The 120,448-nt window shown below is 48.7% G+C and overlaps 4 protein-coding genes and 1 non-coding gene across 10 annotated transcripts; 2 read left to right on the plus strand and 3 right to left on the minus strand.

Annotated features, from left to right (window-relative positions):
* The first annotated feature begins 13,034 nt into the window (after positions 1-13,034).
* Copz1 (COPI coat complex subunit zeta 1) lies at positions 13,035-38,429 on the plus strand. The gene is made up of 9 exons (XM_003476019.5): positions 13,035-13,147; positions 27,603-27,671; positions 29,885-29,966; positions 30,583-30,674; positions 33,055-33,110; positions 34,663-34,740; positions 34,883-34,934; positions 36,219-36,257; positions 37,170-38,429. The coding sequence occupies exons 1-9, from the start codon at positions 13,130-13,132 to the stop codon at positions 37,215-37,217; spliced, it is 534 nt and encodes a 177-aa protein (XP_003476067.2). The 5' UTR covers positions 13,035-13,129; the 3' UTR covers positions 37,218-38,429.
* On the plus strand, positions 16,912-17,030 carry LOC111753306 (5S ribosomal RNA). Its single transcript, XR_002788125.1, has one exon. It is a non-coding gene; the product is annotated as a 5S ribosomal RNA (ribosomal RNA).
* A 9,643-nt stretch (positions 38,430-48,072) lies between the features above and the next one.
* Positions 48,073-50,720, minus strand: Gpr84 (G protein-coupled receptor 84). Of its 3 annotated transcripts, none has more exons than XM_013159052.2 (3): positions 50,619-50,720; positions 50,387-50,471; positions 48,073-49,483 (listed from the first exon to the last, which is right to left on the minus strand). In XM_013159052.2, the coding sequence occupies exon 3, from the start codon at positions 49,473-49,475 to the stop codon at positions 48,285-48,287; it is 1,191 nt and encodes a 396-aa protein (XP_013014506.1). In that variant the 5' UTR covers positions 49,476-49,483; positions 50,387-50,471; positions 50,619-50,720; the 3' UTR covers positions 48,073-48,284. The 3 variants fall into 3 exon arrangements, with proteins under 3 accessions (XP_013014506.1, XP_063110952.1, XP_003476066.1); XM_063254882.1 differs by having other exon boundaries at positions 50,339-50,471; positions 50,619-50,716; XM_003476018.4 differs by lacking the exon at positions 50,619-50,720 and having other exon boundaries at positions 50,339-50,483.
* Positions 50,721-57,441: 6,721 nt separating this feature from the next.
* Positions 57,442-79,045, minus strand: Znf385a (zinc finger protein 385A). 4 transcript variants are annotated; one of them, XM_003476237.5, is made up of 8 exons: positions 78,910-79,045; positions 72,319-72,455; positions 63,757-63,867; positions 62,030-62,192; positions 59,649-59,891; positions 59,219-59,388; positions 58,919-59,014; positions 57,442-58,776 (listed from the first exon to the last, which is right to left on the minus strand). In XM_003476237.5, the coding sequence occupies exons 1-8, from the start codon at positions 78,917-78,919 to the stop codon at positions 58,546-58,548; spliced, it is 1,161 nt and encodes a 386-aa protein (XP_003476285.1). In that variant the 5' UTR covers positions 78,920-79,045; the 3' UTR covers positions 57,442-58,545. The 4 variants fall into 4 exon arrangements, with proteins under 4 accessions (XP_003476285.1, XP_005006485.1, XP_013014841.1 ...); XM_005006428.4 differs by lacking the exon at positions 78,910-79,045 and adding an exon at positions 73,424-73,565; XM_013159387.2 differs by lacking the exon at positions 78,910-79,045 and adding an exon at positions 72,543-72,664.
* Positions 79,046-82,743: 3,698 nt separating this feature from the next.
* Itga5 (integrin subunit alpha 5) lies at positions 82,744-105,300 on the minus strand. Its single transcript, XM_003476235.4, has 30 exons — positions 104,828-105,300; positions 97,973-98,103; positions 95,963-96,075; positions 95,720-95,840; positions 95,478-95,539; positions 95,341-95,386; positions 95,000-95,125; positions 94,767-94,811; positions 94,470-94,513; positions 92,550-92,606; positions 92,310-92,362; positions 91,841-92,049; positions 91,133-91,324; positions 90,862-90,907; positions 90,573-90,674; positions 90,330-90,385; positions 90,044-90,198; positions 89,644-89,781; positions 89,462-89,529; positions 88,827-88,977; positions 88,654-88,743; positions 88,405-88,484; positions 88,220-88,300; positions 88,010-88,115; positions 87,549-87,701; positions 86,278-86,361; positions 86,055-86,168; positions 85,248-85,349; positions 84,472-84,594; positions 82,744-83,807 (listed from the first exon to the last, which is right to left on the minus strand). The coding sequence occupies exons 1-30, from the start codon at positions 105,202-105,204 to the stop codon at positions 83,724-83,726; spliced, it is 3,309 nt and encodes a 1,102-aa protein (XP_003476283.1). The 5' UTR covers positions 105,205-105,300; the 3' UTR covers positions 82,744-83,723.
* Positions 105,301-120,448: the final 15,148 nt, after the last annotated feature.

A 120,448-nucleotide genomic window follows, 5' to 3' on the forward strand; every position in this document is an offset into this window, starting at 1 on the left:
AAGGGATATGTATGTGGGGGATAAATATTGCCAGAAATCTGAGTCCTCTGGGCTTGAGGAACTGAGAACACCCTACCTGGAGGCCACACTCTGGTGGAGAAATGCTTGAAACAGGGCTAAAGCCAGTAGGCAGCCTGATCTGGGGGGAGTCAAGACTAAACTGGGCCTTGTGGGTGGCTGGACTTCCAGGAACAGGGCCTTATGCCATCACTCTTCATCCCAGCAGTGTTAGGTGGGGGTAGGTGCCAGGCTAATGAGTGTTGCAATCTTTCACAGTAGGCACGGCCTCTTAGGAAGCCCTACCCTCTGAGGAGGATGGAGGGCTAGATGCCTGGTTATTACCCCTGTGCACAAGCATCTTGCTATTCCCACCTCCCCACTTTGTTCCTGTTGCTCCTTTCTACCCAGAATACCCTCTCTGCCCCTCCACTAATCTGAGTAGAAGAGACCTGTGCTGTGCCTTTTCGTCTCGCTCAACATGTAGTGGTGGGGATTTTTTTTTTTTTTTTAGGCAAATTATTTAACTTCTCTGAGCCTGTTTCCCCTAGGGAAATGGAGAGACCAAAGCTTCTGTCACAGGATGTGTGGGACGAGGTGAGGCAACATACACACCGTGAGTGTTACGGGAAGCCATCGGGGTTGCTTCCTTTCTGCTCTCTTCTCCAGGGCCCAGTTCAGTTCAGGATCTAGAGCCACAGCACTTCCGGCTACCTCAGCTTCCTTGTCTTTAACTCTGTGGTTAACCTCATTTACAAATTTTCTAATTGAATCATATTATTTTGTCTTTTATTGGATCATCCTAAAACCATAATAATAAAATTGTTTTGTATCCAACTTGTCCCAGGCACCATACTGTAATAGTAAACACATAAATTTCAGAGTTAAGACCTGGCTGAAAAAAAAAATCTCAGGACTCTGCCAAAGCAGCAGAATTGCAAGTTCAAATCCAGCCTGGGCAGTTTAGTAAGACCCTGTCTCAAAATTTTAAAAGGGCTGGGGATGAAGCTCAGTGATAGAGAATCTTTGATTTGATTTCTCCATCCTGCAAACAAAACAAAACAAAATACTTGGGTACTGCCGGGCGTGGGGGCGCGCGCCTGTAGTCCCAGCTACTCGGGAGGCTGAGGTGGGAGGATCGCTTGAGTCCAGGAGTTCTAGGCTGCAGTGCGCTATGCCGATGGGGTGTCCGCACTAAGTTCGGCATCAATATGGTGACCTCCCGGGAGCGGGGGACCACCAGGTTGCCTAAGGAGGGGTGAACCGGCCCAGGTCGGAAACGGAGCAGGTCAAAAACTCCCGTGCTGATCAGTAGAGGGATCGCGCCTGTGAATAGCCACTGCACTCCAGCCTGGGTAATATAGTGAGACCTTGTCTCTAAAAAATAAAATAAAACATAAAAAAATACTTGGGTATGGTGGCATCCCTGTAATGCCAGCACTGAGCTGAGGCAGGAGGACCACCATGAGTTCAAGATCAGCCTGGGCTACAAAGTGAGTTCAAGTCTAACCTCAACTACAAAGTGAGACACTCTCAAAAAACAACAAAAACAAAGTCAAACAAACAAAAAAGCAAGAAAACAAAGTAAAAAATACCTATACTCAATCATGGCTATAACATTTACTTTGAGATCTTTGGCAAATTCTTTAATATCTCTGAACTTAATTTTACCCACCTGTAATATGGAGATAATGACAATACTTTTTTTTTTTTTGAGACAGAGTCTTGTTATGTAGCCCAGGCTGGCCTCAACTCATGATGATTCTTTTGCCTCAGCCTATCAAGTACTGAGATTATAGTCCTGTGCCACCACACCTAGATTTTAACAGTATTTATGTCATTGACAAAAGTAAATGAATTAAAAATGGATAACTCAGTGATTCAATACTTGAGATACAGAAAGCACTATTAAATGGTACATAGTGTAGATGAAAGAAAAAGCTAGGCTTTGGTTGGTATTATTGTTTTGTTGTTGTTTTTGAGACAGGGTCTTACTATGCAATTCAGGCTGGCTTTGAACTCACTATGTTGCCCAGGTTGGCTGGAACTTTCAGTGATCCTCCTGCCTCAGCCTCCTAAGTGCCGGGGTGACAGGTGTGCACTGCTATGTCCAGCTCAGTTAGTCTTGAAGGAGAGATAAACTTGATTTTTCTTTTCTTTCTTTTTTTTTTTTTTTTTTTTGTCTTTTTCCTTTTGATCGTACCAGGGATCGTACCAGGTACCAGGGATTGAACTCACAGCTGCCTGCTTATAAGGCAGGTGCTAAACCTGATTTTTTTTTTTTTTTTTTTTTTTTTTTTTTGTCTTTTTCCTTTTTATCGGTACCGGGGATCGAACTCACGACTGCCTGCTTTCAAGACAGGTGTTTATACCGCTGAGCTAAACCCCCACCCCCCTAAACCTGATTTTTCTAGGAAGAAAATGGGGCTCAGCATTCCAAGCAGTTGGGTGCATAGAAGTTTGATCAATTAGTGTATCAGAGCCCCAGCACTGTTGTGCTGCTGAGCTATATCCAAGTCCTGAGCCCCAGCATTGTAACAGGAGGTTTGGGTAGCCAGGAAATTTCCAGAGTGTCCTAGGATAGCAGGTGATGGTGACCAGGGCTCAAGGACCACCCCCAAAGGAGTCTCCTTGCTATTAAAATTCTCAGGGATGGAGCGCCTGCTTGGCACATTCTGGGTCCTGGACTCAGTCTGCAGCACTCTGCCTTTGTCCCAGTACTCAGTATTTTGGGCAGGTTAGGCTGAGCTCGCTGGGACAGAGAGACTTCCAGTCTTGTGAGTGATCCTCTCAATCAGATTTACAAGGAGAGTCCTAAGCTCGCTTAACGGAACAGTTCTCCTGGCCCTTTAGTTCTCCAAGTCTCACGCACAGCACACTAAACCCTTGGATAAAAGGCATTTAATTTGCCCCACCTTCTGTTATATCTGAAGTTCTTAGTCACACAGCTCCACACCACAGCCTCCTGGACCACAGCCAACCTCCAGCACAGCTTCATCACCATCAAGGCTGAGGCAATACCATCAGGCGATTGGAGCAGAAGAGCTCCTGCCGGGGCCCTCGAGGAGCACCCCAAGCAGCAGTACATCAACCTGAAGGGCCGCCCTTTCTTTCTGGGCTGGTCCGGGACACTCACTGTGGGCCTGTAGTTACTGAGGTTCCAGAGGAACTGAGTTTGGTGAAGACAGCACCGATGCTGGGCAAGATCAACCCTGTCGACTCTAATCGAGGTGCCATCTCAGGGACTTCTGTGTCATTCCCAGCAATGATTCTGTAAAAAGAGCACCGAAAAGGAGATCAGTCTGTGGTTTAAGCCTGGCTGACTACAAATCACAGCTGGATCTATGAGTAGAGGTGGAAAGGGCCATCTGCTGAGCTCCTCTTTCTGTTGACTTGGAAAGGACAAACAGATCTTTCTTTCTTTTTCTTTTTGTATTTCTTTCTTTGAGACAAGGTCTCCTGTGTAGCTCAGGCTGGCCTCAAACTCACAGCGATCCTCCTGCCTCAACTTCCTGAATGCCAGGATTACAGGTGTGCACCACTATGCCCAGCTGGCTCATTCTTTGCTAAAGCCTATTTCCCAATAAAGCCTTGGGAACCAGGTCCAGTGTCCAGTGCTTCCTTCATGCAGGGAAGTCACTGCTCCTGGACACAATGGTGCTGTCCAGAATGCCTACCCCTGTAAAGAGCAGAAACACAATCAGAACCCTGGGAACCCAGGGTACATGAGAAGGGTGGTCCTGGCTAGCTGAGGATGGAAGAGGGAAATGGCGAAGCTGCATTGTTACGCATTTCCTTCTATAAAAAGGGTCTGTGGAAACGTGAGTGAGTGTAGTCCAGATTTACATCTGTGTTGTTCAGACAGTGCAAGTGTTTTATGACAACATGGAAGACACATGCAGATAAGTAATACCTACCCAGGATGCAGGATTAAAGCAGTTAATCTAGAAAATAAAGTTCTTTTCAGAGCCAGGCATGGTGACACATGCCTGCAGTCCCAGTACTCAGTGGCTGCAGGAGGAGGATCACTGCAAGTTGAAGGCCAACCTGGGCTGACTAGCAAGCTCCTGTCTACACACACACACACACACACACACACACACACACACACATTTATGCTCCTAAAACTCAACCTGCCAAAATAATTCTTTCTTTCCCCAGTAAATTCTTTTTTCTGCACTGTGCAAAGACTGTTCCACACCTTGTTTCTTCTAAAATCTTCAACACTGTCTCTGCTTCCCACTTATTTATTTTTTGTATTTCTGAGAATTAAACCCAGAAGGGGCTCTACCAGTGTCCTACATCCCTACCCCCATTTCTGAGACACAGTCTTTCACAGTTGTCCACACTGGCCTTGAACTTGCAACCTGCTTGGTCTCCTAAATGGCTGGGATTGCAGGAGAGAGTCACTTTCCCTGGCCCACTCCCTATTAGCAGAAGAAAATCTTTGAATTTCACTGATAAAATAGGTGCAATCAGATGAGACTGTCTTACTTTTCCAGTGTCAAATTCACTAGTGTAATTGCACTGATTGTCGCAAGTACAGCCTTCTGCCATATTAGGGAAGAAGTGTCCCTGTCCTCAGGTTGCCCCTTCAGCTCTGCAAAGAGATGAAAAAAATTTGAATAAGTCTACAGCTAATATTGACTCTATACCCTGGCTGTACGTAGCTCAGTCCTGAGGTTGGGTGACAGAGTAATCCAGAGACTGGGCCACATTCTAAGGTACCCATCTAGAGTTCACCCAGGTCTAGGGTATCACTCGGGCAGTGGTGTTTGATCAGCATACGCGGTTTGAGACAGTCATTGAGGGAAAACAGAGCACCCAGCAACACTTCTAGCCATCCCTTTGAAGGAAAGCAGCAGCTATATAACCCCAGGAATTTTCCTCTGTATAGTCTTTTTTTTGTGGTACTGGCAATCAAACTCACGACTTCGTGCTCACCAGCGCCAGGCGCTTATACCACTGAGCTAAATCCCCTGCCCCCTTTGTATAGTCTTTTGGCTTTTTTTTTCCTTTTTTTCTTTTTTTTGGGGGTGGATACCAGGAATCAAACTCACAACCTTGGACTTGCCAGGCAGGCGCTTATGCCACTAAGCTACATCCGCACCTCAGCTTGTTTTTTGAGACAGTGGCTTGCTATGTAGTTTAGGCTAGCCTTGAATTCAGGGCAGTCCTCATGCCTCAGCCTCTCAAGTACTGGGATTTATGTTTACTGATTTGTTTTCTGATTTGCTCCAGGCCTTGAGTGTACAGAGGTTTAATTTTGGTCAATTAATTTTTCTTGGAAAAAGCCACTTATGTTGATCAAACATAAATGGTTGATTTACATATTTCTACATAAAATACAACTCTATTGGCTGATCAGAATAGTTGACCACTCGAAAGGCTGAGGTGGGAGGATTGTTGAGGGTTCGAGACCAGCCTGGGCTACAAAGTGAGCTCAAGGCGGCCTGAACTGCATAGCAAAACCTCGTGTCAAAAAAGAAAAAAAAAAAATAAAATAGTTACTACTTTGGAAGACAAGTATGATAATCAGAAGCTTAGTGAATGAATGGAATTAGTTGGATAATTTTCATTCCTAATAGAATTATGTCCATCTCCATTCTAAAGATAAAAAATATTCATTTATGTTGACCTAAATGTCCCTAAAGAAATACCAACAAATTTGAGGGGGAGACGGGGCGGGGTAGGATTCTTTACCCACTACTCCCCGTTGCCCCTCTCTGAAGACAAGGTACAATTCAATTGATTGGATTTCAGCTCTGGCCAAGTTAATATAATTGATTCTGTTTATATCTCCTCCAGCCATGTTATTATAGTTGATTGGTTAGAGTTTTATTGTATTAGTGCTCTGGTTGTTTTACTTTAAGTGATTAGCTTACTACAGCTTTAGGTATGTTGATAGAATTATGATTTCCTGAAACCACATCTCATCATTCGCTGCTTCTAAATATGGCTGATCTAATTCATTGACTTTTCCTAATTTTACCTGTGGTGCACAATATTTTGGGTGTAGTTTTCCTTTCTGTTTTTCTTTCTCTTTGTCTCTCTTGCTCCTAGTACTGGGAATGGAACCCAGGGCCTTCAAACTGGGCTACATCTTTTTGGGCATTTTCTTTTTCTTTTTTGGATACCAGGAATAGAACCCATGACCTTGTACTTTTCAGGTAGGTACTGTGCCACTGAGCTATATCCCTGGCCCTATTTTCTATTTTTTGTTCTTTTGGTTTTTGGTTGTTGTTGTGGTTTTTTTTTTTTTTTTTTTTTTTTCATTTTTATCATTTACCGGGGATCGAACTCATGACCGCCTGTTTGCAAGGCAGGTGCTTATGCCACTGAGCTAAATCCCCAGCCCCTGGTTTTTGGTTTTTTGAGATCTAGTCTCACTATGTAGCTTAGGCTGGCTTTGAACTCACTAGGTGGCCCAGGCTCACAGTGATCCTCCTGGCTCAACCTCCTGAGAGCTGGGATTATAGGCATGTACCACCACACCTAGTTTGAAGGGCGTTTTCTTACTCTTCTTTGTTTCGTGTTCCCTATGCACTGAAGAATTGCAAACATAGCCACGCATGGCTGTACATGCCTATACCCCTAAACTGAGGGGATCTGAGGTGGAGGATCACAAGAGTTTCACTAGGGCAATGTAGATCCTGTCTCAAAAAAAAAAAAAGGAAAGAAAGAAAGGAAAAAGACAAAGACAAACGAAAGAAAAAAAATACCTGCAAGCAGCCTTGGTAGTCTTTCTGTCTTCATTTCTCTTCCGTGCACATAGCTGTCAAGCTAATCATCTTAAAATTGCTTCCATACAGCCCACAGAAGAGAGAAAAATATTTGCAACTCATGTGTCTGATATGGGTCTAGTATTCAGAATACATTAAAAAGTAACAACAACTAAAGACAACCTAAAAGTTGGCCATGAATTTGAGTAGACATTTTTCCCAGGAAGATAGGCAAATGAGTAAGCACATGAAAAGATGCTAAAATCATTAGTCATTTGAGAAATGTAAATCAAAAGCACAATGAGATACTACTTCATACTCACTGGATGGCATTTAAAAAACAAAACTATATATATATATATAAAATTATACTAGGCATGGTGTTGCATACTTGTAATCTCAGTATTTGGGAGGCTGAGGAAGGAGGATCACTGCAAGTTCAAGTCCTGCCAGAACTACAAGCAAATTTAAGGATAGGATAGTCTGAACTATATAGTGAGAACTTGTCCCAAAAAACAGAAACAAAAACAAAAAATTAAAATAAAAAAACTCAACTGAATTGCATGTTTAATGTGGTTAGTTTTTTATTTTTTATTTTTTGAGACAGAGTCTCGCTCTGCAGTTCAGGCTGGCCTTGAGCTCACTTTGTAGCCCAGGTTAGTCTCGAACTCTCAACAATCCTCCCAACTTAGCCTCCCAAATTATGGGATTACAGGCGTGAGCCACCACGCCCGGCTAATGTGGTTAGTTTTTACATGCATTTCACCTCAATTTTAAAAATTAATTCTCTAATTTTATGCATTTTCTCAAAAGTTTTCAATGCTATTCAATTATATATAATAAAGAATAGTAGACTGACAGTTCACACATAATGTTTTTTTTTTTTTTTTGGTACTGGGGATCAAACTCACAACAACATGCTTGCCAGGCAGGTGCTTATGCTGCTGAGCTAAATCCCAAGCCCCTAATGTTCATATATGTTTTTTACACACATATTGTCTTATTTCATCCTCACTTCATTTCCACTTGAGTAATGATTTTTTTCTCCCTTTCTTTCTGCTTTTTTTTTTTTTTTTCTTTCTTTCTTTGTGGTACCAGGAGTTAAACCCAGGGCCTTGTGCATGCTAGGTAAGTGCACTAGAGCTAAACTGCAACTCTAGCCATTTTTTTTAAACTTTTTTTTTTTTATTGGTACTGGGGATCGAACTCATGAGCGCCTGCTTGCAAGGCAGGTGCTTATGCCGCTGAGCTAAATCACCAGCCCCCAACTCTAGCCATTTTTTTAAAAGTTTATTTTGAGCTGTGTGTGGTGATGCATGCCTGACCATGTTGGCATTTTTTTCTTTTTATTTTTTTCATGTTGGCATGTTAATAAGACCTTGTTGTCCAATGTGGTGGTGTACCCCTATCCTCTCAGCTCTCAGGAGGGTGAGGCAGGAGAATCACTATGAGGTCAAGGACAGGCCTGAACTACATGGTGAGACCCTGCCTCAAAAACAAACAAACAAAAAAAAATTGGAAAAAAAAAAGATTTTGTTGAGTGAATACATAGAATAGAAATATTTACAAACATAGTTTAACATGATAGCCTTCCTTTTTTTCTTACTGGTGCTGGGGATCAAACCCAGGACTTCACACATAGGAGGCAGGAATTGTACCACTTAGCTAAACCCCCAGCCACTAGTCTTACATTTATTTTTTATTTTTGCTTTTTTTTTTAAATAAAAGAAAAAGTAGGGGCTGGGGATTTAGCTCAGCGGCATAAGCGCCTGCCTTGCAAGCAGGCAGTCGTGAGTTCGATCCCTGGTACCGATAAAAAGGAAAAAGACAAAAAAAAAAAAAAAAAGAAAAAGTAGAAGCATACAACATAAACTACTCAGGAATGGCCCTGATTTCAATTCCCAACCCAGGGGGTAAAAAACAGAAATAAACCAGGGGCAAAGGGAAAGTGATCCAAAATATACAATGAAATCCAGAGTCTGAAAGGCAGAGGGAGAGGAGAATGAAAAATTAAGGTTTAATGGCTAAAGGCTTTGGGATTATGAATAAATTCTGGAAATACATCATGGTGATGACTGTATAAGCATGAAAATATAATTAATACCTTTGAGCTAGAATTTTAAAAATGGTTAAAAGAGAGGTCAGGAATTTGACTCAGCAGCACAACCGCCTACCTGGCAAGTACTAAGTCATAAATTCAATCCCCAGTACCAAAAAACAAAACAAAACAAAACTTAAAACAAAAGATTTCTACTAGGGAATAATACATTTTTTGGTAGCGGAGATCGAACTCATGACCTGTGCTTGCAAGGGAAGCACTTATGCCGCTGAGCTAAATCCCCAGCCCCCACTGCCTATAGTCTTACAACTCTGGGAAGATAAGGCAAGAGGATCAGAAGTTAGAGCCTACACTGGGCAATTTAACAATTTTTTTTCAATTTAACAATTTAATCGGACCTTGTCTCAAGATAAAAAAGAGTTGAGGAGCCAAGCATGGTGACTTATGCCTATAATCTCAGTACTTGGAAGGCCAAGGCAGGATTACTACAAATTCAAGGCCAGTCCAGGTTACACAATGTGTTCAAGGCCAGCTTGAACTACATAGCAAGATCCTAACTCAAAAAACAATCAAACAGGGGCTGGGGATTTAGCTCAGCGGCATAAGTGCCTGCCTTGCAAGTAGGCAGTCGTGAGTTCAATCCCTGGTACTGATAAAAAAACGAAAAAGACAAAAAAATATATAAAAAAATAAAAAACAATCAACCTCCAAAACAAAGAAACAAAAATAAAAACTTTGGAGTTGGGTGTGATGGTGCATGTGTGCAGTGTCAGCACTCTGGGAGGTTAAAAGTAGGCGAACCATAAATTGGAGCCCAGTCTGCAAATTATGAATTTAGCAAGGCCCTGTCTCAAAAACAAACATCAAACAAAGATCTGGGAATGTATTTCTGTGCAAAAACTCTGGGTTTAATGTTCTGTACTGCAAATAAATAATAAATAAATTAATAAATAGCTTTGATGCTGTGCACAGTGTTGCATACCTATAATCCCAGTACCCAGCACAGCCAAAGCAGGAAATTGCAAGTTGGAGTCCTGTCTGTGAAATGTAGTGAAACCCTGTCCCAAAATAAAAAAATAAAAAAGGTTGGGGATGTAGCTCAGTGGTAGAGAGCCCCTGGGTTGGATATCCCAGTACTGAAAAATAAGCAAACAGACAAACCAATCAAACAAACAAACAAACAAAAAAATTGGGCTGGAGATGTGCCTCAGTGGAGCCTTTGCCTAGCATGTGCAAGGTCCTGGGTTCAATTCCCAGGCACTACAGAAAAAAAACCAAATCAAAACAACACAACCAAAAATCTATTTTCCCCCCTAAACTATTTATTTGGGTACCAGGAATCAAACTCAGGACTCACACTCGGTAGGCTTATGCCACTTTATTTTATTTCTCCTTCCCCATATTCTTGTATTTATTTATTTATTTATTTATTGTTTTGTTCTTTTCCTTTTTTTCAGTACTGGGGATCAAACTTGTGACTGCGACCGCCTACTTGCAAGGCAGGTGCTTATGCCGCTGAGCTAAATCCCCAGCCCCTACCCTATGTTCTTTTTATTTGGTAAGTTCTTTTTTTTAATCAGTACTGGGGATCGAACTCACAACCATGCGCTTGATCCCCAGCCTCTGTTTGATAAGTTCTTGCTAAATTGTCCTTCAAATTTGTGGTCTTAATGCCTCAGCCTCCTAGTGTGCTGGGTCAGGGGCCACCACTCACAGCTGCCTTTACCTTCGAAACACTTAGAAAAAAAAAAGAAGACACTGAAAAATTCCCACTAGGCAGGGATGGTGGCACATGTTTGTAGTTCTAGCACCCAGGAGGCTGAGGCAGGAAGACTGCAGGATTTTGAGGCCAGCCTGGTGTACACGAGTGAGTTCAAGTCTAGTTCAAACTACTCAGTGAGATCCTGTCTCACCCCACCTTCTCTACAAAAATTGTCAGTCATCAAGCACTCTGCTAACAATCACATCACATTTTTCCTGCTGGGAGTCACGGTAGAAAACCCGTTCCTCTGGCATAGTGTCCTTTTAGGCAGGAATGGGACACAAGAAACTGTATGGCCAAGCACAAGAGCAACCGTGGGCAGGAACATGGTTTGGAAACCAGATCTCCTGAGCTCAAATGTATGGCTGCCAATTGATAGTTGCATAGTTTTATTTTTATTTATTTATTTTTGGTACTGGGAATCAAACTCATGACCTTGCACTTAGCAGGGAAGGCACTGTGCCACTGAGGTATATCCCCAGCCCTATTGGTTTAAGTAAATTATTTATCTTCTCCAATTTCTCTCTTTCTTTCCTTTTTTTTTTTTTTTTTTTTTTTGAGACAGGGTCTTGCTATGTAGTTCGTCTCACCTTTAACTCACTATGTAGCCCAGGCTGGCCTCAAAACTCATAGCAACCTTCTAGCCTCAGCCTTTCTTTTTTTTTTTTTTTTTTTGTCTTTTTCGTTTTTATCGGTACCGGGGATCGAACTCACGACCGCCTGCTTGCAAGGCAGGTGCTTATGCCGCTGAGCTAAATCCCCAGCCCCTAGCCTCAGCCTTTCAAGTGCTGGGATTATAGCGTGTGCCATCAGTCCTGGATAATGCTTCAATTTTTTGTAAAATATATGAAAGAACTATCTACTTCATAGCTTTGTTTTGCTTTGAGACAGGGTCCTACCATGTAATCCAGGTTAGCCTTGAACTCACTCACTGTACAGCCAGGCTGGCCTTGAATGCACTGTGATCCTCCTGCATCAGCATCCTGTGTGCTGAGATTACTGGTGTGTGTCTCCAAGCCTGTCTTTGGGGTTTTTTTTGTGTGTGTGTGTCTTTTTGAGACAGGGTCTCGCTATGCAGTTCAGGCTGGCCTTGAGCTCACTTTGTAGCCCAGGCTGGTCTCGAACTCGCAACGATCCTCCTGCCTCAGCCTCCCGAGTGCTGGGATTACAGGCATGAGCCACCATGCCCGGCTTTGTTGTTTCTTTTTTAGCAGAAGGGGGTCTTGCTATGTTGCCCATGTTGAACTCTCACTTAACCCTTCTGCCTTAGCCTCCCAGGTAGCTGGGCCCACAGGGGCTATCCCCACTAATTCTATACAGTGCTGGGGAACTCCAGCTTAGAGGAAAGCCAAACCTCATAAAAATCTCCTCCCTATTGTGAAATCCTAGCATTCAGTAAACTTCTCTTTTTTATTTTTTTTATGTTTTGTTTTTTCATTTTGCAACAGTTTGTCCTTGCTGAAAACCACAGATTTTACTACTCCCTATGCCAGCAGAATATACGTACTCTAATCTCTTTAGCCCTGTTCCCTCCTATTCTCTCTTCTCTAGTCTCCAAAACTCTAACATTCTATTTTAGGAGCCTAAGAAAAAATGCTATCAAAAGTTTACTGAAGTTGGGTGTGGTGCTGCACGTTTGTAATCCCAGCATTCAGGATGCTGAGACAGGAAGATTGCTGCGAGTTTGAGGCCACTTTGGACTATAGAGTGAGACGCTGTCTCAAAGGAACAAACAAGCAAAGAAATTCACTGGTCTCCTGCCTGTCCTTGGGCCTGGCAAAGCCTGGGACAACACAATGGGGAGCTTATCAGTGTGACACAAATTGTTGGAGGCCTTGGTTTATTTATTCATTTATTTGAGTAGGTTCTTGCTTGTAGTTCAGGTTGGTCTCCAACTCACTATGTAGCCCAGGCTGGCCTTGAACTCGTGAGGATCCTTCTGCTTCAGCCTCCTGAATGCTGGGATTACAGGGATAAACCACCAAGTTTGCCAAAGCCTTGGATTAAGTAGCGCGCTGCGCCTCCCTTGGCTCTAATTCCACCATCGCGTATACTTTCTGTGAGGATGCTGTAATGACCTGAGCAATTTTGACAGCAGAACTCGCTGTTTGCTACAGCAGCCGCCGGTATCAAGATCTAGCGGTACAGCAGGGAATAGAGATTGGATAAAACTTCGTCCAGAAAAAGTTAAAGGCTAAAGAGACACAGCGACCCCTAAAGGGAGTGAGGATTAAAGCTACTCAGCCGGTCCATCGATGTCACGTGCCTTCGACTCTACCAATTGAAAATTAACAAGCGCTTCCTCTGTTCCCCATGGAAACAGCCCCGCCCCCTAACTCTCTCGCCCCATTCAGTTGTGAGCTTTTAGCGCTTTATTGAGTGTTTAAACTGACAATCAAATGCCTGTGCCAGCTGGGTGGACACCTTGAGTCCACAAAGCAAGATAGTACACTAATTGGGCAGAACAGCAATGGCTTACTGGTTATTATCCAATGATCCTTATGTTGGGCGGGACCTAATGAGGACTGAGGACCAATCAGAGGGGGCGTTGTTTTTGTAGCTCCACGTCGGCACCAGCTGCGGGGCAAGATGGAGGCGGTGATTTTGGTAGGAGCCGAAGGGGCTGCGGAGTTGCTGCGGTGCACATAGGGGCTGGGAGTTAGGGTTCAAACGACTGGGAGGGGAAAAAGAGGAGTTTTGGGTAATCCTCGGGGACCGGAGCTTCTGTGGGCCAGTGCAATTCGTGTGTGGCCTAGTGCGGGACCTAAAGCCGTGCTTTAGAGTAGGAAGCACTGCGGAACCGAACCGAGGGCAGTCCGTAGGAAGTTGAGCGGAACACATGCTGTCTTTAGGATCCTGAGCATCATAAGTACACAAGATCGGGTTCCTTCGGGTTCCCCCGGTTCTCAGCATTGGGGATGGTATTATGATTTGGGTTTCTCCAAACATCCACACTAGCTTCAAATTGTAAAAACAAACAGAACAGATGTTTGTTATTACAGACTTCTCCCTGTGGTTTCAGAATTTGGCTTTTTATTAATAATTTCCTGTCAATCAAAAAGCTGCTTTCTCTTCCGTTTCCTGGTAATTTCTGTTGTATAACTCTGTCACAGAGAATGAGCATTCCATCACAGTTCTGGAATACCTGATGGGATTAGCATGGATTATAGAATATTTTCCAGACTTCTTGTTCTCTTTTCTCTTGTTAGATTTTAGAAATACTGACTTTAGGATCTATGATGTGACATTAGAGAGACTATGGTGACTAATAGGGTGTATTGGTCCTCTTGTCTGTATGGTCCTTTTTTTGTTTTGTTGTTTTTGTGGTGCTAGGGGTTGCATGCAGGACCTGGTGGAGGCCAGGCAAGAACTGTATCACTGAGCCATATCCCCAGCCCTGTATGGTCCTTTATTGCTTGTTCACTTATTCATGAACTGGACCAGAGTATTTCTTTCAAAAGTGCCTGTTTAGCAGTTTGGAGGGGCGTTTGTGTCTTTCCTGTAAATGGAGGAATTTAACTTTAGTGTCCTTAACTTGAACCCGAGGCCCTTTTTTTTGTTTTGTTTTTTGCTGGTGGTGATGTTATTACATACTGAACCCAGGGCCTTTGCATTGAGCTACGTCTCTAACCTTTAAGACACAATCTCGCTAACTTGACCAAGCTGTAACTTGGAATGTTCTTGACTCAGCTTCATAGAGTGCTGGAATTTCAGGCAGGATCCATCACTCCTGGCTATTGGCCTCTCTCCATAGAAGCTTTCTTGTTTTATTTTCCTTCAGATCACATACATGTGCACATTCAGATCCTCATCAGTAAAAAAAAATAATAGTTTCTAATTTCCTTCTTTTAAAATGTTTAAGAAAGGGGCTAGGGATTTAGCTCAGCGGCATAAATGCACAGTTGTGAGTTCCATCCCCGGTACAAAAAAAAAAAAAAAAAAGAAAGAAAGGAAGAAATATTTAAGAAAGCCTGTAATCCCAGCCCTCTGGAGGCTGAGGCAAGAGGATCACTGAGTTCCAGGCCAGCCTGACTATATAGTGAGCCTAACCTCAAAGCCTGAGTGCAAGGCCAGCGGCCAGCCTGGACTATATAGTGAGCCCAGCCTCAAAGAAACAAAAACAACCATAGAATTCCTTCATATCATATGGGTTGATTAACTGTACGTAAAAAGCACAAAATATTTGTAATTTTAAATATTTTCTCTACCAGCAATTTATCAGTTTTGTTTTGCTTTTCTTCCCCTAGTGCTGGAGTACAGGGACACCCTACTACTGAGCTATATCCCCAGACTTTTATTTTTTATTTTGCGATAGGGTCTAAGTTGTCCAGGCTGGTCTTGAACTTGGAATCTTCCTAACACAGTCTTCCAAGTAGCTGGCACTATAGGTTTGTTACACTATGCCCTACCTTGGATATCTTTTCTGAGCTTTTTGTTTTTGTTTTTGAGGCAGGGTTTCCCTATACAGTTCAGGCTGGCCTCAAACTCATGGCAATCCTCCTGCCTCATTCTCCTGAATGCTGGGACCCAACCAGCTTTATTATGTATATTCTTAAAAGGTAACAGAATAGGATAGATTCTAGAGAATTGATATCTTTGGAAATGTTTAGATATTTTGCCACATTTTATTAAAAGGAAGCCTGCTTTAGGGGTAAGGAAAGAATGTATCTGGGGGGCTGGGGATTTAGCTCAGCAGCATAAACGCCTGCCTTGCAAGCAGGCAGTTGTGAGTTCGATCCCTGGTACCGATGAAAAGGAAAAAGACAAAAAAAAAAAAATGTATCTGTACTTGGAGAGCCTGTTTATTGAAGGGTCTGTGTGTAGTGGTGAGTTGAGGGAATGAGATGTGACAGTCTCACATGTTATCTTCCTGCAGTTCTCTGCCACTGCTGCTTCAGTGTAGTCTATTTCAGCTTGCTTCTTCTTTATTCTTCCATTTTAATCCTAAATTGCTGAATTCTTGGATTCTTGCTAATTTGGTCAGGTAGTCCTGAATTTTGCTTTAAAACCTACACCGAGGCCAGGTGTGATGGCACACATCTCTAAGCCCAGCACTCAGGAGGTAGGAGGATCCCTGTGCGTTTGAAGCCAGCTTGCGCTACACAGTGAGTGAATTCACAGCCAGCGTAAACTGCAATAGCAAAACTTTGTCTCAAAAGCAATCAGTCAATCAGTCAGTCAATCCTGTACTGAAGCTAAGTGGTGGCGCATGTCTGTAATTTCAGCCCTCTGGGAGGCATGAGAATTTTAAACTCAGTCCCAGCCTGGGCAGTTAAACAGTTTTGTGAGACCTTATCCTAAAATAAACAATGTAAAAGGTTGATGATTTAGCTTTGGGCAAAGGCCCTAGATTCAGTCCCCAGTACTGCAAAAATCAAACCGAACCAACTCATACTGACCTGGGTGTGGTGGCAAATGTGTGTACTCCCATAATTTAGAAGCTGATGCCGGAGAATTGCAGGTTCTGGGCTGGTTGAACAATTTAATGAAACTGCCTGCTTTTAATTTCTTTTCTTTCTTTCATTTTCTTTTCTTTCCTTTTTTTTTTTTTTTTTTTTTTTTTTTGACAGAGTCACTATGTAGCCCAGGCTGGTCACTAACTCATGATGATTAGCCTTCTCAGCCTCAGTCTGCCTCAGCCTCCTGAGTGTTGGGATTATAGGTGTGTACCACCATGCCTGGCCATGGCTTTTTTTTTTTAGACTAGTCACGTGCAGTAGTGAGAAGCGGGGAAAGAGTAGAACAAGGAGTTCAATCTGTACTGACTGTGAACAATCAATTGAGATAACTCACTACCTTCGGACCAGCCTTTTTTCCTTTTTTTTTGAGATAAAGTATTGCTATATAGTCTAGGTTGAGCTCAAATGTGGAGGGAGCTTTCTGCCTCGGCCTCCTGATGCTGGGATTACAGGTGTGTGCTAGCATGCCTGACCTATTTATTTTAAGGAGGAAAGGTTTATTTGGCTCACAGTTTGTAGATTTTCAGTCCATAGTTGGTTCCAAGGCCAGGTGGCACACAGCAAAGGGACAACCATACATGGCAGTGGAAGACAGCAAAAGCAATAAGAGAGAGCTTCACTTTTGAGACAGGGTCTTGCTAAGTCACTGAGTTGCCTAGGTTGGACTTGAACTTGAGCTCTTCCTGCCTCAGCCTCCCAGAGTGCGATGATAACAGGGTTGTGCTACCATACAGGTTTTTTTCTTTTTAATTTCATTTAGAGCCCTCAAATAGGAATATATTTTTCCCACCTTTTCAGCTTTTATCCTTTGGGCTTAGCATGAAGCCCTGGCATCCCATGGTATTCATTGTGTGTAATGGTTCAGTTTCTCTGTGGCATTAGCCTGGGCCAGCCTTAGAAGTAAGAAAGTGAGTCTACGGCCATACCACCCTGAACGCGCCCGATCTCGTCTGATCTCGGAAGCTAAGCAGGGTCGGGCCTGGTTAGTACTTGGATGGGAGACCGCCTGGGAATACCGGGTGCTGTAGGCTTTTTAAAAAAAAAAAAAAAAAAACAAAACAAAACAAAAAAAAAAAGAAGTAAGAAAGTGAATACTTAAAAATTCTTTTGTATTCAGTGATTGAGACGAGGAACCTTAGTTTAGAATCCAACAATCTTGCCTAATTCTGTTCCTCCTGTTACACTGGTCCACGGAACTCGCTTCTGATCCAGTCACCTTGCTTTTGTCCATTATCCTTGTGTCTGTCTGCTCTGAGGCATCTTTTGACTCTTCAGCTTTTGTCTTCATTATGAAAAGAACAAGGAATCCCTAGACCTCATGTTAGCTCTCTCTAACTGAGCTAAAATTTACCGTACAAGTCTTAGCAAGCCACTCTTTAGAGAATGTGGACTCCTCTAATTCTTTTAAGTTTGCTTTTTCATTTCTGTTTGCTGCTTTGTCTGAAATTCAGGGGAAATCTGATGTTGAGAGGAAACAAAAGGCAGTGCTACAAGAGAGAATCAAGAAGAAACACCCATCAGAATTTGCCTTAATAGGGGGATTTCTGGTTTGGGTAGTAGTGGGGATCGAACCCAGGCAGTGATCAGCTCCAGCTCTTTGTATCTTACTTTGAAACTGTCTTGCTAAATTGCCTGGAAATTTACAATCCTACCTCAGCCTCCCTCCTGGTAGCTAGGATTATAGGCCCATGCCACTATGCTCAGTGGGATTTTTTATTTATTCTTTGAGATAAGATCTCACTTTGTAGCAGGGTGGAGTTGAAATCCTGGAGATCTTCCTACCTTAGCCTTCTTTCTGAGTGTGAGATTCTGGAGTGCAGAGATTGCAAGCATGCCTACCATACCCAGTTTCTAAAATTTTTTTTTTTTTTGTCTTTTTGAGAAGTTGAGGCAGGCCTTAACTAGGGGTAATCCTGCCTCAGCCTCCTGAGTGTGGGCATGACATTTCTTTCTTGCATTAAGTAATCCAGCCCGTGCTTTTAAGCAAATTTGTCTGTTCTTTCTTAGTTCTCCTTGTAACGTCTGAGGAAAGATATCTTTCATTCTCCTTCAGCCACAGTGCTTAACAGCACTAATGCTCTCAGCTTGTGTCTGTGGACTCAACTTCTCTTCTGCTCTTTCTCCCTTTCTAAATGAATGAAATTTTGCAGATCACCATTCTATATTAATAACCTGTGGGCTCTTAAAGATGATTCTCTTTCTTTCTCTACTCTTCTCTCCCTCAAAGCAGAATTACTGTAGCCATTTAGACCCTTAGATTTTTGTACACAGGTTTCATTTTTCCTAATCCTCTTCTGATTCACTTTTTTTTTCTCAGATTCACTTTCCAAGCACTTTTTCGATGCTTTAGACTAGATTTCTAATTCTCTTCTTTCTCTTTTAATAATATTTTATCCTAAAACAGTGACTGAATCCCAGTTTCCAAGCTTCCTTCAAAAGTCAGCCATCCAAAGTGCTCAGAGGCTGCCTGAGGCTGGAGGAGTGGCCTATGCAGAATTCACCAGCCACTCTTAAAGGCCATAGCTCTCCTTGGCCTTTGCTTCCTGAATCATCTTAATGGGGCTTTTGTTAAATTCCTTTGGCACTAACAGTAGAGGTGCTTGGCCTGAATGCCCCCACACCCTGCTTTGGGCAAAGGTATCAATTACATTAAGCCCCCAAAGCACTCCCATCTCATCCCGGCTGTCCCCTACGCCCCTCTCCCAGCTGCGTCCTTGCTGGTGCCTGGCCCTTGCCTCTTGCTAGGAGAAGCAATCTCCTCTGCGGTGCTGTGGAGATATATTTCTCAGCCAGGGCTTGAGCAGTGCCAGCACTGCCCCCGGTGAGGTCCTTGGCAGCAATAAAAATTTTTATTGTGATTATGTTGGTGTCGGGGTGTCCATCTCGGTTATTGCACACCTAGTTTAATTGATTGAAGTTTAATTTATTGACACTTCAAATTAAATGATCAGAATAAACTGTGCTGTTACTCTGGCCGGCTTGTTTTAATGGTTGATTGCTAGAAGCAGACCTTGGCTTGAACTAAAACCCCCAAAGAGCAATTGCTGCTGCTTCTAGCTCTCCCCATGTCTTGCCCTCCAAGAAGACCTCGTTATAGATTTCCGACGTATTTATATATATTTTTTTCTCTCTCCTTCACAGTGGTGGGAAAGAGTTGGTCCCTGGCAGGGTATAAATTATATCGGAGGTCTAGAGGAGCTGTCACATGGTCAAAAGAGGAGGAAGGGCTCCTATGTAAAGGAAACTAGACCCTTGAGAAGCCACATCCTCCCAGGGAGGCAGAGGATGAATGCAGTTAACCAGATGCTCAGGGAGCCTAGTGGCAGGGTTAGGGCCTTTTTCATCTAGGTACTTGCTACTGTTTCTCATGCTACTCTACTGATAGGTCTTAGCTAGAGTGGGAGGTTGACAAAACTAGAGAGCTCTGGAGGATTGGGCTATATAGTGGGTTCAAGGGCACCTGAAATATACAGTAAGACCCTGTCTCAAAAACAAACAAGTAAACTAGTAGGAAGCAGGACTAGAGAAAGCAAATCAAAGATGGGACAGGAGTGAGACAGGGTGGGAGTCTGAGCCTGTAATCCTGGCTGCTTGGGAGGTTGAGTCAGGAGAATTCCAGGTTTGAGGCCAGCCTAAGCAAAATAATAGCAAGACCCCATCTCAAAAAAAAAAAAAGGTAGAACAAGAAGCAAGAATCAGAGGGCAAGAGATTTAGCTCTGTGGTATAAAAGGTCATGAGTTTGATCCCTGGAACCAAAAAGAAAATAAATAATAAAGAATCAGTACCTCTCTAGCTGGGCATGGTGGCACACACCTCTCATCCCAGCATTTGGGAAGCTGAGTTAGGAGGATCCCTGCAAGTTCAAGGCCAATCTGGGCTACATAGCAAGACCCTGTCTCAAAAAACAAGCAAAAGCCTGCCTACCTCTTTATGCTGGAGAATTAGGAAGAGCAACGGCAAAGTAGAATTTGCACTGGACAGCTAATGAAATGTGTCAGCAGGCTAACTCCATGTATATTCGATGTCTGGCTGGTGAGGGCTCTCTCAGATTGCCTTCTTTATTTCTGGGCAGAATGGTTTTCTCTCACTTCAGATTATTAGAGGGTCTCTCTTGTCCTTAGATGCCCTGGCTGTGTCACATCTGTTGCTGTTCACTGTCCCATAGCTCTTCAGGAAGGCCTTTCTGTCCTGTAACCTAAGTCACATCACTGTAGAGGAAGCTTGGCTTCCTCCTTTCCCCTCTTCACTGTCGGTGCATTGTTTCCACACCCGGTCATTGATCAGGTAGCTCTGTTAATCAGTTTGCTCCAACTTCTTTCCTACTGTGTGGCCATTAGGAGGAAACTGAAACCAGGGAGGAGAACCACTGGACCACAGGCTGACCTGGGGGCTGGCAAGTCAGTCTTTAGGGTCCCCATTTCTGTTTGCAGAAGCACATGCAGGGAGGCAGTACGATGAGTTATAATACAGTTATTATGACCAAAGATCTGTCTGCTCTGTCTAGCCCCATTTGATTTTTTCTTTTGGTGAGTTGTGTTTAGTGAGGGCTTCTTTTTTCTTTTTTGATACTGGGAATCAAACTTGGGACCTTTGTGCTTGCCTGGACTGAAGGCTTCTTAATTACCAAACTGAGATGGCAAGAATGTCTTCCATTGCTCTCAGGCCTCAGGTGTGGAACACAGTCTGATCTTAGCCTTTTTGGGATATCTTTACTCGTCAGTGCTAGATCTACTCTCATTTCTGGTAACCATTGGCTTCTGTGACAGTTGAAGAATTGGGACCTACATCACTTCTGGGCAAATATTCTGTAGTGCACTGACTTTTGGAGTGGTGGCTCAGGATAGAGCTCAGCAGCACAAGTGCTTGCCTGGCAAGCATAAGGTCCTGAGTTCAATTCCCTGTACCAAAATAAAAAAGGCCCTGGCGGGCTGGGGATGTAGCTTAGTGGTTCATCGCCTGTCTGGCAATTGTGAGGTCCTGAGTTTGATTCCCAGTACCCCAAAAAAATTAAAAACCAAAGGACCTGAACCTGGGCATGGTGGCATATGGCCATAACCTATAATATCAGTACTCTGAGAGGCTGAGACAGGAGGATCACAATTTCAGTCCCAACCTGGGTAACTTAGTAGCTCAGAGAGACCCTGTTTTAAAATTTAAAAGAAAGGGCTGGGGCCGGGTATGGTGGTGCACATGCTCATACTTTCAGGCCCTGGGAGGCTGAGGCAGGAGAATTGCCATGAGTTTGAGGCCCAACCTGGGCTACATCAGAGTTCAAGGACAGTATGGACTGCATAGTGAGACTCTATCTCAAAACAAAACAAAAGGGTGGGTATATAGCTTAGTGCAAAGGCTTTGGGTTCAATTCTTTTTTTTTTATATCTTTTTTTTTTGGTCTTTTTCCTTTTTATGGGTACCGGGAATCGAACTCAGGACTGCCTGCTTGCAAGGCAGGCGCTTATGCCGCTGAGCTAAATCCGCAGCCCCTGGGTTCAATTCTTTTTTTTTTTTTTTTTTTTTTTTTTTTTTGGTTCAATTCTTAATATCAGGGAAAAAAGAGGATCAAAGTTCATGTTGTTGAGGCATTTGAGGCTTCCTCAGCCTTATATTACCCATTTTAGTCATCAAATTCAGCCTTTGGAAACCAGAGGGGTGTGGTGCTGACCTTTACTCCTCCTGCTGGCTGAGTTGGTTTTCTCAGCTGTATGCATTAATTTGTGAAGGCCACACACATATTTATTGAAGCCTTAATTGGTGTGAGGCAAATGGGGTAATTTATAAAAGTATTACTCATTTCCCAATTTTCCTTCTTTTCATTATCCTCAGAAACTGATTTAATTCCAGTCTATAAACTCCTTGAAATTGTAATAATTTGTGAGTGTATTTTACTGGACCCAGCTCCAGAAGTTTCCTCAGTTTATCAAAGAGGTCTGCTATAACTCAAAAAAAGTATTAACCTTAACTTATCTAGGTCAGACTTCTCATTTCTCTGAAGAGGAAGTTGAGTCTCAGAGAGAGCGAGAGAGTTAAGAGTTAATGGTTTATCCAGAGTTTAATGACACAGACTGAAGGAAGGGTTCAGAGATGCCTCCTGTGATGGCAGAACGAATACTTGGTGACTGCCTTTCCATATTTTGTGTCTGAAGGACCTGAAGCTGGGCATAGTGGCATGTGGCCATAACCTGTAAAACCAGCTGCCTGGGAGGCTGAAGCAGGAAGATCACAAGTTCAAGCCAGCCTGGGTGACTTAGTGGCTCAGGGAATCCTTAAATAAAATTAAAATTAAATTAAAAAGAGGGCTGGGCTGGGCATGGTGGCACACCCACTTGGAATCCCAGCCCCTAGAAGGTTGTATTTTGCTGGACACAGCTCCTTTGTTGTATAGGAAGATTGTTTTCTAGGGGTCTCCACCTGTCATCTGTCATTAATTCTTCCTAAGACTTTTTTTTTTTTTTTTTTTTTTTTTTTGTCTTTTTGAGACAGGGTCTCGCTATGCAGTTCAGGCTGGCCTTTGAGCTCACTTTGTAGCCAGGCTGGTCTGGAACTTGCAGTGATCCTCCTGCCTCAGCCTCCCGAGTGCTAGGATTACAGGCATGAGCCATCATGCCCGGCTGGATCTTCCTCAGACTTATGTTCAGTTTCCTTTATAACTACGATTTGGTCTCCTGGCAGCTGGGTAATCTGTCATACCTGTGCCTCCTGTTCTTTCCTGAGCTGTGCTTTTTTCTTTTTGGTGCTGACAGTCAGAGTCGGCCTTGTGCATGCTTGGATGCACTGTATACCTGAGCCTCTCCAGTTCCTGGGCTATGCTTGAACCTGCTTATCCTTGTTTAATGCCTTTCAGCTGATTTTTATCATCTAAAGTCCATAACTTGTGGCTAGCAAATTTGAGCCCTTTACCTCAGAGAAGCTTTTAACTTAAAAAAAAAAAAAAAAAAAGTTAGTAGAATTAGGAAACAAAATACCGTATGGACCAGGTCGTGGTACCTAGGAGTCTCTTAGTGTTGGTGGGGGCAGAGGCAACTGGGAATCAAACCTAGGGCTTCACACATGCTACACAGGTGCTGTACCACTGAACTGTAGTTCCCATCTCTTTTTGTCTGTTTGTTTAATTTTATTATGAGACAAGAGCTTGCTAAAATTGTCCAGGCTGACCTTGAACTTATGTTCCTCCTGCCTCAGCCTCCTGAGTAACTGATTACCAGTGTGCAGCATCATTGCACATGATATCTTCTAGTTTTACTGTCTTGGTTTTGCTTTGTTTTTATTTTTGGTTTTACTTCGTGAATAGGATTGAGAAAAGAGCATCTTGTTACAGTTTCTAATTGTTAAGACCTATTGCTAAGCTAGAATGCTCCTTTTGTCAGTCAGTCCTAACATTTCTTCCTTAGGAGGAAATGAGCTTTCCAGAAATCTCAGTCAAAATTTTATTTTTTTATTTTTATTTTTTCAGTCAGATTTTTATTTGTGCCCTTTCAGCTCTGGGAATAACATAACTATAAAGGCTTGGCTTTTTTTCCCCCTGAAAGAATCAAATTAGTTATACCCGTTCCCCACATACCGTCTACCTGCTCTAAACACTATTTAACCATCAATATTTTGTAGAGTACTGTAATCTTATTCCAGAGTTTCCTCATAAATGTATTGTAAAAAGACTTAATTCAGTGTTTTTTGTTTTTCAGAGCCTATAAGTTTCACTTAAAGATACACAAGTAGTTTTTATTCAGAGTTCCTCTTTTATTTTTGCTAAAGATCAAGATCCCAGGCAGCTGCAGGTCACCTAGAAGGCCCACAGGGGGCAGCACTGGAAATGGCTCTTGCACTCTGGTCCTCTTCTGCAGAGGAGAGAGTTCTGGGAGGTGATGTTTTTCACCAGGCTACACAAACCCTGATTGAGAGCACAGCTCCTTTTGTAGCAGCCTAGATGCTTGTTTAGTGGTGTTTTAGCTGTCTTGAGTGCATTCTAGTTTTCTCGGTAATAAAACCACTCATGAAAAATCTATCCAAGCTGTACCTCCTCCCACAAACCAGCCTGCCAATGCATCATTTCCAGGCGCCGTTAGCATTTGAGGTGAAGTTCTGTTATACACTCAGGCTGTGGCTCTCTGAAAGTCAGTGCATCACAGAACTTTGTCTCGAAAGCTTTCCAGCAGCTACCCATTTGGGAAGTGGGAGGGAAGAATAGACCTTTTAAATCTTTTGACAATGGCCTTAAGCTTGTAGGGTCTTTCTCAGCAATCAACATGTAATGTGTTACAAGGTCAAGCCTAGTCCATTGTCCAGGAAGCGATTTCTCAGTAGCTGGGAGTTATTTATAAACTTTCCCTTTGCAAAAACTTAACATGAAATTACATTACCAGTAATGGCTTCTGGAGCCTTTAAACTGGCTGGTTTTATGGTATGAACTCCTAAGAGGTAAAGGCCCCAGGCTGAAGGGGAAGCCACTGGAGGAGGTGGCAGTAGAAGGCCGGGAGAAGCTTCGGAGGTAGCAGAGTGGGGTGTGGAAGCTCCTGTCTAATTGTGGTTCTCCTTGGGAAGTTTGAAATGGCTGGCCTTTGCTGTAATAGCATCTTTGCTCTTCCACAGCTCTGAGCCATCAGCCCTGGTCTCTCTCCTTGCTTTCATCAGCCTGTCTTTCTTCTGCTCAGGAAGACCCAGGGTTTGGGTTTTTTTGTTGCTGATTTCCAGGATCGAGGATTGAACCCAGAGCCATTGTATGAGCTATATCTGCTGACTAGCCCCTCCCCCTTTTTGAATAATTTTGAGACATCATCTTTCTGCCTCAACCTCCCAAAGTGCTGGGATTGTATGCATGGACCACCACACCTGGCTCTTGTTTCTTTTCATCTTCTAGGAAGCCAATAAAGAGAGCTAGGAGCAGAGTCCAGGAGTGTATCTCTTTTGCCAGTGTTGCTATTCAGACACTCATACCATGTGGGCCCTAGAACATTGGCTCTCCCAGTTGGCTGGTGGCCACTAGGGCTTTACTTTTCTTTGAGTTCCTGTTCTTTCTAGGGATATCAGACTGGCTGGAAACACTGGTCACCGATGCCAGATTACAATCCTGATTAAGCCAGTGGGCTATTCTCTAAGGTTTCTGTGAATGCGGGTAAAGGGACAAAGCCAAGGATTTCCAGGAAAAGGTGATAGGAAAAACTATTTCTTCTAAATTTCCATTCATTTGGATCTCTTTTCTTCCTTCAAAGAAGCTCATTCCTGTTGGTGTTTCCCTCTTGGTAAACTGACAAGTTGCTGTGGAACTGAGCCTGCTTTATGGGAAGATCTTTAAGGTTTTTTTTATTCATACATATTCTGCAGTGCATTCCTAATGATTACATTCATCTTGCTGAGTTGGCACATGTATATAACACATCTTTGTTCTTTTTATATGGGAAGATCCATCTGTGAGTAACTAGGAGTTAGGAAAGTTAATTCTGTTTGTGATCTTTCGGGCTAGACTCTAGAGGACTTGCCTGTGCTGGACAACAGAGTTCCTTACTTGGAGAGAGTTGTTCTTTCTGTGTGGTTTATTCCAGAATGCAGTATATATATGGTAGCCAGAAATATATGGAGGAGAAAGTAAGGTTGGTAGAAATAGTGTCCAAAATGGTCACATTAGAAAATTCAGCCGAGGGGCTGGGGATTTAGCTCAGCGGCATAAGTACCTGCATTGAAAGCAGGCAGTCGTGAGTTCGATCCCTGGTACCGATAAAAAACAAAAAAACAAACAAAAAAAAGACAAAAAAAAAGAAAATTCAGCCGAGAGGCTGGGGATTTAGCTCAGTGGCTTAAGCGCCTGCCTTGCAAGTGTGTGGTTGTGAGTTCAATCCCTGGTACTGATAAAAAAGAAAAAGACACAAAATGTTTAAAAAAAGAAAATTCATCTAGGTATGGTAGCACATGTCTTAATCCCAGTACTCAGGAGACTGAGGCAGGAGAATGGCTGAGAGTTCAAGGCTAATCTGGGCTACAAAGTGAATTCAAGGTCAGCCTGAACCACACAGCAAAACCCATGTGAAAAAGACAAAGGACCAGGAATATAGCTCAGTGGTACAGGGCTTGCCTGGCAAGCAAGGATGAGATTGTAAGTTCCATTCCCAGTACTAAAAAAAAAAGGAAAATCCACTTATGTGTGGAAATCTAATGATTACAGGTCCCATAAGTACTTATTCCCTCAATTATTGAACATATATTGAGAGTTTAGTATGTATCAGACATTGTTTTGGATACTTGCTACCCTGAGAATACAGGTGAAGAAAACAGACATCCCTTATTGCCCTGTCAAAAGACTGTGTTCCTGTTACTCCCATTCCTAATCCCTGCCACACCCTCTCCTGAGCCGCACTGGCCCGAAGAGTCTTCCCATACATCTTCTGGAGCCTCATGGGCCAGTTTACATTTGTAGATTCTGGCAATGATTCTTTCCCCTTTGCCATGGTCTTCATTAAACACATGCTCAGGGAATGCATTTGCTCCTTTGGGGACTGATGGTTTTCTAAGGAGGGCCAGAAGAGAGGTAGCTGAGCAGCAGCCTGGTCTCACAGCACAGGCAACACCATGGTGATTAGAAAGCCAAGGAACATGGGGTGGCAGATACCTTCCACCCATAAACCCCACTACCTTCCCTGTCCTTCTTTGCTCTCTCCTACTTATCTGGTTTTCTAGAAGCAAACCAGTATAGAGAAGAGGGAGCAACAGGGTACTGCGGTTTTTGTACCCTGTTGTGGTTGAGAAGGGAATTAAATGTAAGTATTAAGGCCAAGGCTGTGATTCCTTTAAATTGACCAGCCTCCTCACTTCCATTCTTTTTTTTTGGCTAGGGATTGAACCCAGGTCTTGCACATGCTAAGCACACACTGTACCACTGAGCGACATCCTCAATCCCTCCTGATTAATATCTCCATGGCTTAGGTTGTTTCTCAGATCTCATGATCTTATACCCCCAAATTCAGGTTGACTTCTGTCTTGGGTTAAGTGGTAGTGGTTCAGGCATAGTGGAGGGATTGTGTTTCACAGGAGTTTGGGGATGATGTCTTTCTCTCTAGGCTGTATTGAGAAGTGGTGTGTGTGTCCGTGTGCTTGCAAACACTTGTTTCCTTCTGCTCAGTATGTGGGTGGTGTAGGGAAGGCTTGCTTTATGCCTCTGCATTGCTGCTGCATTGGGACTGCAGAAACTTCCAGGTACACTGAAGCATTCACCCGTTTTCACATGGCCTCGTGCAGTGCCTATGAATTAATCTGGTCACATCCCACACCCACCTGTGCATGGGACACCAGGGAGGGAGGGTAGTTTGGAAAACGACCATACCAAATAATTTGGAAATGACAGCAGGACCTACCTAAATTAAGCCCTCTGTGAGTCAGAGACTGTTTCTCTGGTGCTGCTTTGGAGTCCTTTGTTGAGATGCTCCCTCCCTCAGTGCAGTTCACTTGCTAGTTGATTATTCTCAGTGGGCAGTGTCTGAACACAACAGTGTTGGGATTGGTAAACACTGGAAGCCCCTCCATCCCCTGTAGCCCCAGTGGATCTAGGGGGAAGAAGGTGTCTGCCTTGCTGGTAGCTGGGGGCCCTTTCACAACTGAAGATCCATTTCTATCTCCTCAGGAACCCTCCCTGTATACTGTGAAAGCCATCCTGATTCTGGACAATGATGGGGATCGACTTTTTGCCAAGGTGAGAGTCCATGTCAAATTCATTTAGGAGCAGAACAAAAATATTCTTCAGTTTGAATTTTAGAACTAGTCCTATTAACTCATATTCTTCAATAGTATAATTGTGAAACTTCTGGGCCGGGGATATAGCTCAGCGGTATAGCACCTGCCTAGCAAGACAAGGTCCTGAGTTTGATTTCCAGACCTCCTCCCACACTCACACACACACAGACTTGACGGGCATGGTGGCACATGCATGTAATTTCAGCACTCAGGAGGCTGAAGCAGGAGGATGACTGCAAGCTTGAGGCCATCCTGGGCTACAAAGTGAGTTCAAGGCCAGCCTGAACTGCAAATTGATTGAGATCTTATCTCCAAACAAAAGACAAAAAAAAAAAAAAAAAAAAACAAGAACAAGAAAATTCTTCCATCCTCTTTTTTTCTACATGGTGACCTACCACTGAATGATATCCCCAGCTCAAAGATTCTTCCGTTGTATCTAAACTACTCTAGTAGTTTTCCAGTGCTGGGGCTTGAACACCTGGCCTTCACACTAATGTATATTTCCAGCCCTTTTTATTTACTTATTTATTTTGGTAGCAAAGTTTTACATTTATTAAAGGTAGAGGGAGAAAAAATACAGGCTCCGCAGAGCAAGTTTGAGCCAAGTAAGACAGGAGGGAAAAGTATACCTAGAGCAGGAGGGGGTGCTATCATGAAAGGATACAGTACTATTCATTTATTTATTTATTTGGGGTTTTTTTGAGACCAGGATCTCACTGTATAGTCCAGGCTGCTCTCAAACTTGTGGTGCTCTTCCTGCCTCAGCCTCTTCAAGTACTGGGACTAGAAGTGTGCACCAGTACACTGGGCTTTACATTTGTTTCTTTTTTTTTTTTTGTCTGTTTCCTTTTTATCGGTACCAAGGATCGAACTCACGACTGCCTGCTTGCAAGGCAGGCACTTATGCCGCTGAGCTAAATCTACAGCCCCCTACATTTCTTTTTTTTAACCTTCATTCTACTGTTTCCTTACTTGCTGCCCTCAGACTTTGACCGTCTTTGTTACACGCATCAAAGCAGGGAGCCACGTCAAAACCTTAGTTCCTCTCTTTCTTTCTTTTTTTGGTCTTTTTACTTTTTATCGGTACCGGGGATTGAACTCACGACCGCCTGCTTGCAAGGCAGGTGCTTATGCCTCTGAGCTAAATCCCCAGCCCCTAAAAACCTTAGTTTCTCAACAAAGCAGTATGTAGATACTGGAAGCACCCTGGCTGTGTTACTTGTTCTTGTCACCTTCCTGCCTAGGATCTCTCAGGAAATTTCTTACAGTTTCAGGATTCTAGCCCTACATTTTCAGTTGCACCTGGGTGCAGTGTTTGCAACTTTGAATCTACTGAAAGAGGAGAGAAAGGACACCTCTCTTCTCCCTACATATTCTCCCCCTCCAGTAGAAATTTCTTCTGTCCCTGGTGTATGAAATCCGGGCAAGTGCAGCATAAATCAATCAGCAGGTAGAGATTAGTTTAGAATTCACCAGCTGTTCCTCCCTGTAATTGGATGTAACTATGCAGGACACCTTTTGAAACAGTTATCCAGTTACTAAATGCCAGAGCTGTCATAGGTCTTCAGCTGACTGCGACGGATTGGCCCCTAAAGAGCAGAAGGGCTTAGCAGCCTGTATCTCCACCCCCTGGCTGGGGAGAGCTTGGGAGTGGGCGCAGAGATGTGCTAGGCTGCTCCCTGCTTCTTCCAGCTTGTAGAAAAGCAAGCCGAGATGGGGAGGCCTCCTGAGGCAAGGCTTGCCTTGTTTTGGAGGAGATTTCCAGTCTTCTCCTGTTTCTCAGCTTCATACGTGGGGCTGTGGCCAAGGCGTGCTTTGTACTTCTCATGGCTGGCATTTCCTCTGGCACCACTGCCTGGCCCGGGCAGCTCCTGTGCAGCACTTGGTGAGAATATCGTTCTCTCCTAGGATGCAAACAGGAGCAGAGCCTCATCTCCTTCGATTGTCTCAAGTGTGAGGTGGAGTTGCTTACCCCAGAGTCCCTCTTTTTTTAAAAATTTGATTACTCATTGCCCATTCCCTGCCTCTGCAGTCCCATCTCCGTGTCAGTGTTTCTCACTTGTCTCATGCCTCGAAGGAGAGAAATCAAGATCGCAGGGCAATATATAGTCACTAATCATTCTGGGCTCCCTGCTCTAATGACCCATCTCTGTCTCCTTTTCCTCTCACCAGTACTATGACGACACCTACCCCAGTGTCAAGGAGCAGAAGGCCTTTGAGAAGAACATTTTCAACAAGACCCATCGCACTGACAGTAGGTCATTTTCCTTTCGCTACTCCATGTGTAGGGGGGAACCACGGTGGGGAGAGGGTGGCAGCCAGACTGCAGAAAAAGGATAAAATGACTCTGCCTCCTTTTTCTTTTTTTCCCTCCTCCTCTCATATAATAAACTCTTTGGAAATGTAATGGGGAGGTGAGTGTACCTCGCGCGGGAATACCGTGCTAGAAGGTTGGCTGTTAGCTCCCTGTCTAGTCCCTGGATTTATGAGCCTCACTTGACAAATTTAACTGCAGCGCTGCTTATTGTACCGCATCCATTAGGGCAGGTAAATGGAAGTCTGTAAAGGTGACCGCTCTGCATTTTCACCTCCGAAGGATCGACTAGTGTCCTGTCTCCTATACACGGAGGGAGATATGTGTACCGGGTAGGAATGACAAGGGAGGATAAAGGAGAAGATACCTTAAGACTCCCCAAGTTTAGACTTCCATTCTGCTAACCACCCAAATATAGGTCAATTTTGGGCTTTGGAGGTCATTACAGCCTTCTTACCTCAGCCCCAAGCAGCGGCTGCCTGGAGTTCACGGTGACTCCTTCCGTTCTGCTTTCTCACCTCCTCATCGGGCTGCTCCTGTTTCCACCCCCTCGCAGGTGAAATCGCGCTCTTGGAAGGCCTGACGGTGGTGTATAAGAGCAGTATTGATCTCTATTTCTATGTGATCGGCAGCTCCTATGAAAATGAGGTGAGAATCCCCACCCCTCTTTGTGGTCTGATCCTGCTTCCTAAGCTGCAGGCGGAACACAGCCACCAGTTTTGGGCTTAGGAGAACCGCATCTCTCTCACTTCTGACAAGTCTAGCAGAGTAGTCCAAGGTCCCACTAGATGCACAAACATGGTCTTGCAAATGTTTCGTTTTAGAAAGATAGTTTTCCCAATTTTTAAAAAAAATCTATATGTAAAAAAATCAGTGTTTTCTCTGTTGGTGACTTCTAGAAAAAAAAAAATCAGTGTTTTATGTTGTGTGTGTGTTTATTGTTGTTATTTTCCTTTTTGAGATAGGGCTTGCTGTCAGAGTGGCCTTGAATTTGTGATCCTCTGGCCTTGGCCTCTGGAGGGCTGAGATCATATAGTGATGAGCACAGTGGCTACCCTTCTCTCCCAGGGTACTGAACATAAGACTTCATGCATGCTGGGCAAGTGCTCTGTTACTGAGCTGCTTCCCTAGCTTTTCAAATTTTATTTTGTTGTTTTGTCTTTTTTTTGTTTTGTTTTGTTTTTTAATTGGTACCGGGGATCGAACTCACGACCACCTGCTTGCAAGGCAGGCGCTTATGCCACTGAGCTACATCCCCAGACCCATGTTGTTTTGTGTTTTTAAGACCTAGTCTCAAAAAAAAAAAAAAAAAAAGACAGTGTCTATGCAGTTCAGGCTGGATTTGAGCTCACTTTGTAGCTCAGGTTGGTCTTGAACTGACAATGATCCTCCTGCCTCTCAATTTGCAAGGGTCTTCCTGCCTCATCCTCCTGAGTGTTGGGTTTACAGGCTTGTGCCACCATACCCAGTTTGGGTTTCACTAAAGTGCCCAGTCACTTTAGATTTGTGAAGCCTCTTAATAAGCTGGGTTTATAGCCATGGGCCACCACACCTGGATCCTGTGTTTTGTTTTTGATATTTGTGTGTGTGTGTGTGTGTGTGTGTGTGTGTGTGTGTGTGAGACTGGGGATTGATGCTAGGACCTGTGCACAGAGCTATGCCCCATGCCTTTTAAGAATCTCATTTTTGGGGCTGGGGATTTAGCTCAGTGCATAAGCGCCTGCCTTGCAAGTGTGCAGTCATGAATTTGATTCTAGGTACCGATAAAAAAAAAAAAGCATCTCTTTTTTTTTTCTTTTCTTTCTTTTTTTGGGATTGAACTCACAACTGCCTGCTTGCAAGGCAGGCGCTTATGCTGCTGAGCTAAATCCCCAGCCCCGCATCTCTTTTTTAGAAGAAATTTTCATTTTGAGACAGAGTTCTCTAAGTTGTCTAGGTTAGCTAGTCCTCCTGCCTCAGTCTCCCAGAATGCTCAGATTACAAGTGTGTACCACCACGTCCAGCCCGCATATTTTTTTTAAAAACGGATTTCTGAAGCGTGGTCAGGGTTGTGGGGGATACTGGCTCCAGCTATGAAGGTCCATACTTGACTGGGGTGGACTACTTATCGGACACAGTTTCATCCTGCAGCCATACAGATGACTGGGTCATATAGTTTGGATGGGACTGTGGGTGTAGTCCTGATTGGCTTCTGGTGGGTAGAGAAAATTGTTTACCACAAGTAGTAGCAGCTTCTGTGAAAGCAGATAGGTAAAAATAATCCTCCAGCAAAAGTAAAAGTTTGAGAGACCCACATTCTACTAAGCTGTTATTTTTTTAAAATTGTAGACATTAGTACCGTCGTTTATCGAGGAGGAAACCAAGCCATGAGAAACCATATAATAAATTTACTTGTATTTGTTAAGTTATGCAAGTGTCAGTTACATGTGGTTTCATGTGGTTCAAAATACTACTGTAATTTTCTCAGGGTCGCACATGTAGAAATGGGTTAGCTGGGATCCAAGCCCAGCTTTCTTTTAAGAATCTCATTTTAGGGGCTGACTCAAAGACCCATGCTTGGGCAGTGACAGTGAGCTAGTGGTAAGGTTCATACTGAGCATAGTTCAGGTCCTGGCTTCAATCCCCAGCACCAAAAAATAAATAAAATTAAATTAAAAGAAAGATTAAAAAATAAAAGAAAGAGGCTATGTCTTTCCACTAGTTCTGCCTTCCTCTGACCTTGCATAGTGTATGATGGCTCTTTCTACCTACATCATCGGATGGCACGTAGAGAATTGGTAAAACCCATAGAGAACTATGACAGAAAAGCTCTTTTGAACTTCTGGCCAAAGGAGACATCAGATTGTGGGACCACATAGCAGAACTCACTTCTGTGAGAAACTCAGTTTCTTCCTGTTTTGCTCTTATTTCTACCGTATGTTCTCGGTCCTGTGATATATTTTTATGCTTAATGAAATGAATGGTTTTATTTTTGGGTAGCAGTTTTCAGAGCCTTGAACTGCCTTCTACTTCCTTTGTCTCCCAACAGCTTATGCTTATGGCTGTTCTGAACTGCCTCTTTGACTCCTTGAGTCAGATGCTAAGGTAAGCAGCCATTCCTTTTTAAAAAATATTTTTGTTTTGAGCACAGTCTTACTATATAGACCAGGGTGGCCTTGAACTCATGATCTTCCTGCTTCAGCTATTCTGTCTATCTATCTATCTATCTATCTATATTTTCTAGAGACAGGGTCTTGCTTTGTAGTTCAGGCTGGCCTGGACTCACTGCGTAGCCCATGCTGGCCTCGAACTCAAGTCAGTCCTCTTGCCTCAGCCTCTCAAGTGCTGGGATTGGGCGTGCCCCACCATGACCAGTTTGAGCAGCCATTCTTGATCTTGGTTTGGGAGAGAAAGTATTTTTCAGGCCCTAACCTTATTCTTGACATTTAGGGATTTGTGGGGGATTGGCAGAAGCTCCGGAAGTTGAGTTTAAATGGTTGGGCTCACTGCTTCATAGTAATTCACACAGAAGGAGAGAGCTGGATGGAGAGCATGTCCTTCCTGAAGAGTAATTCTGCTTCTGAGGAAGGAGATTCCCCTGCTGATCCCCAGAGGCTGTCTTAGGGATCTGCATGCCTTTGGTGGTTTGCTGGGCTCCATTCTTTGCAACAGAGAAAGTGTAGTAAGGCAGTGCCCCAGACACAATGTCTCTACCTTGGGGATGGAAGCAACACTCCCAGTTTCCACTCCTGGCTCTTAGTTTTTCTCGTCTATAGAGCAAGAACAATGTGCCATTTAGCCTCTTCTCCCTTTCTACCGCCCACTGTTTTCCATGTAGGGAGGCAGAAAAGATATGATACTTTTCCTGAAAACATTCAGGGCTCTGATCGTCATTCCCTAGGCAGCTCCCATGTGAGCCCTGTGCAGACAGCCATCCCGAGCAGAACAGCAGGCGCTCGGCCCCACGACGTCAACAGGGCAAATGGCTCAGGTTTCCTCAGGAAGGGGATGATTTATTTCCTAGCCAGGTGAATGAATAGACTTCATTTCGGGTAATCTAGTGAAAAAGTCAAAACTGACAGATGTGACAGGCCACATGCACCAACCACCGGATCTGTGGCTGGTGGCTGCAGACTCCACCGTTCTTGTTCTTGCAGGCCTTCTTTTCAGGGCCTGAGCAGAGCTGGTGAGGGAGGGGGAAGAGGAAAAGCAGAGAGGATTAGGAGGTTTGTCAGCGCTGCAGTGTGGATAGAGTTTGTAGTCCACCTCTCCTTACCTCCCACACCCCCCAGGTTGAGTTTTAGCTCTGTTTATTTCCTTTTTTCTACCCACTCATATCTGTTGATAAGCAGTGTCATGAGCAACATTGTGGCAGGTAGGAAAGGAATGATGGTAAATAATAGCTTTAGATAATCAGCCTGTGACTAGTCAGATATTATTTAGTGCTTTTTAAACTCTCCTTGACATTCCTGATCCTTACTCAGCAAACAACAGGAAGAGGTATATCGTGGATTAACTAAACTGTTCTTCACCTTATTCACTTATCTGTCTGATTGGTAGAAACATGTATTGGTCTAGTTTAGAATCCCCTGTCCAGATAATGTCCTAGGATACATTTTACACACAGGCTGATTATTCTTTTCTTTTGGGGATTTAGGAAAAATGTAGAAAAGCGAGCTCTGCTGGAGAACATGGAGGGGCTTTTCTTGGCTGTGGATGAAATCGTGGATGGAGGGTAAGTTCTTTCATCTGCCTAAATCTGGGCTGGGGAGGTAGCTCCTGTCATATGTCAGGTGGGCTGAGTGCCTCCAAGTCATATCCCGATAATAAGTTGGTCCTTCAGGACAGATTGAACAATGATGATCTCTTCTTTGTAGGGTGATCCTAGAGAGTGATCCACAGCAAGTGGTACACCGAGTGGCATTAAGGGTAAGCAGGAACGTTTTTTCCCTGAATCCCCCATCTGCCCACAAACACCCTCCGGAGTCACACCTGCTGAATGTGGCTAAGGGACAGGGCTGATGGAGTTCATACGGCCTTCTCTTTCCCTTCTCATCAGTGTCCCAAAGAAACCAAGCAGAACGAATTTATTCTGCCCCTGTTGTGCCACCTAACATCTCATACACTCTTTGCACAAAGTGCACCTGCTGTATACACATGGAATGAATGCTAACAAAACTTTCATATTCAGGTTTCTGAAACTGTAGAGAAACCGGAGGTTGGCTTATTCTCTCTTTGAGGATGGATCCAGTTGTCTGAAATAGAGGAGTGTCTTTTATCTCTTTCAACATTTTATGTAGCAGGATAATCTCCATTAGGAAGTGCTTAATTTTTTTTTTTTTAAAAAGCCAGTCAAATTTAGCAGGGGGGGGGGGTGTATACCAACTTTAGTGACACTAATGTTAGTAAGTTCTGATAACCCACTGCCATTGGATCAGCCAGAAGCGTTTAATTTCCAGAACTTTAGTCCTCTTTGGTGCTAGTAGTCTCAGAAAGGGTCCCCAGAGTTAACTACAGAAGGTTCCAGTTTTGTTGGGGACATCGTGGGGTACAGGAGAGTGCGCCTGCAAATTGTGGGGTTGCAGAGATGTCTGAGCAACCCAAACCTCCCTATTCACAAAATGTCCCAGCTCTGACCTCCACAGAGTGAAGTCTGACAGTGCTGGGTAATGGCAAATCTTCTCCCTTAACTGCCGTGGGCTCCATTTGCATAGTTTAATCTTCTCCTCTAACATATGTCTCTATGTGGCAAGAGAGAGGGCCCCCCCACTGACTCCCCCTTTCCCTTCTCAGGCTGCTGTTGCAGCAGTTTATTTCTTCAAATTAACATGCTGTCGTTACCCATCAGGCCTTGCAGGATCCATTAAACTACCCCTGGCTCCCCCTCATCCTTTCCCTAGTGATATTGATATTCAGGAAAGGTCTCCTCTGACTAGGGAATCAGGTCTCCCACTCCCGAGTTGAGGGAGTTGAAGATCAGATAACCTGCTGATTACTTGGAATGGAATAAATCTTTTAAGAAGTCTCCCTGCCTTAAAATGTAGCATGGATGAAATGACCCTTTTGTGTTCATAGTCCTGGTAGCCAAGTAAAATTTCAGTTCCTGAAAGGGACTGAAAAGTTTAGGGTATCTGCCCTTTGCTTCCGTTTAAAGGACCAGCTTTTTTTTTCCACTGCCAGACACCCACCTAAAAGCTTGTCTCTGTGCCACAGGGTGAAGATGTCCCCCTCACTGAGCAGACGGTCTCTCAGGTATGACTTTCACCTTTCTGCCTCTCTACATGGACAGGGTCAGTGAAGAAGCTGGAATAGCATTCCAGCCCAACCTGCTAAGTCGGAATGAGATCAAAGATAGACACCGTCCTTGGTCCCCTCGTGTTCCATGTTCTAGAGAACTGGGCTTCTGACCCCACAGTCCAGTGCCCCGCCCCCACTTCCAGCTCCTCAGTTGCCGTGAGCAGTGGCTGTCATCTTTGCTCTGTACCCCTCAAACCCTCCCTGCCTGATGCCTCATCCAGTGATTTATTCCCCAGCAGAGGCTTGCCTTAAGCAGATGGTCTGTGTGTGTGTGTCACACACACACTCTTTATTATTCAAATGAGGGCTAAGCTAGAAATGTGTATTCCAGAATATGCAGGTTTTGCAGCTCATCCTGCAATTCTGAGTGCAGATAAACTATCTACCTGATTCAGGGGACAAGGGAGCATTCTGTGGTTTTTTTGTTTTGTGTTTTTTTGAGTCAGGGTCTTGCTCTGTAATTCAGGCTGGTCTTGAACTCACTATGTAGCCCAGGATGGCCTTGAACTTGCTGTGATCTTCCTGCCTCAGCCTCCTGAGTACTGGGATCATAGGTGTATGCCACTACAAGAGGAGTTTTTTTTTTACCCCCATGGTATGCTCCCAAAGGAATATATCTCTCCTTTTTAACCTATGCCCAGTAACCCCCAATTTTTTCTTTTCTTGTGAATATGTCTCTTTTCACCACCACCCCCATTTGAATTTGGGGCTAATTTCTCAGATTGACAATCTTTGAGGGCCTTAGAGAGCTTCTTCCTGTTCCCCTACCCCATTCTAAGGACAGAGAAGGCAGATGAAGGGAGAGAAAACCTGATTCCCACCCTGCCCCTCAGCAAGCCTCCCCCTGTGCTGCCCTTGTCTCCACAGGTGCTGCAGTCGGCGAAAGAACAGATCAAGTGGTCACTCCTACGGTGAAGACCGTCCTGTGCCTGGCTCTTCACCCCTCAAAAACCCATATGTCTGCTATGACTTCTTGTCCAGGCCCCCTGTTGATGCAGTCTGGGTCATCTTAGGGATCACAGGGATCCTTAAATCTCCACCCCATCTAGTGCTGTCCCCCTACCCCTAACACACTTCCTTTTCCTCCCAGCAGATTTAGATACTGGGCAGGGGAAACACCCCTTCCGTCCTCCACATCTACCCCACACTTTCTCCTCACCTTCGTTGCCCTTTGCTGTAGCCACACTCCGGATCAAAGCAGGAGAATGTGCTGAGTGTTTTTCACCTTTGCCTTTACACAGCACCAGCACATACGTCCAGCAAGGGGCGGGCGGTGTCTTTTTCTGTAGGGTGTCAGGATGGGGACAGGTGGGGATATAGCCAGTCTCGCCCCACTTACCGGCCTCAGCAACCCTCCTGTTTCTTCTTGCTGCTCTGCCCTCTGCCTTGGAAAGAACATCGAGGAACAGCTCATAAGGAAGGGGATAGAGTGGCAGAAATTGTGATTTAAATGTTGGATAGGGCTTTTAAAACTTCTCTGTACCCACATTCAGGCATGCAGCTTCCAAACCGCTGTGGTCTGTGAGTGGTTATTCTGGATGTCAGTCTGTTGTCCACTGTCTTAGCTCCCCCCTTACTACCTGTGGGGTTGTTGCCTGCTTTGTCCTGACTCTGCCCTGGAGCAGTCACACACTGGAACTAAAACTCCGCTCTCATCTCCAAAAGAAGAGTTTCTGCATCTGAGCAGGAAGGAGGACTTAGGGCTTGGGCCTTGAGGCTTGGTCTCCTCACCTCCCTGGAGTGTATCTGTTCCTCTGTCTTGGGTCTCTGGCCACTTAACCCTATACTCTCTGCCTCAGCCTTAGGTAAAAAGGCTGTGGATCTGGGGTCTTCACTTCCCTAGATGGCTGAGATAGGTGCCTTTCTCTTGGGACTTGGGTTTCCCCAGAACAGACAGTGGAACACCTACTTTTGGGTCTGATCTTTCCCCTTGACTCAAAACTCCTCCCCACGAAAAGGTCTTACAAGCCCTCTCTGGGACCTAGCATTATGCCCAGCCCATCAGCTAGCAGCTCTCCAGCAATGAAGGATCTGAGGAGGCACCTTCCTGTAAGAGATGTCCAGAATCGAGACTGCCACCTTCCTGTACTGCTCTGCAAAGGGGAATAAAACATTTCTTTTTCCAAACTGCCTTTGTGTGATGTTTCTGTGCCTCTTCCGCTCTTTTTGGCAGCTACTCCTGTTCCTCCAGCCACCCCCCCCCCCATCTTAGATTTTTGCTACCTCTGAGACTCTCCGGCACCCCTCCCCTTTGCCTAATTTACGGGGCTGTTTGCCTCCTTGGCATCTCTCAGTCCCCTCGCCTGAAAATTGGCGCCAGGGGTGGGGTGGGGATGGTATTTTTCTCAGTGGGAGTCTCAGGGAACTGAGTTCTCCCCTCACCACCCCCAAAGCCAGCTGCCTGCTCCCGCCTCAGTCATTAGTAACCCGGAGACGCGCACCTGCGTGGGGGCACTCCTCCAGCCCCTCTCCCTTCCTGCACCTCCCACGCCTGCATCGAAACGGCACTGAGCGGGTTATTTATCGGAGCCAGCGCTGCTCCAGAAGGTCAGGACGGTGGTGTAAATAACCTCCTCTCGCCGTTTCCCCGTCCCTCCAGAGCCTGCTCCCCTCCCCTCCTCCACCTTTACTCGCACAAATGAATGTGGCTGGGCTGGCGCGGAGCCTGGCCCTGCATCTTAATGGGGCGGTGAGCTCACAAGATGGATTTAGCTGGGGGTTTTATGGTTGCCGCGGCGACAGGAGAATGCGCTGGTTTTCTTTCCCCCTTCCTCTGCAGAATTTTAAGGAGGGGGTAGTGTGTGAGGAGCCCTTCACATCCTCTGCAATTTGAAGGGTCTCCTCAGTTACCTCCACTGCTCATGAAATGAGACCGCAATTCCTGGATTAAGCAAGAGAGATGGGAGTTAATAGCTCAGATAGGGAAGGATGAGAGAAGGAAGGTAAAGGACTGTGGAGAACTTCTGCAGTATCAGAACATGAAGTGAAGCCTACAATTGTCTAGACTTTCGTGCTTCTCTGTGGAAACCTGGCTGTTAGGCTCAGCAACTGTGGGATGCCTGGGCCCAGAAACCTTAGCAGGTATATGGACCCTTGAGTACAAGGAGAAAGACCAGGTTCACTTGTGTCTTTGCCTGTTGTAGCTGGGGACAAGCAGTGACCAGGCTTAGCATCCTGGCCTCCCTTCTCGTCACCCCGAATGGCCCTGGGGAAGTGTGTCAGGGCCAGAGTTGACAGCTGGTGACCAGCAGTGATGTACAGAGTGGAGTTCTATCCAGCTCTCTAATTTGGAATTCTCAGAATTTCAGTTTCTTCTGTCTTCTGTTTCCCACTAGGAACAGAACTTTGGTGCCCTGGCCAGCAATTTTCTTTTGGGACTAACAGCAAACCCATCCTCGGCACCAAATGGAGCAGAGATGGGAAGCAAGAGTCTGAAGATCTCCCTCCCTTGCTCTCTGTCAGACTGTGGGCCTCTGACTTTCTGTTTGTGAGCTTTCCCCTCTTCCCCAGGGGACCCCAAGAGGGCCCTCCTCCCCTCTCTCCCTTCTTTCCCTTTGGCTGGGAAAGTGACTACAGCCTGAACCGTGCCAGACACCTGCCTGCCAGATGTGGCGATTCCGAGATTCTCCCCACCCTCCCCTATGTCTATCCTCTCCCCACCCCACTGAGCTCAGGCAGAGGGAGCCCCCCACCGGGTGATTTACTGCTACAGCCTCTCCTCAAGTGCCCCTTTAGGCTCCTCTTGCTCCTCCTGGTGTCCATGCCCCCTTTTTCCCACCACATCCTGCAGCCACCATCCTGGTCCAGCCTCCTCCCTTTCCCAGGGTGCTGGGCTGTGAATGGGTGGGGTGGGGATGATTGGCCTCTTTTGCACCCATGGGACAGTACATCAGCAGAAGGGCTGAGGACAGTGGCAGCCAGAGCTGATGTCATTCTCAGGAGAGGAGGAAGGGAGGTGGCCACAGAAGAGGCTGAGGAGGGAACCAGCATTTCAAGATTGTCTGCAAAGGAGCAAGAGGCCTCTGAGAACCTCTAGATAGATAGGCAAGAGTCCAGGATGGTGGCTGCCTGGCAGACACTGCAGTTTTGTTTCTTAGACTGGCTTCCAGACCTTGTCTCTAGATCTGTTTCTCATACGGTTCAGTAGATGCCCTTCGGCCCCTTCCCTTTAGATCATCCTAAAACACACTCTTATGAGGAACACTGAATGCCTGCCTTGCTCTTGTGTTTGCCCTCCTGTGTGTTTTCTATCAGTCTCTTTGTCTCTCTTCCCTTAGTTATGCTTCGCTCTCTGCTCACCTCCTAGCCTCCCTCTCTGTGTCAGTACCGTAGGGAACAGTATGATTCTCAGACCTCCCACCAACGCAGGCACTAAGCCCAAGGAGCTGCTTTTGTCCTTCCCCTTCCTCCTTGCAACCTGTCTGACTCCCAAAGGGCTCCACCGAGCCAGACCTTAGTGGTTCAGTTCCTGGTGGGACAAGGAATTGAGGCGATGGCTGGATTGAAGGGTGGCAGAAAAAGGAGAGATGGAGTCCAAGGAAGTGGGGAGAAAGGGTATAAGAAGATGGAACTTGGGGCTGGGGATTTAGCTCAGCGGCATAAGCACCTGCCTTGCAAGCAGGCAGTCATGAGTTCGATCCCTGGTACCGGTAAAAACGAAAAAGACAAAAAAAAAAAAAAAAAAAAAAAAAAAAGAAGATGGAACTGGAAACACAATGAGGAAGAAAAAGCAAGTAAGAGACAAAGAGGCAGGGGCTGAGGCTGAGAGTTAGCAGAAAGCTCGGATAACCCACTTGGAGACAGAGAAGCTGACACAAAGAAAGGCTGGGAGTAGAGAAAAAGAACAGAGAGATGGAAACGGGATGGTTAAAGCAAGAGAAGGCTGCTGGGGAGAGGGCAGGCTAGGGCCAGGCTGGTTCTGCTGGGCTCCCTCACCGTGGCAGACGATGCATCATGGCACATGGATGTGGTAGGGGTCTCGGGGTGATAAGGATGATTCTTGCAATACCTTATTTCTCCAATTTCTTTTAATGGCCTCTTTCTGTGAGGTACCCCAAACCAACCTCCCCACACCACCCTGTCTCAATTCCTGATGCTGCAAGGAGCCTTTGAATCTGTGTCTTCTGTATCTTCCCGGGAATCCTGTCTCATTTAGAATACAGGCCTGCTGGAATGTCCAAGATCCTACAATCCAGAAGCCCCATCCCCTCCCTGCCCACCCCCAAGCCTGCCCACCAGCTGCTCCTGTCCATCTTCTCCTCCCACTCCCCTGTAACTTCCCCTCCTCCACAGTGACCCCTCCTCCAGCCTCTGACCCCCAGCCTGCCTGGGGCCTGGGTCAGAGGGGAAACAAAGACAGGATTTATCACCAGCATAGAGGAGCAGCTAGGGACCAGGGGCAGTGGCTGACCTCTGCAATGGGAGGAAACAGCAGACCAGAGGCAGGGAGGCTAGGGTCCTGTGGCTCCTGCTCCCAAACTCCAACTTTTCCTGCCCAAGCCTTGCTCTCTCCTTGTTTCTGAGGACTCTGAAAACAGTGAATAGGATGACCTTGAGGTGACTTTTAGCCTCTGAAGGAAAACTGTGAGGAGGGAAAAGATGAGGTCCTGTCTTTTTTTTTGAGAAGGGATTTCACCATGCAGTTCAAACTGACCTTAAACTCCATTGAGTACTCCAGGTTGGCCCAAAACTCATGATCTTCCTACCTCTGCCTCCTGAGCTTCCAGGACTAGGAAGGAATTCAGCTATAATACTACAACAGATGAGATATATGGGAACTTCCTCTTAATATAAAGAAGGATTTTTCTTTTTCTTGTCTTTTTCCTTTTTATCAGTACCGGGGATCAAACTCACAACTGCCTGCTTGCAAGGCAGGCGCTTATGCCTCAGAGCTAAATCCCCAGCCCCAAAGAGGGACTTTTCAAGAACAGTTCCAGCCTTAGGGTTTTAGCTTAGTGACAGTGTCCACCTGGCAAGCATGAGGTTCTGAGTTAAATTCCTGGCAAACTCTCCTGCCCCCTCCCAAAAAAGAACAGGTCCAGATTGCTATTAGAGAGGAAAATAAGGGTCTTGAAAGTGAGGAAAGAACTTGCCAAAGGTGACTAGCTCAAACTCTTTTGAGAAAGCCTTCCTCCTGGAGATTCCCCAACTCCTAACACGAAAGGAACAGCCAGGCCCTGGCTTTGCAGTAAATATACTGCTAGCCTGAAATTGTCTCTGTTCAGTAGACAGGGTGTGTGCTGAAGCAGAGGGATTAGTGTGCTTCAAGAGTTTCTGAGAAACAACTGTGTATCTCCCGCAGTGCAGCTGCCCTTGGAGCCCCACCACAGGCCCTCAGGAATCTCAGTGCCTCAGAGGCCTCCACGCACTTGGCCCTGAGGTTCACAGCCCTTTCAACTCCTAGCATCCAACATCCAACTTCCTGCCTTCATCCCACTGTCCTGGGTGATAAGAGGGTGGCAGGAAGAGAAAGTGAGGTAAATGGACATTTCTAAACTATAATCTCAACATAAACCCCCCCAACCCATCTCCATCCCTGTCTGGTGACAAAAACTTCTTACAGTCTCCTCTCAAACTCCTCTGCAAACTGAAACCATTCATTCAATGTCTGATGAAAAGTCGAAAGTTGGAAATGTTAGTGGTAAGGGGTTATAGATGGGGTGGACAGATTGGGAGAGGACACAAAGATTGGGGAGGTAGTCGCTGGGTAAGGAAGAAACAGGAAAAGGGAGAAAAAGAGACTCTTTTTTTCATTACTCCCCCTTCCCCCAATTGAGGAGGCAGATTTACAGCCTTGGTTTGGGTGTGGGGGGGTTAAGCATAAGGAAGACAGATCTGCAGTTCTGCCCTCTGAGTGTCTGGGTACTTAGCTTTAACTCCCCCATTAGCATCAATCCCCATCTTGCTGCCCATCCGTCTTCTGACATCAGCTCCTTCCCCTCTCTGTAGCCCAGACTTTCTGACCCTAAGTGCCTCTTAAAGGGCCAGTCTAGACCCTTCTCTCTCTCTCCCTCCTCCCACTCCAGGCAGCAGTCTGGTATGTGCATACATGTGCACTGGAGCCATTCTCGCTAAAGCCAAAGTAGATAGAAGGCATAGTAGGGGTGTAGACTGTTTCCAGCTCCCTGTTCTCCTTAGAGTCCCTTACATCATGATCCCCATCTTTTTTCACTACCTACTCAGACTCAGGCCAAGTGCTATGGCTGGGCAGTGGTGAGGGGTTACATGAGTTTGACGCTGAAAGCTGGGGAAGGCATGTGCATCTACAAGCAGATCCTTCCTCCCTCCCTCACTTCCTGGAGGCCCAGGGCAAGGGGTGTCAAGAAGTACTGGCTGTTTTCAATTCTCAGCCAGCAGTGGGGGTGGACAGGTTGAGGTCTGAGGCTCCTAGGAGATGCCCTGATCCCCACATTCTTAGCCTCCTTTCCCAGGGATCTAGGCTGTGGGCTGTGGGAGATGGGAGATTTCAAATCTTCCTCTCCCTGTGAGGGAGGTGACAGGCCAGAGAAACCTGGCTCTGAATTCCTCGCTCCTCCCCCTTCCTCCTCAGCAACTGAGCTTAGGGGGCAGAAGGGAAGCAGGCTCTCTACAGATATTGCAACTGTACTCAGGGGTTCTGAGAATGCCAGGATGCCTGGAAAGTTCCTCCCCTAGCTGCCTTTGGGCCTTTCTGCTACAAAGCTCTGCAGGCTTCAGAGGGGTTCTCCAGAATCATCAAGCCCCTTTCCTGATATCTGAAACCCATTCTTCATCCCCTAGTGCTCCTCCTCTGGCTCTAGATGAAAGAGAAAAGGCTGGTGGGGGCCTTGGAAAGTGGCCTTGTTAAAAATAGGAGCCCCCAGCTGCATCTCGCAATGACCCCTTATTTATCACCTCCCAAATCTCACTCTCAAACAAGCATAAATATTCCTAATTCCTGAAGGCCAATCCTGAACTCGTAAATTTCACTGGGGAGGTGAGTAAGAGTGAAGCACAGGACAAGAGGAGACCACCGCAGCCTGGAGGAAGCAGGACACCTCCTGGGGGATACGCCGACGGGTCCTTGTGGAGGAGAAGGAGCCGTTTTGCTCAGTATTCTTCTCTGGGGGTTGATCTTTTCTCACTGCACGCCCTCTCCTTAAATGAAAACCAAAAACCCGTTTCTACCGTTCTACATCTCTCTTTTCTCGGCTATTGCCTTCCAGCTGTCCTTTCCCGCCTCTCCCTCCCACCCGCCTCTTTTGCACCTTTGCTCCTCTAAGCATTTCCCTCTCAGAGCCGTTGTCGAAATTTCTGTCTCTCATTTGGTCTGGACAGTGAAGTTCTGCCAAGTGCCCTCTCAGTACCCACTCCCCTGCTGCAGCCAGCTAGCCCCGCTCGCCCCTCAAACGCGCCTTCTCTCAGCCCGGCTCCCTTTCTCTCCTCAGCCTCTTCTCTCCTTTGGCTTTCTTTCTCCTGAGCCCTTTGTGTCGCTCTTTTGCCCCTCAGATTCCCCTTCGCGCTCCCCATCTTGTCTCCTTTCCTCTCCCTAGCCGACCCTGCCGCACCCTCAGACCTCGGCCTCCCTGCAGATGGTGGCCAGGGGAGGAGGGGACTTGGGGAATAGGTAGTGAGCGCGCACGGCACTTGGGGGGGCGGCTTGAGGAGGGGCGTCCTCCCTTGGTAGCTGTGCCCCCCTCCTTGCCTCCACAGAGCCATAAATCAGGGCTTAGGCGGTTTGGCCAATGGTAGAGAGACTCGTAAATCAGCCTGTCAAGTTTAGCCAATGAGAGGCGGCGCTAAATCAAGACCTGTCAGCGCTCGACCAATGAAAGACCCTGGGCTGACCATAAATCTGCCTGTAAGAGACAGCAAAAGAGAGAGTGTGCGGACGAGCAAGAGAGGCGGGGGCGGGGGGTGCGGGCGGCGAACCTGACGAGGGCTGGAGACAGGCAGAGGCAAAGCGAGGCGCGGGGCGGGGGAGAGAGACGCGAACTCGAGAGAAAAAGGGTGATAACGGAGGTACAGGAGACGAAGACAGCCTCCAGGAAGAGAGACGGACAGATGGAGGGAGACAAAGAGAAGCCGCGCGAGATAGTGTCAGGAAGTCAGTGATAGAGCCCGGCTCAGGAGGGCGACGGCGCGAGATAGAGACGACACTGACTCGCGCGCGAGCACACAGCACAGGGCCCCAGGGGCGCACGCTGCCCCGGCGCCACGCCACCCGCAAGACCATGGAGAAAGCCTTGCTTTCCTTGCGTTTCCTTCCCCGCAGTCAGTTCTTTTTTAAAGGGGATGGGGGTCGGCGGATCCGTGAGAAAAAAAGGAAGTTACTTTCTTGCTAATATCGGTCTGCTGTAGCCTCACAGTCCCCAAGGTTTCTTCCTGTGTCCCCCGAGTCACTTCTTCTCTTAAAAATGTCACCTGAGTCATACTTTCCAGTGACTGATAATTGGGAAGTCCTTCCGGAAGTCTAATTTAAGTCCTTATTGCTGCTGCGCCTTTTACTCTTGAGACAGCTTTTGAATTGCCTTCAAGAAATATGAAAAGTGAACCCTTTTACAACCCTTCAGGGAGTTGTCAGTTTTCAGAATCTTAGAAGGTCTGAATAGGAAAAAAAAAAAAAGAAAAAAGAAGGTCTGAATAGGAAGGAAGGACTGTTAGGGATCGCTTGGTGACTGGATCCTAATTTCAGTGAGGCAGCTGTTCTATAGTGATTAGCTATGTGTACTGGTTAAACTCTGCCCTCAAATCATGGCCATATAGTGTACTAGCCCTTTTGACCTTGGGAAGATTATTCTATTTGTGTTTCAGTTTGCTCATTTGTAAGAAAGATTTTAATAGATGCATTTAATGGAACTGTTAGGAAGATTACACAAAACTGTAATTTGTAGGATCTACATCTTGCAAATCGTGAGAATAAGGCACCCTACTGCTTCCTTGCCCCTTCACAAAGATCATGAAACCTGCTGGATTGTGGCGGTAGCATACCTGTAATCCCAGCACTTGGGAGACTGGAGAATCACAGGGAGCTCGAGGCCAGCCTGGGCTACATAGCAAGTCCTTGTCTCCCGCACCATCACCACCACTCCCGGGAAAAAAAAAATCATGAAACCCGACGCCCAGAGTGATCTGGAAACTGGTGGTGCAAACAAATTAGGAGGCAGCATTCCTGGGTTTAGGGGGTGTTTTCTGTGAAAAGATCAGTCTTGTCCATCCTAGCCACAGTTTTTTGTTTGTTTATTTATTTGTTTGCTTTTTGAGACAGGGTCTCACTATGTAGTTCAGGCTGGCCTTGAACTTACTTTGTAACCCAGGCTAGTCTTGAACTCACAACGATCCACGATCCACCTGCCGCAGCCTCCAAAATGCGCCACCACACCCCGCCAGCCGCAGTTCTTCCTGCCCTTGTTGGATCTCTAGACCTTGTTCTCTCAGCCATGGATTTGGGGGTAGGAAGGGTACAGCAGCCAAAAGTTTCACTGTCAGTATGGCTCTCACATTCCATCTCCAGTGCCTGCCTTGTGCCCTGGCAAAACTACCACAGATAGTAATATTTCATCAAAAATAAAAGTCTAGGCTAGGGGTGTAGCTCAGCGGAACAGCATCTGGCAAGTGCAAGGCCGTGAGTTTAACCTCTGGTACCAAAAAAAAAAAGTCTTATTCTTCACTTTTTCCCCTAAGTTTTGGGGTAAAGAGGGTGCAGATCCCTGGATCTTTGACCCTCAAGTCAGGCAGGGAGATCCACTGGACTTGCAGTTTTGCTGGTACTACCTGCCCTCAACCAGGAAGCCAGAAAGGAAACACAGAGAACCAGCGTCACCTGGTGGTCACAGGTGCCTTTTAGCAATGGGTGCTTGTGCCTACGGGAACCAGATGTTGGTTGTACTGGAGGGGAAGGAACAGTGTGGTTTTCCCCAGCCTGGCCCTTGAAGCATCTAACCAGAGCCTCTTTCATAAGTAAGAGGAGGGTGCTAGCGTGTGTGTGATGTGGACCTAGTGAATTAGCCCTAAAGGGAGAGACCCTGCTAGGGCAGCTGGAACCTATGTCTGTCTTCAATTCAGCTAAGCCAAGTAAGCTGAATTCTGTTTCTCCGAGAGCAAGGGATCCTTATCCACCACAAAGGGTGCCTTTGCACAGGACAAGGACTGGGGGCTAGATTTACTGGAGTGGATATTAAAGCTGGATTACTAAATTTTTTTGAAATGAACAAACCTGTTTGTAGGGATGACGGATTCTGACAACAGTAGTTAGGGTCAGGTGCCATTTCTGAGATATTAAACAAAAAGACAAGGTAGTTGGGAATGGTAGCATATGCCTGTAATCCCAGTACTTGGGAGGCTGAGGCAGAAGGATTACCATAAATTCGAGGCCAGATTGGGCTACATAGCAAAACCCTTCCTCAAAAAAAAAAAAAAAAAAAAAAAAAAGGCAAAATAACTATTCCTTTTGTTTGTTTATTTGTGTTTTTGGTACTGGGAATTGAACCCAGGTCCTTCTCACTAAGCTACATCCCTAGTCCTTTTTTATTTTTTATTTTGAAAATTTCTTGCTAAATTGCTGAAGCTTAGCTGAAATTTGTGATCCTCCTGTCTCAGCCACCCAGAGTGCTGGGATTCTAGGCATGTGCTACTATGCCTGGCTATATCACATATACCATTTATAACCTGGAAATTTCTCAGCTGAAGGCTATGTCCCTGGCCAGATGGTCTCTATTCTTACTCTGACATAGGTTCCCCCAAATCCTCAGCTGTTAGGTTTGGGCTTCAGTCCTGCCCTATTTCCTTTTTTCTCAGAGACCACACCTGTACATTAAAAGCATGAAATTAATTTATTAAAAATTGACAGTACTTCTTGAGTAAGCTAGGGTTGAATACTGATCAGAAGATGGAGAAACTTCATTTGGAGGATGGAGAGGGTGTGTCTGTGAAAATGTCCACAGGCCTCACTTTATAGATTGTCATTTCAGTGGCCACTTTGATTCTGGAGAAGACAGTCCTAGATTCCAGTGATGGGACACAGTCCTACCGAAGCCTGCGGAAACTCTGGGGTCCTCGCTTTAAGATGGATCTGTAAGCTTGGCGGAACTGGCGGTTCATGGCTGCATAAAGCACAGGATTGATGCAACTATTGAGCCAGGTGAGGTTGGCAGCAACCATGTGAACAACCCGGGGAGCTCGGACCTTGGCATCCAGAATATTGAGCAACAGGAAGGGCATATAGCTTAGGGCAAAACAGAGGAACACAGCAAAACACATTCGGGTCACCTTCGTAAACTCTGATGAAGAGTCCTGAGCTCTTTGGGCTCCTTTAGTCAGCTGGGACTTGGCAGATTCTTCTGGAGGGATTTTCTCTTCCAGATGTTTAGGTACGTTGTCCTTGGCCTGGTCTCTCACTTCTGATAAATCCTCTTCTAGGGTCTGAGTGGTAGCAGCACTGGCTGGCTCAGACGAAATCCCATCACTGGGCCCTTTTTGTGTCATCCTGCTGTCCAGCTCCTTAAAATGACCAGATATGGCCTCATCTATCCCCACCACTTCTTTGGAGTGGATGCTCGCCTGTCGAAGCTTATACTGGTCTAGTGCTTTTGCTGCTCGCTTCACCTGGCGATGGATGAGGCAATAGAAAACGCCTACACTGCTGAGCCCCAGCACAAAGTAGATGACCATGAGGATGGTGGTATAAGGCCGGCCTTTCAAGCGGTCAAAGCTGCAGGTGCAGACTACAGGTACCAAGACATAAACGGGCCAGAGGGGGGCAAAGCTGGCCACACCTATGACCCAGGTGCTCACCAGCGCCAGCACTATCCCCTTGGCACTGAAAACTTGGGGAAAGAGCTTAGGATGGGCAATGAGGAGGTAGCGTCCCAGTGCAATGAGGCAGAGGGTGAGGATGGAGACAGAGTTGGAAGCAAAAAGGAGAAGTCCAAATATCCTGCAGAAGGTGGCGCCACTGCGCCAGTGCAGGTGGAGGTAGGTGTCCACGGAGAAGGGCTGGAGGCAGGTGCAGTAGAGCAGATCCGCCAGTGTGAGGTTGGCGATGAGCAGGTTGAAGCGGGTCCGGAGCTTGGGCTGGATGGCCAAGGCCAGCAGGGTGAGCACATTGCCCACTGTGCCTGTCACAGCCACCACCACCCCCCAGCTGACAGCAATGTATCGGTAGCTCAGTATAGACTTGTCGTAGCAGGAAAAGGTGGTGTCTGAGGTGTTCTGCATGGTGGAGACTGACAAAGACAGGAAGGGAAAGAGGAAGAGGGAGTCAGAACCTGGACTTCTGCACTTGGGAGGGTGAGACAGGGGGACTGTTGTGAGTTCAAGACCAGCCTGAGTTACAAAGTGAGCTCAAGTTCAACCTGAACTGTGTAGTGAGACCCTGTCTCAAAAAAGACCAGAAAAAGAAGAACCTGGACTTCCATCTAGTCCTTTTTTTTTTTTTTTTTTAAATGAAGATTGAAGTCATGACCTTGTGCTTGCCAGGCAGGAACTGACAATATCTCCAGTCCCAGAACCTGGACGTCAGCTTAGATCTCTTGAACAGTTGTGGGTCTCTGAGTACCCCAAATGCTCCTGGAGCACCTCAGTTCACCAGCCTCCAAAGCCATTCTCTTTTTTTTTGGTCTTTTTTTCGGTACCAGGGATCGAACTCACGACTGCCTGCTTGCAAGGCAGGCGCTTATGCCACTGAGCTAAATCCCCAGCCCCTAAAGCCATTCTTAAACCTCTTCATCTCATGGCCCTCAACTCTCTTTAGAGTCCCTTAGTTTTTTCCTATTCTCAGAGTTCTCCAAATTCTTATCAGAATCTCTTATCTAAATATGTTTTAAATCTGTCTTCCTCAAACCCTAGGCCTCTTCAGTATCCATCCAGATTATCTCAATAAACCCAGCATCCTTCAACCTTTCTAATTCCTTTGCCATTGGCAGTGACTGCCAGGATCCCCCTTTTTCGTATTCAGGATGCTGCTACAGTCTCCAGCGTTCCTGTTACACATGCACAAAGGCCTTGGGTTTTCTGCTCGTTACCACCTGCGTGATGAGGAGACCAGGGAAGCAGAGGCAAAGCCTCTGACAAGTACTCACCTTAGTCTCTGTCTTCAGTTTCTCCCCAGTGGGAGAAGTCTGACTCACCTAACAGCAATCCTTTCTGGTAGGCAGTCGGACGTTAAGTGGGATGTAGTCTGCTCTCATGTCTCCTGTTGCACTAACTAAAAGACTAAGAAACTCCTCAGTTACCCAACCTCAGCCACTTCCTCCCCCACCCGCTCTGGTGGGTCCTACTCATTTTTTGTTGACTAGTGAAATCTGGACTTCTCTATTGAAATTCCCCCGGCTGCTTACTCCAGAGCTGTCTCACTCTTACCTTTTTCCTTCCCAAGACCCATGCTGCTTCCTTCCCTTCTGTGTGTGGCAAGACACCTATAAGATCACTGCTGAAAACTCTTGAGACATGGAGACAGTCTTCAGATGGTCTGGGCCAATTCTCAAGGGACTGAAAGATAAAACAGGGTTCCTAGAGCACTTGGAGGAACCCTAGAAACTCTGGCTTGTTTTAGGGTAACACTGCTTTTCTTCTCCGCAGAGTTTGCGGATTGTTCAAGCCAGAGGTGCCCTGTGACATTCTAACACATCTGAGAAGCAAAGATGGATTAAAAAGAGTGAGGGAGAAAAAAAAAAGAGTGAGCTGGGAAAAGAAGCATCTAAGACTCTGGTTTCATTTCCTGCAGGGACTCAGGCTCCTGTTCCTTCCTTCCTTCACTCATTCATTCAGTCCACAAATCTCTATGAGGCACCTACTGTGCACCAGATTCTAAGCTACACAATGAAGGTATTAGAAGGTCTGATACAAGGCCTTGTGCACAGTCTAGTGAGGAAGACAACTATGTAAATACGAAAATGCTTAATTGGTCCCTTAAAGCAGAGGAACCAAATCTGGCTCGCCACCTCTTTTTGTTTGTTGTTGCCCAGGCTGGCCTCCAACTCCTAGACTCAGACGATCCACCTGACTCCACCTCCTGAGTAGCCAACTAGTGTGTAGTACCATATTATTTTTCGCATTTTGAAATGTTTACACACCAGGCAATTTAGTGAGAATGTCACACACACACAAAAAAAGTGTAGGGATGTAGTTTAATGTGAAGGCCTTGGGTTCAGTCCCCAAAACCATCAGAAAGAAAAAAGGAAAGGAAAGGAGAGGGGAGGGGAGGGGAGGGGAGGGGAAGAGCTGGGTGCAGTGGTGCATGCCTGTAATGCCAGCATTTGGGAAGACTGAGGCAAGAAGAACATTGAAAACTCAAGGCCAGCCTGGGGCTACAGAGGGAGTTCAGGACCAGCCTGGCCTCAGAGAGACACCCTGTCTCAAAAAAAAAAAAAAAAAGTTCACCAAATAATAATCCTAGAAATGCCTTATACATTAAGTAGAAAAAAAAAAAAAGAAAGAAAAAAGAAAATGGTTACACATTTTGGGCTGGTGGTATTGTTCAGTTCTCAGTGGTAGAGCACTTGCCTAGAATGTGGGAGACCATAAATTTGATCCCCAACACCACACACACACAAAAAAGATTACATTTTAAATGGTCATAGTAAGTACCTATATAATATCCTGAATTTTGTTTCTCAATCACAGTTTAAAATATTTATAATTTCAAAAGAAGAAGAAGAAGAAGAAGAAGAAGAAGAGGAGGAGGAGGAGGAGGAGGAGGAGGAGGAGGAAGAAAAGAAGCAGCAGCAGCAACAGCAGCAAAACTGGGCAGGGTAGTGCACACCTGTAATCCTGTACTTGGGAGGCTGAGGCAGGAGGACTGCTGTGAGTTAGAGACCAACCTGGGCTACAAAGTGAGTTCAAGTCCATACTGAACTGCATAGTGAGACCTCATCTCAAAAAAGACAAAAAAAAAAAAAAAAAAAAAAGAAAAGAAAGAAAGAAAAAAATACACTAATGAACTAGTGTACTAGCTAGATGAATGTACTTTGAGACCATACTCAAGTGAAATAAATCGGACACGTGTAAATACCACATCGTTTCTCTGGTGGGAGAAACCAGAAATGTAAAAAAGGGCCAAAATATATAATAGATATTATTGTGAAACGTGAAGAAAATGTTCAAATGAGAAGGGACTAAAGGCAGGGGGAAAGGAACCAGAGGAAAAAAGAAGAATAGAAGCAACAAATGGAAACAACATTTTTTAAATAAAAACGGGAAGGGCTGGTGATATAATTCAGAGTACAGCACCTGTCTGACATGTGTGAGGTCCTGAGTTTGATTCCTGGTACCAGAAAAAAAAGAAAATAAATAAAGAGAGAAAGAGAGGCTTAAGGGAAGGCATAAGAATAAGAAAAAAGGCAGCAAAATGTATCATGTAAAGCTGGGGGTGGTGGCGCATACCAGGAATCCCAGTATTTGGGAGGCTGAGGCAGGAGGATCACTGAGTTCTGGGCCTGTCTGGGCTACATAGTGAATCCAAGGCCCACCTGAACTATGAAGCAAGATTCTGTCTCAGAAAAAAAACAAAAAACAGAAAACAAATATCATATACACATTCTTTTAATGAAGAATGTTACTGTGTATATCTAAAATGTACCAGGCCAGGGGTACAGCTCAGCAGTAGCACTCTTACTTTGAATGCAGAAGGCCCTGGGTTCAATCTCCTGCACCACCAAAAGGAGATGGGGAAGAAAGAAAGAAAAAATTAAAATACCAATAAAAGGGATGGGAATATAGCTCAGTGGCACAGCACCTACCCGGCAAGTGCAAGATCATGAATTTGATTGCCAGTACCAAAAACAAACAAAAAAAGTATTGAGGTTTGCACTAAAGTATATCATGGACTGGGCTGGGAATTCAGCTCAGCAGCACAAGTTATTATTATTATTATTATTATTATTTTGGTCTTTTTCCTTTTTATCGGTACCAGAGATCGAACTCACGACTGCCTGCTTGCAAGGCAGGCGCTTATGCCGCTGAGCTAAATCCCCAGCCCCCAGCAGCACAAGTTCTTGCCTGACAAGTATGAGGTTGTAAATTTAATCACTGGTACCAAATAAAATAAGATAAAAATAAAACAAAATAAAAAGAAAAAGTATATCAGGAACTAAGAGAAAAGGAGCAAGCTGTGTAGGTGTTGGTCAGGAAAGGATTCACAGGGAATGCCTGAGCTGCCTTTTGAATGATAAACAGTAATTTTTCTTAAAGATAGGCAGCAGGATATTCCAGATAAAGGGAGCAGGGGATCCTAGCACTCTGTGAGGCTGAGGCAGGAGGACTCCAAGTTCGAGCTCAGCCTGGGTAATTCAACAATGCTCCTCCAAATAAAAATGAATGAATGAATGAATCAGTCAATCAGTCAGTCAAGGGGGTTCTGGGGGTGTGGCTCAGTGCATGGATCCAGCAGGGGGTATGAGGAAGCAACAAAGAGCCTGGAAAGGCAAACAAGAGAGGGACCCAGGAGGGCCTGTGTATCATGTCAAGAAACTGGAGATTTCCGTTTTTGATTCTTCTTCCTTTTTTTTTTTTTTTTTTTTTTTTTTGGCACTTCTAGATTAAACTCATCCTCATGTCTGCTGAGGAAGTGCTGTGCCACTGAGCTGCACACCCAGTAACCCCCATTCACTTTAAACTTTTTTTTTTTTTTTGGTACAGGAGATCAAACTCATGACCTTGTGCTTTCCAGGCAGGTGCTTATACCATTCAGCTAAACCCCTGGCCCTAAATTTTTTTTTTTTTTGTCTTTTTCCTTTTTATCGGTACCGGGGATCAAACTCATGACTGCCTGCTTGCAGGCAGGTACTTATGCTGCTGAGCTAAATCCCCAGCCCCCTAAATTTTTTTACATTAGATTTTATTGGTATATATTGATCAGTACACAAAATGATCACAATGATCATAGAGACTTCCTTTACATTTTGACATACAATGTTGCTACATTGATCAGGCTGGCTTTGAACCTGCTATATTCCTGTCTCAGTCTTCAGAGTAGCTGGGATTCTATGAAAGCACCACCCTGCCTGGCCAGGTTTTAGCAGAAGGCTTTGGGGAAATTTGTAGTCAAATTGCTATAAGAAATAAAACATTAGCCGGGCGTAGTGGCTCACACCTGTAATTCTAGCACTTGGGAGGCTGAGGCAGGAGGATCACTGCGAGTTCAAGACCACCCTGGGCTACAAAGTGAGCTCAAGGCCAGCCTGAACTGCATAGAAAGACCCTCTCTCAAAAAGACAAAAAAGAAAGAAAGAAAACATTGAGCTGGGTGTAGTGGTGCACACCTGTAATTCCAGCAACTGAGACTGAGGCAGGAGGATCTTTGTGAGTTAGAGACCAGTTTGAGCTACAAAGTGAGCTCAAGACCAGCCTCAAGTGCATAGAGACCCTGTCTAAAAAAGAAAGAAAGGAAGAAAGAAGAAAGAAAGAAAAGAAATAAAACATTGCCAGCTGAGGTGGTGCATGCCTGTAACCTCAGCAGTTGGGAAGCTGAGGCAGGAGGATTGCTGTAATTCAAGGCCAACCTAGGCTACATAGTAAGTTAAAGGCCAGCTAAATTACTGAGTGAGACAAACAAAACGATTAAAAAACAAAAATCAAACAAACAAACAAACAAACAAAAAAAAAAATCGGTGCAGGAGCACACACCTATAATCCTAGTACTCTGGAGGCTGAGCAGACGGATTGCTGTGAGTTTGAGGTCAGTGTAGGCTACAAATTGAGTTCAAATTCAGCCTGAATTGCAGAGTGAGACCTTGTCTCAAAAAGAGGGAAAAAAAAAAAGAAGTGAGGCCTGCAGGCCCGAAGTGAGAAAGCTCAAAGAAGTTCAGACAAAGGATAGAGAGGGCTTAGGGCCAGGCCATGTGTGTTATTGCACAGGGCCCCACTCAGAAGGGTCTGGTACTTAGTTTCATGCTCTTTATTTACTGTCTTGAAGGTCTTCATATTTTGTACTGTACCCTACAAAAAATGATGGAGCCAAGTCCTGGGTAAGGCAGTGGTGTGGGAATAGTGAAGAATGATCAGGACCTGCAGGTCATTCGGAGGACTCACTTAGCCAGCTGTTGGGTGAGAGGTTAGGGAGGAGGAATGGATGCAGACAGCTGCTCACCTGGATGGATGCAGGTGCTCGGTGCTCGGGTCAGTAAGATGGGGAGCTCAGGGGGCACGTACTCCAGGTGCAGCACCCTGGGTTCCATCCCAGCACCAAAAATGAGCATGAGGGGAGAGAAGGCCAAAGGAAGGAACAAATAAAGAGCTTAGCTCTAAGACCAGGCTGGGGCATCTGCCTTTGTGACCCCCGCTTCTCCAGCCCCAGCTTCTGCAGTGCTTGTCTCCATCTGCTCTCCTGTGGGACCACGCTCACCCTCATGCTTCTGGATGAGAGCCCTCCAGTGTCTGGCTTTTTTTGAGCTGGACTCATTTGAGAAAACTAAAGCAAAAAATCTTTGTTGGGTTCCATTTCTGAGCCCAAGTGAACCTCACATCCCCAGCTTCAAAATTGACAAACCACGGGGTCACTATTTGTCATCCTTCCTCTTTTTGGTACTGAGGATCAAACACAGATGTACTCTACCAGTGACCTACACCTCCAACCCTTTTTTAAAAAACCCACTTTTTATATTTTTAATTTTAAAATTTCAAGATAGGATCTCACTAACTTTCCCAAGCTGACCTCATACCTAGGATCCTTCTTCCCCCAGCCTCCCTCCCTAAGTAGAGAATCAGGGATCACAGACGTGTACCACATGCCTCACTCTCTCCTTCCTCTTTAACAATCGTCTCACCTTCCTTCTTCTGTCTTCTACAAGACTGGGAAGTGGGTAGAGAGGGAAGTGAAGAGACAAGCCAGTCAGTAGTCCAGACATGTTGTGTTTGGGTCTGGGCCTTTTGGGTTGACTTTTGTGCCACCTAGTAGGGCTAGACAAAAGGGGTCACAGAGTTACTGGCTGTTCTTGGACATACTGCTTGAACTGAATTCTCAGGTTCAGGGGACATCCTCCACCGCCATCCCAACATGAGTGGCAACTAGGCCATCCCTGTGTCAGGCCTCTTAGTGGCAGGATGAAAATACATGTGTGCTTTAGTCTTAGATGTGAGGTCTTGATGAACCTTTAAAAAAAGACTGAAGCCAGGGCTGGAGATTTAGCTCAGTGGCTTAAGTGCCTGCCTGGCAAGTGGGAGATGCTGAGTTTGATCCCCAGTACCAAAAAAAAAAAAAAAAAAAAAGACTGAGGCCAGAGCTGGGTTGTGGCACATGTCTGTAATCCCAGGATTTGAGGCTGAGGTAGGAGGATCGCTGTAAGCTCAAGGCCAGCTTAAACTACATAGCAAAACCCTGTCTCAAAAAGACAAAAGACAAACTGTTAGTAGTGACACACATCTATAATCCCAGCACTCTGGAAGCTGAGGCAAGAGTATCTTTGTGAATTCGAGACCAGCCTGGGCTACAAAGTGAGCTCAAGGCCAGCCTGCACTGTATAGTGAGACCTTGTCTCAAAAAGACAAAAAAAAAAAAAAAAAAAAAAAGACAAACCAAAAACAACAAAATAAGATTGAAGCTGTTTTTTTTGTTTTGTTTTGTTTTTTGAGACGGGGTCTAGCTAGCTATGCATTTCAGGCTGGCCTCAGACTCACGGTGATCCTCCTGCTTCAGCCTCCCAAGTGCTGCAATTACAGGTGGGTCCCACTACACCTGGGCCAGAAAACTGTTTTTTGCAAATGAGGGAAACCGAGGTCTTGAGAATGCAAGGACTGACCGGTCAGTATACAGGGCCAAGCAAAGGCTAGAGCTCGGATCCTACACCCCATTCAGTCCTTCGAACGCCTTCCATGTTGCTGGCATGGGTTTCCCACTAGAAACACAAAAGCCCGAATTCCTTTCTTTGTCTAGGATTGAGTCTAGCCTCATCTGAATTGCACAACACATCAAAGAAGCCGCTTGACCTAGGGGATTCCTTTTTCCCGTCGTTGGCGCCGCCTGGTGGAGACATGGCGAATTCGCAATAGCTGTCGCAGCCCTCGCAGATCCGCATACTGCGTTTACACGAGTTGAACTCGCTTTGCACAGGCCTCGATCTTGCCTACCTTCCAACCCCCTTTCCCGTCCTCCTCCTCTTCCTGAGTGTCGGCCTCCCTCACTGTAGATACATCCCCAGATCCAGGCGCTCCCCAAGCCGCGGGTAAAGACAGAATCTCAGTCTGGGGGGCAGAGGGCACAACGAATCCAGACTTTATTGTCAAGAAGAGGGTTAAGGGGGCGACGGTAGGGTCCAGGGTTGCTACATTGTCAAGCAGAAGAGTTGATGGGGAGGGGAAGGCCTGTGATTCCCCTCCCGGGTCGGCGGCTAAAAGGGCTGACAACACGGAAACCACAGAAGAGGTGGGGGTGTCGCGCCCCCGCCCGATTGTGCAGTGAAGGTGTCAGGGGCAGGGACAGCCATGAGGTCCGGGAGCTGGGAAGTGGGAGGCTACAGACTCCTGCGAATCCTGCGGAAAGGGGCGGGGCGGGGGCGGGGCAAGGCTCTATTGCTTTTTGCTCACAGTTTTGCGGAAGGCGAGGCGGGGGTGGGCTTGGACTGGACACCCCTTGCCCCCCCTCGGTACCCCTTGGGCGATGGGTGCTGGTGAAAAGAATGGAACCCGGACTGGGGAGGAAGAAGGCGAAGGGAGGGTCTATGGGGGCATCTCCTTGGTTCCACCCAAGTGCCAGAGATGCTCCCAAGTGCTGCACCCTGCTTTGGGCCCGGCTAGACCAAGGGCAGGGGCTCGGTGCGGGGCGGGCACATTGAGGTTGCAGGCGGTAAAACCAAAGTGCTTATGAGGGACCCAGGATCCCGCCTGCTCCCCTCCCCCTGCGGAGGACGGGGGTGTTCACGGAAGCGCTTCAGTTTGGGGTAGGGGGCCGGAGTCCGAGTCCGCTTATTGCCAAGAAAATCCATTTCTGCCCCCCCGGGCCCCGACCATGGCTTGTGAACCCCATTTTGTGCTAGGTTTGGGGGGGAAGGGCTGGATGGACATGGCTTTTGGGAGGAGGGGTGTCTCCAAGGGGGCTCGGGGGTGAGACGCCCCCCCTTTTCTAGGGGAGAGGGAAGGGCAGGGGGCGGGGTTCCCTGAGATCTGGGGTGTTCCCCCCCTTCTGAAGCCCCCCTCCCCCGCTGCTACCCCTCCCCTTTCCTGGAACCCCGTATCTCGGGGTGGGGGTGGAAGGAGAGATCATTCAGGGAGCGCCGGGAGGAGGGGCGCGCTGGGAGCCCGAGGCTTGGGTCCCGGCTTGAGGCAGGGGGTTGAATGGGAGGGGTCAGGGTTGAGGTCAGTACGGGGAGAAGAGGATGGGACCGTGCGCAGTTCGGATGGGTCCTGGAGCGGGGTGGAGTAGAGGGTGGGTGATCGGCGGTCCCTGAAGAAGAGGCGCGGCAGGAGCTGGGCGCAGGGACAGCGGGGAGCCTGCAGCCGCTGCCATCACCGCAGCCACCGCCAGGGGGCTGGGGAGCAGGCCGCCGGCCAGAGATTTGGGCAGCTCCTTGGAGAAAGTCAGCGTGCCCTGCAGCAGGGAGAGAGGCGAGCAGAGGGTCACTGGTCGGTCCTGCAAATCCCACTTGTCCGCGGAGCGGCACACTCGACATCGTTTTCTCCACCCTGCCCGAGACCTCCCACGGTCCAGTTCCCCAGCGCCCAGTCCTCACCGCCAGCTCCCCAGCGCCCCTGGGCTTCTTGTGACGGCTCAGTAGTGGGTTGGGCTTCCCGGCCACGCCATCTCGGTGCCGCCGGCTGGAGATGTGCTGTGGGGATGGAGGTTAGTTAATAGTAGACTAAGAGCCCCCAAAAGATCAAGACTAGGGGGCAGGGCCAGAGTGCTGATTACCAAGCTCCAAGCACCGGCCACGCCCTGCTTTGGCACAAGGGTTAGAGCCTGCAAAAAGACCTCACTCCTTCCCTCTGCAAGTGGAACTCGGCAGAATTCCAGGGAAGGGCCTCAGACTCACCTGTTTCAGTTGGACCTCCGAGTTGACCTTGACGTTGCAGATCTCACAGTGGAAGGTTCGGTCCTGGGCAGGAGCCTCTGGCTCCCCGGGGGTGGGAGGCCCCAGTCGAGGGTAAGCTTTGATGGGACCCAGCCCACTTCGGGCCTCCAGTATTGTCTTGTGCTTAGTACCTAAAGTCCACCGAGGGCAGGAGGAGAGGAGTAGAGAAAAAAATTCTCCAGGCCTACCAGGTCCTGGATACCGACATCCTCATTTCCAATATGGGGAGGGGTGCATGTGGGGAGCTGTGGGATCAGGGAGAGAACTCAGGGAGGAGACAGGCTGGCAGGTCTGCAAGGTCCAGGGATGGTGGAAGCCAGGGGAGTTAGGATAGAGGAGACCTCAAGGGTGGTCTGAGGACAGGAGGGTGATGGGTGGCAGGAGCCCATACCTTTGTTATGTGCCTCAAGCTGGGACAGGGAGTTCACAGCCACCTTGCACAGAGCACAGTAGAGCAGCCGCTTGGCTTTTTCCTCTTCTTCTTTGCTACCCCCAGGCAAGGAAGCTGGGGCTGGAGCCCCCCCTTCACCCTTTGTTACACCCCGGCCGGTCTCTGGAACACTGGGAGGGGATGGGGAGCCAGGCTGTTTCTCTGGGGACTCTGGGGCTGGACCCAGTCCATTCTCCATGGAAACTGTTGGGGGAGAAACACAGGGGTCACTGCAGATGGTTCTTGGAGAAGTCACTTCCTGTGGACACCCACCCCATTTCCTGGAGGGCAAGGGCCCAGGAGTCCCCACCCTGTGACAACATGTATGTTCTCATGCCCTGAACCACAGCCAGACATGGTTCAGCTGCCTTGGCTGGGTGTGAGCTTCCAGTGCTTGGCACATTCTCCCAAAGAGGAGAAAAGCCAAGGTGGTCAGGTCCCACTAGCCTACCTTGAGGTTGATGCTAGCATCCTTGCCAGCCAGGGTGAGAGACATGTAAGAAGGATTTGCCCCACTCTCACATGGCCTGCCAGTGGGCCTGGGCTTCCTGCCAGGCCATCCCCCTTTCCCACAGTCCTGCCCAGCACCCATGGAGGCCCACTAAAGAGCTGCAGAAAGGGGCAGAACCAGGATGAGGAAGGGAGAGACGGATGCAGACACAGCAGAGGGAAACAGAAACAGCGGAACCAGAGAGGAAAGAAACGAGGATGCAGACTGCTCTATAATTCATGGCCTGATTAAAGATGCACAGGCCCCAGGCCTCAGCACTGGGTTCTGGCCTCTGTACAGGGGAAACTCTAGTGCTCCCATTCTCGCTCCAGCAGCTGATCCAGTTTCCGGGTCATGGGGAGGACCGGGGTGGGGGTGGGGAATGGCAGAAGAGAACTTGACCTTTGTGGGTCTCCATTTGTTTGTCTCTACTATGATCCTTTTCCTTCTGCCCCCTTTTTGTCTTTTTTGGTTTCACTATGCAGTTCAGGCTGGTTTTGAACTTGCTTTGTAGCCCAGGCTGGCCTTAAACTCAGTCCTCTTGTCAGCCTCCTGAGTGCTGGGATTACAGGCATGTGCCACCACGCCTGGCTGATCCTTCCCCTTATATTCCTTACTTCTGACGTCCTTTACCTTCATCTTAATCCAGACAGCATGTCCATATCCCAGTCTGGGCAGGGATATGAAGGCAGGGCAAGATGTAGGCATCCTGCCCTATATCTTCAGAGAAAGAAAGTGTGGGAACTAAATGAGGTAATGTATGTAAGGTACCTAGAACAGTGCTATTCAAGCAATGTGGATTACTGCCACCACCATCATGCTAGAAAGATCCTGCTAGGCAGGATTAAGCTAGGAAACAAATGAGGGTTGATCAGGCCAGGAAGCAGCCAGAGCACAGCTGCAACTCATTCCTCTCCCCTCTACCTGTCGGAGAGTTTGTGTGTGCATGCGTGCATGTGCATGTGTGGTGCGAGTGAGGAATCTGGGTTCCAAGCTGGTAGGGCAGAGCCTCATTTCTCATTTTTAGGGTGGGGCAAGAAAGACAGGCCAAGGTGTGAGTAAAATGAGGACAAAGAGCGTGTTAGTTTTCTCTGGAGTTGGCTGTGACCCGCTGATGTCTGTTGTAATCTCAGGATGCAGGCAACTCTTATCTTCCTCTGCTTATTTTTTCTGTCCAGTTTCTTGCAAGTATGGCTAAGGATGGTCACCAGCCATGAAGGAAAAAAGGATTTCAAAGTTGTGATTTGTAAATCTGGGAAAGATCTCAAAGGTCTCTGTTGTTGTTGTTGTTACCAGGAATCAAACGCTCAGGACCTCGAGCTTGCCAGGCAGGCGCTGTGCTGTTGAGCTATATCCCTGGCCTCCTCGAAGGTCTTAAAAGTCTCACCCTCCTTACCAGAAAAGAAAACCGTGGCCTGCAGAAGGCCAAAGGTCTATCCAAGATCATCTGGGGAGTCACCTGGGTTTCTTGGACTGAGTCTTTCCTGAGGGGAGCCCTGGCAGAGAAAGCACTTTGACATCCCGATTCTGTCCCCAGGAAGGGGCCTCTCTCTAGATAGTTCCCCTTTCCTTGGGGAGGTTTGCCAGGTGGCCTCACACTAGCCCCTCTCTGAGTCACTGGGCAGTGGGGAGGACAGACAGTGGGAACTCTGTGGAGAGAAGCTGGGGTGGGGGTGGGGTAGGGTGACAGGATGGAAATTTTCTCTCACTGTGTTTGGCTCCTGGACTACCTTGGGTGAGGGCAGGACTGGGGATAGAGGAGGGGACAGAGAGGCAGAGGAGAGTTCTGGGACATGGGGAGAGAATGGAGTACAGAGATCCAGCTGAAGAAGATGGGGAGACTCAGACACACCTGGACGGGAGGCTACGCCATCCCCATTTGGGAGGGTGCTGCCTGGTGGAGCTGGGTCTCCAGGTTCCCGCATGCTAGGCTCCCTGCCTCGGGTCTTGGCGGCCTCCATGCCTTTGACTCGTCGGGCGTGGCGATTACCCTTGTAGTGTGCCTCTGCCTGGCTCTTTAGGGATGGAGGAAGAAAACAGAAGCTCAGGTCACCTTTCATCTGCTTCGTGTCCCACAGAGCTCCTTCAGATCCTAGGGTGGCCTCAGCAGGCTGCAGTGAATTTCTTCCTACACCCGTGAGATGTGAAGCCCCATGCGACTAAGTCTGGTTACTCCTGGGGCTCAGACGAGCTTCTCCAGTTGAGTCTCTGGGAATCTGATCCCCCCACCTAGCCCAGAATGAACTCGCTCACCACACCCAGGGCCAGGCTGCAGACTCAGGCCTCTCACTAGTCCCAGGGTGAAGGGAGGGGACTCCAAACCCATGAAAGGATTAAAAATTGGAAGGGGGGCTACAATGCAGCCAGTTGCAGCCTCTTAGATCGTAGGCCTCGAGGCCTGAGCCCCTGCTCCCAGGATCCTGCTCAGTGTAGGAGCTCTGAGGCCTCCTCTATTCTGACTTCTCTCCCTGGATCTCATTTTCCCTGAGGCCTCTGTGGATACCCAGGAGGACCCTGGCCTCAAGCCCAGCTCTGGAGACAGAAGACAGCAGCAGAGACAGCTGTCAAAACAGAGCCATTTGATGGGGGAGGGAATGGGAGGGCAAAAGAGAGCGGGGCTGTCCTCACCCCTCAGATCTTGTTCCCTTCACCAGTGTGTGGAGGGTTGGTAGAGGATGGGTGCCTGGGATCCAAGCTAAAGGCGGGACTGGCCCTGGCTCCACCTATCCACTGCCCTCCTAATGCACCACTGCTAAGAATGTGCAGTCCTGGAGGCACAAGGTCACCTAGACGGGTAGAAATAAAAGGTGTGGATAGGCAGGAAAAAGAAAGCTTGACAGCCCAGGGGGAGAGCAGTGGTATTCAGAGCCCAAAAGCATGGAGCGCAAGCTTGTGTGTGTATGTGTGTGTGTGTGCCTGTGTGTGTTAGATAGGGAAACAGAACATGCTTTTATTTTCTCCTAGTCAGCAGAATGAGGCTCTTCTGTTTTTCTCCAAAAGCTCTCTGGGCCAGCACCCCCAAAGTCCCCTTTATAGGCAAACAGAAGTCGCAGTGGAATCTCAGACGGGGCTGGACATCCAGGTTTGGAGCTTTGGATGCTTTCTCAAACCTATGGAGAACTTTATGTGTGATATGGAGGGAAGAGAGCAGAAACACGCAGAGAAGAGGAAGCGAGGAGGTCAGAAGGAGCTGGGTGGGCCGGAGGAGTTATAAGGGGCCAAAGAGCACACGGCACTTTGGGGAGTCAACCACCTAACTCAGCCTGTACTCAAGAACCACAGCAAGAGGCCGAACTCCTGCCAGACACCTGTGTCCCAGAAGTGTTGAGCAGGGATGCTCCAAGTCCTCAAAGGAAGGAGGGGTCTGCTTTGAAGGACTGATCAACTTCTGTTCCTAAATACCCAGCAGCCTCTGCTCCTTCTCAAGGGCCTCCCACCTGCCCCTGCCCCTCCCATTTCCTGCTCTTCCCTTAATATCTTAAGCCCTGCCCCTTACCCTGACCTCCCAGCCTCTGCTCTGAAAGTCCCCTGGCAGTCCCTGTCATACCCACTAGGAGGATGGGTGACTGGGTTTCTTACCTGAGAATTGAAGCGTATTTGACAGACATTACAGGAAATGACGGGCCGCTTGGTCTTGAGTAAGGGTCCCCCAAAAGTGTGAGAGAGCACAGCCTTCTGCACAGGGTCCATCTGTGGAGGCAGGCTGGGGTAAGCCAGAGACCCCAGCACAAGTTCGTGTCCATTATCCCCCACTAGCAGCAGCTGGGTGAACCAAAGTCCCAGAGCCTCCTCCTATCCGTCAAATGCCCAGAGTGCCCTGAGCTCCAATCCCATGAGTCTTTGCAGCCCAGTCTTCATAATATTGAAAGGGTCCTTTGGGCTGGGGATTTAGCTCAGCGGCTAAGCGCCTGCCTTGCAAGCAGACAGCCGTGAGTTTGATTCCCGGTACCGATAAAAAGGAAAAAGACCAAAAAATAAATAAAATAAAATAAAAAGAAAGGGTCCTGATGAAGCTGGAGGCCCAATGTTCCCATTTCATGGAAAGCAGATGTATTTTTCCCAACGCCACACATGAGTTAATAGCAGAGGTGGAACTTAAGCCAGAGCTGTTGCCTTGGTTCATCATGCCATGAAGGTCCAACTGTGTCACTTTGACCTGTCTCTTATAGTTAGGCCAACTGACCAGAGGCCCACTGTGACATTAAGTCCCACAGGACACTAGATCCAAAGGCTTTCAGCTAAAGCCTTTGAACCCTTTTGGCCCCACTTTAGAGTAATCTGCCAAATCCAGCCTCTGATCCCAGGAGACATGTTCCCAGCTTCCCATCTCTGGGCCCCAGCTTGCCCTAATACTCTTTCTCTCTGAACTTCTTTAAGATAGCAACTACAAGAGGGAATAAAAGAATCTAGGAGAAAATTGATGGATCTAGAAAATAATGGGAAATAAGAGGGGGGCCTTCTGAGTGTGGTGCTGCCCACCTATAAACCCAATACTTTGGAGGCTGAGGCAGGAGGATTGCTGAGTTCTAGGCCAGCCTGGGCTACATAAGACCTTGCCTCAAAAATCAAAGAAACAAACAAAAAAGGACGCAGACAGCTGTGCTGGCCTAAGGCAGCCCAGAGATCTTCTGAACCCTGTCTCCCTGATCAGCAGGGTTTTTAGGGCAGGGCTGTAGGGCTGGGCGGGATTAGGAACCATCCTGGCCACCACCCTGGGTCAGCAGATGTTTTTGCAGTCTCCTGCCAAGAGTTCATATGAGGAAGGGAGAGGATGGGAGTTTCTTTGGGCCCTTGGCTATCAGGGGTAAAGCTAGGGGTGGAAACACAAAATTGTGTCCTTGAACAGTCTCACTCCTGGGGCCCCAGCAGGCCAGGGAGAGGCAAGACTGAAACGCAGCTGAGGCTCAGGTGGATGGGTGATTGCTGGGATCTCATAAGGACTGACCGAGTTTAGGCTGGAAACCTTGTCTAGAGAGGAATCAAGTACGGTGTTGTTGGGGCTTGGGGGGTCTTTAGCGACTCAGCTGAGGCCCAGGTTTTGGGGTTCCCAATGAGACCCTGTGAGAGACGGATCATGAAGCTGAGATGTCTTGATCTCCTCCTCGGGGAGTCTGACCAGCTGTTTGGGGTTAGTGCTAGGAAAGGACCCTCAGGATCTCACAGTAGGTGGTGGCCTCACTTACTCTGCCCCATCTTGGTAGTGGAGGATGCGGGAGCTGTGGCTGAGTTCAGAAAACTGGTCCAACAAACATCAGTCTCAGCCTGCTGTTGGCTCTTTTTACTTCCCATCAGCTTCCTGGAAGCCCCAGTGGCATCCAAGGAAAAACCAAACAGGAGAATGGGTGTGTCTGTGTGTGTCAGGCAGGCTGTGATCAATCTGTGCATGGGTGGAGTGTGAAGGAGTGTCATGTACTGTGTGTACATCATTTCTGTATCAACATTTCTGTGTTGGGGGCTTTGCTGACACTGTGAACGGTCAGGTTGTGTAATCTTCAGCTGTGTGTTTATCTGTGTGAATGTATGATGTGTTTGGCAGAAAGAAAGACAGACCAAATTGGAGGCAGGCTTTCATCAGAAAGCAAGACAGACTGCTGCTCTTAGTTCTCCGTCTCCAAGCCTCAGCCTTTCCTTCTTAGAGACCCTCAACTCTGCCCCAGAGTTCTCCTAGGTCTTTGGCTTCCTCACAAGCTGGGTGGAGAATGGGAATTCAGCCCAGACAGAAATTCAATCTGGGCCAGGAAACCTAAGTCCAGTGAAAACAGTAGGGAAAGAGGAGTGGGATGGAGAGGGGAGGGCAGAGTCTCCTGGTCCTGTCTATGCCCCACTGCCTCACCCCAGCCTGATCCTCAGTGGGGCAGAGGACTCAGGACTCTGAGGACGAGTTGGAGATTGACCTTCCCAACCTCCATCCTCAGAGAATGTCCAGGCTCCACCTGGGTCTCTCCTGCAGGATGAGAACTTAACTCTTGCTCAGCCCTCTCCTTGGGCTAGTCCAGAAACTAAAACTGGGGCTGGGGGAGAAGCCAGCAATGGAGTCAGGCAGGCCTCCCCACCTTCTCCAGGAACTGAGAGGACAGGTAGCAGGCTGGAAGTGAGGGCTCCTGGGCCCAATCCCAGTGCAGGTAGAATGTGAGCTACTCAAGTGCTGCTCCAGGCCAAGGTCAAGAGGCCCGGGTGACCTAGATGAGGGCTCCCGGGGGAGGGGTAGAGAGAGGCCAGCATCTCCCAGGGTCCATCTCACTCCAGAGCCCCTTCCCCCGGGATGCTGGCCCGGCCCCTGCCTGGAGAAGTCCCCAAACTGTCCCCTCGCCACCTGCCTTCCAACAGCAGACATTAAGAGGAATGGCTCCCTGAAGCTGGGGCAAAATGAATCAGGAAGGGCAAGGGGGAGGAAGGGGGAAAACCAACTCAGGAACAGGAAGGCGAGGCTGTGATTATATTTCCTTCCAGTGCCCTTTATCTGATGGAAACTGCTGTGCCTTATTTGCCGACCCCACTTCTCCATCCCTCAAAATAAGATGATAAGGGAGAGGGGCGGAATCTCAGGGACGGGAAGACCTGGGGACCCGCAGGACTGACACAGGAAAGAAGCAGCTAAGGGGTGTCTGAAGGGATGCTGGGAAGGGACCCCGGCTGGAGAAAGGGTCTGGACAACACGATGATCTGAGGGTAGGTGCAGAACCTGAGGGGAAGTCTGAAGATTTGGGCGACTCCCAGGACCTGCGAAGCAGACGCTGGGGTATGCTGTGTGGTGGCAGCAGTGGGGGCGCCAGCTGGGACCAGAGATCGGTCAGGCCGCGCCGGCGTGGGGGAAGGGCCGGCACCCGCGGGCCGGGAAGGAGAGGTGGCAGCAGCCCCGCACGGCGGGCGGGATGGTGGGGGGGCGCTGCGGCAGCGCGGGCCGCGGGGAGGAGGGGCCGGTGCTTACCCTGCGGGGCCCCGGGGGCCGTGGCTCCATGGCCCGGGCGGGGGCCGAGCCTGGCCGGCCAGGCAGGCCGGGGACGCGGCGCTGGTTGCCCGGGCGGGCGGCTCGGGGCTGTGAGGCCGGGTCGGCTGGGAGAAGGGAGGCGGCGCCGGCTGGGTCCGAGCCCGCCCCGGGGGCGGTGCCGAGGGCGGGCCGGGGCGGGGCGGGCAGGGGCGCTGGGGAGGAACAGGGGGCTAGGCCGAGCAGAGGGGAGGTCCGTGTCCACACTGCTTCCAGGAGGACCTGTCCTGGCGTGGCCACTCGGCCCAGCGGCGCAGGCACTGCCCAGCGGACCTCGGCTGCCTGCACTGGGGCTCCTTCTTGAGTCCAGTGTCCTCACCTTCCCGAGGAGGACTCTGTGTAGCTCGGCGTTCGTCCTTCCTCTCACCCCTTCCGCCTGACCCTCGCTGCTCGGCTGACAGCCCCACCCCCAGGCCCCAGGAGACCCTTCCCTGCTCCCTCTGCGCTCAGCCCCTGCCTTGTGCTGTCTTTTCCAAGGCACTGTACCCATAGGGGTGGGAAACCGAGCCCAGGTACCCAGGTGTCAGGCACTGCTGTCTTAGCGACTCTTCCGAGCCGTGGAGCTGGGGGCTCCCGGGGCACAAGTTACCTTTCTCAACCTCATCCCACCTCCTCCCCTCACCCGCCACCTGCCCGAGCTCTCGCTTCTCGGAGGCGCGCCTCGTGCACTTGCTGCCCCCTGGCGGCCAAGTCGGGGCGGAAGAGCGGCTGGAGGGCAAAGCAGCCGACTTTATCCTCACTCCTCATCCCTTTCTCTTGAGACAGGGCCTGGGATTCCCACTCTGTGGTCTCTGGGTCTCATCCCCTCTCCTCCTACCTAGAGCAGAGACGAGTGAAGCTGGTGAATGGGTCCAGAGAGGCTGCTTAAGTGGAGAGCAAGAGGCGTCCAAGGGCAAAGGGAAGCAGTGGAGCGAGGAGGAGAGGATCCAGGGGAGCCATTCATGTGGGGAGGGGTGTAAGGGCTAGGGACTGCGGAGCAGAGGAGACTGCAATACAAGTTTCCCCTGAAGGTAATACCACCACCACAAACAATAACAACAACAAGAACCGCTTAATGTCCATGGAGCCCTTGGAATGTGTTGGCTCTGTCCTGAACCCTGCATAGATTATCTAACGATTTGAAGCAAGTACTATTTTTTTTTTTTAAAGCCAGTCAAATTTAGCAGTGGGGAGGTGGTATACCAACTTTAGTGACACTAATGTTAATAAGTTCTGATAACCCACTGCCATCGGACCAGCCAAAGCAAGTACTATTATTATCTTTATTTTATAGATGAAGGAACTGAGGTTTACAGAGGTTAAATAATTTCCAAGGTCATAAGCTAGTAAGTGGCTGAACTGGGATTTGAATTTAAACCTGGGCGGCTTGACTCCAAAGCCCTGTACTTAATTGCTGCACAGGACTTCCAAATGCCTGTCTGCAGCTTTTCTGCAGTCCTCGTTCCCCTGCAGAATTTGACACTATTGATGCAGCCCGCCACACTCTTCCCCTTGGCTTCTACACTCTACCTAATGTACTTCCCTCCCCACCCCCTTGATTGGCTCCTCTGTTTCCTTTGCTGGAGCCTCCTCCTATTCCCAGCTGCCTAATTCTGCTTATTGCTCAAGCCAGGAGCCTTGACCATCCTGCCTTTCTCTTTTTGCTTCTCCCTTAAACAAAAACAACAGCACAATCATCACAGCAGCTAACACTGATTGAGCACGTCATGCTAGGCATGATTATGTAACACGATGTGTAGAGCCATGAGTTTTGGTGCTATTAGTATCCCATTGCATAGTTGGTAAAATTGAGGTTCAGGATGATGAAGGGATTTGTCTAAGGACTCATTGCTAATACTCTAGAACATCAATTCACATCTTGGTGATCAGATGCCAACATTGTTGGTGTTCAACACTATTCCAAAGCTATCTATGTTTATGCTTTATTATTATTATTTTAGCGTGGTTCTGGAGACTGAACCCAGAGCCTCGGACATGCTAGGCAAGTGCTTTACCACTGAGTTACACCCTCAGCCCCTGATGCTCAGAGCTTTAGATAACTCTTCTGTGGGAGTCAGAGACCCTGGATTCTTCACATACATCAACTGAGTAGCTTTATAACCTTGGACAAGTCACTTAACCTCTCTGGGTCTGATTTCCTCATCTATGAAATGGGACGGTGATGGGTCACTGAGGCCTGAGGGTCATCAGCACGGAGATGGGGGAAAGTATTAACCAGGCTTCCTGCCTGCCACACCCATCGTGCACCTTCTCAGATGTTCTCTTCTAGCCCCTGTTCATGGGGTTCAATTTGCAATTTCTCTAAAGGCCACTTTTAAATCCCATTAATGATTTCCCAAGCCCAAATCATGTCATCTGCTCCATCCAGGTTAACTGCTCTCCCCTTTGCTCTCTTTTCTTTTGTTTAACTCTGTTCAGTCCCTTCACACATCCAGCAAGTCTTTCTTGACACTCCCTTGGGCTCTCATGCAAACTGAATGCTTGGGCTGAGGCTCTTAACACTGTGGGGTTAACTATTAGTGTTCCTACTAAACTCTGGGCTCCCCAAGGACAAGGACTGAGTCTTATGTCCCTGCCAACAAGCACAGTACCCAGATGTAGTAGGCGCTAATTTTTAGTGGGAAGAGTAGTTTAAATTGAATCTTTTTAAATGCCTCTGTCACTGTATTTAAACCTTCCCATTGATTTTCTGTACACTTGTCTATCTTTGTCCCCTAAATATAAAGTCTTTAAGATAGGACTGTCTTGGGGTGGGGATTTAGCTCAGCGATGTAAGTGCCTGCCTGTCCAAGTCCCTGTTGCTGAGTCCAATACCTGGTACCAAAACAAACAAAGATAGGACTGCCTTGAACCAAGTGAAGGTACATAGTGAGTTTCAGGCCAGCTTATACTATATAGTGAGACTTTTTTCTTTCATAAAAATATTTTTGCAATGATCCTTTATTTTAACTTTAAGTTATTTTCTTTCTTTTTTTCCTTTTCTTTCCTTTTTTTTTTTTTTTTTTTTTTTTTTTTTGGCCTTTTGAGACAGGGTCTCACTGTGCAGTTCAGGCTGGCCTTGAGCTCACTTTGTGGCCCAGCCTGGTCTTGAACTCACAGTGATCCTCCTGGCTCAGCCTCCTGAGTGCTGGCATTACAGGCATGCACCACCTTGTCTGGCTCTTTTTGTTTTTTTGAGACAGGTTCTTGCTATGCAGTTCAGGCTGGTCCTGAACTCACTAGGTAGCCCATACTGGCCTTGAACTGCAGCAATCCTTCTGCCTCAGCCTCCCAAGTGCGGGTATTATAGGCATGAGCCACCATGCCTGACTGAGACTCTGTTTAAAAGGAAAGAAAAACAGAATAGAACTGTCTCATATTTACCCTCCTATTTTCTTTGTATCTAGAATGGTGCCTTGCTTATAGTCAATACTCATTTCCTATTTACTATACCAAAGGATGTTACAAAGATATGAAAAATGCTTTGTAAACTTTGTAAACACAGTACAATTGTTGGTTTGAATCCTTTGGGAATTTAGGGGGAGCAGCTATGGTGCAAAAAGAACCCTATTTGGAATCAGATGCTATGGGTTCGAATTATATCTTGGGCGCACACTGGATCGATTTGTATACATTACTAAGCCTTCTGAGCCTGTGCTTCCGTTGCCCACTGTGAAGCGGGAATGATACTGTGTGCTCGCGGAGCTGTGGAGAAACTATGCCTGCACATGGCAATGTCCGCCGCAGTGCCTGGTGTGCACTCTACTGGATACGTGTTTGGGGCTGGATATGGTTTGATAATTGGTGATTTGCATGTAATAAGGCTGCCTCTAACCAACTTTTTTGCTTCACCTCTTGCCCCAGGCCTCAAACTCCACTGGTCTGTTGGCTCTGTATGTCACATGCCCCTCTCCACATCCCCTCAGCATGTCCTAGAGTGACTTCAGCACCCTCGGCCCACACTGCCTCCCTCCTCCAAGACCCGCCTCTGTCAACAGTGACTTCTGTCAGTCTTGACTCATCCTTTCTCTTCTCCCCCACCCCCACGTGTTGGTTACCATGGCCTTGTCAGTATTTCCTTCGGAACACCTCACCTGTCCTCCCTTCTTCTCCCTCACATGGCCACTGCTATGCCCAGTCTGACTTCCCTTCTGGCAGCCCCTCCTGCATGGCTGTGACAGCGTCCTGATAGCCAGCCTGCTTGGCTATGCTCCCTTCCAGAGGGCTACCCCATGAGCCTTCCTCAGCTGCCCTTCTTCTCATGCAGTCTCTCCTGTTCAAGAATGGATAGTGGCTCCCTATTTTTACTGCATTAAATCTAGACAACTTTTCCAGCTCTCCTAGCTACTCGTACTGGTCCTATGCAAGTTGTGGGCTCCAGTGGGGTGGAACTTAAAAACTGACACACTTCTTGATTTTTGTTGTTGTTGTTGTTGTTTGTTGACTCAATGCCTGCAGCTCTTTACTTCCCTGGAGCCACACTTTATTTATTTAATATTGGGAATTGAACCCAGGAGCTTTGCACTGAGTGACATCCTCAACTGTTTTCTCTTTCTCCCTCTCTCTTTTTTGTACAGGGATCAAAATCAATGACCTTACGCTTGCCAGGCTCTTTCTTTCTCTTTTGAGAAACAGACAAGTTCTCACTTCATAGTTCAGGTTGCCCTTGAACTCACTATGCAGCCCAGGTTGGCTTCAGACTCAAAGTGATCCTTTGCCTCAGCCTCCCAAGTGCTGGGACTGCCATTTCACCAACTTAATACCACCAGTATAGGCTCAGTATTTCTCTAGATGGTAGGATGATTCACTGGAGGACACAGTAAATTAATTACCATAAAACACTCAGTATAGCATCTGGACAATAACACTTTACCTGCTAAAGCTTAGCAAATGTTAACTATTGTTACTGTTGTTAAATAGTATACTAGACACAAGTGGGCATGGTGGCATATGTCTGTAATTCCAGAGGAAGCTGAAGCAGGAGGACTGCTGTGCATTTAAGACCAGCTTAAATTACATAGTGAGACTCTGCTTTTTCTCCAAAAGCAAAAAAAAAAGTGTACCAGACAGAATGACTTGATGAGAAAGCTGGGACCATAAGGAGAGACAAGGAGAAGAAGGTGGGCAGGCTGAGAGGAAAGGGCTCAGGAAGTCAGGCCAGTGAGGCTGCTACTCACCGTGCTGTAGTTGCCGAAGAGGCCCAGGGTAGGGGCTGGCTCCAGTGGAAAGGGCAGGATCTGCTTGAGGTCCAGTGGGGGCTGCATGATGGGGGGCTGCCGTAGCAGAGGGAGGGGCCCTGCCCGGCTCAGGCTGCCTGAGGGGCAGAGAAAACATTCTGTAGGTTAGGAAGCTTGAAGCTCAGGGACCCTCACCAAGCCCGGAGCCTTAGCTGGGTTCCTACCCTCAGTAACGTGACCCTGGGACAAGCACTGTGTATACACAGGTCCCCTGCTGGCTCTAGACCCATGATCTCAGTCTGCTGTGTGTGGGGAGTACAGAACTGGCCTTCCCTTCTGGGTAGTTTTCACTTCCCTCTTCTGTAGCCTCCCTCCCCCAAGAGGTGCCTTATGGACCCAGGAAAAGCTTAGAACTCTGCAGGCTGCCTGCTGGAGCAGGGAGGACTCTGAGACCCCAGACCCTGGTCACTCTCATCTTTTCTGTTCTTGTTTTCCTCTGGGATACCCACAGAGTTAAGTGGATGGTTCATCCCACTGCCCAGAGGAGAAGACTGAGGCCTACATCTGGAAGAGAGCTCCTATCTCTTTCAGGATCTCTAGAGTTACGACTTTGTTTAGATCATAACCCTCAGTCAGCTGTCCACATCTCTAGGTAGTCATGGGTGGGAGGCGAGCCACGCAGGCCATGTGGAAGACACAGGGCCTCACACATGGCCCACTCAGCTCTAGCTCTGCAGGAAGAACCACCACTAGCCTCCAGAAACGCCTGGGTTGACCCCAAGGGGAAATGAAAGTCCAGGCTAGCCGTTCAGCTGCCCTCTCTGAAACCTCTTCCTCCCCTGGAGTGTGGTGGTTGGGAGGAACTCCACCAGGCTCCAGAGAGACAGCCCAACACTCAGGACCCTCCGCGACCCCACAGCCCAGCAGCTGTGGTGTCCTGGCTGCCCTCCTGGACTCCACAACCCCTGCCAACAACATTTCCTAGGAGCACAGCAAACCCAGGAGGCAGTGTGCATGTCCTGTCCTCTCTTGACCTTCCTAGGGCAGGGGTCGGGTCCCTGGGATCCTTTCTTGTCCCCTCCATAAAGACTGCCTCCTTTCATACCTTCAGTTTCTGGTGTCCGCTACCCCCAGGCAGTGGCCTGGCCCTGGCCCCCCAGGGGCCTGGGCCTGACAGCGGTCCCCTTCCCTTGGTTCTGCCCTCTGCCCCTTCCCTTGTCATCCCCCTCCCCCAGCCCAGTCAGTAGAATCAACCAATCAGAGTCCTAGAAAAGTGGGGCAGAGGGGAGGGCGGGGGAGCAGGGATTAGGGGAATCTGAGGCGAGAGGGAGGGGGTGGGGAGGGTTCAGGCACAGTTGGGGGTGGGGAGCAGGTCCAGAAAGGTCTGGAGGGGTCTGTCTCTCTCACCCACTGCCAAGCCCAGGTGGCCAGGTGCCTGAGGCGGGGAGGGGTCAAGGCTGCTGGGAGCTTGGGCTTCCAAATCCTAACGCCTGAAAGGGAGGGGAGGATGCTGGGCTTTGGCTTTTGAGCTGCTGGGGGTCTGTATGCTTTGAATTTATTTCCTCCTCTGGCATCTTCAGAGTTGGGATAGGGTGGGTAGAGAAAAGAGAAGAGACACACAGACAGACAGACAAAAGTAAGAATGGGAAAGTGTGGTATTAACAGGAATGGGCCACTGACAAAAGGGACAGAGCCACAAAGAGAGAAAAAGATGAACAGTGGAAGGGTGAAATGAGATGCAAAAACAGACACTGCTGAAAAGCTAGAGATAAGGGTGGAAAGGCCAACAGCAGAAAACACTAAGATGAGAGAGGAGACAGACCAGACACAGATTGCAGCAGCCTGACCACCTCCCCTCCCGGTCCCCTGTGTGCCCTAGCCCTCCTTGCTGCCCGGCAGCCCAGGCCAGGGCAGCCTTAATGAGCCTCAGGAATGGTGCGAGAAACCCGAGTCCCCCGGTCGGCCACTGCCCTGCCCCCGGCCCCCACAGCTGGTTTTGGGCTGGCACTTGCCCTACTCACACCATGCATTGCAGTTCAGGTCCTGGACCCTTCCTCTGCCTCTTGACACTTGAGGCTCTCAACCCTCAAACTCATCTTAGAGGAGGAACTGAGTCCCCCACCACCACCACCAAAAAAAAAAAAGTTTGAGAGCCGTACGTGTGCAGGTAATAATAACCTGTGAGTATTGTCACATTTACTGTAAGGGAGCAATAGTTCTATGCAGCAGCTGATATTTTTTGCCATTATTGTAAGGAAACCAGGACTCAGAAGTCAGTATGTATGGTTGATGTCACACAGCCTGTAAGGACTGGGGCCAGGATTCAAATCAAGATGTGTCACACTCTGTAGCAGTCGCTTCCAAAGGGCTCTGATTGGACTCTGAAGCAGATTTGAGCGCAGGCATCCGCCTTGTTTAAGGGGAGGATGAGGAGAGCAAGTGCTGTGTATTTTCTTAGGTCAGGGGCCTCATTTTATCTCCAGCGAAGGCTGCAGGAAAGCAGGTAGCAGCTGCCCAGTTCTCTGTGGCCTGTAATTCATCTTTTCCACTGATGGGCTCCCTGGGGTGGGGGTAGGAAGAGGGTTCAGGACAGGAGAGAGGGGCGAAGTGAGGGAAGGGGGCAGGTGTGCACCTGGAGACTCACTGTCCCCTTCCCAGGTTCCTGTGTCTGCCCTGCTGTGAAATCCGAGGGGGGACAGGGGCAGAAGGTAGCTTGTGGGGTCGGGAGGCCAGAAACAGGGTTCTTGGTTTCATATAGCCCAAGCCTCAGGCCTCATTCTCTGAGGATAGCAGTATTTGACCCTCTTTGAGGGATTCCTATATGCCAGGCACAATCCCTGGCTGATGGCTCGGTTGTGCCCCAGCTAGGTGACTAGGTAGTTGTTCTGACTGTCTCATTTCTCATCTGTCAAATGAGAACAACAGTTTCTGCCTCGCAGAGTTGATGAGAGGATTGAACGGGTCCATGTAAAGTGCTGGCGTGCCACAAAGTGAGCTCAATAAATGTTTGCTGAATAAATGAATTCTCATCTTATGGATGATGACAGCTGGCTCAGAGAAGGGGTTACTTGACCAAGGTCGCACAGCTGGGGGTAGGGGCAGGATTTGAGTAAGTCTGACTCCACAAGCAGGGCTTGCAAAGGCTTTACTTTTCATTGTAGATTGTGGGAGGGAAGGGGAAGAGGGAGTGTCTGTGTGCATGTATGTGGCACCTGGGTAAAGCAGGGCAGGGAGGAGCTGGGGCCTGGCTGGGGCAGGCCACTCCAGAGAGAAGCTCATTAGAGTAATTACCTATAGTAGATAGAATCTCACCCAGCTCTGCAGGGAATTTATTTATTTACTTACTATGTTTTGGCTTTTTTTGAGACAGGGTCTCACTATGGAGCCCAAGCTAGTCTCGAACTCAGTGATCCTCCTGCCTCAGCCTCCCAAGTAATAGGATCACAGGTATGCACTATTGCTCCAGCTATATGCATTATGAAGGACAGTTCCCAGTGTGCAGTACATGGGTGAGTTTGCAGACTCTTGGACAGACGCCCACCTGCCCATTTCCACACCCTCTGTGCCCTGAGCACTCTGGTCCTGCTCAGCTTTTGCTGTCACGACAATCTGGCTCCCCAGCCCACTGAGCTCTGATCTTTTCTTCTCCTTCCTAGAAGTTTTGGCTGGGTCCCCAGCCCCAGCTCCTGGGCTCTCGTAGGTGGGGCTAGGGACAATGAATGGGAGTGTCTTCTGTGAGCTGGCTTAGGGAGTGGCTAGCCCTGTCTGTAAAGAAGCAGGAGTCAGGACAGGTGTCAGGGTAGGGCTGGGAGTTAGTGTTGGTCTGCAGATTGGGCCCATGTGAAATTAAGATGAGAGAGAAGACAGCCAGGCATGGTGGCACCCAGTACTTGGGAGGCTGAGGCAAGAGGACTGTTGTGTAGCCTAGGCTACAAAGTGAGCTCAAGGCCTGCCTGAACTGCTAGTTGACACCCTGTCTCAAAAAGACAAAATAAAATAGAATAAAGTAAAAAAAAAAAAAAAAAAAAAAAAAGATCAGAGAATGGTACCTGCAGGCAGCTGGGCCCGAGGTGCTGGAAAGCACAGGGTCAGCAAGCAAGTTAAAGTGGAAATTAAGAGTCTGGGACGGAGGCAGAAACTGAGATTTCATCTTTAATCAGTATTTTTCTTCAGGCCTCTGTTGGCTTTTTCCTCCCCAGAAATGCCAGAAATTAGGTTAATGGTGGGAGCAAAGCCTTGAACCCTGGATCTTATCTACTTGGCCAAGTTCACTGTGCCTGTCCCTTTCTGCCTCAATGTTCCCATCTGGGTGGGAGGCAGGCTGAAGCCTGGAAAGGCTTTGAAGTCTAGGATGAAAGAGACAAGGGGATGATTATAAACAGCTACTAAACATCAGCCTTAATAACCCTATGATGGATGTGGGTGGGGCAGGACCTAAAGGGAGGAGGTGGCTGGCAGGGAAGAGTCAGAAACAGGCCTCTGGGAAATATTTCCCAAGCAGACTGGAAAGGACCTCCTCCAGTGGCCCGGCCCTCAACACCCCAGGGGGAAAGGATGGCACTGAAAGGCTCAGAAGAGAGACCAGAGTCCAGAGCTACCACCCTAGACCCGGAGCCCTGATTGTAGATCTTAAGCAGGCTAGGCAGGTCCTCTCAGGGTCTTTCCCTCCAAGGTGACCTTGCACATGGGCTCAGTGGACCGCAACATTCAGAATACCTTAATATGGCCTGGTGAGTGGGGCCTGAGCAGTGGATGGCAGCTTCCCCCTCTTCCTTCCCCTGGGCTAGAATGGAGCTGGGATGCAGCTCAGTGGGGGAAAGTGTACTTTGCATGCTGTGCAGGGCCCCTCCAGCATCAACTAAGGAATTAAATAAATAAAAAGAAGAAGAGGGCTAAGGTATGTAGGCTGCACTAGGCTTCCCACCGCTCTGTGGGCTTGACACAAAACGGGATTTAATTACAGTGTCCTCTGGAGAGATGTTGTGGGGGTACAATTGGTGGCTGGGGTCCAATTTCAGAGGCTTTGGGCCAAGACACACTTCCTGTCACTGGGGTCTTGTTTAGGCTCCATCAGGTCCCAACGCCCTCCTCTTTAGGGCCTACTGGGCAGGGCAAGTCTGGCTCACCCAGGCCTGATGTGGCCGGCATCAGACTGCCTGGGGCGCGACAAGGGCGGAGCCAGAGTGAGCAGGGATGGCCTCCGTTCCAGTGCTGAGGCCTGAGTCCAGCGTGTTTTGGGGTGGAGGTCCTTAGGTTGGGGGTGGGGCTCATTGAAGGGTGTAAAACATCTCTACCGTCTAGAAAGGGAAGGAGGCAGGCAACCAATCACTCATGGCCAGCTTCTCTCATTCATTTAATAGACGGGATGGAGTGCCAGGTGGAGGGGAGTGAGGCAAGCTGAAGGATTGAGGCCTCAAGGGACAAGGAAGGAAGGCAGAAGAGGAGGAAGACTCTTAGCCCAGTCACTAGCGGTGTGAGGTCAACTGACAGAAAGAAAGGCAGACAAATAACAGGGTCTCTGAGAGGGAAGAGGACCAGAGCCGGCTAAGCCCTCCAGGCATCTGCACAGGGCCAGGTGTCCCCAGTGGGGGCAGGGAGACCACAGGTGTCTGGGCCTCGTAGGGGGCTCCCACCATCAACAGGGCCCAGGAACCGGCCTAGCGGGGTGGAGGGCAGAGGTCAGAGCCAGCCTGTGCACCACTGCGGAGGCAGGGCATGGGGCAAGGGCCTGGTGCAAGAGCTGATGCGAGTCCTGTGCGCAGCTAGGCCCTCTCCTCCCCCATCCCTGGGGCTCCCTTCCCGATGTAGGTCATGAGGATGGGGTGGCTGTGGCTGACGGGTTGTCAGAGCCCAGCGGGAGTTCCCCTCCCCCAGCCTTACTTTCCCCCAAGCCCCTCCCTCCGCCGGTGCCCCCCTCCCCAGCCCAAGGCAGGAGTGGGGGGGGCAGGAAGCAGGGAAGAAGGGCCCAGGCAGACACAGCGGGGAGAGAGGGGCAGGTCCCGGCGTGTTGGGGCAGGATGGCTGCGGAGACAGGATCTAAACCGCAGGAGCCCTGGGATGGGCAGTTTCACACCCCGTCTTTTCCCCAGACCCCTTATCTTTACTGCTCAGGTTCCCACCTCCCACCACACTCACCTCGAAGCTACACCCACCATCTTTGCCCCCCGCCCCCCACTTCCTCCTTTCCCTCTTATCCTGGGCCCAGAAGGATGTCGGAGTGTCACTGCAAAGGGTGGGGGAAGGCGCTGGGGGGACGGGTCAGAACCTTCCCCCAACTCCACCAGGCCAGGACCAGCCCCCTCCCCCAGCGCCTCGTACACTGTCATATAATATTCATGAGCCTCATGAATACGCAATGTTCTCCTTATGGGGCAGGGGTCTCTGCTCTGGCTCCCCCCTTGCCACTCCCTAGATTACCCGGAGAAGCGACAGCCTGGGGAACAGGGGACCCCAGATGTGGAACCAGCAGAAGGGGGAGGGGGAGCCGGTCGCTGACGGGCGGCCGCAGTCACCGCGGTGCCGGGAGGTGGGGGGGTGACCCGCTGAGAAGGACCCAGGAGCCTGGAGCCTGGAGTCGCAGAGCCCACTCACCGAGGATCATGCTGGGGACCCAGGCGCCCGGGGTTCCGCGTCGCTCTGTCCCGGGGGCCGTTCTGGCCGGGCTGGGGTACGGGGGGAGGAGTCGGGGGAGGAGCAGAGGCCGGCCGAGGCGGAGCGGGGGCGGGGCCCGCAGCAGGTGAAGACGGGAGGGGGGACCCGTGCACCCCGGGCTCCGCGAGGGGGCGTCCTGGCCCCTCCTGCTTCCTCCCACCGGTCTACTCGCAGTCCCTGCCTCTCCGGGCTTTCCACCGTGTCCCTGCAGCCAGGGCTGGGGGAACAAGACATTTAGAAGATGGTATCAGGTGATTAAGGAATCTGGAAACTCAGGCGCCTGGGTTCCCGAGGGGGGCTGACTCCGAGGGCGGGAATCTGTTCTAAGTTGATATGAGACCTGGATGCCTAAGTGTTCTGGGGAGAGATGGGGCCTGAACTGGGTGGGACACAGGGTCACCTCCATAGTAATGGGCTGGAAGGCGGGTTGAAGGTGCAGTAGAGCATGTTTGAGGGCCAGATGTTTTTTCTGGCTTTGCAGCAGGATGCTGGGGGCTGGGTTGCTGATGTGAATTTGGGGGGTTGAAGATGGACTGAGGTTGATCTCTAGCTAGGATCTTGATGCTGGATCCTTAGGAAAGGTCTGCGTGAAGATGCAAAGAATGGTTCCTTAAAGGTAGAAACATATTAGAAGATTATAATTTAGAGACACTGGCAGATGACAGAAGACCCAGCATTTAGGCACAACCCTATGGTAATGGGCTGGCTGGGTGGGGGCAGCATTGCTCCGGGGCTTAACTGCAGGCCATTCCCCATGGGGGAGAATGTGAATTGAAGAGGACTGTTGAGGTGGGAGGGAGCATGGAGAGTAGACTGGAAAGTAATAGCTTGTGGGCCTTCAGGAAGCTGGAGTAAGGGCCAATAGCAGGACAGGTTCGGAGGTGTGCAGCTAGCGCCCCACCACGAGGCTGGAGTCTGGGAGTCTGTTAGGTGTCTGGGGAAGATGCAGCTGCTACAGCCAGGACCTGTTTGTACCTGCCTCAGGAGGAGGTGGCAGGCGGCTTTCCCAGAATGCGGAGCAGCCAGCTTTAGGCCAACCCCAGCCAGAGGGAAAGCGGGTGTGACTGCGAACTGGAACACTTGGGATTTTGAGGCTAAGGCAGGGAGGAAAAGGCCAGTGGCAAGGTGATGAGACTAGACTCCTAGGACAATTTAGGAAAGGGAAAGAGTTGGGGTGAGGGGGTGGATTTGGGACTAGGTGGCCAAATAAGGAGCAGGAAGTTTGGGTTCCTATTTCTAGGGCCCAGCAATCTTTTGCCCACACCCAATTGATCTGGTTTAGAGAAAAGATCTGCTTCTGCACTGCCAAGACACTCTGGCTCAAGGGCAAGAGCATGCTGGGTGCCAACCCAGGTCCTGTACTGATCTAGAGGCTCAGATACCTTAGGAAACCATGACCTCGCTGCCCTTGTCTGGCCTTGGGGAAGGCAGCGTCTCTTGGCCTATCAGAGGTCCTCTTGCTGTTAGTTTGACCTGCCATCATTCTGTTTGACTCCCAAGTCAGAAAGCCCACTTCTCCTTGGACCCTGCTTCTGTCCTCTTCTCGAGTGTTCTCCCCGGAGACCCTGAGTAGACCGGGAGACTACAGAAGGGCCAGCACCAGGCACAATTGACCAGTGATGAGTCACCTAACTCTCAGCCCTTGTCTACCCTCCTGTGATCTTCCAGGGACTCTGAGTTAGGGTGGTGGCCGCAGAAGAGGGGTTGTTTAGCTTACTATCAGGAGGCGGCTGACTGGAGGGCAGGGTGACCTTGCTGGAAGCTGGGGGGGCAGCATGTGGGGTGAATTCATTATTGATGAGCCCTGCACCCCGGGCTACTAATGAGCCCAGGCTGGCTGCTCTAATTGATGTCAAGAAACTTGAGACCCCCAGATCATCTTCCCGCCTGCCAGCTGCCTCTTCCAAGCCCCTTCCCTCTTCCCACACCCCCAGCTGCTCTTCACTCCCTTCCCTCCTCATGATCATCTCCACCGGAAGACAGAAGGAAAGCATTCAGGCCTTCAGGCCCCCTACTCCTGTGTTCCCCTGGGTCATCCAAGTCTCAAGCGGGAGGCATGGTTGTTCTGTAGGACTGGGGGATTTGGAAGAGGAAATCCAGCCCAGAGTCAGAGAATGAAGCTCAAGGACAGAGAGGCTGGGACTAGATTACATCTGTGGCATTTCTGAGCCCAAGGAATTCCTTCCTTGTATTGTGCACCCATGGGAGAGATCTTGTCACTCTCAAAGCACAGGCACCATGCATTGACACACCCATACCCAGCCTAGTAGTCATAGCCCACTTCCCTTCTTCATTTCCTCCTTGCAACAGTGATAGAAATTTCAGATCTAGCTGGGTGTGGTGGCACATGCCTGTGATCCCAGCACCTGGGAGACTGAGGCAGGAGGATCCTGTGATCCCAGCACTTGGCAGACTGAGGCAGGAGGATCACAGTGAATTGAGGCCTGCCTGTACTACATAAACGAGTTCAAGGTCAGTCTGCACTACATAGTGAGATCCTGTGTTAAAAAACAAACTCAAAAAAAAAAAAAAAAATCAGATCTGACCCCTGGAGTTTGGCTGCTGCCACCTACCCTATGGGATTTTTATCCCTGAGAATTCCCAGGGCCCTGTACCATGGCTGTTGTCCTTGGGAATCCTGGGTGATAGCTTCACCTTGTCCCTCTCCATTCTCCCTTTGTATTGATGGGCTTTGGGATGATGTTCCTTAGGCATAAAATTGGTTCAGAAGCCACAATACTTGGCCTCCCAGGAGAAATACTTGGAGGTAATGCAGGCACTGCTAGGTAGGAGCCCGAGTTTACAAAAATATCCCTGGTATCAGAAGACAGTGAACTTCACATGCTCTTCCTCAAAGTCCCATAAATTTGCGGCTATGCTGCCCTCTGGTGGTTACTTTGTGGTTTAACTTGACATGGACATGTTAGCTTCCAAACCCATTTCGTTTCCTGCAGATCAGGCCCCACCTTGGGGAAATAGGACGAAGGTGAGATGAGGCGTACAGCTCTCCTTTTGCATGATTTCCCTCCAAAGGCCAGAATTCTATGACACAGTTGACAGAGAGGTCTTTTACAGTCAGACATGGCTAACTTTGATCTGTCTGGATCACGTTATGTGACCTTGGGCAAGTTACATAAATTCTGGAGCTGTTTTTCCCTTGTGAAGATATGGTTAACAGTAACTACTTCACAGGGCTGTTAGAAATTAGAGGAAGGGGCTGGAGATTTAGCTCAGCGGCATAAGCGCCTGCCTTGCAAGCAAGCAGCTGTGAGTTCGATCCCCGGTACCGATAAAAAGGAAAAAGACAAAAAAAAAGAAATTAGAGGAAATCATGTATGCAAATTATTTAACACTGCCCCTCCCACCAGCACACAACAACTATTAAAACATAATAGAAAAACCTAACTGGCTCTCATCTAATTTAGTTCGATGGCTTTTTCTTCTCATTTAATTACTCTGACGTAAGGAAGCCTGGATATCTCTGGCAGCATGTTCTTCACCTTCCCCTTGGTCCTGGCCTTTGCATTCCAACCTCACTTTTAAACTCCTTCCATCATGGCTTTTGCAGAAGAGAAGTTGGGTGGGGGCTGGGGAGTGGTGATGGTTACACTCCTGAGTATCCCAGGTGGGGTGTGTGTGTGTGTGTGTGTGTGTGAGAGATACTCCTGAATCCTAGTGAAAAGAAGCCGAGACACAGGCATCCCCTTCCCATCAGCCCTCTGGATCCAGGATGAGTTGGAAAGGAGTGGGGTAAGACACAGACAGCAGCTCTGCTAGTGGGGCACTGGGTCGGGTTTATTGCACTTGCAACAGAGTTTAAATAAGTCCTGGGAATCTGGAGCAGAGGGAGGGAAGGGGTGGGCAGGCAGAGGGAGGAGGGGCGGCAGCGTCAGTGCAGCTGGCGGGCAGAACCCAAGTTCTGCAGGCCCACTGGCCCCCTCTCCGGGGAGGGATGACAGGGTCTGAGTCTGCAGGCTGAGGTTCCAGATCTGTTGCCACCACGGCCTCCTCAGGGTCCTGGGCAACTCCTGACTTTTCCGAGTCAGGGATTTGGGCCTGCAGGCCCAGGTCTGGAGCAGACCCACATGTGGTCCTGGATCTGCCTGGATTAGGCTACCAATGTCTGGAGTCGGGGTTCCAAATCAACCCTGAGCCTCAGACTCGATCTGGTTCCATTCAAGTTCTGCTTTCCCCTGGAGCTGGGTTCTGGGCAAGCGTGGACCTGTGTGGGATCTGTCCTGAGCTGGTCCTGGGGAAGCATCCACGGTTAGTGTTCTTCGTTGGCCCACCAGGGTGGGGCTGTTGCAGTTGCCAGGTCTCACTCCCCTGGTCCTGGGTTCTTACTGGAGTTTCCTGTGGATCTTTGGCAAAGCTCGCTGGAGCTGGACAGGAAGTCCTGATGGCATGCATGGTCCAGGGAACTGTAACTGATTTCCTAGTTACAGTTCCACGTTGTTTTCAGAAACTCCAAAATGCAAAGACTGCAGAAAGGCTGGGGCCTCTGTCCCTGGGTCTGAGCCCTCCATCCACGAGAGGGCATGTGTAAACAAGGGTCCTTCACAGTGCATGGTGGGAGGGATCCCCAGCTTCCTGCCCCCCTCCCTGGCTCTGGCCCTTCAAGTATGTCTCTGGGCTAGGGAGGAGCTTCTCCCTGGCCCTCAGCACCTTCAGGAAGTGTCCGGTCCCCTCCCCGTCAGCAGGCTGAGCGTGGGGAGACTGGCTCTTCAGGATCGGGAGTCTGTGATCAGGAGGACTCAGGCATCAGAGGTGGCTGGAGGCTTGAGCTGAGCTTTTTCCATGGCGGTGCCATATGGGAGGGAGCGTTTGAAGAATCCAAGCTGAGAAGGAGGAAAAGAAGGGAGAGTTTAGATACCGCCATTTCTCTGCAGCTCTTATCTTAATAAAAAATGAAAAGGACTCTAGTGCCTCCAATCTCCCCATTCTGTAAAAGTGGCTTTTGAGCTCAGAGTAAGACTGTTCCTTCCAGAAGTCCAGTGAGCACAGGAGCGCTAAAACTGGGAGTGATTTAGTATGGGGAAGAGTCCTTTATTTCCCAGTGCTTAAAGATGCCTCCAGTTAAGCCAGGAGGGGAAAACAGTTTGAACTCAAATGCCAAGTCTGATTGCTTAGTAGTGGTTGCCTTTTAAGGCTTCTAGGTCACTTCTAAAACAATCAATTAGTGTTGGCCACCATGGACTTTTGGAGGAAGTAACAGCACAAATGCTTTGTACTTGGCATGTGTGGCTGATAGTGATTTGGTAAATATGGGTAACTTTATCATCCTGTGACAAGCGAACTCTTTCTGAGCTTGGGGCTACAGGATGAAGGGAGACATCATATAGAAGGAGAAGGGTGGGATAAGGATGGAATGCAAGTAGCCAGGGCAGGGCTGGGAGCACATGGCTGGAGGATTGACCTGGAGGGGTATACTTGGGATTATGCTGGGTTCAAGGGCAGAGGCTGATGAGAGGGTGGCCAAGTTGTGGGCAGGATATAGCTGACCTTGTAGAGGACATAGATGAGTAGACCTAGAAGCAGGAGGCCAAAAAGGATGGCTAGGATAATAATCCACAGTGGGACACCATTGCTGCCTTCTGCCTTAGTCCACTGCACAGCCGTGGCCACCTGCAGAGCAAGTCCAGACAGGTCATGAGAACACAGAAACTCTGCCTGCCTGACACATGGGCCCCACCTGCCGCTGGATCTAGACTCCCCTTACTGTTCTTTTTGAGCTAACAGCACTCTGAACATAAAGACACAAGTTCCTAAAGTGTACTACATTGTCTCTTACTTTTTTTTTTTTTTTTTTTGTCTTTTTCATTTTTATCGGTACCAAGGATCGAACTCACGACCGCCTGCTTGCAAGGCAGGTGCTTATGCCGCTGAGCTAAATCCCCAGCCCCTGTCTCTTACTTTTGAGCTTTCTGGTCTGCTATTCTTTCTGCCCAGAGTCTTCCTTTCCTGCATAGTTAGCCTGGGAAGTTCCTTTATTACTCAGCTTACAGTTCATTTCTGCCAGGAAGCCTTCTATGACCCCAAGAGAATGAGCTCAAGGTTTCCTTGAATGTGCTTCCATAAACGCCCTGGCATTTGTCACACTGGACTAGCATTGCCCGCTAGGCTGTGAGCACTGCTCCTTACCACTATCTGCAACATCTGCATAGTTCCTGGAACATAGTACGCTCAATAAATAGTTATTGCTCCTACCCATGTTCCAGGCCTAGTCTCAGCAGTCTGGGCCCTATTTCCTTGGCCCAGACCTCTGGCCCTGGACTTACCTGAAGTTTCTTTTGGGGCAGCTGCTGGGGTAGGATTCGATAGGGCATCTTTAAGGCTTTGTACTCAGCTTCACACTGCAGGCTGAATGGTAGCTGTTCCTTCTGTGGGTCAGGAAGGGAATTCAGGGCACACCCTCTTGAGATTGCGGACAAAGCTTCCCTCCATCTGGTTTAGGCTGTGATCTTTTCCTCACCATGTAATTCAGATTGGCCTTGAAATCTATGTAGCCCAAGATGGCCTAGAACTCACTGTGATCCTCCTGCCTCAGCCTCCTGAATGCTGAAATTACAAGCATGCACCACCATGCCCAGAATCTCTCCTGATCTCAGACTCATTCTCCCCTGATGTTGTTCACATGAGATAGTAAATGTGAAGTGGAATAATTCTAACTAAAGAACGTGTAACCAGATGACTATATGTTCAATAAAAACCAGTTTTTTGCATTACTAATGTGGGTTAATATTTAGGACAATGGTTGGCCCATAATGTGTGCCCAACAACTGACTTCCCTTTATTACTGTTACAACTGCCTGCGTGGACACCGCGGACTCATCTCTACCTCAGTTCTACATTCTTTGCCCACTGGTCTCCTTTTCTGAATGGGCTTGGAAGGGAAGCAGTTACTCCCACTTTGGCCACGAGGTGGCGCCCAGAATACACAGCTTGCCTAGAAAGGTCGAGGCAAGAGGAGCTGGTGTATCTTGTCCATGCACCCAGAGGGGAGGTGGCAGTAGGCCAAGGGAAAGGTCTGGACAGGTCCCAGAGTCAGGGCTCTGGGGGTCAGGACTGACGGGAGGCTTCCTCACCTGCAGGAAGGTCTTGGCCCAGACTCGGAAATGCAGCTGCAGACTTAGGCTCTGTTGTCGAGGCACTGGTCCGAGGTCACAGTGCAGCCTGAAACACTCAGCTTCTGGGCATTTCTGGGGGAGAAACAGGAAGTTTGAACCTAGAGTTCTGCCCTTCTGGGTTCTCAAAGCCCAAGCAAGTAATCAAAAGTTGGGCGAAGGCCTCATTCCCAGTGTAGCTTACCAGAACCTGTGGCCCAGAGGAGGCAGGACTCCGGCCTGGAGCGTCCCGTCTCTGCAGGTGGTGTGGGGCCTCCTCAGGATCCAACTGGAAAAGGAGTGAGAACCTAGCTGCCTTCCACCCCATCACTGTGCCTAAGGCAGCCTGTATCTCCTTACAGACCCACCCAACCCACTGCCCCTGTGTGCACCCCATAAGCTCAGTGCTGAAATACAGCACTAATTAAAAACTGGCTTCAATTTACATGAAGATGTATGAAGAAATCATCGGGCCCCTGCTCCTGCTGCGGGGCCTTGGTTGTCCCATCCAGAATGCTCTTCCAACTCCTGGGTAGCTTTGTCCTTGTCTTCCAGGCCTCAGTTTAAACCATTATCTCATCAAGAAGTTTCCCTATCATTGCTTAGCCTCCAGTGTCTGCAGTCCCTGCAAAGTGGCTCTGCCCTTTAACTGTTCTCTCTCTTTTTTTTGTGAGTACCGGGAATCAAATTCAGGACTTTGCACTTGCCAGGCAGGTGCTGCACCACTGAGGTATATCTTGGGCCCTTTCACTGCTTTTTTTTTTTTTTTTTTTGGTCTATTTTTCTTTTTTTTTTTTTTTACACTTTTTTTTTTTTGTCCTTTTCGTTTTTATCAGTACCAGGGATCAAACTCATGACTGCCTGCTTGCAAGGCAGGCGCTTATGCCGCTGAGCTAAATCCCCAGCCCCCTCTATTTTTCTTTTTATCAGTACCGGGGATCGAACTCACGACTGCCTGCTTGCAAGGCAGGCACTTATGCCACTGAGCTAAATCCCCAGCCCCCTTTCACCGCTTTTTGATACTGTAATTTTGTTTTCTTTTTGGTTTTTTATTGTCTGTTACTCTCCGCAGAGTTCAGGCTCCATGAACATGGGAATTTGGTCAGTTCTGATGTGGCTTCCCCTGAGCCTAACAGTTCGTAGACTCATGTGATGAAATGCCTTTGAGTAAGTACACTACAAAACAGGTATGGGGCCTAGAGAAAGAGGACTGAAGGCTTCCTGTAGGAGATGCCATAGATCTGAGTCCTTGGAGGATGCTAAGCAATAGAGAAGGGTAATTTAGACAGAATGAAATACAGTTGAGAAGTCTTTTTCTCTTCCTGGGTTTGGAGGTATCTATTGCTCTGTCCCTTCTGATGACCTTGTCCCAGCCCTGGGCACATGCCCAGTGCCTCTTACAGGCCTCCACAACCCTTTCCAGCCCTCAGCCCTGGCCCACTAAAGTTGCCCCTCACCAGTGTCCAGGCTTCTCACCTCCAGGCCCTGCAGGTTGGGAGTGTAATTGGTGGTGCAGTTGGGGAGTCCTGTAACCCTGGTCACATAGAGGAGCTGATGACCTTCCCAAGTCTGGGGACAGCTGATATCCAACACACCCTGGCTGATGGTGCTGGGGCCATGGTTGATGAGCTAAGAGACAAGAGCACAGTCAGTGTGAGAAGGAAGGGGATGCCTCTGCTCCACCGAGTCCCTGGCCACCATAGTCCCCGTCCCGCTGCAGGGCTCCTACCTCAGGACTGAGGGAGGACTCAAGGGACAGAAATGAAATCCTCTTCAGCTGACGCCGTTTGATACAGCTGTACTCACACACCCTGTACATCACTCCCTCCTCTTTCCTTGGCCTTCCCTCTGGTCCCGGCCACTGTCCTTCTCCACCCAGCTTCCGTCCAGCTCGTCCCTCTGCTCTTTCTCCCTGCCTGCCTTGAAGCTCTGCTTACCTCATAGACGTGGTGGACAGCAGGGCCCACGTCCCCTTCCGTCTGAGGTTGGTTTGGGGGATGCCAGTCACTGGCTGGGAAGAGCACGGCCTCTGGCTTGGAGACACTGAGAAGGGGTGTGGTTTAGAAGAGGGTGGAAGGGACCTCATCCGTGTCCTTCCCCAGAGGTCTGTCGCCCCTCCCAGGAGGCCCCTCTGCCTGGGCACTGACCCATTAAGGGAAACCTCGGCCTGAGCTTCCACGGAGAGCCGGTAGGAGACCACATCGCTCTGTGAGTTGTTGAGATTCTTGCTGTGGGATGGAAGCCAGACTGAGGTGCTGCCTGCCATAGCCTCTCCGGCACCCCACTCCACTTCTGCCCGTCTTGGTCCCAGCTCTATCCACTTGCTCCCTACCTGAGGATCTGGAAGTCAAACTGGATGTTCTCCTGTGTGTCCTGGAGATGGCGGACAGTGAACCGAAGGCCACCCCAGAGCTGCAGGGTGGGAAGGGCGGGGAGGGGGCTGTGAGACTAAGCACTTGCCGTATGCTCCAGCTTCAGCCCTCCTTCTCTGTGCCACAGTTATGCTCTGCATGGGCTGGTCACTGTCCCGAGGTCCTCTTTCTCAGCCCTCTCTGCTCCCCACACCCTGTTCTAGACTTACACTGGCTCCTGCCTTCATGGGGTTGCCCAGGTCGCACACCAGCAGGCTCTGGTTCACGGTAAAATAGTCGCAGCTCAAGCTGGAGAAGTTCTGGAGGTTGGGTGAGCACAGTTAGTTCTGGTGTCCCCTCTAGGGGTTGTCCTCCCAGGGCCCCCTTGAGAGTCCCTTCTCACCCCTGGGTTTCTGACAAATCCTATATACTCGGCCTCCAGAGGAGCAGTGACGCGCAACTCGGCCTCGTAGGCACCACCCTCACCCACATTCTGGGCGTGGAAAGTCAGGTTCAGTGTGTCCTTGTTACCCAGGTACACTCGGTTCTGGTCCCTGGAGGAGGCACACAGGGAAAAGGACACTGGGGAATTAATCCTCAAATTGGGACAATGAACTGTGAAAAAATATATGGTAGAAACAGACACCATTAACTGAGTTCTAACACTATGGCAGGTACTAGGCCAGAAACTTTCTGTTGATTACTGCATTTAATCCTTCAGAAAGCCAGAGAAATAAATACTATTATTCCAACTACATAAAGAAGCTGCTGGGTGTAGTAGCACCTTCCTGTAGTCCCTCAGGAGGCTGAGGAAGGGGGACAGCTGGGAGTGCCAAGCCAGCCTGACTACAGAGTGAGACTCTGTCTCAGAAAACCCACCAACAGCCAACCAACCGAACAAACAAAAAGCCCCAGAAGGAGGCGGAAGCTAAGAGAGGGTCGGTGACTTCTCGTGGTCACTCAGCTAGTAAGATCTTGCACTGTTTCTGGTGCCAGATGCAGCCTGGACTCCCCAGGCACACTGTCGACTCCACTTACCCAAACACTTCCAGCTGCAGGTCCGGCACACAGATGTTGTCTTCGCCACAGTCCAGCAGGATTTGAGCCTGGGGAGCAGGGCACCCTTGAGACTGGGCTGGCCTACCATTTCTGTTCTACAGGCCCCGCTCCCAGGTGCCCGGGCTTTGGTCCTCTGGGGCCCTTCCTGTGGCCTTCCTCACCTTGTCCTCTATCCGGTTCTTGCTCTGATAATGCAGAACTGGTCGGAGGCCATGGCTGTCCGTGGGGGCTTTGGGGTCCAAGGAGAAGTTGAGGGCGATATGAATCGGGGAGAGTTTGTCTCGGAATTCTGATTCATTCTGGGGCCAGAGGAGAGAGTTCAGAGCATAAAGGGACTGTGGGGTCTCGGTGGCTCTGTCAGCCTATTTCCTTTTATCTATTTGGTTCCTAGTTCTGATTGTCCTCATTGGTTCAGGGGGCCCAAAAGCTTTGTCCCCAGCTCCATTCCTCAATGAAAGAATCTCTCAATTCCTCTTTTTTCATGGGGGCCCAAAGTTTTTTTGTGGTGACTCAGAAGTGAAAGAGCCGCTAGCTAGTCTATACTCCACCTTGGAGCCATACCCGGAGGTAGATTTTCATCTCTCTGCACTCCTCCTGAGCCCCATTCTGGATAAGCAGCGTTTCTGTTAGGGTTGCTTGTTTGGAGGCCAAGAACAGAGCTCGCCGGATTCCTCCCTTTTGCTTCTGCCAGTCCAGCTGGAGCTCCACTGTGAAACCTGCAGCCAGGAGCACAGAAGGTACAAGGCTCTGTCTGTCTCTACTTCCTAATCTATCCAGAAAGAATGCAGGTGTCCAGGCCCCCAGCCCCTCCATCCCATCCCTCAGCCAGCCAGGCAGTCTCCCTCACCAATGGAATTAGGGACATGTTTTCCAGAAGCATTGAGGCAGAAGCTCAGGTTGATGCTGGAGAGAGACCAAGAGAAAAGCCAAGTTGCAGTCTAATGTAACCAGAACAGGTGTCCTGTCTTCCACCAACCTTTCAAACTGACCCAGATGAGGACACCCACCATTTGTCCCCTTCCTAGGGCAAACCTGATTCCCTGCCCACTCCCCAGCACAGATCCCTACAACTCCCAGGGTCCCAGCTCACCAGGCTACAGGGTTCCCCTCCAAGCTGCAGCTGCGCTCCTCTGGGTTGAACATGGCAGGGAAGATCGTGAGTGAGGCACTGGCAGACACGATGGGGCGACCCCTGTGAAACACGAATGGAATGTGGAGTAAACAGCATTAAGACTCCTCTGAAACCCGGGCACAGGAACACGATGCTCTAGGCCATGACACTAGTTTTCTCTACACTGATTTTCCCAACCGTAGCTCAAAGAGAAATTCTCCATTCTCAGTGTCCTCAGCCTGCTTCAGTGGCCCCTTGGAGTTCATACCTGTACACTACAGCCTTGTCCACGCCAAAAGACCCCACAATCAGATCTGTAAGAAGTCAAGAAACCAGTCTTCACAAGCAAGCCCCAAAGTAGGATCCTTTTTTCCTGGTAGCCTGTTACAATATTGCTCAAGTAGGCCAAAGCTGGGGGACACCGCCCTCTAGTGGCTTCGGCCTAGGATTGCACCCAGAAGCTTGGGAAAGGTAAAGACGTGGGTAGAGGGCTCTGACCAGGGAATTTTAGGGTGCAAAAGGCTTTGGGCACAACTCACCAGGATATCCGTTGCTATCCAAATCTTGGCCTCCTCGAAGAGCAGAGCCAAAGAAGTCTGGGGTGTGGCCCGCTGCCCACAGGGGCTGCAGAACCTGAGAAGGCTTAGAGCCCAGCCCTCCTGGGCCCCCAGGGAATACAAACACTACTCCCTGCTGAGTCTCCCCGCCAAAGGGAGCCCCGACAGCCACATCTGCAAACACACAGTAGGTATGCGTCAGTCAGTAGGCTGTGAATCCAGGGGGACCAAATTTCTCTTATTAGACCCCAAGATCCTATTTACCCCCACTTCTCAATCTCTTTTTTCTAATCTTTTTCTTTCTTTCTTTTCTCTTTCTCTCTCTTTCTTTCTTTCTTGTCTTCCTGCAACAGGGTCTCACTATGCACTTCAGGATGGCCTTGGGCTCACTTATGTAGGCCAGGCTGGTCTCAAACTCACAACCATCCTCCTGCCTCAACCTCCCAGGTTCTGAGATTATAATCATGCACCATGAGGCCCGATTGTTTTCAAACACTAAGACCAGACTTTACTAATAAGATTCACACTTCTCCTGGGAAGGTTATGGGGCTCTGAGGATAGCAGTGACAGACCCTCTCCCCTCTCCCTACAACTCCCAGGGTCCCAGCTCACCAGGCTACAGGGTTCCCCTCCAAGCTGTATCCAATCCCTTTGGATTCGTCCTTGGTTCCCTGAACCCATGGTGCTTACCATTGTAGCCATCCTGGTCCAGGTCCCCCAGGGGGGTCAAGGAGCTGCCGAATCGGCCAAACTCATCGTAGCCAGTGAGACTCAGGGTGGGTGTGGGGTCTATACCAGCCGGATGCTGCATGTAGATATAGACTCTGCCCACCTCCTGAGGCCGCCCGTCAGCTGTTCGCTCCATGAGCAGGGGTGCACCCACCAGCAGGTCATCCAGCCTGGGACAGAAGGACAGATCCAGATACCCTGATACCCTGTCATGCTACCATCACCCCATTTCTAGCACCAGAAATCCCACGCATCCTGGGATCCTCCCTCCCACCCAAGTCAAGGACTTGAGATTTCTCATCTTTAGCCCTCAGCTATCTCCTTATCCCAGAGAAAAAGCTCTGGAATGCACTCCGCTTGGCTGCTGTCCATACCCTCTCTTCCCTCCTGCATGGGACAGGTACCGCGGTGCGTCCTCTCCTCTACTCACCCATCCCCGTTGATGTCAGTGGCAGCCACGGCATAGCCAAAGTAGGAGGCCATCTGGTGGGGAGCACGACAAAAGGGCACACGAGTTAAAACAAGGCAAGGGTCAACCAAGAGGGTCTTGGGGGCCTGTGAGGGGCCAGTCAGAGGCTCTAGGGAGGGTGAGACAGAAATGTTACTGGGTCAAGGAAGCAGCGTGGCTGGCAGAGGGCCCAACCGGAGCAGGGCTGGGGAGCGTCCTCACCTGTTCCCCTGAGAAGTTGTAGAGGGATCGGATGTCTGAGCCATTAAGGATGGTGACCTAGGGGTACAGAGATAAGTCTATTGGCCCTGGACAGCCCAGGGCTAAAGGACAGATGGATTCGGGATCAGAGGGAGCAGGCATTCCTCAGAGAGGCAGTCCACTTGTCCCTCCCTTCCCTCGATATGCTGGGCAGCAGCACCTCAGGGATACTTCCCTATTTTTCTTCATGTCACTTATCAACTACTAGTAGATTTCACATTTATATTTGCTGCCCATTTCTGCCCACAGGAATGTAAAAGCCCCTGGGGGCAGAAGCTTGGTTTTGTTCCTGCTTTCTCCCCAGAGCCCAAAGTAGGGCTCAGTGGGAAGAAGCCATTCAGTGATTACACCTGAGTACACCCAGGGGCTTTAGGCCTACGGTGTTCAAACCCTAAGTCCTCCCTCATTCTTGTCTCCCTAGTGTTCCCCTGGTGATTGTCCCTCCTGCCCCCAGCCCCAGTCTCTTGGTTCCTGCTCCCTTCCCCACCCTCCTTGCTGTGATTTCTGGTGTGAGCTCTCACCCAGGGATGCTAGACAGCCACTCTTCCTGCCTCAGCGCGCTCCCCTCAGAGCAGCAAGACTGACTTGACTGCTCCAGTGTGACGGAGGATGGTTACCTCTGGCCTGGAACCCTCAGCAGTTCCCCACAGCCACTGCCAGTTCTCAGCTTCTTGGCTTGTCTTCCAAGGCACTGGAGAATCTGGCTCTGATTTAGGTATTTGGCTCAATATTCTCTTATTATCAGCCCACAAACTTGCTAAACTACCCGACATACTTTCCTTTTCATGCTGCCGCCCAGATGCCCTCTTGCTTTATCTTTATAAAGAGGCTATGGACTGGAGATTTAGCTCAGTGGCACAAGTGCCTGCCTGGTAAGCATGAGATTGTGAGTTCGATCCCCAGAAGAAAAGAAAAAAAAGAGACTGCTCCTTCCTCTAAACTGTTGTATCACCTCAACTCCTAATCACGGTACATAAAGATTGCGACTCTAGAATAAGAAAGGGCCTTTTTTTTTTCAAACCAAACTCAGGACCTCGGACTTGTCAGGCAGGTGCTGTATCACTGTGCTATTTTCCCAGTTGAGAGTTGGTTTTATTTTTTTTTATTTTTAATTTTTATTTTTTGGTACTGGGGATTGAACTCATGATTTCACGTTTGTCAGGCAGGCACTTAAGCTGCTGAGCTAAACCTCTAACCCGAGAACTGGTTTTAAATCTCCAACCAGCCATTTCCTAATTGGATGATCTTAAGCAACTCCCTTGGTTTCATAAGAACTCAGCTTTCTCATGTGTAAAATGCAAATGATGGGATCTACCCCACAGATTTATGAAAAACCAGAAATGACAGTGCCTGCTGCACTGACTGAGGGGGCACCAATCGTGGCTCCGCCTGAGATGAGAATTGTGTGTGTCTTGTATCACATACTTGATTAGAAGTGTTTCATAAGATTGGGGATGATGTCTTTCTCATCTTCCTATTGCTTACCTTCCGTGATAAACACTGCTCACTGAAGGAACCCCTATGGCACTCTTATCTGTAGCAGCACTTGTCACAGTCTAATAATAGCAGCCACCCGTTGTACACAGCCTGACAATTCACTAAGTATTTTCATGAGCATTATCTCACTTCACCCTTTCCAGAGCCTCGTGAGTTCAGTACTATTATTATCCCATTATACAGAGAGGACGGAGGCTCAGAGAGGTTAAGCAGGAAGGAGAGTATGAATAAAGAACAAAAAGATTTAGCCAGAGTGAATGCCGGGAAACTTGAACACAATTCTGACTCCAAAGCCCATGTTCTGATCCACAAATAGTGGACAGGTATGGTTATTTGTGCTCATCAAGGACAGGAGAGGGAGTGGGAGGTTAGGCTGGGTCTTACATAGCCATAGGTGAGGTTCCCTTTGGGCACACCAGCAACAAAATCTGCAAAAAGAAGACAGTGGTGAGCTCTGGCAGAGGAAGGGCCACAGCGCAATGGGGAGTGTTGAGGTCCTGCTTTTTATTTCTTGGGGTTTTTTGAAACAGTCTCACTATGTAGTTCAGACTGGCCTTGAGCTTACTATACAGCCCAAGGCCTTCGATGAACCTCTCACCTCAGCTGGGGTGAGGTATGCATATCCTAGCTAGGTTCTTTCCTTCTACCCACCCTGCTGTGGCCAGGTCTGGGGACACTCACCTTCTGTATCATCACCACTGAATTCACCCACAGCCACAGAATATCCTGGAGGAGGGATGGTAGACATTAGTGTTCCTGCTTCAGGTCCCCTCTGCCTGCCCCCCCCCGGGGCCCTTCTTGGTCAGCCTGCATGTGACAAGCATAGCGCGCCCCTGGAAGGGAGGCAAGGACATGAGTGGGGACAGGGGCACTGGAGCTGTCCCCTGCCATCCCCTCCCCACCTGCTCACTCACCCATGTAGCTGTCGTCATAGATGGAGCTGGCCTGGCGAGTCTGCAGCTGCCCCTGGACCAGGTTGATCAGGTACTCGGGGTAATAGGATTCTTCGATCTGCTCCTGAGTGGCAGACAGGATCTGGCCTGGGGAGGGGAGCAGGAGGGGATGGATGGAGGGGAGGTCGCAGACAGGGACCTGGGGTGGGATTTCAGGAGTCTGGTTCAAGGAAGGGAAGCATGTAGAGGGTGGTGGAATGGGATATGAATCTCAAAGGAGGAGTCCCAGGAGGCACAGAGGCAGAGGAGGGAGTGCGGAAGGCATGCTGGTGCCAGGGGCTGAGGAGGGCAGAAAGGCTTACCTTGCCAGAAATAGCTCCCTGGCCCACCCAGGACCACACGGCCGGTCTGTGGAGAGAAGGAGGTGAGGCAAACATCTGGATCTGGCTCTCATCCCCTGTCCATCACCACTGTCCCTTCCTCTTGGTCACCCTCTCACCTTGGTGATCTCAGCACTGAAGCCCCCTTGGCAGTAGCCTTGCCCTGCTGCTGAGCTGAAGTCTGTGGGGGGAGAAGGTGGGGAGAGTAAGCCCTGCACAGATGGGCCACACAGGAGAGGGGAGAGAGGTGGAGGACGGAGTAAAGCTCATGGTGCAGGGGGGCTGTGGGGAAGCAGCCTGGGCACAGGAGAGACTGCGGCAGGGAAGGCGGGGCTGGCCACAGGCCCTTGCTCACCCCTACCTGAGCGGCAAGGTGCATACTCCAGGATTCGGGTGAAGTTGCCTGTGGAGAGGTAGCAGGTGCCCACAGGGTCGACCAGTGGCTCCTTCTCTGTGCGCCAGCTGTACAGCGGAGCACATGCCTGGAGGCCCGGAGGAGAGGCTTCAGGTGCGGTCCCATAAAGCCTTTCCTTCCTCCTTCCCTCCCTCCCTCCAGGCCTGGCCTGCTTGGCCACTGGCATCACAGAGCCCCCTGGCTGCTCACCAAGATGGAGGAGCCATGGGCTCGAATGGTTGCCCCGAACCACTGCAAAGACTTGTATTCCACAGGCTCCTTTCCCTCTGCACTGGACAAGGAAGACTCCAGGTTCCGGGAGCCTTGGGGAGAGGAGAAGAGGTCCTGCTGGGCCTTGGGCAGCTATACTCTAGTGTGCACTTGCTTGTAGCCTAAGGATGCCCAATATTTCTACAGCCCTAGCCCCTGAGGCCCTGTGACCTGTGGGTGAGGGGAGCCTGAGACGATTTCCACCCACTTGAGGGGGCCGATTCAGGCCTCCTCTGGCCCCTCTGCTTCCTCATCCCACTGGGACAAGATGCTTGCAGTGGGCCGAGGCACAGCATGGTGGGAAGGGTGGTTGCTTCCCAAGAAAGAGGGTGACTGGCTGCACCTCTTGTCTGTATCTGGACTTGTGTCACTAGTAGCATCCTGTTCTATGTACTTTTTCCTTTCTGTTCGTCTTCCTCCTTTCTCCCTCCTTCTCTTCTTCTTCTTCTTCTTTTTTTTTTTTTTTTTTTCCTGAATCAGGGTCTCTTTATATAGTCCAGGCTGGCCTTAAAGTTGTGTCATCATCCTGCCTCAGTCTCCCCACTGCTGGGGTTACAGGTGAGCCCCGCCCAGCTCTGTGTTTTCTTCATCTTTGTCTGTCTGTCTTTCCAAACTTCCTCTCTGCCTTCTATATGAACACCTTTCTTCTTTCTCTGACACACACTCTCTCTCTCCCTCTCTCTGTGGTACCAGGGACCACCTCATGCTTGCCAGGCAAGTGCTTGAGCCACTGAGCTAAACCCCCAGCCCTCTCACTTGTTTTTCAGGCTTCCTAAAATCAGTTTGTTTAGGAGATGGGTAGGTAGTAGTTTAGTGGTATAGCAACTCTGTCATGTTTCACGATTTTTTTCCCCAATATGGGGATTAACCCTAAACATAGGGTCTCTGCACTGAGCTTTATCCCCTCTCCTTTCCTTTTATTTTGCGTCAAGGTCTCACTAAGTTTCCCAAGCTGGGCTTCAATTTGTAGTCCTCCTGCCTCAAGCTCTCAGAGTGTTGGGATCACAGGTGTGTGCCACCCTGCCCAGCTGTTTCATGATTCTTCTTTTTTTTTCCTTCTCTTTTTGGCAGTTTTGGGAATTGAACCCAGTGCCTCTGGAGTGAGCTGTCGCCCACTCTCTTTTTTTTTTTTCTTTGTGCATTTTAGATATACATAATGATCACATTCATCATAGGGAGTTTGTACCTGTATGATATATGCCTTGCTTCTTTTTTTTCACATTTCCCCTTCCCTTCCTTCAAGCCCTCTCCCCTTTTTATGCTCTCTTTTTTCTAGAAATGGAACCAGGGCCTTCTTCACACATCCCCGGTGAGCCCTCTACTATTTTATGTTGTCCTCTGTTTGTCCTCTCACCATCTTTATCTCTGGAGAGAGCTGCCCTGAGTTCATACCCTTACTCTGCTGTTTACTAGGTGACCGACCTTGGGCAAGTGGTTTAACCTCTCTTTCCTCACATGTAAGGTGGTTGTTGAAAGGATTAAGTGAGCTGAGGTATGTGGAGCACTCACACCAGTACTGGCACAGAGCAAGTCCTCTTGAGTGGAGCTGCTGGTCTGACTCCTGGCCATATCTCTGCAGCTCAGGACTTCCTTCTCTGTGAGGGCAGTGCTGAATCATTTTTTAAGCTTGCAGCAGAAGTACTGTTACAGTGCCTGGTGTGCACTATCACTCAGTGCTTAGTAAAAGGAACTGAGTAGTCTGAGTCTCTGCCCTGTCTTTGTGCTGCAGCCCTGGCCTCCCTGAGTTGTGAGTGATTCAGTGGAAATGAGAGCCACATGTTTCTGAATCATGCCCGCCCTCTCTGGGCTGGGCTGGGAACGTGGAATGAGTGCCACAGGGAGCCACTGCTCTGAGCTGTGTGTTGTGGGCGGCTCCTCGCTCCAGGCCCCACCCCCAGCTGCGACTGCTACACTCCACTCCGCTGTGCTCCCAGGACTCCACGGGCCTACCTTTGCTGTCAAATTCGATGGGCATGCACTGCCCTGGGCTGGTGCCCCACGGACAGAAGTAGACAGCACCACCCTGCAACACTCCTGGCTGACTGGTGTTAGCCTTGGGCGCTCCCACCAGCACGCTGACCCTGTGGATGGCAGGGAGAAGAGGTTTAGGGTGGCTCCTAGTTCTGGGTTGGTTTCTGGAGGCAGGAGGTCTCAGGCTTCTGGGCCAGGCAGCATGGGGATGGGAGAGACGTCCCCCCCACCAATTGTATTTTTATCTCAGAAGATGCCACAGATGCCAGAGGCCTGACTGGAGTCAGGCAGTCCCCATGTGCCGCTGTCACTAACCTACCTCCCCCAACCCTCTTCCCTCTCCTACCTTCCTCTGTTTATAAAAACCCGAGTCAAAGGGGCCAGACCCCAGCTTTTCCATCTCCCTACCTGCCAAGATTAGATGCAGAGCCTGGCTGAGAGTAGAGTGTGCTCAGCATGCTCAAGGCTCTGGATTTTGGGTTTGATTACTAGTACCAGAGGAAAGAGAACATGTAACAGTCAAATGGAATATACAGCCTATGATAGAAAACTGAAACTTTGGAGGTCTCACTTCGTAATTCAAACTGGCCTTTAACTCGCAGCAATCCTCCTGTCTCAGCCTCCTGAGTGCTAAGCACTGGGAATACAGGCATGCACCACCACACCCAGCTCTTCTTTTATTTTAAGAAACAATTTAAAACTGGGTGTGGTGACACATGCCTATAATCCCAGCTTCTTGGGAAGACGGGGCAGGAGGACTGCAAATTCAAACCCAGTCTGGGTAACTTAGTGAGACCCCAATCTCAAAATAAATAAGAGCTACGGATATAGCTCTGCAGTAGATAAAGTACTCCTGGGTCTGCTTCCCAGTATCACACACACACACTACAAAAAGTGGGGGTGCAATTTAGATGCACAGTCCCTGGAACTCCAGGGTCTTCTTTAGGGTCCAATCACCTACCCCATGCCCTCTCTCCTAAGCCAAATCCTTTCCCTGAGCCACGCACGACCCAGGCCTTTGGCTGCTTTGCTGCCCAGCTTTGGGGCGTGTAGGAGGAAAATGTGAATCTTGGAAATCAAGCAGAAGTGGAGGACAGAGAAGCATAAGAGGTTAAAAACACACTAATTCCCTGGGCCTGGGCTGGGCCTGTCCTCGCCCCAGGACCTTGTAGCAATCTTCACCTTCCTGGCCAGGTCTCTAGCTCAGCTCTTGCACCCCTTTAAAATATACCATCCCAGAAGACTGAATTCAAACTATGTTCTACTGAGGTCTGCTTTCTAGAGGGTAGCTCAGTTCCTTTCCCAGGGAAGTTTGCTTCTGATGGAGTCCCAGGTTGGGACAGTCATAGCTAAGATCTGGGCAGCTTTTCTGACTTGAGTGCTGCCTCTACTACCCATAAGCCCTTGCCACCAAGGCTTCCACGCAGCCCTCTGCTCCCCTGGCACTCTCCTCCAGGGTCTCCTGTGCAGCCTGCATGTGGCAGCCTGGGTAACTAGCCCTGCCAGCCTTGCCCTCTGCTTTCCTCCAGTGTCTGCCTCTGGTATGGATCCTGTCTCTTGTTCCCTCTGTCCCTAGTGTTTGCTTTCTTGGTGCAGTTTTGGGTCCTTTCTTTTTCTCTTGACCTCAGACCTTAAGTTTCTCTATTGGTTTTTGTTCTCTTTCAGTTTTCAACATTCCCCATACCCATCCCTTTCCTGATACTGATGTTATCTTCCCCAGCCTTTCTTACTGGAAAAGAAGGCCAAGGGGGGTTATGGTAGTGGTCATAAAGACTGGGGTACCTTCCAAAGGGAATAGGGGATGGAAACAGCAGGGAACAGGCCCACTGAGCCGAAGTAGGGTGTGTGTGGGTGGGGCCTGTAAGGGCCAGAAGAAGAGAATGGAGGAGACAGAAAGCAGGGTCTAGACTCTAGAGGAATGCAAGCAGGGAGGCAGAAGGAGAGTTCCTGAAGTTATGGGGGGTGGAGAGGGGAGGTACCAGCTTTGGTTACCCTGGGGACAGGAAATGTTTACTGCCTGTGGCTTCCTGTCTGTTTCCAACCTCACACTTCTCCATTTGTCTCCCACCCGCTGAGCCCCACCCCTCCCACTCAGGATTGCATCCAGCTGAGGGGTGGGAGCCAGCCATGCCAAAGGCGTGGAGACCTGGTTGGTTGCTAAATCCAGTAGGCTACACTGGTGATGAGGTTGCAGTGCCTCAGGGCTGGGTGAGGAGAGAGGGGTGTACCCCAGGGAAGGAGGATGCTGGCCTCCAACCTGTTGCAGACCACTGGACCAAGGAGCCAGGAGTTTAGGCTCTAACTCAGAGTAGACTTGAGCAATACCCTTTCCTTCTTTCTCTGGGTAATCTCAAAGTCTCCTGTCTGGACTGAGACCCAGGGACCCCACTCCCAATCTGTCTGACACCCGTTGCTGTTGGGGAGGGGCTAATCCTGGGATGGCTTGAGGAGCATGCTTGGAATTTAGCAGGATTGGAAGGTGACAAGAGAGGCCTTACAAAGCCTAAGTGCCAGGGGCAGCCTGTGCAAAGGTTCAGGATACCTGCATGTGGGCCTGGGACACAGATCTAGATGCTGCCCTGGACCCTGGCCCTACTGCCAGAGGATTCAGAAGCCTTAATACCCAGCACGACCAAGTCAATCCAATACACAGTGCCCCAGCACATGCCAGATGTGGCACTTGGTGCCAAGGATGAAACATAAGCTAGTTTGTTCTTACTTTCCCATTTCTAGTTCCAGCTTCCTAAATTTTGCAGCAGTCAGGACTTAGGGGGTCTCGGGAAATAACAAAGGAGGGTCCTTGCGATATTTTCAATATTTCATAAAGCCTAACGGAAATCATGCATTTAGCTGATAAGGTAGCCCAGGCTAATTTAAACTTCAAATGTGTTTTGGCTGGAATTATATCAATTCATGTGAGGAACCTGGTTATCTCATGTTGGTCAGAAACTCTGATTGGCAGCTATACATGTTTTTGGTTAATAAAAAAAAAATGAGAAAGGCAATGAATTATTCCCTAAGAAATGCAGTTTTGCAACTGAAATCTTCCAAAATAGTCAGATGGGATAAGTAATTGCTGTAATTTATTTTGAAGACTTACAGCCCTGAGATTCTAGAGCTGACCCTTAGAGAGATGAACTACTGCTTTTCAGTCTAACACAGATGGCCCATGGTTGCCGCGTGCAGTTAGGAAGGCCAGCTTGGTCCTGATACTCCCACGTAGTTGTATATCCTCATGTGATCATTGGAAAAACTAAGTTCCAGAGAAGTTAAATAACATTTCCAGGGTGAGAAATCCTTCCCAGCATAAGAATCAGAAGGTCTTGGTTCTTTGGCCAGGATTCTGGTCTACCTCATTGGCTATTTATCTCCCTCTCTCCTCTCTACTATCTCTCCAGCCAGGCTTCTGATTAACCAAGTTTCAGTTCAATACTCAGTTACTGTTTGACTCTCTTGGCCTTACAAGGTCGGGGTGGAGAGGAGAAAGTGGACCACAGCCCAGTTCCTACAGTAGCTCTGGCTAGACCAGAGGGGGACACCTGCTCTGGAACCCCAAGTGCACTCACAAGGGAAATGCCTGGTTGGTTGAGGAAGGAAGCAAATTCCCCAGCTGCTTAGGTCAAAAAGCTGGGCTGAGTGTCCAGGTCCAAGTCACTTGTCTTTAACTATAGAGTCTCCTCCACTCATAAATGATGAGTTGCCCTTGAATAGCTCTAAGGTTCTATGATCCTGAAGCTTTATTTTCTCTATATCTAAAATGGGGCAATAGCACTTTCTCTTTTTTTTTTTTTTTTTTTTTGCACTTTCTCTTTTTAACACTAAGGCTATTTCTTTTTTTTTATGTGTCTTTTTTTTTTGAGACAAGGATTTGTTATGTAGTTCAGGTTGGCCTTGAACTCACTCTGTAGCCACAGTGAAGCCATCCTTGTGCCTCTACTTCCCCAGTGCGCCTCCCCAGTGCTAGGATTACCGGCGTGTGCCACCACACCCAGCCTTAACATGGGGACTTTTGTAACAATCCAATGAAGAAATCATATGAAAGTGCTAAAGGAATGTGAGGAACTATTATTACCATCGCGATTAGAAGAAGGTACTAAAAGCAAGTAAGAAATGGGAGAAATTGGGCATGGCAGGAGGATGTCGTGAGTTTCAGGCTAGACGGGGCTACAAAGTGAGCTCTTAGAGGCTATTAGTTGAGCTTCTGTCTCAAAAAGACCAAAAAACAAACAAACAAACAAACAAACAAAAAAACAACAGCTGGGGATTTAGCTCAGCAGCATAAGCTGCCTGCCTTGCAGTTGTGAGTTTGATCCCCAGCACCAAAAAAAAGTGGTAGCCAGGAAGGAAAACTCCCATGGCTCCATGCATTGGTCTCTCTCCCTCTCCCCCTGGTGTCTTTTTTTTGACACAAGGTTTTACTATGAGGTTCAAACTGGCCTTGAACTCATTTTGTAGACTAGGCTAGTCTCGAACTCGCACTCATCTGTCTGCCTCAGCATCCTGAATGGTGGGATTGCAGGCATGTGCCACCAACCCTGGCTTTTTGTCTTTTTTTTGAGACAGTCTCACTATGCAGTTCAGGCTGGCCTTAAGTGCACTTTGTAGTCTGTGTTGGTCTTGAATTTGCAACAATCCTCCTGCCTCAGCCTCCACAGTGCTGGGATCACAGGCGTGAGCCACCACACTCAGTCAGTTCCTCATTTCGTCTATAATACTGTGTATCTGAGCTTCATGGGAAGACAAAGTCTCAGTACAGGTCTGTAACCACAAAGGGGATGTGCCCAGCGCAGACTGACTGCAGGCCTTGTCCTTCCTGCTGTGCAACCTCTGTGGCAATCCTCTGTCCTCCAGTGCTGCTTTGCTCTTCACCAGAGAGGTGATGCAGGATGGACCAAGAATCTCAAGACCCCACCCCCTTGCTGTGGCCCCTGGAGGGAAGCTATGCTCTCTCAAGTGGAGGGGAGGGAATGGAAGGCCCAGCTGTGGTGGGAGGGAGGTCAGCTCTGGGGCAGAAAGTTGGAAGGCTGTTCTAAGAGGTATTGCACAGAGGGTAGAAGAGCAAGGAGTATAAGCGGGACACCTGGGCTCTCCTGGGAGGGGAGAGGAGAGGAGAGGATGAGAACACTGGGTCCGGTATTAGAAGATGCCTTCAGGGATGGTAGGATCAGGCCAGGGGCCAGACAGACACCTAGAGGATCAGGAATATGTGAAAGTCCAGATGTTTCAGGGGTGTGTTTCAAAAGGGAAATGACACACTGAGGAGAGGGAGGGGAAGGTTAAAAGCCAGATAACTGGATATGCTGGAAGGGGAGATCCTCATCGACTCTACTCCACTGGGGTTGCAGTAACAAGTTTGAGGGGCCTGGGGGAGGCAAGGCCTGGTAGAGGCGCCAGGCCAGACTGATGCAATGGTGTTTGGGCAAGAGGCCAGAGGGGGTGGAGTGGGGGTTGGGTGGGGACCTTGAAAAACCCAGATCCAACAGCTGGGACCTACCCATCTTTTTTTCCATCCCAAAGTCCCCTGGACAAATTAGACATTTGGTCCCTTCCCCAACTGAATTAACTAGCCAGCAGTTAACTTTCATGTGTAAGAATAGCTCACCTGACAGAGGTCCCACTAAACCCTGAGGTGCTGCTGGAGGGCAGGGTGTTGGTGGGAAAAATCGAAAGCTTAGCACTCAGGGGAGAAGGTATCACTCCAGTCATTCTTCACGGTGGATCGGAAATCTGGCTTTCTGGGGGTCTCTGGCCCAAGAGCGGTCACCTTCCCCACTTACTTCTCAACCCCCTAATACTTAAACAAACACTCTTGTTCTAATGTGGCCTTCGCCGTAACTCTGGTTTCCCCAAACCTGTGGCACCTCACTTTCCAGGTGGTCAGGGTTAGAGTTTGTCACCTTGCTGAGCTGGGAATAAGGAACTTCCTTAGAAGGGTTCAGGATCCTTGGTTCCTTTCTTCGGATGCTCTCGGGCCCAGCGACCTGGAGTCTCCCCGGCTTCCGACCCGACCCCGGCCCCAGCCCCAGAAGTCTCCGTCTCAGTTCAGGTCTAGCTACAGGAAATCAGCTTTTCTCTTCCTCCCAAGAGCTGGGGGAAGAGAGAAACCGCCCACCCCCCTTCTCACACGCGCGCACACCCCTCCGGACACATCCATGTTACTGCTCTTGGCTGAGTCCACCTCTAGCTCCAGCACCCCCAGTTCCTGGGTCCTAGGGCTCTCCCCGAGTTCTTAGGTCCCCTAGTGTGAATAGATTGGGGGTGGAAAGCGAAGCTGAAGACTGAGGAGAAAGGGGAGGGAGCAGCCGTTCCCCTTCCAGGTCTTTTCCTAGTCTGAATTGAGGGGGGAGGGGAGGAAGAGACCGGTCCCCATTTAACCTCCGACCCCCTCAGTCTGTCCCCCTTCTTGGTACACAAAGCTCGTCCAGCTCCGACCTGTTTCCTCTGTGCACAATGGCTCCCCGTGTCCCCCAAGGCTCTTCCTGGACTCCATGCCCCTCAGCGTCCCCATCCGCCACGGTCCCCCGATAGCCCGAGACCCTCAGCTTCCACTCCTGCGCTCTCCTCTCCTTGGCCCCGAAACCCCTGCCCAGAGTTCTAGCTTCGTGTCCTCTCCCCACTCAACACATGTCTCGCCCCTGATCGTCCTGCACTCCAGGCCCCTTTCCACGCCGGCCACGGTCCAGCCCCCGCTCCAGCGAGGCCCCCAACACCGCAGCTCGGGTCCTTGCAGACTCCGCCCTCCACCTCCAGCCCCCGGCCCTGGGGACCCCGGCCGCGCCCCCAGTCTCCAGGCGGCCCCCTGCCCCCTCGGCGCCCCTGATCCTTGCCACTCACCCGTCGGTCCCCGGCCGGTAAAACTCCACCGAGTAGCCAAAGAAGGAGCCCGGCGGCCCGAGTAGCACAGCTGGGGCCTCCGAGTCTAAGTTGAAGCCCCCGACCCCGGGCGGCGGCGGCGGCAGGAGCAGCAGGAGCAGCGGCAGCAGCCGAGGCAGCGCGGGTCGGCGCCGGGCGCCCCAGCGCGGCTGCAGGGCGCGGAGAGGGGACCCTGGCGTCCGGCTCCCCATAGCGCCCGTTCTTCCCTGTCCTGGGGCCACCGACCCGGAGCCGCTTCCTAAACCTCCCAGAGGCGAATGACTCAACGCGGGGAGGAGTTTGCCAAACTCCCGACTGAGCCCTCCCCCCGCCGGGCGAAGGGGCTGGCGGGGGGGCATTCCGGGGTCCTCGGAGCCTCGAGCCCGCGCCCCCCACCCCAAAGGGGCGTGGGGGGGCCGCACCTCTCCACCCCCTTTCCCCAGCCCCAGCTGGAGGCCGTTTGTCTGGCCTGGGTCAGACTGGGCGGGCTTGGGCTCTTCCCCCTCCTCTCCACTTCCCCTCCTCCTCCCCCTCCTTTCCAGATGTACAAAGTAAACGCTCGGAAAAGGAGTCGGAAAAAGGGAGCGGAGAATTTCCTAATGAGGAAAGAAATCACCTCTGGAGGAGGGCAGAGGGAGCCCTTGTATGGTGTGTGGGGTCTCCCTCACTTCTTCAGGAGAAGACTTTGGGGTCTAATGAGACAGGAGACTCCTCTGGCTTCAGGCCAAGTGGGATTCCCCCTTGCCTTCCGGGGCCATTGGGTTCCTGGGTTCCGGCCAGCTGGATTTGGGACGCAGCAATCGAGGTACAAGGCGCTCCCAGGCAGCCTGACAGAGGATCTCTACACAGGCTCCTAGAGTCCCTCTGCCGCCCTGCCCCTCCAAGCTGCTGGACTTGGAAACCCCGAGTCTGGGATCCGCTCTCTAGGAGTCTTCTTTAATTCTTCCTCTTCTTGGTTGTAGGGCATGACAACCTCTAAACTTTCTTTGGCTCTGGCATTTGACCAAAAGCCTGGAAGTGCTTGGCTCCACAGTATGGTGATCACACTTGGTCTGATTCTTACAAGCCTGGAGAATTTTGAGGGGTGGGAGTGATGGTGTTGGTCGCTGTGGTACCTTGCAAAGGGGCCCAAACCTCAGTTTCTGTTGGCTCTAACCTGGGAGCTGGAATTCAGGACTTCACTCTCCAGAACCCGGTGGAAGTACAGGAAAGGACTGTAGAAAGGGTAGGCAGTGACCCCCTGCCCATCCCTTCCTCCAGCTTTGCCTCTGTGTGATGAGATCACCTTTCAGGATTCTCTTCTTTATCTAGCCTGGAGGAGGGAAACCAAGGGGGCTAGATTCCCTCCTAACCCTCTTTCCTTTCGAGTCCCTTTCCTGTCCCCCTTCCTTTCCAAAATAATACCCCGGCCCTGCGAGTCAAACTCTGCTCCTCTGAAGATCCCCTGTCTTCTGTGGCACTCTGGCCTGGGGGCCTTCAGAATGAGTCCAGGAATCAACACGGTTCACCACTACCACGAGTTTTTCCTCATTCTATTAGTCTGCTTCTGCTCCATATCACACAAATAATTTTTTAAAACTCCCTCTCAAGAGCCAGCTGGAGTCCCAGCCAGAGGCCAGGGAGGGGCTGGTCAGGCAGTGGGACAATGGCCTCCAGTCTCATATCTCAGGTCCTGACCCTTTCGCAGGAGAGGAACCCAAGGAAACTCCAGGTCAGGATCTTATGCACAGCAGTGAACAAAAGTAATTTCTAATGAAAACTCTAACAAGGCCTGGGAACTCCCTTTTGGAAGAGATCTGAGGCCCAATTGTTGCAGAACCCAGCACCGTACATGTAATGTGAACCAAGCTCTCTCCTTTCTGTCCAGGAACTCTTTGGATTTTCCCAGGATTTGGGAACTTGAGGCAGGGGTGGGGAAGGCTGCAGGGAGGGAGCTATTTGACTCAGCTCCTCCCAGGAATCTTCATGGGGGACAGGGGACATAGTGTCCTGCCCCAATCCCTTCCCTCTGCCCTGCCCCCAGCCTTGGCCAACTCAAACAGGCCCCCTCCCTGTCCATTCCCTGCTTGTGTTTATACCAGGAGCCCCTTAGTCATGCTCTGGCTGGCTTTTCTACTCTCTTCACTAGCCCTCCTCTCTTGGCTTTCTCTGCCCTTATAAGTCCTCTCCAGTGGCCCTAACACCTCCTGCTTCCCCTTGGGCCAAAACCTAGGGCCTAGTTGGGCCAAGTTGGATTGCTTCAGCAAGCCCTGTAGGCCTGCAAGTTGACCAGAAAGGCCAGCTGGGAGAGACTCTCCTAAAGGCCATCCATCCAGTCTTCTTCAGAAGAAAAGATGGGTTTGACAGATGAAGTGACTTGTCCAAGGTGATGTGGTTAGCCAGTTGTGGTGAGTCAAGAAGTTAAGTTTCTGATTCCAAACCAGTGCCCTTTCCTCTAAGCCCACTGCCCCTCTATATTCTCCTGCTCTTCTCAGAATTTTCTCTGTCAACTTATCTGTGACCCAAGCTGAGTGCCTCTAAGTGTCTCTCTTTTTTTTTTGTCCTTTCTCAGATCTGACCTCTCTGGTACTCTCTGTCCCTTTGTCGCTCAGTAGGAGTGATTTTCTATGATGACTGATTATTATTAATCACAGTCTGCTCCAGGATGGAGGCATGGAGGGTGAAGGACAAGGCCAGGACACTCACCAGGCTACTGCTGTCATCAGCCTGCCTTGTTGGAGGCTGCAGCTGTAGAATCAGAAAAGTGAATTTCCACAGAGGAATTTAAGATACAGACATAAATTCTAAAGCGTGGAGTCATGCTGAGTTTCCGCAGCATGGGAAAAGTATGGGAAGTTTTAATAATGGTTTAATTAACATATATCCATCTCTTGGCTTGACCTTTTACCTGCCTTATCTGATTTAATGGTGTCAACTATCTAGCACTGCATGTATTGTCCTCATTTTACTGTCAGGAATCCGATGCCCAGAGCACTAACAATGTCAACAGAAAGCAAGAGCAATTCCCAAGGTCCCAAAGCCTTTGCCTTCCCCATTGTCAGCCGCTGAGAGTGGAGCAGGGGAAGATCATAAGTACAATCCATTAGTCTTCTGAAACTGAATGAAAGTTTTTGGATTGATTGATTAATTGAGATAGGGACTCATTATGTAGTTCAGACTGAACTCACTATGTAATCCAGGCTGGCCTCAAACTCATGGTCATTCTCTTGCCTCAGCCTATGCAGGGTTAGTACTACAGATGTGTGCCACTGTACCCTGCTGGATGGAAGTTTTTGCATGCATGTCTGTGACTTCTTTAGGCCAAGACTCAGTGGCTTCTTTCAGATTCTCAAATGGCTGAAATTCCCCATAGTCTTCCTGGTTGCCAGGTTACTAGGTTTTGGGCAACTGGATTTGAGATTCAACAGTAGAGGTACAGGAGAGGATCTACACAGGTTTGAGGTCACCTGACACCCTTCTGAGATGGAAATTAGGGTGTGGCAAAACTGGCTGGAAAAGTAGGTGTGACCTGTTAATTACAAGACCCCAGGACACATGGGTAGAACAGTTCCCAAAGCCCTACACATGGACTGTTCCTGAGAACTGAATCAGGACAGAATGCTGAACCTGCCCTCAGCCTGAGGAATGGGTGATACAAAAAAAGACAGTTCACATTGAGTGTTTGCCACTGTGTTCACTCTTGCATGGTGGCCCACCCTCATGCTGTAGGACGTACTTCTTTTCCTACTGTTACCTGGACCAAACTCACTCTGTAGAGCCTGTTCACTTTTCTACCCTTAATAAAACTTTGTTACTGTTTGTGCTTGTCTTGACCAACTCTTTGCTCAGGACAAAGCTCAGGACAAAACCACTGTCAGAAGGAGACTCCAGCATCCTAAAAAACACTACCTCTCCCCTCCAAGCTGAGAGCACTGAGGCTAGGTGCTCTGATTTTAATATGCATAGGCCTGTTGGGCTCATAAAAAACCTCAGTAGGTAGAGGTGCTTAGGCTGAGATCTCCATGGAATAAAAACTCCTAATAGGTCTGTTGATGCAAACGCAAATGAGTTATAGTTGTGCTAAGACAGACAGTGACCCCTTCTGTTCTTTAAGCTTAGAAAGATATGGGACTACCAGAAATGTCAAGCTAGTGGCTTCCTGTTAGAGCAGCCTCTCGCTTACTTCAGTGGATTGCATATATGATGTTTTCAACATGCAGGGGTACAAAAAAAAGACTGCAAAGAGTTAGATGAAAAAGGGTCCAGAGGAACTTATTGATTTGTCTTGACCCCTATTTGTCCTTTCCTGTGGTTGGGTGATGAACAAGAACTGGATCTCACAGAAGGAAAGAAGCAAGGAAGGAAGGAAGGAAGGAAGGAAGGAAGGAAGGAAGGAAGGGAGGGAGGGAGGAAGGAAAGGAAGGAAGGAAGGAAGGAAGGAAGAAAGGAAGAAGGAAGGAAGGAAGAAGGAAGGAAGGATTTGTGGAGATTGTTAAGCTGCAGAGGTGGGCGAATCTCCAAAATAGCAGGTGCCTGGTTAGAGAGGAGTCCAGATCCAGATCCTGCTGAAATTGGGATGTTGCTCTGTGCCTGTGTCTAATAAGGAAGGAAGTGGGAAAGTACTAGAGTCACTGTCTGAACCCACAGACACTGTGGGTGCTCTGACTCAGGTCTCTGCTTCCGGGGAACCCATAGCCCCATCAACAGTGAGTCAACAGCCACCACTCCCAGTTTGATCTGGCAGAAACCCCTCCCTCATGTCTCGGATTTAAAATAAACCCAGACTTGCCTCCTCTTCCGGTCTCCATTTGCATGACAGATATTTGTTAGGGCAACAAGAACAGTTTTGGAGCCCTGAGAGGTTGCACATGCCTGTAATCCCAGAATTTGGGTCACTGAGGCAGAACCAGAGAGCCTAAGGCCAATCTCCACTACACAGTGATTTGAAGGCCAGTTTGGTCTACAAAAGCAAAACCAGTCTCAAAAACAAAACAAAACAAAAATTCTGGGTGTGGTAGTACACACCTATAATCCCAGAACTCAGGAGGCTGAGGCAGGAGATCACTGTGAGTTCAAAGCCAGCCTGAACTGCATAATAAGACCTTGTCTCAGACAAACAAACAAACATATTTGAGAGATTAAATGCTTAGGTTCTCTTGGGGCTCCAGTATTCTGAACCTAGCTACTGAGACAGAGTTAGGCTAGGGAAGGCCAGAGGAAAAAGAATTAGGCAAAGGGCACTCATAGGAGGAGGGCAGAGTTGAGGGGATCCGTGGGTACAAAATATAAAATGCAGGGGTCCAGAATGAGCAGATTGATGGGAAGAATTTCCCCATTCCAGGTAGTTTCTTCTCTTTTTGAACTTTCTTAAGGACTTTCTCTCTCTCTCTCTATCTCCTCTCTCTCTCTCTCTCTCTCTCTCTCTCTCTCTCTCTCTCTCTCTCTCTCTCTCTCTTTCTTTTGGAGGCACCAAAATTCTACAGCAAAATTTAATGACTGCAGATAGGAAGTTAAAAGGAAAATAAGATCCTCTGGAGTGTCCTAAACATTGAATTCATTGTATTTTCTTCTTTCCCCAACCCCATTACTTTCCTCCTTGTTTCCTGCTTTGCTGCCATGCTCCCATCTCTAGAGAGGGAAGAGGTGCCTGAAGCATCTTGGTTCAAGGGCCTGGAAGCTGGATGAGAGACCCATCTGGGGTGGGAGCTGCGGGCGGGAGTGTCAGCTTCCTGGGATGGCCTTCCCAGATGTAAGCACATCTGGAGCCCATCAGGGAGGGACCTAGAGCACCAGGATTCCCAGCGCACGTCCAATTGGGATTGCAAGGGACTGTGGGTGAGCCAGGAGTTCCCTCCTACTCTCACAAATTGGCCTGCCATGGCTAGCTCTCCCTGGAGAAAGATTGTTAATCCAGACAGGAAGTTTGGACATTAGAAAAGGCCAGCGAGGGGCCAAGCAGCTAGGGATTGCACCCCAAATCCAGATATTCTGTTTCACTAGCTTTGACTCCTTCTGCTTCTGCAAAGATAGGCAAGGCCAAAGTCGTTTGTCCTTTGTCCTTCATACAATGGCATGAAGAGGAGGTAAATGGGGCCCAGTATGACTCCCTCCTTGCTTTCCATGAGGCCTAAGTCCTCCCCATGAGTTTCCTGACCTCCTGCACTCCTCACCTCTCCATCCTCAAATACGTACAGGTGCTTCTTAGCTGCAAATTCCTCCCTGTCCATCGTTACTTCACAGTGAGCACACAAGCATACCAGGGATCATGTACAAGTGTAAGAATGGGTGCATCTCTCTGCTCTTCCCTCAGGGAGATCTAACCTATTGGACTCTGAACTATGAGGTATGCAGTTTATAGCAGTCCCTGAAAAGATGCCAAGGGTCCCCAGGAACATTGAGACTCTCTGGGACTGACCTTCATGAGCCCAGTGATGTGGAGCATTCCTGGGGATCGAGCCTCTCCCTTTCGTCTAGAAAAAAGCTTGAGGAAAAATCAAGCTTTAAAAGTTATTTTTTGGTGGGGGAAGATGGCACTGACTACATCCCAAGTCCCCCTTCCTTTAAAGTTTTTATTTTGAGACAGGGTCTTGCTAAATTGATAAACTGTCTTGGCTTGGCATGCTGTAACTTGTGATCCTTATGCCTCTGTTTCTGAGAGTGTGAGATTACAGATGGCTAGAAGATTCTTTTAAATTTAATTTTTTGTTGTTTTTATTTTTGAGAAAAGGACTCATTATGTAATTCAGGCTGGTCTTAAACTATTTAGTTAACTCAACAATGAAAGTCAGGAACAAAAAGCCCATTTAAAAAGTTTTCAGTTTCACCAGACACAAGGTAAACATGATTAACATTAAACAAGATTAGCATTAAAAAGAAGAAAGCTAGAGAAAAGTAAAAGAAGAAAAAGAAGAAGAAGAAACCTGGGCAGAGTGGTGTATATCCATGATCCCAGCACTTGGGAGGCTGAGACAGGAGGATTGTCATGATTTGAGGCCAGCCTGGGGTACATAATGAGTTCAAGATCATCCTAAAAAACATAGTGAGACTGTGTCTTTAAAAGAAGAAGAAGATGGCCAGGGATTTAGCTCAGTGGTATAAGCACCTGCCTGGCAAGCGCAAGGTCCTGAGTTTGATCCCTGGTACTGCCAAAAAAAACAAAAACAAAAACAAAAACTACACTAAAAGAAGAAGAAGATGCCAGGTGTTGTGGTACATGCCTATAATTCTAGCACTTGGGAGGCTAAAGCAAGAGGATCACTGTGACTTTGAAGCTAGCCTAGGCTAAAAAGTGAGTTCAAGGACAACATGAACTGCATAGTGAAACTCGGTCTCAGACAAAATGAAGGAGAAGCAGGAGAAGGAAGGTTGAGGATAAAGGAGAGACAAGGAGGAGAAACGAAAAGAAGGAGAAGAGGAGAAAGAAACCACCAAGTACTTTGCATCAGGACACCTTGAGGACATCTCAAGAATCATGTCACTTTTTTTTTTTTTGGTACCAGGTATCAAACTCACAACCTCGTGCTTGCCAGGCAGGCACTTATGTTGCTGAGCTAAATCCCCAGCCAAGGACACCTCAAATCAACAAGACTGCACTCCTCTCAGGTTCAAGGGTGCAAAAGTAAAAGCCTTTGCTTTGAGAAGAAAACTCCAGAACACCCTGCTGCATTGATTTTTCAGGACTCATTTCACAGTGCTCAGCTATTTAGGACCTCAGAGACTCCTGCCACCATAATCTGAGGGGGCCTGACTTCTGCTTGATCTAGCAGTAGACTTTGGTGTGTCATCCCTGTGGCACTAGTTTTTTTTTTTTTTTTAAACTGGGGATCAAACTCATGACTGCGTGCTTGCAAGGCAGGCACTTATGAGTGGCACTAGTTTTATAGGGATGCAGAATGCAGGAGTTGTGGTGTCAAAGAGGCTTCCATCAAGATTTCAAACCAAGACCTGGGAGGCCAGGCAGTGGGCTGCTGAGGGGGTGGTCAGTGTGCCCTGAGAGGGCAGTGTGTGAAACTGTGACAGTAAAGCCAAAAGTGCAGTGGAGACCCCAGAAAACTGGGCAAGCCAGGAATATGGAACGGCTGCTGAGGAAAGACATAGTGAGCAAAGCTCTGACACAAGCCATGAGGGCTGCAAATGGCATTTCTCAAGTTGCATAGGGGCTGGACCACCTAAATGCTTTGGTGTTCACATCTTGCCACAACTTGTCTCATGTGTTGGATGTGGAACTACAGGATTTAATATTTGCCTTCTTGGGTTCTAACTTTGCTTTGGTCCCATTTCTTTCCTTCTTTTCTTTTCTCTCTCTCTCTCCTTCTCTCTGTCTCTTGAGACAGGGTCTCACTATATAGTCCAGGCTGGCCTTTAGTTCACTTTGTAGTCTAGGCTGGTCTTGAACTTAGAACGACCACCCTGACACTGCTTCCTGAGGTCCCATTCCTTTCTCTCCCGTGCTCCTTTTTGGAATAGCAATGTGTACCCTGTGTTGTTGTATGTCATGAATGTTTAATTTGATTTTTAGGGGCTAACAGCTTAGAGTTTGCCTGGAGTCTCAGAGGATACTTTGGACTTTGACTTTTCAGCAAGGCTGAAACTATTATAGCTTCCATAACTCTTAGAGATGTACTAAATTCATTTTGCATAAAGAGATGGATATGAGCCTTTGGGGACAGAGGCAGAATGTTAAAATTTAGATCTGGCGGGGCTGGGGGTTTAGCTCAGCGGCATAAGCATCTGCCTGGCAAGCAGGTGGTCGATAAAAATGAAAAAGACAAAAAAAAAAAAAAAAAAAGATTTAGATCTGGCATGTTCTTCCAAAGCCTCATGTATTCAGAGGTGGGGATCTGAGGAGGTGGTTGGATTAAGGAAATACCATAGCTGAGTTGCTGTGGGAGGTAGGGCTAGTTGGAGGTGGGCACTGCAGCATGACCTGGGAGGGTATCTCTCCCTTTCTGGCTTCTCTCTTTGTTCTTGCTTTCTGACTGCCGTGATGTGAGCAGCTTCCCACAACCAAGTTCTTCCACCTGCCATTTCTGTGTTTGAGCCTGTCAACCATGGGCTGAAATATCTGAAACTATGAGGATAACCTTTCCTCTTTAAATTGAGAGTGTCTGGTACTATGTCTTAGTGAAAGGAAAATTATTAAGGTGTATGTGTGTGTGTGGGGGGTGGTACTGGAGATTGAACTTAGGGGTTTTGCACTGAGCTACATTCTCAGCCCTCCTAAAAATTTTTGAGACAGGGTTTGCGGAATTGCTAAATTGCCCAGGATGGGTTTGAACTTTGGTCTTCCTGCCTCAGCCTCCCAGAGTGCAGTGCTGGGATTACAGGCATACACCATCATCCCCGGCCTTTTTCTTTCATTTTGTTTTTGTTTAGTGTGTGTGTGCAAAACAGAGTCTCACTGTCGTTCAGGCTGGCCTTGAACTCAGTATATAACCCAGTCTGGCCTTGAACTCTTGATTCAGCCTTCTGAGTGTTAGGATTACAAACATGTATCACCTTGACCAGCTTTTTTTTTTTTTTTGTAAATGAAACAGAGAAAAAACTAAATGAGATGGAGCCAGGCACCTTCCTTTTGAGCACCCATCCCTTTCTACGGGTTCCAATCCTTGATTGGACTTCAGAGACCCAGGGAAAAAGCCAGAGAAGGAATTCCCTGACCCTTTAGCTTAGATCCTTTTCAACAGCTGTCCAGCAGCTTAGAGTTTGGGCACCAGAGGCCTCCATGCCCCAATCTCTGATTAATATCTGGTTAAAGGGCTCCAGATGACAGAACTTTGGGGCTGGAGAATAGGCCTTAGGGCCTCTAGATCTCTAACACAGAAGAGGGATTTGGGATAGAGCTTGATCTGGGAAGTGGGAAAGTAGGGGGTGATGTGGGCAGAGAGCTGGGTGGCTGAGGGAGGGAAAGGTAAGACAGAGCTGGAAGCATCCACCTCAGGGAGATCAGCCCTCCTTTGAGGCACACCCTTTTACTCAGACTGCCATGGCTGCCACACTTGCACACCCGGCTGGGAAGAGGTTTCAGCCCCAATGTCCCATCTCAAGCCAATTACAAATGTTTTGGGAGTGGAGGATATTGAGAGGAGGAATGGTAGAATGGGGTTGCAAGGAAGAAAAATCAAAGGAAAGAGAGGGAGATAAATGAAAATGAATTATTATTAGGTGAAGAAGCCCTGTTTGGATAGTTAAGCTCAGACGAAGAAGAAAATAGCTGGAGAAAGAGAGAAGAAATGAAAAAGAGGGTCTCATTTATCTTGCAATTTATCTTACTGACTGTGAGCAATTGGATCTTCCCAAACCAAGGTTTTGATAACTTATTTCTCAGCTCAAAATCTTCCATGGCTCTAACCTTTGAGACAATAAAGATCTCAGTCTGTTCCAAAGTGCCTAGAAATGTGCAAGAGATGAAGAAGAGCTCTCTGACCTAATTCTGTACTTTGGCAGGGCTGGTGGCTCATGCCTGTAATCCCAGCACTTGGGAGGCTGAAGTGGGAGGATCGTTGCGAGTTCGAGACCAGTCTGGCCTACAAAGTGAGCTCAAGACCAGTCTGATCTGCATAGTGAGACCCTGTCTCAAAAAGACAAAAACAAAATAAAAAACAACAACAACAAAAACACACTAAGTCTGTACTTTGTTGGTGTTTACTATATTCGAAGTTCTGTGGGCCATGCTGGGGGAATAAAGAGGACAAAGGAAGAGGAACTGGGCTGGGTTGGAGACATAACAACAGGGTTAGACAGAGAGTGCTTAGAGAGAGAAAAGGCAGAAATGCCTAGGAAAGGAGATGCAGGAGAATTGAGTCCAGGGTGAAAGAGAAGGGGTGGAGGAACCAGGAAAAAGAGTCTCGAAAGATGGGAGAGAGAATAGGAGAAAAGAACAAGCAAAGAAAAAGAGAAAAGAGGAAGAGGGGGAGAGGGATGTGGAAGAGAGGTGAAACCGATGTGGAGAATGGAAGGCAGATGGGGTTTGGATGGAAGGTCTAATTCTTTTCTCCTTCTTGATCAGCGGCTCACCACTGACCAGTGAGAGGCAGTTCAGACTGGGCAGTCAATGGATCACCCATCTGCTCTCTCCCCATCCCCATTTAGGGCTGATCTTTCTATGTCCTTTATCATGCTCAGGTCCTTGAACTGACTATTCTTTCTTCTTCTCCTGAACTCCTTCATGTCTTGGGCACTGATTTCTGAAGTCAGTCACGCTGCAGGCCAGCCTCCCATGTCTCCTTTGACTCCTCCCCTGTGGTTTATTTCCTTGAAGTGAGTGGACAGGCATGTAACAGGCTGGAGATGCATCCAGCTCTGGTCAGCACTCTCCCTTCCAAACCAGCCCAAGGTTGAGACAATTGCATCAGAGGTCCCTTTGGCCCCTTTCCTGCTCCTGAATCCCTGGGGTCGTATTTGGGGGTGGGAGGAGGAGTACAGTTCGAGGTGGAAAGTCTGACGTTAACTTCAGGCCCCCAGCCCCACTCACACTGACTGAGTTGGTCTCTGCGAGCAACCACAGCTGGACATTTTCCATGTGATCACCTCAGGGAGCAGGGGCTGGGTTCCAGAAACTCAAACCACTGATGGAGCTTCACCAGAGGTTTGGTGCTGGAAAAGCCTCGGGTGCTTCGTCTCTACCTTCTGCTATCTTCTGTGTGGTGGAGGCTGAGAAATAGGCCTGGAGGAGAGCCAAAGCCGGGAGAGATTTGGGCCCAAGTTGATCTAGGTTTCTTCATTCTTCCACATGAATGCTCACCATTTGTGCTGGCCAGGGAGAGAAAGGGGACATGTGATGTGAACATGTATGTGTGTGTGATCTGAACTCTTGAACATGCCTGTGTTGGTGTGTACGCTCAGGTGGGTCATCTGTGTCCTGGATGTCAGTAGGCCAAAGGTGACCTGTATGTGAGGGTATGAGCACTGCAGTGGAAAGTGAGATGGTAGGTTTGGGGTGATGGCTACCCATTCTTACAAGCCACTCACTTCTCCCTGCCACTTCACCTCTTTCCTAATGCATAGGCCCCTCTTTCTCTCTCTCTCTCTCTCTCTCTCTTTCTCTCTCTCTCTCTTTCTCTTTCTCTCTCTCTCTCTCTCTCTCCCCCTCCTCTCTGGCTCTTTGAGACAAGGTCTCAAATCTCACTATGCAGTTCAGGCTGGCTTTGAGCTCACTTTGTAACCCAGGCTGGTTCTTGACTTTGTGGAAGGATACTCCTGCCTCAGCCTCCCAAGTACTAGGATTATAGGCATGGACCACCATGCCCAGCTCATACCCTTCTCTTTCTATCACAGATAGCGGGAACAGAGCAATGAGTCACTTTAGTGGAAGAAATTTGGGAAGAGGGCTTCTAGGGCTGGCTGGGATCAGGAGGTCATCTAGCAATACATGCAGGGGTTGCTGGTATAGACCCCAGCCTCTGCCATGAAGGCTGCTACACTAGAAGCTTTAGAGTGTGTCTGGTATGGCCGCTGCATCTGTTCCCATCTTTCCTTTCACTGTGCATGAGACGTCTGGACAGGCTATAGAAGGTTGGTGGGGCGGCCGGAAGGGGGCAGGCAGGAAACGCTTGGCTGTTTGTTCCCCCTCTTTCCTGACTCCTTTGTGGCAGTAGTCTGGCTTCCTTCCGCCCCTCAGCCCCTTGGCTCCCAGCTTATTTCCTCTCTTCTGCCCCTAGCACAGTACTTAGTCTTGCAGAGAGTTTTTCCAAGCTGGGTCTTCTGGCAAGGTGACCTCTAGATGGGTGAGCCAGGGGCTGAGGGATGTCAGTGAGATGGCTTTTCCTCACCCAGAGTCAGTCGCTCTGGCTGACTTGAACTGGGGGAAGGGCTCCCTTGTCAGGAAATGGGAATCAAGGGTCCAGGTGTATTTTCCTGGGGACTGCTTTGCCTTTGGCCTGGGTGTGGTGAAATCAAGGCTGGAAAGACATCCATCCCACCCCAGCCTGTCCTCCCTTTTTGTGTCCCTACTTGGCTGTCTTTGCCTCAGTCTGCCCCTGCCCCACCTCCCACCTCCATCCACTGCCCTACAAGTCAAGGAATGTAAGTTTCCTCTCACTCTCTCATTGATTAGTCATGGGTACCCCGATCCTCGTGGGAACTGTTACTCACCCTTGGGCACCCCCCTCACCGGCAGTCTCCCCAGAACTGGCTGAATTCCTGTGGGAGGAGCTCATAGCTAGCCGTTGGACATAGGGAGAGTGTGGGGGTTGTGAATGGAGGGCCGAGTCTTAGAGACAGCCACTTTTGAAACAGTGGTTTGATCTTATTATGGCCCAGAAGGTGGAGTCCCTCCTTCCTCCCAACACAATCATATACACATGGGGAGGTTGGATTCCTGGTCCCAACTTCTTTAAAAGCCATAGAGATTTAGCAGAAGGGGTGCATATCGGGGTAGGGAACTGTGTACCACGATTGTTTGGGGAAGGGTCCAAAGTATGAGTTATCTAGTCCTTTCACCAGTACCGGTTCTGGGACTAGGACTAGGGCCTGGGGCCCACTCTTTGGACTTGGCAGAATGCCCAGGCCTGGCCTCTGTCTCTCAGAATCAGACAGGGGCCTTTCCCAATAAGGAGCCTCCTAACTCTGGGTCCACTCCCCTGCTGCCCCCTCCTTCTCTCCTCCAACAGCTCCTCTGCCCTAAAATGGCCAAGTTTTCCCTCTTCCTTTTTTCCTCCCTCACTCGCAGGTTGTAGGCAGAAAGGGGGGTAGGTAAGGGTAAGACTGTAAAGGGGCCAGAAGGCCAGGTTTGGGGAAGGGTAATGTGATTGAGGAAGATAGAGGAATCAGACCACATGGTCCAGGTATACAGTGAGTACATATTGGGGGCTTGAGAATGGGTACACAGTTTCCTAGAGCTGTCTGTTTTATAATATAGCTTGTACTTTATGGCACATACTATGTATTAGAAGAACTTTACATGTATTAACTTATTTAGTTGGCATAGCTTCTCTGTGAGAAGCTTCTTCCCTCATAGAGAGTCCCTCCCCCTTCCAGTATAGATCGAGAGAATCGGTCTATTGACCTATTCTATAAGATAAAGAAACTGAGGCACACAGAATTGAATTAGTTTGCCCAAGGTGACTGAAAAAGTTGGGATTCAAATTCAAGCAATCTGGTTCACTACACAAAAGGCCAACCCATTCCACCCATTGGGTGTTTGGAGGAATTCAGATTAAACACTCCCAAAGAGAGCCATTGAGCCTTCCTCTCTCCCTTCTTCCTTTCTTCCCTGGGTCTTTCCTTCTTCTTCTTTTTTTTTTTTTTGTCTTTTTCGTTTTTATTGGTACCAGGGATCGAACTCACGACTGCCTGCTTGTAAGGCAGGCGCTTATGCTGCTGAGCTAAATCCCCAGCCCTCTGTCTTTCCTTCTTAATAAATTCATTTTAAAAAATTGATTGTTGAATAACATGGTAATGATATGCAGATTAGCACAGAATCCAAATAAATACAATGAGAGGTAGATGTTGGGAGGAGATGAAAGAAATTATTGAAAGACCTTGGAGAATGAGAAAGAAATCAGAGCTAGAGATACAGCTCAGCAGCACAGGCGCCTACCTGGCAATTGCAAGGTTCTGAATTTGATTCTTGGTACCAAAAAAGCCAAAAAGCAAAAAAAAAAAAAAAAAAAAAGACAAAAAGCCAATAAGGTTGCCTATGGAGGGACTTCCTGGAGCTCCTCTCAGCATTTGTTTATGTTTCAAGCAGTGAAAATAGTGATTTATTCGATCTACCAATAAGAAAAAAGGAAGAAGGGGATAAGAATTCTTTTAGTCCTGAGAGCAGACAGGAGCCTTCCAGTATGGATCCAGGGACTTGTTTTGGAAATTCCAATTTGAGCAAGACTACTACTCCCTTCTTTTGCTCTCCAGTTTATCACTCTCAAACCAAAGGAATTGCATTAAGATGATCCTTGAAGGTTCCATCTTACTCAAACACATTCAAATTCTTACATAGAAACTCAGGGGAAAACCAGGGTGGAAGCTGGAGACTTCGTGTAGGGCCAGGAATAAACAAATACTTGGTAACCAGGATGAGCTCAGGGCTCTGGGGGAAAAGGCTCTGAAGGGGCTGACAAGAGTGAAGCCAGGGCCGGCAACGCTGACTCCAGAAAGTGAATGGAGGACATAGCTGTTCATTCATTCTACCATGTATCTTCAGAAATGAAAACTAGGAATCTAAGCCTCCCATTCAAAGAGGCTATAATGAGAATATGAGTTCTAGATATCTAGGAAGGGAAAATTCCCAGGTCCTGCTGCAATATTTGAGATACTCTGAGGAAAAACCAGATGTAGTTAACAAAGACCACCTATGGATATAAATACTTTACGTGTATTACCTCATTTAACCTCAAAATCATCCAGAGACAGCATTTTATATCTTTCAAATTGATGTTCTCATTTAATCTTCCTGATAGCTTTCTAATTTTTTTTCTTTTTGTCTTTTTGAGGAAGGACTTCAATGCAGATCAGGCTGTTCCTGAACTCACTTTGTAACCCAAACTAGCCTCAAACTTGCAGCAATCCTCTTGCCTTAGCCTCCCAAATATTGGGATTACAGGGATATACCATCATGACCTGCTAACTCTGTAATGTTAATAAGGACATTTGACTAATAAGGACATTTGACTAATAAGGAATCTT

Source organism: Cavia porcellus, unplaced genomic scaffold (assembly GCF_034190915.1).
Source record: "Cavia porcellus strain 051 isolate PalLab524CR breed Dunkin Hartley unplaced genomic scaffold, mCavPor4.1 scaffold_8, whole genome shotgun sequence".
Lineage (NCBI taxonomy): Eukaryota > Metazoa > Chordata > Mammalia > Rodentia > Caviidae > Cavia > Cavia porcellus.

Bases quoted from the DNA above. Each gene is read 5' to 3' on its own strand.
- Itga5 (XM_003476235.4), bottom strand. From the start codon at position 105,204: ATGCCCCCCCGCCAGCCCCTTCGCCCGGCGGGGGGAGGGCTCAGTCGG. The intron at 90,386-90,572 runs GTGAGCTGGGAC...GTCTCTCTCCAG, and splicing joins GAGGGGAACCCTGTAGCCTG to CATCAACCTGAGCTTCTGCC. The intron at 86,169-86,277 runs GTAAGCTACACT...TTTCTCCCCCAG, and splicing joins CCTCTGGGCCACAGGTTCTG to AAATGCCCAGAAGCTGAGTG.
- Gpr84 (XM_013159052.2), bottom strand. From the start codon at position 49,475: ATGCAGAACACCTCAGACACCACCTTTTCCTGCTACGACAAGTCTATA.
- Znf385a (XM_003476237.5), bottom strand. The intron at 59,015-59,218 runs GTGAGTCTGAGG...CCATCCCCACAG, and splicing joins CGGAGGTCCAACTGAAACAG to CACATCTCCAGCCGGCGGCA. The intron at 58,777-58,918 runs GTGAGGACTGGG...TCCCTGCTGCAG, and splicing joins GGGGCGCTGGGGAGCTGGCG to GGCACGCTGACTTTCTCCAA.
- Copz1 (XM_003476019.5), top strand. The intron at 30,675-33,054 runs GTGAGAATCCCC...GTCTCCCAACAG, and splicing joins GCAGCTCCTATGAAAATGAG to CTTATGCTTATGGCTGTTCT. The intron at 36,258-37,169 runs GTATGACTTTCA...TTGTCTCCACAG, and splicing joins CTGAGCAGACGGTCTCTCAG to GTGCTGCAGTCGGCGAAAGA.